Source organism: Diadema antillarum, unplaced genomic scaffold (assembly GCF_040938485.1).
Source record: "Diadema antillarum isolate AM-2024a unplaced genomic scaffold, OU_Dant_1.0 seq00000356_RagTag, whole genome shotgun sequence".
Taxonomy (NCBI): domain Eukaryota; kingdom Metazoa; phylum Echinodermata; class Echinoidea; order Diadematoida; family Diadematidae; genus Diadema; species Diadema antillarum.
The window spans coordinates 865,650-987,545 of NW_027271362.1; the positions used below are offsets into that span (position 1 = coordinate 865,650).

Here is a 121,896-nt window from a genome sequence, read left to right on the forward strand (position 1 = left end):
ATATGAATTCATATAAGAAATATGAAATATCGTGCCTCACTTTGTGTCACCCTCCTTGGAATATAAAAATGACCAATCGAAAGTGATTTTCTGCATCATAATGATAACATTTTATGTATTTCTTTGCTACAGATGAGAGAAAATCTGGAGGGTTTGCATTGCACTGATTTCATTTTGGGATTATGTGTCGTGATTTTGTTTTGTCAAACCGTGAGAAATGGCAAAACAGCTGAAAGTAAATTGAAAATCCTGTACTTATTCAAACAAGCATATAGACTGATATATCATATACTTTGAATTACACCCGCTTCTATGTGCTCTTCAACCCTTTTTGTACTTGGCGCTGAAAACCCCTTAGGCTTGTACTCATTGTCCAGTGTCACTGGCACTGTGAGGATTAAGAAGTGCTGGGAAATCAATAGGCGTTGAAACGTAGATAAAGGGGAGGGGGTATTTGCTGGGGAATTGGATCCATTGTGCAAGAAAGTCATTGAATTCAATCTCGACGGACATATCGTTGATGGTTGTCATTTTGACGAAATCGAAGACGCTTTCTATAATGACGTCCATCGGCCCATCGCGGGCATGGTAGGGTTGGTGTGTAATGGGGAGCGGGGGGCTTAGGGGCAAGGATGAAGGCATAAACATGCAATGGCCAGCATTTCGTGTATATTCCGTAGGTACCTTATATGTAATAATCCACACGATGATGATGATGATAATGATAAAAATAATGATAATAATTATTATCATTATTATCATTATCATTACTATCATTATAATTATCATCATCATCGTCGTCATCATCATCATCGTAATGATAATAGAACTACACGACAGTAACGATTACTCGATTATAACGGTTACACAAGCAGCAGCGAGGAAAAACACCTTCAAGCCGTGCACCTGGACTTTGGAAAGGATAGCACCTTTGATCTATATAGCGGATATCAAAAAAACCCAGAAAAGAGCAGAAGCATCCGCAAAGTGGAGAGAAAAGCAGTTCTTCAGATAGACGGAGAACATCAGCAGTAATGACACATGGTTATGGCTGAAGAAAGGAGAACTGAAGAAGGAGACAGAAGGACTGATCATCGCTGCCCAAGAGCAAGCACTGACAATGAATGCTCTGAAAGCCAAACTACAGAAAAGAGATGTGGATGTCATGTGCAGGATATGCAGAGAAAGAGACAAAACAGTGCAACATATTATGTATGTTGATATGACAAACCGGCGCAAAAAGAGTACAAAGACGACGTGACAAACAGGCACAATACGTTCACTTGGAGCTTTGAAAAAAAAAAATGAAATACCACGTGAGAGCAAATGGTATGTGCACGAACCGCAGAAAATTTTCCGAAAAATGACCAAGTTACAATCCTGTGGGATTTCAGTGTCCAAACTGACAAAGTTATCCATCATAGATGCATGGATATCATCATCGTAGAAAAGATTCGGCAGATGTGCACGATCGTCGATGTCGCTGTACCAGCAGAGTAGCCGAGAAAGAGAAGGAAAAGATAGAAAACTATCAGGACCTGGCCAGAGGACTTCGCATCCTGTTTAACATATCAGTATGAAGGTATAGTCCCTATTACAGTCGGAGCACTTCATTGCACTTGGAACAACGCCAAAGCACCTACGACATTACTTGAACGATGTGAATATGTCCATGCGTGTACAGACTTTCCCAAAAGCAGCGTCACTCATGTCGGCACGGCCGCCGACGACGGCGGCGACGACGACGGCGACGACGACGGAAAATTGATGCCTATATCACTTATATCATCCATAAAATTGGATGCAATTATGATTCTTTGTTCCATTTCTTTTCAATAAGGTAGCTAAGAAGGTGCTATAAAGCCCTCAGACAATGTAGGGCCTACTCTTGTTACTTGAGAGACCTTAAGAAGGCATGAAAAATAATCATTATATTATGCACGGGTTTTTATAAAGTGGGGGGAGCGTAAGGAGGGCCCCGTTTTCGACATCCTCGCGAGCACTGAAGTCACCGACCTAATGTCCTATTTTGGCTAGCTATTTCAATTGCTCTTTCGCTGTCGATGAAGCGAGCTGAAACTTGGCGCTCGATTGATATTTACTTCAGCGAGAAGAACCTTCAGAGGGGTTTCAATTATTGAGGGATAATTTTCGGCCTTTTGTTGTTAAAAAATTGTGCCCAGTTTTGCCTTCTAAATAGATATGACAGTCAAGGAGACAGGAAGAAATGAAGACATGTTCAACTCAGAAAAAAATGGACACTTTTTTGTATGTTTGAAATGGTGCCGTGGCACTTGGTTTAGTTTGGTTTCGTTTGGTTTATTTCTGCATGTTCTTTCTCCAAATACGAAAACAAATGAAAACAAAGTGATACACGTCCGGGGGAGTATACAAAAAAAAAAGAGAGTATAACATACAAATCAATATAAGAAATGTCAATTTCATAACACCATCAGTCTGTAATAATAACATATGAATCAAAGCAGCATATTAAGGCATACTGAATTTATATGCGAACAAAGGAGAAATCAATACAGGGGACTGTCATCGTAAGCAGAGCTTGACGTGGATGAGGCCCGGCCTATCTATATATATACGAATATATTACAACACCATTAGATCTATAACACATAAAACTCCTTAATCGTAACGTTATATACCAGACATATTTTGTTAAAGAAAAACAACAACAAAGGAAAAGAAAAAATAGTGACCTGACGTTTTAATGAAAAACAAAAAAAAAAGTTCGACACTTGCCCCCTTCCCCTCCCCATCCTCTCAAATTTCAGATTCACGAAGATTTGGAATAACGAATATCACCTTGCCTTCGCAACGGGGTCATCCCACGAGAACGGCACCAACGAGTCACACAGCCCACGAGTTCGACTTTGAAAAAAAAGTCCATGAGTCATACAGCCCACGAGTCATGCAGCCTATGAGTTCTACACGAGACAAATGAGACATGAGTACTATTCGACACTTGGGTAAAAACAGCTCACGAGTCCGACATTACTACACTGGGCTTAATGTCACTTAATGTGTAGGTCTCGTGGGCCTTGTTTGCTTAACTACTGGGCTGCATGACTCGTGGGCTCTGTAACTCGTGGGCTGTAATTGATTCGTGGGTGTCGAACTCGTGACGTGCACCCTTTCCAACAGCGTGCCTAGATTAAAGCTACATGTATAACGTAAAGGGGGGGTGGGACGAGGGGAGCGGAAGATGGAAGGGGTTGGGGATCTCCTGTTCCCACTCCTCGTGACCCATAAAGTCCCAGAAACAAAGTTTCTGTGACTCTCTAAGTTGATGTCGGGTGCATTGAATTTGATTCGGTATTTCAGAAACCAGAATAAGCGTTCGCAAGGTGGAGTTAAATGTTCTCTCCTAAATAAATTCGATCCCAAAGAAGTTCATAATCATTATAAAGATTATGTGGATTAAAGACATTTCAAAATCCTCCTTGTCCCTTGATTTGTGACTGGTTCTTCATTGGCAACACATTTTAGATAAAGTTATTGTACTCTCTAAAATGACAAAATTTTGTAAATATCTTTCTGATTAGTTCAATTAGAATGTACTCGGTCAGTTTTATCTAATCTTTCTCCAACCAATATTTTGCTGCTTATTCTGCTCATTCGAAGAAGTCCCCATTTTCTAGAGTCACTGTACGTCCTTTTTTCGCCGTGTCCGAGGTTGAAAAACCGAAGAGATAGATTTATCTTGGAAGAGTAAAAGCGAAATCAACTCAAGCCAAAATTTTGTTCAGGAAACAACAAAGAGAGAGTGAGAGTAATAATCTGTTTACATACCACAAAATCTATGACATGCAAAAATCGATTGTGTTATAATGCCCTGCAGACATAATCATGGTGGAACATTCATGTTTTTTGTAACCTCCCAAAGGTATAGGCCTGTTTGAGATGTTGCTGATCTGGAAAACCGGTGGTGAATGTCAAGCATTGATCCCCGGGAAAGCCAACATTATTACAAGTCATGTGTAGCAGCGCAAGACACAATTGTTGTCATGCAAGCCTAACTTTTGAGAGGTTTCATTCAGTTTCTCGCCTAGAGCATGAAGAAATCGCATCCTAAAGCAAATTACAGCCGCGTCATGGTTAATTCCTGTAAGATGAGAACTCACAAATAGGATCGCGCAACGAGAATTAGAACATCCACGTGACTCTAAGGCAGAAATGGGGACATGGTTACAAACAATCGACAATAATTGAAGATTACTTGACGACACTTGCCCCAAACCTCAATTGATAATCACCCAACAGGTTGCAATAAGTCGAAATCACAGAGGCGAGAATCGCTTGCTTGGTTTTTTTTTTTTTTGGTTCTATTTTTTGCAATTCGGAAAACATGCGGGTCTATAGCTGACACCCGTATTTTCACATAAAAACAAACCCCCCAAACCCCACAAATCATATCCAAGACATAAAAGATTCCAAAGTTTTGTTTCAGCTTGTTCATGATTATTTTCGACATTGAAATTTTGTTCTCCGCTCGTAGCTCGGCATCCAAACAAAGCAACTCGTTACGGCTCCGTCTTGACATTTAAGTGAAATGGATTAAGTGCTAAAGCCTCGCCAAGACAGCCTTGGAGGAAGACTAAGGTTTCATTTGATTGGTGAATCCTTGCCGAAACGATGCTGAAAAAAAATAATATCAAGGGGAAAACATATCTAGACTATTAAATGATGACGTACATTTTTGCACAGCTGATAGATACTGGCATCTTCTTTAACTTCACCATCACCCAAGGACATAATCACACCTGGAATCCAATCTCTTTACATGAATGCTCTCGCACCACACCCCCCCCCCCCCACCTAGGCCCCCCCCCCCCCCCCACACTCCTGTGGATTCTTCCGGTCGTAGTATCTACTGTGATTGTGCATGAAACAGTCCTTTTCTCATTTACCTGAATGACGCCGGTTAAGTCAAACACTTGCAGAGTGCCATTCGACAGATCCAATCCTGAGCATGATAAGTTCAATGTGATGTATCCACGGGGTTATGAAATCTCGATTAAATTTGTTATGCTTCATGGTTTCCAGTGATCATTGAATTGAATTGAATTGAAGTGATCTATTTTGATAAAAACATGGGACAGCCTGGGGTAGTGTTGCTGCCCGGAAAGCACATAGATGACAGGTTCGAGTCCCACTGTTTCCTCTTTTTTTTCGACATGTTTGTTAATTTATAGATCAGCAGTTGCGATCTTAACAAATTTAATTTGTAGAGGGAGACAAAGTGAAGAAGCTCGCATCTTATAAACATAATTATATAGGCCCAACAGTAAAACATAGCCATCATACAGGCTGAATTGCTGTAAATACTTTCCAGAGATGAACAATTACACTGAATTACACACTGAAAATTCCTAGGATAGATATAAAACAATAAAGGTGAAATCAACCGTAATACAAACTACAATAATTATTTTACTTAACATTATCAACAATTAAGATATAGGAACATAAAAATGGAATATTAATCTGGTTTCTGACTTCCGTTTGATATTTTGAGCTTAGACTTGAAGGATACCTCAACAGCATCAGCGCAAAGACTTTTCCAGTAAGTTACTATTTTCTGGCTGAAAGAGTTTGACCTTGTATTGGCAGGTGCAACACCTTCCTTAATACAACTTAAGCTTATATACGACAGCGTGTAACTTGGTCATTGAAAACAAGGATAAAGGCTGAACAAGAATCTTTCATATCATGCAAAATCTTGAACACTTAATTTTCAGTACAGTTTCCGTAAGGTTTACACTTGAATCATAATTTTTGAATCACACTTGAATACTTGAATTATATCTGCACGTCCACGTCGATTCTCTAGGGATGGAATCCTCAAGAGTCTCTCAGAACATCATGCAGAACATAATAATGATTTAACTTAAGACACCAACTCTGTCCTCTGAACCGATGCATCACTCTTTGTAAGCTCATTCCATACACAAGAGCTGAGCGGTCTGATGACATAGAGTGTGGTAAAATTACAAAGCAGAATATCGATTGAAATGTCATGATACGCGGCAAAACAGCTGATTCATAATATTTGGATTACAATGACTACAGAGTGTGTTAAAATTACAAAGCAGAATATCGATTGAAATGTCATGATACGCGGAAAAACAGCTGATTCATAATATTTGGATTTCAATGACTATAGAGTGTGTTAAAATTATAAAGCAGAATATCGATTAAAATGTCATGATATCCCATATGCGGCAAAACAGCTGATTCATAATATTTGGATTTAAATGATTATAGAGTGAGTTAAAATTACAAAGCAGAATATCGATTGAAATGTCATGATACGCGGCAAAACAGCTGATTTATAACATTTGGATCTAAATGACTATAGAGTGTGGTAAAATTACAAAGCAGAATATCGGTTGAAATGTCATGATACGCGGTAAAAAGGCTGATTCATAGTTGGATTTCATCTATAGTGCAACCCCCTCTGAGAAAAATAGACCTACCAATCAAAACTGACAGCCAATGCTGCAGGCCTGCTTAATGTTTGTCATCACTGAATCTGTCATCTTCAGAATGTTCTTACACCAAAATACATGTCATTCTTTCTTCAGGAATACTTCGTTTTTGGATTTCATTTTGCGTTGAGTATAGTTTGTTTCAAGCTAAGCTGAGATTTTCCTATGAAAACTTAGCGATAGGTAAGATTACCGGGCTCCCATATACACGAAGGGTTATTCAAGAATTATTACACTGTTGCAGACACCGTTAAAGAACCGATACAGATCGCACTGATCTCTATAAAAATAATTATTTCCATACGTTCAGATCAGTGGCAGGACAGTACAATCCTGAAACTATCATGTGATACTGGAAGATGTTAGCAGAGCCTTCTATTAAGTACACATGTACTTAGAAGGCTCTGGATGTTAGGCAGTGCCGTATATACAGAGAGTCTGGCCAACTCGGTTTTCGGCTTATGAGCTTTGAAGCCTGTGATTGGTCAAAAGCTGGTCCCATGATCTACAGGCGCCATGTCGTTACCAAAGTCAATTACGCGGGCGCGAGCATAGCTCACACGCAGTGCCCATTGTTTATCAGGCGCAGCTACTCGCTAATATTGCTTGCCTTTGTTTATTGGTCTCTCTCTCTCCCTCTCTCTCTCTGCATGTACATGTATGTATGTCTATATATACAGGATAATTATATTCTCTGATTCATCTATCTGATCTACATAAACTCTGCTTTCTCTCTTTTCATCTGTATTCTTTACTTTCCTCCCCTTTACTACACCATCCTCCTCACAGTATTCAGGCACACACAGGTGGAACAAAATTAATAGAGGCATATGTTTATGCAGAGAATACATCCTTTACATGGCATTGGACTAAAATGTTCAACCCTGGGAGCAGTACCATAGGCAGGATGGAATGATGACGCATCTTGGTAACTCGTTTGTGTGGGAATACTCAAATCTGATTTTCAGCCAATACTCATGCTAAAAGGCAGGTTATAGCTCTGTGATAAAGAACTACAGTGGTAAATGTGCCTTATGAGGGCTAGAATTTAGAAAGACGTAAATCACTTTGCCAACATGGAACAACATTCTTCGTCCTTGGTTAGTTTTTGCTAACTTTTTTAGATATATGGCAGAGGGGGAAGACAAACAACTGAGTGTGAATAGTCCGATGATTGGCACAAAAAAGAGGAAAAAATAGAATTAAAAAAATATATATGAGAAAACTCCAGATAAGCACATATATTTCAAGCACACATAATCAAATGTTGCTAAGTCATCAGTCACTTATAGCTGGTCACGTCATTTCAGGGTTAATTAATCGCCTGAAAAGGTTACACACCTCATCACACAAGCACCCTTAATTGATAACTTTAACAGGTTCTTTCTATAATTCAGGAAACAGTAATCCAATAATGATAACTATTCGCGAGCATACTTCACACGCAGTGCCCATTGTTCATTACGGGCAGATACTCGCTAATATTGCTTGCCTTTGGGACGTCCCCAATATTGGCCACAGTCACAGTGTGGATAATAATTGTCATCGCTGTTGTCTACTTCATTGAAGTAGAAGGTATCCATAAACGAAAGAGATATTTTGATACCTTACCGCGATAAACTAAAATGCTTTCCTGCGCAGCATGGCGTTGCATTTAATGATCTGGCACAAGTGTAAAGACGCACCGCTTTCCGACAGATCTAAAAGGAAGGAGAAGTGGGAAATCGGAGTGCGACGAGAAAGCAGATCCAAAAGGAAGGAAAATGTGGGAAATTAGAGCATGACCAGAGAACTGGTCAGCGAGTATAGCAACTCGTTTCTGTGCCAGGTGAGATTCATATTATACAGGTCAAAGGATCAATGTCAGGTAAAATGTTGAAATTCCACTATTACTATCTATTGTTGAAATATTATTACATTACAGTTCCTTCATACCTTGGAGATTACGCAATGCACACAAAACAAACAAACACGGTAATTGCATGCTATCATTAGCCTACTCCACAATAACACGTATACGGAAAGATTTTGGCTATGATGGTCAATGGTCAAGTGAAATGCATGTACTTAAAATAATGATAGGATTTTCCCATATTTTTGAAGTGGTCGCTCAAAGTATTTTCATGAAAATTGATTGGTCAAAGTGAAATTGTTCAGTCTACGAGTCTTCAGCAATAAAAGTCCATCAATTCACACCTAGTTTAAGGAAAGTTAACACTCGACGCAATAATTTATTTTTGTGACAAAAATGCCATTTCTTTTTTTCTGCCAAGTACGTGAAACTGTCGTGTAACATTGTCAAGACGTTCTCCAGACCTGTTAAGAGAACAATGTAACATGGCGGAGGTATACCAGTCGCCATTCGGACATTTTCATTTGGTTTTTTTTTTTTTGTTGTAATTACTTACTTCATCTATCTATTCAATATCCTAATCATGGCCATATATAGTTCTAATTTGGTGCGGATGTCACCGAGGATATCCATCATAGTGTAATCTAGGTACTGTCCTGTGCTTTAGTTCAATTTCAGGTCTTTCTTTTTAGATATATTTTTAAACAATTTGAGGTTAACAACTTAATACGCACTTGCCGATGACATTGTCATGTTGTACATTGTACATAGGTGTATTCATTTTGAATTACTAGTAGGCCTTCATGTCAATTTTATGGGAGTAAATAGGATGGTAAATAGGATGTGGAATTCTGCTATCGTCTACAGGTGCGCAGCTAGAATTGTAAATTTATATATCAATTTGTTATGCAATAATCTTGTTACCTGGACAACTTGCTAAATACAGTATATAGCATACAGTCTGGTGGTAGTTAACGACACGGCTTACTGTAATTTTTCTATTTCACAGCAATTTATCATATATTCCTATAAAGGAATTATGTCCTTAGACAGCTTCCCTATTATTTATCATGTTTGGGCCGGATGCATAAACGCTAGCAATTGCTTGTGCTAGCCTTTTACTCGAATCCGTATGCATAAAAACAAGCAATTGCTTGTGAGCAGAAGCTTTTGCTAGCAAGCACAAGCAATTGCTTGCTGCCCGCAAGCAATTGCTTAGAGACCAATCATTTGCTTAAAAACGTATGCATAAAACATACCTTTTACTAGTTCTTGCTAGCAATTGCTTACGCTTTTCCAAGCTCTGTAAAATGAGCTTGAGCTTTTGCTTATCTGGAACGTTCCCTTTTAAGTATGATTTTCATATTCATGAAAGAAAGACCACACTTGTGAAGGAGTGGTATAAACCTACAAGAAATTACTCATAAGTAGAGTAAGAAATTTTTCATTTCAACAACGGGAATGTCCAGTGGTTAGCATGCAAAATGTGATAAAAGACATGTAGGATGTCTGACTTCGGTGGAGAGCAAGGAGACGTCTCTCCACGTGCGATCTGGCAGATCCGGGCAATTGCAAGCAGTGATGGGAATCAGCCAGTAATGCGTGTGTGTGTGTTGTTGTGTGTGCCACTGTGTGTGCATTTATGAGTGTCACTTCATAGCTCTTCTGCTATGTCAGGAAATGTTTCCGCACACACATGCCCTTTCAAATACCTGCTGCCACACTCGCCTTTGTTCTTGTGTTCGCACAGGCGTGACGTCCCTTTTGTTGAAAACGCAAGCAATTGCTTGTGCGGGACAAGCAAAAGGTATAAGCACCAGCAAAAAGGTTATGCATATGGATTTAAGCAATTGCTTGAGCTAGACCTTTTGCTAGACGAGCTTGTGCTTTTGCTTGAAGCAATTGCTTACAAGCAATTGCTTGTTAGCAAATTGCTTTTATGCATTCGGCCCTTTATGTACCTGTGTGTTTGTGTCTATTTGAATGTTCCCTATTTTGTCATGTTTATGTAGGCCTACCTGTGTGTTTGTGTCTATTTGAATGTTCAACATGGTTGGAATGAAAGAATGTCCTACCCCCCCCCCCCAAAAAAAAAAAGAAAAAGAAAAAGAAAAAGAAAACCTTCCCCCTTTCTCTCTCCCTCTCTAAGGAAAAAAATGTCAAGCAACGCAGACAGTACCTAGATGTGCCTTGCGCATTTGGGACGCCCGCGCATACTACAGTTATCGTACATGTTGTTATGCCACTAGTACATGCTAGCTCCCCCTCAAGCCACTCGCTGTAAACCATAAGCGCACTGTACACTGGGTAACGACATCGCGTCCAATCTATGAGTTGGCCAGACTCTCTTTATAGTGGAGGTCATATTTCTTATTTGACTTTTCAACATCATAAATGTGTTTTTGACGATATTTGCCCCTACATCATATGGAAAATTGCATATTCAAGGGTTATAAAGCTTCTCAAAGAGACACTTTTGAAAATGATGCAATTTGGAGGGTTTTTTTTAGAAATAAATCTTGCAGTTTTGATTAGTTTTTCATAAGATGAATACATAGATGCAGGTGGTTATCCTTGATTAAGGGGGTGTCATCATCACCTTATTGCCTACAAAGTACTTTAAACACTTTTATTTATCAAACAGATTAACTTGATGTACTTTGAGCTGTTTCAGTGGTAGCCCCCCCCCCCCAAAAAAAAAAAAAAACAAACAAACAAACAAACAAACATTAAAATGACACAATCATACAAAGTTGTATGATACTGATGACTAGTTTCTACCAAGATCTCGTGCCACAAGAACATGATAAGAAACCAAATTATAGTTAAGCAGAGTTGGGGGGGGGGGGGGTAGAGGGTGGAGGGGTAAAGGGAGAGGTATGGAAGGGGAGGGGAGGGAGGGATTTGACAGAATAGATCAACATAAACCAGCAGAGCTTGTAAATGGGATGAATACTTCCCATTGACTTGTGTGCATTGTGTGCATTCTCTATAGGGCTCACACGAGTAAATAATTCCCCATAGAGTAGTGTGTTAGAATTCAAATTTCAAAAAATTTTGTAGAATAGCTGGGAGAAATGAGGTGTTTCATCTTCACTAACCTGGATAAGTGATCTATATCCTGTCATCCATCAAATTTCCAAGGCAGGTTCTACTGCTCAAACTCTGTCCAAGGGTCCGCAAAGCCAGACTACGAGTTCTTGTCACTCAAAAAATCACCTATTTTCTGTACATGCACCTAATGAAATATAGTCCCTTCAAATTCCATGAGAAAAGCTTTCATCTTCAAACCAAAATACAGTTTATATAGAAGAATTCATACTCAGTATCTGCAGCTATTCAGTTTTATGCCAAACTGCATTAATGATTTTTAATTATTTTTTTCTTCATTTATTTTGGTATCTTTGGTACGAATTTGTGAAGGGGACTGGGACATTCCATTTTATTTACAGGTGTGAGCCCTATACTAGTATACGGCACTGGATGTTAAGTAGTGTCCCTGTATACAGGGACACTAGTGATGTTAGAGAGGCAGACCGCCCTCTGGTGGTTCCAGCAAGGGCAGTCAATCTTGAGGCGATTTCCGACCCGGTTTAAAAAGCTTCGTCAGTTTCCAAACTGCTGGAGGCCCCCGTTTGAATGGCCGATTAGCCTATCTTATCTCCCTTCATGATCGCAGCGCTATATCATAAGTAGATGATTATCATACATCCAGATGATCGTTATTCACATTCTAAGAAAGTGACAATTAAATATGTATTCAATGACACAATATTAGACCTACTTAGAAGAAGAAGAGGGAAATGGAGGGGGAGTGGGAGAGGTAGACATGGGATCGGGGAGGTACGGAGAGGCAAAGGAACGAAGAGTGAGTGGTGGAGGGGGAGGGGGCTGATGGAGAGTGATGAGGAGGGAGAGATTATGTTGAGAAGGAAACTTATCATGATTTTGTTGACCACACTGCAGTCTCATGCAGTTCCTGCTGGAAAGAACACAGTGTCCCACAGTGTGTTCATAATGTGTTCACATAGTCCACTAAGTGAATTTAACAGTGTGACGATGATGTCACACTGTGGTGTGGGTTTTTTTCACAGAAATTTCAAAAAGCAATGTTCTTTTTCAAGTTGTGAATCGATGATTCAAGATGTGTTCACAACTTTAAAACACTACAATTAAACCGATGGAGTGGGGAGACATCACACTGTGTTGACTATTGTGGTCACACTGTGTTTCACATTGTGGCTTACAATGTGGTACACTATGTTCTTTCCGGCTGGCCATTTCATTTATACACACTGTAATGTAATATTCCTCACATTTGATAATAACTGAATAACTGTGTTCTTTTGCATATTATGAACAGACACCTCCCGTTTCAGAAATGAGAGGAATGCTATGAAGAAAGAGTAATTAATTTTTTTAGCGCACTGTAAGAAAATGCATATCTACACTTGTATACTTTGACATTTCTCTTGGCACACAATTATTACAATGATTACAATGACGACGATGGTGACGACAGTATGTACATGTATATCATATAGCGTCATTTGTTTGTAAAAACATGCAAAGACTCCCGACTCCCACAATAATTCTACTTATGTCACATAGTAGTAGCTGATTCTTTATATAGGTTTTATGTGTATATTTTTTACTTGGTCATGTTCAGGATATTACATGTATAACGATAGTACTTTGTGGTTTGATTGAATGTCTACTTTTTGAAACAGTTCGAGTATCCATTCCATGTTATAGATTATGTAATGAATAATAAAAAAACCACTTGCGCATGTTGTCTAAATGTTTCCAGAGTGAACTTGTGACAAAGCTAAGTTTCCATACCCATGTTTAATACATAACTTGGACAAAATAAAATGGAGAAATGAAATGAAATGAAACACTATTCACAAAGTTACTGTAAGAAAAGTTACGTCTTTAACTCAGATTTGAAGGTACTAAGGACATTAGTTACACAGTTGTACTAGTGCATTGCATCTTTGTGTAATTTGCCTACATTCTATAGATCGTAGCAATGAGATACAATATAAATGTATTAATCGTATAATTTGTTTTTTTTTAATTGTATAAATTAAATGTTTCCAGGTTAGCATGCCTGTACAGTGACCGGGAAATCGTTAACATTAAACTGCACATTACTTGAATATGAGACCATTCTGAAGCAAATAATTTTCACACAACAATAGATTAATGTACTCTTAAATGAATCCCACAAGGATTGGAACAATCATCCCCCAGCATTCCCACTGATTCCCACTGATCAGTTACTAACCATCTCCTTTAACCACTGGACCATTACTTGACCAACTGAAAAAAGGTTTCCCGGTGCCCTCTTTGTTGAATTGTGACGTAATGCCGATCTCCGGGAATCACCGACCAACGGGATAATCTGTGTTAATCTGTGAAAATAAAAATCTACGTAGGCCTACATGGATCCGAGTCTCCTGCGAAAAATCGACGACGTGGGAAACTTCCATTAATGAAAAAAAAAACTGCAAATTTATATAAGATTTATTTCAGGTCGAGGAGGTCGATGCGGATTAGGCATAGGGCCCACTGTAAAGGTGGTCGTTTTTCGACAAGAAAGTTGTAGGCCTACTTTCAAAACTGAAAACGGCATCCCCACATAAATATCTAGTTCAAGTTATTAATTTCATCTCAAACAATATGTAGATGCAATGAAACGTTTGAATACACACGATGACAATAAATTAGTACAATAATGTAATAAAAAACACAAAAAAGTGTAAACTGAAGTACAATAATGTCTTACATTTTATGACGAATTCCGAAACAAAGTTGTTGGTTTTGTTCTACCCCAGTTATACGCCTACCACAAGGTTTCTTATCAATGATAAAATGATTACAATAAAAGGAAAACACAAGGACACAGAAACACATATGAGGTGAATTATATTTTGGTCCCCTACTTATGATTCACACACGTTTAATCGACCCCTCGGGAAGGAAGAGATGTACACCAGAGCTGTCGCCTACGTTTTAAGCGGAAAAAACATACCGCTGGAGGCGGGTTTCACACCAAACCATTCGAACGTGGCGTACGTGCACAATATACGCATGGCTGACACGGTTCGCTTGGCGCCAAACATCCTGTGTATCAATTAATGTGTTGAACGTCACCGCTGTTGCGATATGTGTCTTTAAATATAGTGTGTGACTTCAGGAATTACTTATTGAGTTCCAGATAAACACTGATGACCTAACTGCGTAATGTTGAATTCCTCTAAAGATTCGCATTGACGTATAGAAGAAGCTGCTCCCGTTACATCTAGAGACGAATATTTGATTCAGTACAACAGAGAATATCTTGTGGATCTGTTTATACTTACTTTTCAATATTTCAACTTTTAATATAATCGTATACTTGTATAGGGTTGTGTTAGATCTGTAATAATGTGAACACAAATGCACTCATCATTCATTCATTCATTCATTCATTCATTCATTCATTCATTCATTCATTCATTTCATTTCATTTCCACACGGTCACTCGCTTCAGCCACAGGTTATTCTTCCACAAGTTTACAAGCATATAGTGTTTTGAGTGGGTACCTCCACATTTTTTTTTTTCGCAGAGTGTATAAATACGATTGTACGTCTCTTTTTTGTACTGATCATGTAGACATGAACATGTTGTTATCCTTGGCTGGCTATGTGTATTCTCAACGACACGTATGTCATATTGTTCAGTATTATTTCTTTGTACATTCTGTTTAAAAAAAGTGAAAAGTTTGAATTTGAATTTGAAGTCCGTGCATCTTAAATACAAAACAAAACAAAAAAAAACTTAAATGACATGATAGAAAGGAACATACAGGAACATGTACTCAGATCATACCCCCTCCCCCCCCCCCCCCAAAAAAAAAAAAACACTGCACAAAGCAACACTAGGACAACATCAACATTTGATTTAACAGGCTACAAAGAACAATCTCTACCCCCCCCCCCTCCCACACACACACACACACAATGCACACATCACGAATTTAGTAGCTAATCTATTCTAGAACATATCTAGCCTTGGTTTTGAACCCGCTCCGAGCCCAAGTCAGCTGATCATGAAAGTCACACGAAGATTGATGAAATACCCAATCCATCCAATCGTCTTCCACTCTCTCTTATTTATAATCCATTAGCGTCTAACGACTAATGAATAAATCATTAGCTAACGCACGTTGTACGAACCCCATACACCATTCTTTATAGCTTCATCTATAGCCTTCATGACTGCCAACATCGATATAATTATGATACACTGCAGTAGCCCATATCGATTAGCCCCATTACAAAGAGTGTTTTTTTTTTCATCCCCATTATCAATTATAACCTATTTGCTCCAAAAGATTGATAACATCCTGTACAAGAAGCACAGGATGTGGGCATGTGTTCTTCGTGCGTGTGTATGTTGACATGTTCTTGTACACGTGCTTCTTTTCGTTTGTTTGTTTCTATTTTGTAAACATTATTCCATGCAAATACGATTTCTTTCAGTAATACACGTGTACTACTGAAAACATCCAATTTTACAATATATGGTTCAAAGAAAGAAAACAAATCTCTACATTAATTCGGTTACCGGTAATAAAATTAATTCTAAATTGTATTCCCAAATTTGCAAATATTCAACTAAAACTTTATGCAGAAGGACTGTTACTATTGAGCACGTGACAGCCAAGAAAACCTGCCGTTTTGTTTTGTTTTGTTTGTTTGTTTGTTTGTTATTTTTGTTGGTTTTTTTTGGCGGGGGGGGGGTAAAAACGGACTACTTGTAGGAGCATTATAAGCAGATGGGGAAGGAGACCATATATATATCAAATGCATTGAGGTTCTATTATTCTAGTGCAAGAATATACTAATAAAGATTATGGTAAAGTAATGCTGATCGGCAGGCCAGATGATAAGAAAAAATTATGATAATGAAATATTAGCAGAGACTCCAACTCTCCCGTTTTCGACGGGAGATCTCCCGCCGAAAGCCCATTTTTGCAAAATCTCCCGTTCTCCCGTTCTCTCGTTCATAATTCATTCATTCATTCATTCATTCATTCATTCATTCATTCATTCATTCATTCATTCATTCATTCATTCATTCATTCATTCATTCATTCATTCATTCATTCATTCATTCATTCATTCATTCATTCATTCATTCATTCATTCATTCATTCATTCATTCATTCATTCATTCATTCATTCATTCATTCATTCATTCATTCATTCATTCATTCATTCATTCATTCATTCATTGAGTGCTGCTGCAGCTGCTGCGCTTTACCGACACGGCAGACCTGGGACGGGGGCGCAGCGGTGTGACATGCATACATATCCCGCTGATTGAAGTTGTGTGCACGGCAAGATGGCAGGGCCTCTGAAACTACCTCAGAAGAAATATTACAGACAGAGAGCTCATTCGAATCCTATGTCGGATCACACTTTTGAGTAGTAAGATATTTTTTCGAAATAAGCTGTTTTTGGAACCGTTATATTCAAGAAGTATTACTATTAGAGGATGATAGTTACACCGTGAGAATCTTATGCTCCGCATTGTTTGTACCTCAGTCCCACACCTTTAAGATTGTGTAATGTGCATGTGTACGAGTAGCGTTGACTTCAAGAAAGTTTGATCATCTGGATCTGGATCTGGATGAATTCGCTGAAAAACTCTGGATAGAGTATCACTCAGCACTGTCGTGTGATGTGCAGCTAATCACAACGGAGGTGACGCTGGAGCGCTTCTTTGAATGTGTCAAATTTATGAATCTGCTTTATGTTACTCGGCAGATTATTCCGAGTAAAGATATTCCAATCCTCCGCTGTTCTGTGAGTATGGAAGAAGGAGTTGGCGGGAGCAGTTGAAGAACCGTATAAAGTAGAATAGTTATCAGGATGATATACTTCGGGTTGTCATACCTCTCGGTGCTTGAGCGGGGCTGATATAATCCTCGAGCTTTAAATCAATGTTACCGTACTTTATTTTATGAAATGTTGATAGCCTTAAAAGATTGCGTCGTTCTGGGAGTGGATGAAATTTGACATCCTTTATCATTCCGGAGACAGAAGATTGCCGTCTATTGAGTGTTGTGTTAGACCTGAATGTGACTATTCAAAAAGACTAAGTGGAATAAACCACTAGTTGGATATTCAGCATATTCATTAAACGAATTTGGAACACATCTGGCAGATAATGTCCTCATCATGGCCCGGGCAACTCGCCAAAACACTTGTAAATTTACATTGTGGAGCGCAGACCTGACCGCCAAGCAATAACGTAAAGCAGCTCATTTCCACCCACGATGGGTCTACATGCATACTGAAAATTGCCCAATTTCCTGATATAAAAGCCTTTTATTTACATCATCAGCTTCCAGCTACGTGGCGTGGTGCCTCGCCCGAGTAGAGCAGGCTTTTTAGGGCGCGTGTGTACAAACCTGCTCAATACTGCAGCTTGATTCCCAATACCCAAGTTCATTATTGACCCTATCTGCAAAGAGATGAAAAAAATCTTGAAAAATCTATGAAAATTCCTGGATCACTACCAAAATCAAATTCTCTCTTCTTTGTGTCATTATCAACTCTTCCTGCAAGTTTCGTTCAAATCCATTCCCCACTTTTTGAGTTATTTTGCAAACAGACAAACCAGGTGGAGGAGGAAGGGAAGAAGAAGAAGAACAACAACAAAATGTTGAAAATGTTTATCTGAAGAAGAATTAATCCATGATCTAGTTAGAAAAGAGTGATATTTTGTTACTTGTTTCGGAGTTTGACAAAAACTAATGAAACAAACGCAAACAGAAAAACTGACCAGAAATGAATATTATTCATTAGTGGAAAAAATGAGCAAAGTAAATGGGATTACATCGGGATGGAATCCCATTTTCTTTGCTCAACTTTCCACTAATAAACTAATAAAAACTAATGAATGTACATTTAGTAGATCTCTAGGAGTCCCCTGTTGTCCGTTGGGCCCTGCATAGTTTAACGTTAGGGGTGTTGATGTTGGACAGCAACCCTGAAGAAGAAGAAGAAGAAGAGTCTGGGACTGATTGGGCTTTGACCTATACTAGACTAGATATGTGAAATTGATATTTTCCTGTAATTTGCAACATGCCTCAGTGCAATTAAAAAAAAAATGACTGTTGCTTACAACTGCTAATTGCTGGAGCTTTATTCAATATTTAGTTAAGATTTTTTTTTTCTTCTTCTTCTTCTTCAAAAGTTTCGGGCTTGGTAAACCTGGTGTAGGCCCTAGTTAGGTTTGATTTGAAAAAAAAAAAAATTAATTTCATTTTCTTTTCTTTTTTTACAGACTTTGACTGATTGTAAATGACACATATTAAGTCACTGATTGTATATCCTGCACCTCAAAACAAACAAAAAGTCGCCAGACATGAATTTTTAGTGAAGACCATATTCTGAAAGAGCAGATTTTAAGCTTTAAGATGATATATAACTCAAATCAAATGGGCTCTTCTAACCTATCTAAATATTGGAAAGAAAGCACAAACTCAGGAAAAGTGTGAACTGAGAAAAGAGGCTCTGAAGTGCAGTGTCTATTCAAGCGCTTAATCTTTACCAAACCGTGCTTGCTGTGCCAGGAATGGGACAAAAAACAGGAAGTAAACCACCAGAGTAACAACAACGATTGGATTATCAGATTAAACTGAAATTAAGCATGCCTCATTAACACATTTTGTCCATAATTAATGCCAACTTTCAAAGCAGTAGCACTATCTTTTCAAAAGTTATTAGAGTTGAAAGTGAAGAGTGTGGACAAGGTTTTTCAGAAATGAAAAAGGGATTCTAAAGACACACCTAATCACACTATTCTACCAAATATGTTCGAGATAAACTGCTAAAAAAACACACTTTTCCTGCCCGTTTTATGATACCAAATTTTAGCATAATGTAAAAGAAGACCCGCTCTTTCAGAAAATATGAAAAAGTCAAGATTGGCTAGGTTGACCCATTTCACTTATTTTCAGTCCTCGCGCAAAATCAGTGTGTGCGACTTTATGTTCGTTTTGAGGTGCACGGTCACATATATGACATATGTCATGTGACATTCTGCCACTAGCATATTATTCAGGATTTCAAGAAAACTCACATTGCCTATTTTCACAACCATTAGACAAAACATGCTCATCTAAATAGGTCCATAAAATATGCAATTTATGTTATTTGTATTAATTCCACAATGCAGATGTATTTGGAAAGACTTCCTTTAGCCCCTGCCCCCTTTACATTTCACTGTACCACTCTACAATACCCAGCCTTTGTTGGCCTCCGCATGTGTGCATGATGCACTCACAAAGTGGTGCTGGTGGGATAGTGGGGGAGGGGGACATAAGGAAGTCTTGCCCAATGTCCTTTCATAGCTATACTGAACACATTGGCCCGAATTCACGAAAGTGGTAGAAATGAAACCATGGTTTAAACCATGGACAAAAACCAAGGAGCGCCAAGTGTCGCATGGAATATTTCGTTCCGAATTCAGTCATTTCATCGATGAAATAATTATTTTGTAATGAAATGACAACATTTTGTAACTAAGTGAACATTTCGTCCATGAAATAATAATTTCGTTTACGAAATGGTCAGTTTGTTGACGAAATGACCAATTTTGTAACGAAATATTTCGTGCAACACTTGGCACTCCATGGTTTTGTCCTTGGCTTAAACCATGTTTTCATTTGTACCACCTTCATAAATTCGGCCCATATCGCACGACACCTAAGAATTAAATATCAAATTGTGATTGGCCAGGAACATGTCACATGACATTTGATAGAAAATACCTATCAAACTCCTTGACAGAGACAGGTGAATTATGCCCCTGGCATGGGTATAGGTTGCGCGCCTTGTTAACTAGATCAGTGGCTTAAATTTTTCCCACCTCGTGCAATATTCATGCCCAATGTATTCACAACTTATGAATTATTTGTTTAATAATTAATGGTCATAATAATGCTGGTGCTGCAAACAGAGCTAGTCACATTGTTTTATCGAAGGGGATATATTCTTCATATTCCTGATATGATTATGTTTTTCCTCATGGTAGCCCTGTCAAGCCATCAGAAATGGACTGGACGCAGTATTATCCCACTGAGCAAACGAGACTGAACCAGAGGGTAGAGCTTCTGGATGTTGGCTGTGGATACGGTGGACTTTTAGGTGAATATCTGTTGCTTTTTTGTTTGAAACTTGTGTAATAAAAAATGTGTGTAATGGTAACATACAGCCCATAATGTACCCTTTCTTTCCCTAAACTTATATTTAGTGCAGACAGCCAGCCAAAATTATTGCTGGTTGATATTTGTGCTGCTTGAATAAACAAAAAACCCAAAAAACCTTGAGCAATTCAATGTTTCATGTTGCTCATCAGCAAGTAAAGTGAAATTTGTGAGGTTTTAAAGCTATTGAGAATCAGTAGTCTGGCATCTAGGGGCTTCATGACGCACAGCAAGTTGTTGAGACAAGGCAATGAGAATTATGAAAATACAAATGTAATGTATTTCCCAGAAAATGCAAGATGTCTTGGGACCCAATTACACGATGAGGCTTCCCAAGGGTTTTGATGTCTCTTCATGTGGCTTCATAGTCATTATAAATGTGAGCGATGACGCTTGCAGACGAATGATTTAAATTGGCTACACTTGTGGGCTTTATTTTTCCTTTTGTTCTGATTCGTCCTGTTATCAATTTTTTTTTTCTGTGACATCCAAGGACATTGGTGCTTTGTGCTCACGTACACTGATTTTTTTTTGTATTTTATGTTAAATTTGCACAAACTACGGTAAAAAAAGGTAATTCTTTTTCTAACTAGTTTGCAAGGACTGCCTCGTATCCAGACATGTACAGCTTCACTCTGTCTGTTCTCCCTGGTTTCCCCGTTTCCAGTTTCGCTCTCCCCCATGTTCAAGGACACCCTCATTCTGGGCATGGAGATTCGCATCAAGGTGGCCGACTACGTGCAGCAGCGAATAGAGGCCCTCAGACAGAATCATCAGGACTCATACAACAACATCGCATGCATCCGCTGCAATGCCATGAAACACCTGCCAAACTTCTTTGAGAAAGGGCAGGTGGGTTTCTTTACCCCTTCCCCTACCAGCTGTACAAATTATTGTTGCATTTGTATGGGAACTGCCAAGTTCCAGTTATCAATAAGTTAAATGATGTTCACATTAAGGGCAGAGGGACAAGAGTGTGTGTTTTAGTTTATGTACATTGTGCAACATATTTCTGTAATTCTTTTTCATTTTAATTCATTTCATTATGTGTATCCTAAATCTTACATGTTTGGTCAGAGGACCAGTGGAATGTAGTGTTCCAAGGCCCCGTTTCATAAAACTTATATATCAAGCATAAGTTAAGAAAATGAAAAATAATTCTATAAATTCTTAATTCTAATTTGCTGATTTATGCCATTTACAAATACATGTATGATTCTTGAGTATAATTTTTTACTAATTGGGACTTTTTAATGACAATTTTACTTGTAATTGAACCTGTGATCAAGAACCACAGTGATAAAATGAAAAATGAATTATAGTTTCTTTTCTTTGGAGAGAACTTTGGATTTCTCACTTAAGATTATGAAGGGTAGTGCATTCTTGTTACAGAAGGCAATGTAATCAAGTTGCGATTTTGTGAATGTTTTTTGACAAGCAAAATTCACAGAAATTTATGTTTCACCAATAGTATTTATACCTATGTAGGTTGATGCATCAGTGCGATGGTCTGTTGTGAGGTAAAAGTAGATGAACTCAGTGTGATACTCAGCAAATGATGTTATCTCCAATCTGTTTACATCATTCTAAGGTGTCTGAATTGTTCTTTGCACGTTCCTCTTTTATTTGCAGCTGAAGAAGATGTTCTTCCTCTTTCCAGACCCCCACTTCAAGAAGACCAAGCACAAGTGGAGGATAGTTAGTCCAACCCTGATAGCTGAGTATGCCTACGTTCTCTCTGAAGGGGTAAGAGACATCAGGCGACTCCCATTGTGATGAATTCCTCGCGACCTGCAGATTTCTTTTGGTATACTGTAAAAGTGAATATGTTCACGCGACTAATTTTTCGCGCTTGGCCGAGTAATGAGAGTTTCGCATGTTTTTAATTCCACGGAATCAAGACATAAGCTAATGGAACACAGGGCAAGCAAAAATATTTGTGTGCTATTATTTTCGTGCTAGTTTCTGGTTGCGCGAAATGCGTGACAATTTCATCACTACAGAAATTTCCACTTTTACAGTATCAAAATTTTCTTATAGGCAAACAATAACTTATACAGAACCTGTCCTTTTTTTTTCCTTTTTTTTGGATGGGCAAAAAGAATCTGGTTTGGGGGTGTTGAAGGCTATAGGAGAATTGCAGAAAGAATAGGTTATCGTAATTTTTAGACCTGAATTTTTACTTTGTTGTAAAGAAATTTCCGTTTTAATGGTGCAGGTGCTTGGGTTGAGAATGAACAACAATTTTGAATACAGGAATGCCTTTTCAATCTGTGCAGCACCAAAAATGGATTTGTGCTATCTGATTGGTCAACTGTCAACTTAGCAATAAAAACAAACAAACAAATAAACAGAGTGGATTATGTTGCAGACTTAATTTTTACTTTGTTGTAACTGGAATTTTGTTGTAAACATGTTTGTTACAATGGGACTGCGCTGTATATGATAGATTTAAGTACAACACATACATACAATGTACATACATCATACTTATTTTTCATCTCTTCTGAAGGGGCTTGTTTACACAATAACTGATGTTCAGGAGATGCATGAATGGATGGCAAAGCACTTTGAAGAACACCCACTGTTTGAACGACTCTCGGAGAAAGAAATGGTAAGTCTCCATGTAATCGATTGGTAGGTATCCTACAGAATTACACATTCTGAGATGTAAGGTACTGTATGAGCTGAAATTTTCTCGGTGGTTTTATATTTGCAAATTTTGCGAATCGCCTTTGAACCGCGAAAATAACAACGCGCAAATAACTAATTCAGTTAGACCCTCGCTGAATCAACAACACACGAAAATGTCCTCCAAGTAGCAATTCGCAAAAATATCTGTACGCGAAAATTTCAGCTCGTACAGTATAACAACAACTCTAGCAATGTTTATGGGACTTACACCATGTACCCCCCCCCCCCCCCCCCCAAAAAAAAAAAAAAAGAGAGAACTATGCAAATGTCTTCAATGACAAAACCAAACCACAAAGAACTGAAGTTGATCTTTAAGTCTAAGATCAACATAAAATTATGGCAGGCTGTGTGTGACTTCAATGATATTCAAACTTTCATATAAGAATGTAAAATTTTTCAGACTTTTTCGTACAGGCATTGATTAACAAAATAAAATAAGGAGTAAAGATATTTTTTGTTTAAATTTTTTATACCAATTTGAAGTAGATTTTGGAAACATTAGATAAAACCGAAAAGAGGAACAATGGCATACCGTAATTTAGAGTAGATCATAACTTAAGTTCGACTTAATTTTTTTGTGAAACATCACCCAGGGTTTGAAGGATAGTGATGCATACTTCAGACAAAATGCAGTACCCTTCATAATACAGTGTAAACCCAACATTCCAGTTTGTATACGAGTGAGGATATTTTTGGACAATGTAGGTCTTTCTGTCTGTCTGAATGAACTGGGATGACCCAGAGACTAGAAATGTGTGTTTGTTTTTGTTGTTGTTGTTGTTCTTGCAAAGTATATACGTATTATAAGTCTTTATTAATCTATTGAATAAACAAATGGAACTATGACAAAGACAGGAGTGATAAGCAAACTTATTTTAGTTTAGTTTATTTTCATAGTACTTAGTAATATCTAAGAACATTTTATTATTTTGATGTAAAGTGATTATGCATTGATGTAGAATGCTAAATTTACCTTCTATGCTGAAATCTTCACATGTGCGCATTTTTCTGTATCATTTCCAGTGTTGGGTATTCTTATCGATGGTATGTATTCCACACATGAAGAATTCACTTTAGCTACATTTTGTCGTGAAGAGGTTCTACGCGCTCTGTATAGTTGTTCCGGATATTCCTTCATGTTGCTGTTATCAGTTTTACTCCTTTTTTCTACAGAATGAGGATCCTGTGGTGAAGAAGCTCTACGAGAGTACCGAGGAAGGTCAAAAGGTCACACGTAATCATGGAGATAAGTTTCCAGCCGTCTTTCGTCGAATTTCAGACCCGTACATCACATCAAACAGTAATTCATAGCAGCTCATCATTATGTTTTATCTGTATTTATGTGACATTCCTGCCTCCTGTGGGCAGTTAGAATAAAAGAGAGGAAATAAAAGGTTACTATTTTTTGTATGAACCCCTCAAAATAAGTTCTGCAATTAAAGTTTGATATATCATATTTCTCTTATCCCGGCATCATCTTCAATATCATAAGAGAGCCTGATTAATTACATTGTATCTTCAAAATGACACCTCACTTGCCGTGATTGGGTGTTTTTAGAATGTGCAAAACAGCCGAGTATGCGGACAGATCAAAAGTTAGAAGTCACAACAATTCTGATATTGATAATGTACAGTTTTGATGAAAAAAAGCTATTGGAATAAGCAATGCTGCAATGAGAACATTTTAATTTCCTAAACAATAGATAACTGTTTGGTCAACCTTTATGTTTAATTTTAATCTGCAGATACTACTGCAGTCTTTAATTCATGGATGAAGCCTGGAATCTGACGATATTCTCACAATGTATTCTTTTCAAGCACATTCCTTCCCTGGAACAACAAAGCAAATGGGAATTATACTGTTTGACATAACACGTTTGCTCTATTTTGCAACATGTCACATTTGACCTTTCCTCATACTCAGTCGTACTGTGCATTCTAGGAATGCATAAATGTAAACAACATGAGTTGCCGTTCAGAAAATTAATCAGACTTTCTTATGACATCACATTTGAATGAAATGATGTAGTTTCAAGAGAAATATGATGTACATCAAATTGGAATTGCAGGACTTTTGTTGAGGGGTTTATTATCATGTTCATATGTTTGATCTGATAACATTCTTATCCTGACACTTAAAGTGAAGGATCACCCAGTATGTATTATTTTGCAATTTGTAAATGTTAAGAGAATGACAGGTATCATGAAGTTGAAACAGGGTTATTCTTTTCTAGTCAAATCTCATTAATTGACAAAGCATTTATCATGAATGTCAAAATGTTTGATTTGTTCCAAACATCAGTGGTAGTATTTGAGTGATAATTTGGATGTGGAAGAGTAAAAATATAAATAAAAAATAACGAACAGCAAAGCATTCACTTTTTCCTCCCAAACCACAGATTTCACATTCTCACTGCTTGCAAGATTCAAATACAAATTTTCGATCAAATACCCAATCTTTTGATATTTAAGAATTTGTTGTCATTACTTTTTCAAAACAGGATTTTCGTTGTTTTCGCATTAAGGGCATTTCCATCTTAGGTGTCATACAATGTTATGGTATATTGACTCATATTTGTTTCACCTGATCTGGACTGTAATATTCCAATTCTATTTGGACATATAGCAGCAGAAATTGTAATGAGTACAATGATACACAAATGAGTACGACCTAACCTACATGCAGAGACTCCAACTCTCCCGTTTTCGACGGGAGATCTCCCGCCGAAAACCCATTTTTGCAAAATCTCCCGTTCTCCCGTTTGAGATTTAATTTCTCCCGCCCTGGCTCTGTGTCTCCCGTTCGAAAGGATTTCTTACTTATTGCTATTGTGTGTTGCCAAAAATAAGCCTTATATAGCACCAGAGAGCATCTAGAACCTTGGAAACTTCGCGCTTCGCACACATCAACTTGGAGTCTCCCGTTTGCTAGGGGTTTCAGACGGGAGAATCTCCAGATCAGAAGGTGCTTTGGGTTGGAGTCTCTGTACATGTATTCCTTTATATGGGAACCTGGTATACCAGGTTCCTACAATATTGATAAGCATGGCAGCATTTGTGGCCTGAATAAATTCATGTTTATTTGTGCTATCCTAACCACATACACTAATCTTGTAAATGACTTTGTTCGAAAGATTAGAGTTTCGTTTATTAATATGATCTGTTCTTTTTCCAAAAAAAAAAGAAAGAAAAAAAAACCTGCTTGAATTTTTTGTCCTCATGAAATGCGGTGGGACATTGACCAAGTTGACATGAATATACACCACATTGGTCCACAACCTAAAAGGAGGGCAATCCTAAGTGCAGATGCCAAAGTGTGAGCACCCAATTTGTTTACAATGAAACATTTGTGCAAAGTGTTCCATTGGAACACCTGTGTGAGCAAAATTCAGGTTTTGCTTTGTTCAATCCCAATGCACTTTTTTTCTTTGCATTTTGGTTTCTACAATGGTAAAGTGTTTGCAGTAAGACTAAAAATTTGCTGTCCCACAGGCTCCACAGTACCAGGTATTTCCACAGATGTTTTGCAATTTACTTTTATAGGGATGGACTAATGTCATTCCTGTGATCAGGCAGTCATTTCTTGCTACTGTGCAGTTTCACCAAAAAATTAAGTACAGTCTGTACTGAGATTTACGAGCAGAAATCAGTCAGTGTGTTTGCACCTTTTTTTTTTTTTTTTTTGTCAACATGAAAACGTTTATTGCATCAAGGCAGATACAGTGCACTTCCTTTATAATGAATATGGTTAAAACAGAATTCCAGTTAAAACAAAGCAAAAATTCAGGCCACAACATAATCCGCTCTATGTGTTTTTATTGTTTATCTGCTTGGTCGTAACAAAATTTTGATAGAAAGAAAGAAAATTGCTGGTCACGAGGACTTCGTTATAACAGGAGTCCACTGTATGTCACAGTGGGTATGTGGTGCCTTTAGTTTATCCCTGTGTTCATGTGCAAACGTCAGACTCATAATATTAATCCATGTACAGTTGTGCAGTGGGGAAATATATGATATTTCCTTTTAATCTCATCTGTACCCCGTCATTTGGATTACAGTGTATACGTGTGTATGTTGGTGTAGAACAGGGGCCCGTTGCATGAAACTTACCGTTGAATTTCGATGGTAACTACCGTCAAAATTAGGCGTCACAGCCAATCAGCATCAAGGATTATAAAATTTACCGCTAATTTCAAGACTTACCGCTAGAAAGGAACGGTAAGTCCAGCGATAAGGGTTTTATGCAACAGGGCGCTGATCTTAAAAGTGTCAAACTGAACATGTGTGTATGTAGATGTTATGTGTACTTGTACAACGTTGTACATGTGTATGTGCATGCTTGTGTGTCCGTTCATGCGAGGCGTGCGTGACTGTATACATGTGCACACATGCCTGTTGTCTGCTGTGGTCTTTCAATGATGCAGGGACGAGAAGTCTCCCCAACTTTGTAGGATAGAAAACCTCCGATATTGAGCAGTATTGAACCAGTTTCACTCTTTCTGTGCCGGGGGCTTTGGAAAATTTGTACTATGTTATGGGGTTTGTATGTCAGTAACAAGTCCAGGGAATGTGTATTTTTCTAACCAAATATTTTTGGGAATTTTCTTAATATTTTCTTTTATATGATAGTGCCTAAAACATTGTGATCTGTAGAAGTCTCCTGATCCAGCTGTCTCATCACCAAAATTTCAAAAATTCATAACTTTTGAACACTCAGATTGTCCAGTTTTCCTCAAACCTTCGCTGATGTGTTTTACTAATATTGCTGCATTCTATCAATCCACATGGATAGTGTTCATGTATGTCTGGGTTTCATTCCCCTTCAAAGGGGTATTCCAGATGATTTTCATGATTTCATCATGTACACCTAGTACATAAATTGACAGCTCCATGTGTGGTTTTGTGGAATTTGTGAAACCAATACATCAAAAATCTTTAACAAATTACTTGTACACTAAACAATGTTGATGACATTGGAGGCTCACATAAATCAGAAATGTAGCTGTGTAATTTCATTACAATACGGCTTGCTTAACAAGTTCACCTGTGTAGAATATATGCTTGCTCCCTTCTTGTGTCCTGCTTCCTTGATCCCCAACTAGTGCATTCTTATGGTGAGGCTGCAATGTCATCATCCTTGTTCACTGCAATTTATTATACATTTTGAAAACATTCTCATTCCTCATCCCAATCACTATAAATTCTTGACACTCTGTACTCAGTATAACTAATTTATCATAAATTCAAATGTAAAAGTCTGAAAATCATCCTGAGGTCTCCTTTAAAGGGGATGGCTAGTAACCGATCAGTGGGAATCAGTGGGAATGCTGAGGGATGATTGTTCCAATCCTTGTGGGATTCATTTAAGAGTACATTATATATCTACTGTTGTGTGAAAATTATTTGCTTCAGAACGGTCTCATATTCAAGTAATGTGCAGCTTAATGCCCCGTCACTGACCAGGGACGCTAACCTGGAAACATTAAACTGCACATTACTTGAATATGAGACCATTCTGAAGCAAATAATTTTCACTCGACAATAGATATATAATGTACTCTTAAATGAATCCCAAAAGGATTGCAACAATCATCCTCCAGCATTCCCACTGATTCCCACTGATCAGTTAGGAGCCATCCCCTTTAATGTTACCCTTACTACTATTGTACAATTGATACAAGGTACCCAATTACTGTGTATAACAAACAAGGTTGCTGCAACTGCTGATTTTACATGTACTGGTACCTCAATATAACCAGTACTCCATTATAAAAATACCCAGTAGAAAACAGCCAAATACCGTTATACAATGGACTCATGTTACAACAAAGTCCTTGGGACCATCATTTTCTTTTGTTATGCATGTATCAAAATTTCGTTATAACAAATGAACAATAAAAATACATAGAGTTGATAATGCTGAGGCCATAAATTTTACTTTGTTGTAACCGGAATTTTGTTATAACCTCGTCTGTTATAACGGGAGTGCACTGTATAACCTCCAGGAGAAGACAGTGATAATAACACACTCATCATTTCTGTGACACTGAACAATAATTGGAGCTAGGTCACCATCAAATGTTTGAAGGAATTAATACTTAAAGAATTGACTTTATTACTCAAGTGCCATGTGTACAATCTCCTTCTCCAGACACTTTGCAATCTGCATGAATTATACAAATTTGCATAATATGCATATTCATACATGTACAAATGCATTGGGAAACTATGGAAATTTAGACAATCATTTTCAACTTTTTTCGAGCTAAATGCACATCCAGTGTTGTAAGCAAGCTCATTTTAATAGAACTTCACTGTAATGTTTATAAATCTATTCATTTTGAATGAATATCAAAAAGCCTCATGCATGCTTAATTCATAACTGCTTCTACAATTAACAACTTATTCAAGAGGATATGTGTTCATGTATTTACATCGTAAGATTTATAGCACATTCAAAAAGAAAAATCTAGATTTTTGGCAGATTCAATAAAATACTAACTACAGGCAACCTTGCTTAAGTTGACCTCGTCTATAAAAAATCAAAGGTCTTTTTAAATCCTTTTATCTTCATATTCTATTGACTTTACAAATGTTCTCTTAGTCGAAGCTTTGTCTTCAGTTCAAATAGATTCGACTTATGCAAGGTTGACTGGAGGTCCATCTAACATTTCTCCAATATAGGATGTGCAGTAAAATCAGAGTTGTGAATTCAGTGACTAGAATATTATAGATTTTTGCTGTAAATTTCCCCAGGAGCTGTTGGGGTAATGAACACTACAGCAGAGCCTTCTTTTACAGAGTTTGGCCAACTTAAACACAGGCGCCATTTTGTGCCCACCAAAGAGGTTCTATATGTACCGGTAATAGAGTGCGCGCTCGCATATAGAAGCGGGGCCAGTTGAACGACCCGCCACCATTAGCAAAGAGGTCAAGAAGTCGAGCATTCGCGAAGGTACCGTACCACACATAATACCTACTTGCGTGCCACTGTTCAGTTGGCCCCGTTTTCATTTGTACGCACTGAATGGTGAGCGCTTACTCTATTACATAATATTATAGAACCTCTTTGGTGGGCACATAATGGCGTCCGAAGATCGAAAAACTCATAACAGGGTTGGCCAAACTCTGTAATATAAGGCTCTGCACTACAGGAAATGAGATCTTTGGGGAATGAGATCACAACAAGAAATGAAATTGCAGTATATCTGCTTCCTTGAGGATTTGGATAAACTGCAATTTTTCTAAATTACAAGTGAAAGATGTCATCAAATAATGCAATACAGGAAGATGAGGTCTGAGATCTTAAAAAGGAATCAAAACAGAGCTGCAAGCTGTCAATATGAAAGCTGAGATTTAAACGTATATATATAGCAAGGTTTATACACTGTACTGGGTAGATATGTCACACACCAAAACATGATGGCTTAAGTTTTCTTTTTCTTGTACTGAATAAATAAACCGTTGATGAACTACTTTTTTTTTCTCTCTCTGTACTTCAAATTCACAAGTTACAGTGTACTAATAAACAATGTATCTGAACTTATCTGAACTACATTGCAAAGTAACAAAGATCTTGGATAACACCACATGTGCTACAATGGCTTGGAATGAAAAACTTGTACAATGTCAATAAAATCTTAATACAGTATGAACATGTTGAGGAAGTTATAGCATGGTTTATATCAAGATCATGTATATTCACTGTTACATGTACTAGTATATGCTACAAATCTCAGAAGAAATTGAAAACACACCCTTTGACAAAATTTCCAATTGTTATACTTCGAATTATTTGAGCTCTCTAACAGTAGGACTGTATATGCTACAGCTGATAGTACTACTTTACTATTAAAACTACTGTACTATAAAGTGTACTACGAAGGACAGTTTACTACTAACTACTATTACATGTGTATGTATATGTACTATTGTACTACTACTACTACTATGTATTATTATTTACAAGCACTGCTACGATAAGACCAATTCTCACTGGATGCACAGGTATTATATAAATTATTTCATGAGCACTGGCGTATATAATTTCATTGTATGGACACATTATTTCAGTAAATCACCAAACTAATGCCAAAATTTATCGCCCACAATTTGCATTATCCCTGTGTGTAGATTACACAGTATTGACCCGTCTTGCCCAAAATACAAGCAGAATTATTACTGTTTTATTAGTAATGAATAGACAGGGAATTATGCAATAACTTATGATGACTAATAATGATAACGATAACAATGATACTTTCAGGTCTTAAATATGCATAATACCCAAAGAATGTCTGTGTACGATTATGATACATGAAAACAAAAATATGAAAATTTCAATGTTCATATATCACTAATAAAATCAACAAACCCCAAGAAGGTGATTCAGAGATTTTAACACAGATTTGTCAATTCATTTTATCAAAATCTGTAATAGGTGATCAACAAGTTACAAAGAAACAAATGCTTATTCCTTGAGTACCTGAGCAAATATACTACAACTACCTAAAATGTAAGGTGAGGCGACTGTATAATGTATGTGTCCGATAACCATCACGAAACCAACCAATAATGTACATACCATATCTACGTATGTACGTATGATGGAAAATTCAAAAAGATGAACAAATAATGGACCATCAGCTCACAAAATGCTATGGGAATGATGGTTATGTGAAAATCACAAATTCATGTCATGAGGTACTACGAGATTAAAACCCATGATGCTACAACATCATCCATTATATTAAGTGAAATATCTGTGAAAAAATGTACAGGTGCTATCCATACTTGAAAGCTTGGAAGTGAAACATAATTATGTGCTCAACAAATACAAATTTGAGACAAGACATAACATTGCTACTTACTGGCAATCTTGCAGAAAATCTAGAAATTGCAGTAGTAATCCTAAAACTGTTTGAATGTGGTCCATCCCCAAGAACACAAAAATGCAAGCTGATGGCACTGCCAAGGCACCATTTGGTATGACAGATTTTAAAATCCAGTGTAATGATAAATTTGCTGAAGAGAAACTAACAATCCTCGTCACATTCCTTTATCTTAAATACATATTAAACAGTATGGGCCTTCTCGATTTTCTCCATTTCTTTAACTCAATCTGCCAGTGTTAGCATAGATTGAATGCGACAGGCTTGCCTAACAAACCATCGTTTGTATGCACAACCCACATTGTTCCTGAAGAGAAGCAATTTCTATTTTGACATCTTTTGTTTTTTCATCTTGTTTCATATGGGTAAAAATGAGAGTCTGTGAAATGGATTAGAAATGAAGTTAACAATACTGCACATACAATTTTGTTTCCTAAAGTTTGAAGGCTGCAAGAGATATGTGAGTATACCTAAAGCTTGAAAGCATGCTAAAATTCATCTTCCATCTCCAGAGTACGATTATCAAATTGGTAGTCATTCCAGGCTGTGCGAGACTCTGGTCGGTCGGGGTCGGGTGTTGGTCCACAGATTTTGGTCACCTGACTCAGTCCAGGAGTAAATCTTCCACTTTCTTGACTATGATCCACAGCGCCAAGCTGTAAATCATCATTCTCATCTGCTGCGACCCTCGTCCCCTTCAACTTTCCTTCACGCCAGACCCTATACCTCCATATGCACACCATAATGATGATGACAACCAAGACTGCAACAAGAATGTAATACCAAGGAAAGACTATTTTTGAAGCGTAACGACAGAAGGTGTAGAATCCACACAGTTCTCTGTCGTCGATGGTCAGGGTTTCCTTGCACAGAACAGCAAACATATCAGCAGATGCATTTCCAGCATCACGGCGACTGGTTGCAGCAATATCATTAAGGCAGGCTTCGTAGTAGAAAAGGTGAGTACTCTCTAGGGAACGGCAGTTGTTATACAGAGGACTATCGAAAAACAGCAGCTGACAAAGTCTTAGTGCCTCTACTTGAAGGTCAGATGATGCAAATGAAGGCCTGTGGTCTGGTTCTGTGGAGATTGGAGCAGAAGATGGCATCCACTCTGGCAGGGTATCTCCCGAAAGATACCCCAGAATCTTTCTTGTGCTGGATCCATTTTTCCACACAGACATGGTCTCATTACCCCATCCTTCTTCCATTGGTATGGAAAGGATAATATCACTTTGGAGATTCTCAGTGTACTTCATACTCGCTCTTCTAATGTCCTCTTGACTTCGGTACTGATTCCTCATCACAATATGATCAATGTCTCCACTGAACACTTGGGGTGTTCCCATTTGATCATCAGGACTCCGTCCAATCCACAAGTTATCGGAAAGCCTTAGTCTTCCTGCAACTAGTAGATTGAAAACTGTGTATGTTCTTGTCATGTCGAGCTCTGACTCGTACAGGTAGACAGCCAGCCTGCCATCATAATTTCTCCAGGTCACTGCAACATGGTACCAGACACCCGTTTGAACAGTCAATGACGTATCAATGGTAAGTCCACCTATGATTAATCTCAAGTTACTCTCCATCAGGCTAATGGCAAGAGATTTCCCAGTCCATGATATGAATGTCTGCTGCAGTGCAATCTTGTCAAGAATCCTCATCCACATTTCAAGACTGAATTGGTCCAGGCTGATTGAAGGACAGTTGCTGAATGTGATTGCACCTGCCACAAAATGCAACATGTAGCCACCACTAGCAAAGGGTGAGACCATTGGGTGCTGGAAATCGATCTCAGTTGAGGATAGTTGGAAGCGCGAGGCAAAGTGGGTGTCTATGTATGCTTGGTTCAGCACAACATCCCTGAAGTATGTCTGGTTTACAGGGATCCAGTGTCCCTCACTATGTTGAGAAGGCAATCCAATGTTGACATCATTCATCCAGTCATTGTCCCAGGACCCAAGCATTGACTTTGACCCCAGTGTCACGCCACTCCCGAGGTAAACCACAGCAGAAATGAAATGTGAACTTGCTGATAGCTCTATCTCAATATCATCCAGTAATGTGATGGAGATGAAGGTCTCTTCTCTGAAAAAGAACCCAATGCCATTTTTACTTGATTGTCTCAGTCCAACGTCAATTCCTCTCCACGTTCCTTGATCATGAAGCATCACCTTCAGTTTACCGTTGGTCTCCTGGATAGACATCTCCTGTGTGCCACTGGAGATGTGAACTTCTGTTAACGCTCTGCAGGAAATCCGTGCATTGCATGGTTTCACAAATGCGCTAATGCGAGTACGTTCTGTGACCAACAGGCTATAGAGTCCAGGAATGTCAACAACGACACTGATTCCATCAAAAGACGTAAAGTGGGCATTGCCGGATAATATTGCCACAGCTTTTTTTCGCGTGTCAGTGTGGTTATGAAACAGTGATGATCCTGAGCAGTCGGTACCAATCCACCCTTTAGAACATTCATCGCAGGCATACTGGTCTTGTTTGTCGACCCCTGACCCCAACCAGTGACTGTGGCATCGGCATTCCCCTGTGTCCAAAAGACATTCTCCATGATTTGAACAAGGTGAGAGTATGCCAGATGGACAAACTGCATCACACGCATCACCCCAGTATCCTTCATTACAGATGCAGATTGTGCTGTTTTCGCTGCTCCTTTTACCAAAGATGCATGGGATGTCACACTGCGGTCCTATCCAATATGGAAACTCACGACTGGGGAAGGCATTGCACAGGTACTGCGCTGGCCAGGTATAAAGAGACAATTCTGTCAGGCAGATGTCCCCAAATGCGACAGTTGATTGAATAGCAGCATCCAAGTCCGAGTGGAAAGCAATGTCATATAAGCACTGAGTGTAGTACAACTGGAGCAGTGCTGATCCAAGGGTTTTGCACCGTGAATGCAGTAGTCCCCGCAGGAAGATGTTGTGGCAGACGTGCTCTGCTTGTTCCTGCAGATGTTCATCCGAGAATGTAGGGAAGAAGAATGGTGGAATGTTTTTGTCACTGTATGGATCATCCGCAAGGTGCCACACTGGATTATGGTCATCGACTGGGTTCAGATGGTCACCATTTGTGGTGTCATAAACAGTCGAACCATGGCCTGCATTCATTTTCCAGAGATTTACCAAGCCTTGGGTGTCTGATGGTCCATTAAATTTCCAGCTTGCAATTACAACTGATGGATTGGAATGCCTCTTCCAGAGTCGGACTTCATCGATACCGCCTACAAAAGCACCTCCAGGTAGGTTTGGGGCCACAAGTGGTATCACAGTGTACCACTGTCCAATCACCAGGTGACCTCCTGGGTGGAAGGTTGATGGATCCAACCTAACAGCATTGGCAATTGCCACGCCATATTGGTCAAAAAGGTATACCTCCACCGTTCTCGTGCTCTGTTGCCACACCACGGTTATTTGCTGCCAGATGTTCAGTTTGACATGGAGATCCAATTCATAGAATGTTACACCGGTGCTTATCTGGAGGCTTGAATTAGACAGCAGTAAAGCGAACACATTTCCTTCGGATCCATACGATAGAATAACTCCCTCAGTGCTGAGAGGTTGCACATACACTTCCAATGTGAATAGTTGCGTGGGGAAATGCCAAAGGTGTGTTGATACAATGACACTGTCTTCAAAATACAAGTAATATCCGCCCCCTCTGACCGGCAGTAACAGATCTGATGCTTCATATTCACTGTTGAAGAGATCTTGAGCAATGAACCTTGATGTGTAATCATCAACATCGCTCTGTGTGCCATTAAACACGCATGATGTAGTTGTGTTGCCGATGGGCTGACTGCTGTTATAATAGGTTTCTGTAGTAATAGAAGAAGGCACATTCGAACACTCGGAGGTAGGGAGTTCTTCCGCAGTATCACACGCTGCAAGCAAACCAGATAGGGATGAGTCATCACACAAATTCGTATCTGCAATGATCTGTATACCCATCTCTGATTGGTGGACGGTCAAAATGACTGTCACTCTTGGGGATAGGTGTATGTGGTACTGCAAAAGATTCAGTCTGGTGATGACCAAAGTGCTAGAAATTCTTGTGACATGGTCGAGATAAATTCGCTCATAATTTCGCCAGGTAATCAGTCCAAATAGGCTATGCTCGTCTGCACGAATGGTAACCCTGTCTTCTCCTGATTGGAATACGACAGCATCGTAGCACAGATCAAAACTATGAACACTGACGCAGTGTGAAGGTCTCAGTAAAATTCTCCAGTGCAGGGTTGTGTGAGTAAGGATGTTGTAGGTGAAGCCACGGCGCAGAAAGATGGATGCACCATCGAAAGTTGTGACCCTTCCCAGAATGGTGAAGTATGCACTCACACTTGCACTGTTCCTCCAATCCAAAAGCTTGACAAATCCAAGAGCACAATCATGTCCATACCAGCCTTCTCTACACAGGTTGCAAGCTGCACCAGCCCAGTTTGGCAGACACTCACACATTCCATTTTCCAGACACTTTCCATTGTTCATGCATGGACTTGCATATCCACCTGGACATTCATACGTACAAGTTCTTCCCCAGAATCCATCCTGACAGATGCAGTTTCCAGTGTCGTCATTGCTCCCAAATACACACGACGGCGTGCAATCCTCTGACAGCCACTTTGGTAATGGCACATTGGGTAGTAGTTCACATATTTGACTGATTTCAAAGGGTTCTCCAGCTAGTGTTAGGCAGTGCTCTAAAGAGGCTACTATCAAAGCAAAACCAGCATCTGTGTTCCCAGATGCGGCAATTGCCTGAATACATGACAAATAGAAGAAGTCTGTGTATGCAGATGTTGTGTTTGGACAGAGCGTCTGTATAGTGTTATTCATACTGTCATCAAAATAACTACAAATAACCATAGCCAAAGATTCAAGGCTCTGGTTGGTAAAGGCTGACATGAAAGGATCTGGCACTGTAAAGGCAATAGGTGCGTCTGATGGAACCATCTCGGGATGTGGCCACGGATAGCTGGGTGAGAAAATATTGTGATCGTGAATAGAGTCCCTGAAGCCTGTGCCGTGATTGTCATTAAATTTATACAGCCCTACCAGTGATCCACCATCATAGTTTGCAATCATGTTTAATGTTTTTCCCGAATCAAGGAGAGCTGGATGAATTGCAGAAGACCACAAACGGAGCTCATCTATCTCACCAGTGAATGAGGATACAACAAGGATGTTGTCTTGTGCAGGCTGGATGATGTGCTGACCGAGTGAGAGTATGTATGTGCCCATAGTATCTGAAAATGGATGAATTGACACTCTGTAGGCACTGGTAGTTCCGTTGTCAAAGTAGCAGTAAAGCTGAAGCAACCCGCTGGCTCTCACGACAAGGTATATATGGGACCATGAGCTCAAAGGAAAGAATATGTCTGTATCAAAGGTCTGGTCCCCAAATGATAGCTTCAATGTTCCATCCAGAAGAAGAGTGAGTGTTTTGTCCAGGTAAAATGACAGGATGACTCCTTTGTGCTCCTGAACCTTAACCATGAATTCCAGAGTAAATGCTGACTGTGCCGTCACGTTGCCAAACGTGCCATTTACTGGATCAGTGAGAGCACCTGAATTTGCAATTCTCAAACTGTAGCCCGCTCCAGTTGGCACTGACACTTCTGCATAGACACCATAGGTAAGGATGAAGTGACTCTCCTCAGCTGGTACAAGCCAGTGCTTGGCCAGGACATCGTTGATAGCTTCTTGAGATGTATTGGTTGGTAGTTCGAGGAGATCATCGTCAGTTACGCCATTACAATTTCCAAGCAAACCCTCAGACATTTGACAGATCTCATCGGGAAGGTCAATCCTGAGCTGCATAAAAAGTCCAATGATCTGAACATCGATGACCACATTCTCATCTAGGGAAGATTGAAATCTGTATCTTCCTGGTGATAGCTGACGCATGCTCCAAATATGACTAATTTCAACTGATATGCTGTAGATGTCAACATGTTTCCCATTTAGCCACAAGACAGGCATCTGACCGGTACTGTAAGGAGCACGGAAAATGATCAGGTCATTGTGAAAATTCATCGCAACTGCATTGATACATGTTCCTTGCGAAAAGCAGGGGACATGGCGTATCTGCAGGGTGAAAGTAGATGTTCTGACCAGGTAGAATTCCCCAACAGATCCAAAGTAGAATAGAAGTCCATCAAACACAATGTATTGGGCATGAACTGTAACTGTTGCAGTGAAGTAGACCCTGTGGAGAATTGTTACAGATCTAAAGGATTGCTCCACAACTGTGCAGTCTTCTCCTACCCAGTCTTCTGCACATGTACCACAGTCTGCTCTTCCTTTCCAGTTTAGCTCACATTGGCAGTGTCCAGAGGATCTGCACACCCCATGATCACTGCATACAGCCGCCAGCCCCCCTGGGCAAACATACTGACAGGCGCTGCCATAGAAACCCTTGACGCAGTCACAGGTTCCAGAGCTTTTGATGCCATTCACACAGTTGTCCTCGCATTGACGCCCAGACCTGAGGGAGGGCACTTCCAAGCAAAGTGGCTGGGCAGGCCATGTTGTAAGATTCAAGGCCACCTGGCAAATATCAGCATAGGCGAAGGCCACACTGTATGCCTCGTGATCGCCAGCACCATCAGCAACATCTAAACACAATTCAAGGTACATCTGTGTGGTGGACACCATCAGCTGGTCACACGCACCTGCCAAGGGATCTGACCAGAACAGTCTCTGACACAGTTGAAGACTTTCATTGAGATGCCCGTTCTGCCCTCCAGACAAATCGACTCCGCCATATGCTGGGGGCACATCTGATGCCACCCACTCTGGCTGGGGCCAGGGCCCTGAAGCCATGGTCAGCTCTAAGCCTGCAAGGGCATCAACAGCAGTATTTCCCTCTCCTTCATTCAATGGCCAGTAATGTGTAAGGTAGTCTTCATCATCACGAAGTGATGCTTGCCAAAGGGTTCCTATCTCTCCAGGAGTAAATGCCCTGCAGCGAAGAAGAAAGAAAGTAAAAGATTCCAAATTAGTCTTTTCTTCATCTTCCTGCAGGGTTATTTCTCGGGTTTCTATATGAAATAATTTTACAACAGAATGACTATAAAATGCTTAAGACAGCCTTACAAATATAATGTTTTATTCTTTAGTCGCAATGCATATCATCCGCACTGACATGACATGAAAGGACAATTTCATGTCTAATTTGCTGACTACCAGTAAACATGAAGAAATAAAAATGAAATTCTCACCTATTCCATGTACTGAGATCACCAAAGAACCCAGAGAAGCCTTCCAAAGCTGTCACCTCCCCATCACTCCATCCTGGCAGCCATGAGCCCAGGGCAAGGTATCCAGCTTGCTCGAAGAAAGCAAAATGACTTCGCAGTTTCACTGTTCCCCGGGCAGTTTCTTGATGAGTGGACGTGAGGTATATGTCAATATGGTTATTATACGAGGTGTACACGATTGCGATGTGACTCCATACCTCTAGCTGTGGCCTGAGTGTTGTTGAGTACACTTCTCCCCCAATGCAGAGCTGGAGGACATGGTGGACGTACAGTGAGAATGTAGTTGAGTGAGAAAGCGACAAGATCACCCCTGTGGCCCTCTGGATCTTCACGGTGAGGGAAAATGTCAAATCATTTCCCACTGGAGTGAGGAGGACAAGGTCATGTGTGAACATAACTGATGCAGAGAAGTGGAGACTGAATTCCAAGCGTAATTTGGATCTTTCCAGTTCATTTAGATAATCTATGACTGACTCGCAGTCATTAATGGTCCATGCTTGTGTTAGCTCCGAAAGACTGTCAGACGTCATTGGTGTGGAGGAGTCCTCTCTGCAAGTTTGACTGGTCGCAGGATCACCAGAAGAAAATCGTTGGTTGCCTGGATCGCCAGAAGATGGCTCTAGCTGTGATGTGCTGTTGTCTCTGAAACAAACATGTGGCAGGATCGGAATGGTAATAGATTGTGAGGTGCAGCATCCACCCACAAGGAGTCCTTCTGAGAGTGGGCAAAGTTCACTGGGAAACTCGGTCTGCAGTGTGAGATGATGCTGGGATGACGTCACAACGAATGATAAGCCACTGGGTCCATCGCACCGGATCTCTGTAAGGGACAATCTTGTGAAGGTGTAGCCAACATTAGCAAATGTTGCACTGGTGTCGATGTAGAACTGCCTGTTATTTAGTCTGAAGGTCATCCCACCTCCACTGTAGCCAGTAGCACTTATTGTAAGCCTTGCAAAGCCGTGGGTATTATCCCCAAATACCAGTCCAACTTGCCGCATGCAGGAAAGACCAGAAAAACAGAGAACAAATTTGGCTTGCAGAATAAATCTGTTCTGAGCAATAGACAGGAGGTGGTACTCTCCCACGCCATTGAAGCGGAATGTAACACCAGTGAAGGTCGAGATGTAGGACAACCCTACCACAGATATCCTGATCCTAACGTTGACTCTGATGTTAACCAGAGCAAAGGAACAGCTTGGTCCAGTCCAACCAGCAGAACAGGACGAACAGTCCGGTGCACCTTGCCAATTCACAGGACAATGGCACGCCCCTGTCGAGATGTCACATTCTCCCACTCCATTGCAGGGGTTATCAGAGCCACCAGGACACACAACATCGCAAGATCTATTCCAGTAGCCCCTGTCACAGACACAGATGTTACGGTTATGCGGTGCCTTCTTGCCATAGATGCACTTGATGTCACAATTGTCACCGATCCAGAGTGGGAAAGGGGCTTCCCCAAACTTGTTGCAGAGTGTTCTTGCAGGCCAGTGAGTAAGGGAGAGGGAGCTCTGACAGAAGTCTGCGTGCTGGACAACCACAGAAAGAGCAGCATCCGTGCTGTTTGCTTCCACAGAGACTGAGACACAATCACTGTAAACCTCCCTAGAAACTCCTTGTCCTAGGTGGCAAACCCTGCATGGAACAACAACAAAAGAATAAGAAATCACACTCCTCTAAAACTCTCAAACTCTATTATGCTTCAAAATCTCAGCTGTTTACTGTTTCCCTTTGGACATTCAAACACTCCACTTTATTAATCTACGTATACAAACAAAACTACCTTGGCAATTTCAGTCTACATTTGCTTTTAAATCTATAATTTCCAGCAAATCATAACATTTACATTGAACTGATATAAAACCCACATCCGAATGAATGGACCCGAAATGATCTTTCTATCTACGCCGTTGTGCGAATTCATGGACTATTCATGTTTCTTTTAATATAATTATGATACCATTATGTACACAACACATCAAACATATGTTAATGTTTCCCCTTGTTCATAATTTGTAATTTGTTTTCCCCATGGAGAAGTACAATGCATAATACTCACTCTGCTATTGGACCAGAAAGAATGACATCTGTGCAGAAAGTCACAATCCATGATGGCACTTCACTCTCTTCTCCACAAGCATCTACAAATGCCATTCCATCATCATCATCACCCACCACAGCTTGCTGGAAATCAAGAGTAGGAGTGTCGGAGGGTAGAATACCGGAACCAGGAGGGCCCAAATCCAGTGTAGAGGGTTGCAGGGTGGCTGGAGAGAATCCAGGAGAATCCAGGTGCAGGGCCAAACCAGATACCAGGTCGGTGACGACTCCATCTGTCGGCACAGAGAATACATTAAGCATTTACTGAAAAATACAGTCTGCTTCAAAACGGTCATTATGGAGAGCCAATTATAGGCATTCCATAATATCCAAATACTTTTCTATCATAGGGACACCAATGGCTTATAACTGTCATGTAAGCTACTACATGTATGACAGTGTATAAATCTGCAATACAGATAGTTACATTAGAAAAAAGTGTGTGATTTTGTAGCTTTGCATAACTGAGACACTATGATTGCTTACAACTGTATGTATACCCTTTCCTGTTAAAAAAGAAAAAGAGAAGAAGATTTGCGATCTGCCAGGTATTAGAAGGGAATATTGGAAAATGATGTAATGTAGTGTGCACAATTATATCAATCATGTGCCACTTTTCTACATTAACAGTTAATAGATCATTAGAGTTTACTAGCAGAAGAGAAAGTCTCATAAATGGTGATGCAAGAAGCAAGATGAGCCACTAAGTTTAGCTAGAGACTGGTGAAAAATGATAGAAAGAAGCATTCTCTAGGATTACATTTTTCAAGGTCATTGAAGCAAAACACAACAAAATGTGAATACTTCACAACATAGATTATCAATTAGTCAATCAATCTTTCATTGTTTCTCATCTATTAAATTTTTAATCAATAAATGCAGTTTGCATTAGAATGACATGGTATCTTAGGTAAAATCAAACTCCTTTACAATCATCAGGAAAGCCAGAGAAATAAGATGGGGGGGGGGGGGGGATGGGTGGATGTGTGGTCACAACATGGAGTTCTCTAACTCTTCACAGCAATAGCCATATTGTTATCTCTAGACACATTTCTAGAGTTCCAAAGTGAGAAGATATAGATTTTCATTGCACCGAACATCATTTACATGTAATTTATACATTCCATAGAACAAAGAAAAGATTTTAAAAAATTAGGATACATTTATACAGTAATACCTTGTACATTATCAAAGCGCCATTGAGCTTCAAGATTGGGAGTGCAGGAATATGGACTGGCTCTCTGAAGATCCTGCAGTTCTGTGTCATCCAGCAGTCTAAATGAAATTAAGATATTCACCCTTGATCATCTTGTACATGTACAAAATTGTATATGCCATAGAAAGAATACAAGTTGCTACATTAAGACAGTTTACTCATTAGCCTCTATTTCATGCACCCATCACACAAAATTACATATCTTCCTGCCACTTATTCGACAAAGAGTTTGCTAGTCTCAAGACAATTTAACAAAATGGGTTTGCACAATCCTGCCACATCACAACTAGTAGGTACAACTGTAGACCAGCTAAAACCCCCTGACGCATTGATAGCCAAGCAATATATGGCGAGGGCAAAGGTAAATGAAAAAGGGCTGGGCATGGTGGCTTGAAGCTGGATGTACTGCAAGATGTCTTTCAAAATCCAAGGACTGAGATTTTAACAAATGATGGCAGGAAATTTGGCAAGGCTATTGTCATGATACTTTCTTCAAGAGATTTGTCAGAGGAACTGGCGCAATAATGGAAGTGCTACTGTTTAAAACTTCATCATAGAGACTGGACATATGTGTAGCACAGGGCTTTCATTGGGAAAAATGGTCTTCTTTTTGATTATCATATAATCATATCTGACTAGGTGGTCACAGCAACAACTGGACAAGTAATCATAAAGGGTATCCCTTGTTCTCGTCACCGAAGTACAATTTATGATTGGCCATTTTACAGGCGACATACATATGATTATTGAAAATAAGCAAAAACAGTGACAACAAACATTTTTTTCTAGCTTATAAATGATATCAGAATCACAATGAAAGGAGCTGTTGCTACTCTATGTGACAATTTACTGGAAAGAGCCCTCACCTGCTCCACAAGGTGAGCTCATCAACCTCTCCAACAAAGTGTCCAAGCGTGCTGTAGGGCGCTCCATTGCCTCCTGGCAGCCAGTGGCCAATAGCCAAAGTCCCATGCGATTCCATGATGTCACTGTCTACTAGTTCTAATCTCCTCCTAGCAGCATGACCACTGCTGTCGTGCAAAAACACCTGCAGGATGCCTGCAGCCCGATCATACACCAGACTGAGCTGGGTCCAGGTTGCGGCGGCAATCACCAGATCTGTTGGATAGGCTAGATCATTGACGTAGACGGTAATACTGTTCCTTACTGACAGGACCAGTGTAGAGGTGCTGGCATAGGACAGTATCACACCACCACAGCTAAGTCCGCAAAACCTCACCTGCAGCGATATGGTGATCTTGGCATTTACAAATACTACCTGGTTAGAGTAAGCCAAGGAGTTGTTCAGTAGGATGGAAAAGCCTGCATACCCTCCAGGTACAACATACTCTACCGAGTCATTATTGGTGATGAAGGCCTCTGGAAGGGTGACAGTGAAATTCTTAATCTTCTCTGCAATATCTGCATCAGAATCAGATGGTGTGATTTCGTAGGTGGAGTTCAGAACTGCACCCTGGCATGTGCAGGGTCCTGCCAATCCAGTCCAGGTTCCGCCAAGGCAACATGCCTCTTCGGCCACCGTCAGTGTTGTCCCAAGAGAGCCCTCGCTTAACTCTGTCGTCAACCCGAGGCCACTTGAACTCGCAACAACATAGTGGCCCGGACTTTCTTGTGTAATGTCAAGGGTATATCCGAAGTCATCTACCTCTTGTAGGGTTTCATCAAAATGGACTTCATGGCCATCCAAGACTACCTTTACTTCCTGCGTTCGCATGTCATGGTAGAAGGTGACCTCTTTCTCATTTTGTTGAAATGAGACAGTGCTGATTGCTGGGGATTGACCCAAATATACCTGTCGCACCTTGGAGAAAGAGGATGAAAATTCATGTCAGTTTCATTTCAGTTACATTTCCTGGTTTATCAATGCAAATCTCTGAAAAAGAAAGAAATTTAATTATTCAGGTATAAACAGATAAAAACAGCAAAACTCTTACTCTTACTTTTTACAATGCTCTTGTTTGCACTCAACTAAGGTAATTAGTGGAGGACGTACAGATATACATCGTCTATGTTGATCAATGCTTTTATTTTAAAGATACTTCTGAAGCATTCTAAACAGGAGCTCAGGATTTGAAAGACTTAATAATCTAAAGTAAAAAAAAAAACTAGTTGAGTATATTTGTGATTATCCTCATGGAATTTAAGTTGAAGCCAATGATACAAAAACTTTGAACCCAATACAATCAATATGTGCAGAAATGACAAATCATCGCTGAATAAATGTCAGACTCCTCAAGAATGCATGTTTTACAACCTTTTCCTCTACCTTATTACATTAGCCTCATTAGTTATCACTCAAAGAAAACCAGAAAATCATGAAATTTCAACTTACTTGGTAAGATACGGCTAAGTGAGAGCCAGTAGTTTGTTCGTTTGTGTGTGTAGTTTGTGCAATTTGGTATGTTCCAGACTGGTTAAAGGGGAACATGAGCCCTCTGTGGCTTGTCACAGTTCCAGGCATGATGGTCACGGTGTCCATGGTGCCATTTGGAGCACCGACATCGACAATGGAGCAGTCCCTCCCTGTCACACCATCAGCACAGGTAGAACAGTTAGTCTCGCTCTTCCAACCCCATTCACATAGACATTTTCCAGTCTCTGTATGGCAAAGACCATGCCCATAGCAAGGATTGTTTGGTCCACCTGGACAAGTTTGGCTGCAATGGCTTCCATAGTAGCCGGAGAGACAATGACATTGGTCTGTGTAGGAGCCGTAGATACAAGGTACGTCGCACTGGTCTCCAGCGAAGGGCCAAGCAAGTTCTTCTGTGAACTCCTTGCAAAGAAATTGAGCTGGGGATGATAATAGATCTAGATCTTCCTGACACTGACCTGAGAAATCCAGGACACTGTCCACTGAGAGGTGAAGCATTTCAGACGAAGCACAGATTTGAAGACAAGACTGGTAGTGGAAGCGAGCTGATTGAGTCAGGCTGCCGCATTGGTCATTGACCGGACCCGAGTACAGAAGACGTGTGCAGGTGGCCACTGTGTCACTTTCAAACTCTCCACTAGGAAACTTTACAATGAGGGAAAAACTGGTTGGAAGTTGATTCCCCGTTATGGCAAGAGTTGATGCCGTCCAGTACGGACTGTTTGGTGAAGTGTGAGGAAGATGCCAGGCAATTCCCAATGTGCCACCCCCAACGACCCCTCCTTTTCCACTGTTGAAGGTCAACAAACATGACACAGATACATCTGTATGAAATCCTGAATTCATCCAGGAAAGTAGCACTTCATTATAGGTCATAGTAAGACCTACAAGCATGCTGAAACTGTCCACCTCGCCATTGAATGATCCCACTTGTAAGGGGACAATCCCAGATGTTGGCAACACCCATGACCCAATACTTATTGATGCTCCAGGAACAAAGTGCGATTCACTGAAAGTGACATAAAATGATGCTTGTGCAACAATCCCTAAGGAATCAATGCAATAGAAAAGAAGTCTACCTGCTAGGTTTGGTACAGAAAGAGTAATGAACAGCCAGTCACCAACTGGTACAGGAATGGTTGTTGTTAGAAACGTGGTTCCCTCAAATATCATAAATGTGCCATCATCTCCAATAACCAATGCCAGGGTCGTTCTGCCAGACACAGAGAAAAGAGTTCCACCTGGTGTGTCTGTTATTCGGGTGTAAAATTGAATTGTAACAGCAGTATTTATTGGGAAAGTGTCTGGTAATGGATCGCTAAAGATACCTGTCCCCCGAAAGCGTAGGCTGTAACCAGAAGATGAGGGGAAGAGTGGGAGAACAGGGTGAGCCCTGAGCATTCTCTGAATGACACTATGTGAGTGTTGCAAATGGTAACTGGCAAAGTACTGCAGTGACAGTTCATGGCTCAGTGGATACAAGGATGCATAATTCTTTAGTCCCATGGCATTGATGGCGCATATTGGTGATGAATCGTTACAGGAAGTCTGGTGTGTTTTACACGGCCCGCACAGGCCCGCAGAATATGTGCATCCAGTTTGGACTAGCTCAATGTTGAAATATGCTCCAGGACTGAAGATGTTGAGCAAGAAGTCCTGGGGACCATGTAGTTTGTATTCCCCTATGGCCACTCTCACCAGAGAGTAGTCTGTAGACCCTACATGTAGCTGTGCTTCAAGGGAGAGAGTGCTGTTATCAACAAGAATGACTGGATCTGACTCTTGGGATGTTGATGCACCAATCAGCATTTGTGTTGAACCGAAGTCAAAGCCAATGGCTGTCACACAAGAAGACAATCCACTGCAAGGAATCTGTCTGATATGAATTGCCAGCTCTGTCGTTGTGTAAAAATTGAAGTCATCAGTTACTGGCAATTGGAGAGAAGAGCTATCAAAGGTTGTGATATATCCATTGACAAAGAAGGAACATCGAGATGTGTCAACACCAGGAGTGGAAGTTGAGGATATGGAACAATCAGTTCCAAACCATCCTGGTGCACACTGGCTACAGTCTTTACCAATCCAGTTTGGCTCACATTGACACAATCCTGTGCTTACAGAGCAGACTCCATGGTTATTACAAGCAGTTGATATGCCTCCGTCACACTCCTTAGAGCAATCATCACCCCAAGTACCAGGTAAGCATGTGCACACTGATACATCGTTAGATGCTGCTTTGGAAAAGTAGCACATCACATTGCAAGTTGGTCCATGCCACAGTGGAAAGTTGATATCTGCGAAAGAATTACACAGACTCTGGGCTGGCCAGGCTTTCTGAGTTGTGTGCAGAAGATACAAATCTGAGAACCCTAGTATCACTGCAAGTTGCGAGAAGTTAGAGATTGACATCGCATAATCTCTTGCACATGCAACCAAGAACACATCAACACGCAGATATAGAGATTGGTAGGACATTTTGTTGAACAAATGCACACAAGATTCTGACCACAAGGCAGGGTTTGCCAGTGTGTACACAGGAGGATGTAAAATGATTGGAGCAGATGAGAATTGCCACTGGGAATGTGTCCTCATCCATGTGTGAAAGCTCATATCAAGTATTCGATGATGAATCAAGTCCACGGCCTCGGAACCTTGACCTTCGTCAAATTTCCACAAAGCAAGCAGATGACTGCGACCAGGTTCAATGCCAGCACTGATACGTGTCAGTACTTCATGGAGAGACAGGGCTTTGTCCCAGATGCAGAGTTCATCGATGACACCAACAAAAGGGAGGGACACTGGAGATGGAAGAAATGTGTCCTCACCGGGCAGCCAACGGCCAAGCACCAAGTACATGTCTGAAGTGAAAGGATTGCCAAAAACACTTCCTTCCCACGTATGGTATAAACCATTTGCATCAAAGAGGTATACATTGATGACGAAAGCATTGACTCTCCGTAGGAGAGAAGGCTGCAGCACAAAAACCAAACGATTCCACCCTGCATATGGGACGAGTCCTGTGTCGATCAGTTCTAGACCTACGGCTACTCGAAGAGTGCCATTAAGGAATAAAGAGAAAGTTATCTGCGAACCACATGAGAGGAGAACACCATTATTATCAATACTTGTAAAGAAGAACTCTAGGGTGATTTCCGCGCTAAGCTCTAGATTCAATCTTTGTGACTGCAGGAATGAATCGTTAAATAAAATGCCATATCCTGCTCCTGTCAAGTCACGTCTCTCATTGTAAACTGTGGACTCATAGATTGGGTTGAACAGCGAATTGTCAGATATCCACCACCTCCTTCTACTGTCTTCAACAGAGTAGAAGTCATTCATGTCAGCATTGTCGCATGACCCACACAAGCCTGTTGACGTGGCGCACTCATCAGCAACTACTAGGGAAAAGATTGCATTGAGATAGCGATCAATTGTGCGCACATGGATATCCCAGCTCTCATCAAGGGCTTTGATGTGGTATTCCCCAGAAGCTGGCTGTTGTACAATAATGTTGCCAAATGTTTGCTGCAGATGAGTCAACTGTGTCTCTTTGGCATTGAACCAGAAGATGGCATTACTTTCCGATGTGTAGCCAGCGCGAATGATGAGTGCATCGCCCTGATATGACACAGCCACACCCACTACACATGACGTTTGTTGATAGCAGGGGATGATCCTCAATTGCACCTCCAGATTAACGTTCAGATATTGGTAGAACAGATATTCTCCATACTCCTTGAAGTCATACTGAGCACCGTCAAACGTGACAAAGTGACCTTGGCCAAAGACGGAACATGTTTTGTTTGCGATTGTTTCACTTGGATCCGGGAGGGCAATGGAGCAATTGTCTCCAGTCCACGACCCAGCGCATTCCGTGCAGTTACTTGTCTGTGACCAGGTCAGGAGACATTGGCATTCGCCGGTGTCTCTGTCACAGAAACCTTGCCTGTTACACGGGTTCTCATGTCCACCGGGACAGACACCATCACATTCCGTGCCCCAGTAACCCTCTAGGCAATCGCATTGACCGCTTACCAAGTTACGAGTTCCAAAGTTGCATGATCCAACTGTACAGCCAAGAGCAAAGAAGGCTTCGGGGTTTGTACTAACGTTTTTGCAGAGTGCTGCGCTCGGTAACATGGGAAGTGCAAGAGTCGCCATACAGTATGAAGAGTACATCCTTGCAGTAATGTAGGCTGTAATATCACTGCCCTGAACTGATGAGTTGTAAACACAGTTCTGTAGGAAGAACTGCCCAATGGATGGACCTAAAGAGCTACAAGCTTCAATAATACCTTCATAGAAGACAATCCTCTTACAGTGGCCATATGCTTCCTCATAAGAGTCTGCACTTGAAAACTTGTGGTAAATCTGTGATGGAAAGTCAAAATATGTGTCTAGCTTTTCAACAGGAGCCCCGCATATTGCATACATGGGGGCAGCAGTACTTGAAAATACCAGCTGGGATCCATGGATAGAATCAGTTGCAGCAGTCAACCCAGCACCTTCTGAGAACTTCCACAAGGCAACAATATCTTCGTTACTCCCCTGGAGGTTCAGATCGATGTTATACCAGACAGTGTTCAGATCGAATGCTTTCCTCCATATTCTGACTTCATCAATGTATCCTTCAAATCTAGAATCAAAAGGAACTGCAAAGATTGGAGTGGTGGGCCAGGTACCAAATAGAACGGTTCCTCCGGGCATAAAGAATCCAGTTCCAATGTTGATGGACACCCCAGTTATGTTCTTTTCACTGCTCACATATGCCAAAGTGCAGCCTCCAAGATCTCTGTGGTAGATCAGTGATATAAAGCCCCAGTTATCTGCCTCAGGTGAGATCTCTGTGTCAAACTCAACACCAGGAGAAAAGTGGAGGAGTAGAGTTTGACTCACTGAGACAGTGAGGTATGTTTCTCCATCAGCATAAGCGAAGATACACCCGGGCTCACTGTTGAGGGTCAAAACCAGGAATTCAATGGTCAAATCTGTGTTTGGGTCAAATGTAGAATTTGAGATTGGTTCACTGATGCAGCTAGAGCTGTTAAAGTACAGACCATATCCAGCAGGGGTAATTTCTTTAGCATCAATATGGTTGGTCAGTCTGTAAACAAACTGTGTCTGCATTGTTCTTGGCAGTGCCATATACTCTGCCCAGGGACCATTGATTAAGTCATATGTAACATTGCTAGCATGGACCTTGTTTGAGCTGTTGGTTGCTATGTCATTTGATGGATCTCTGTCACAATTGCCACTGATGATACGTCCCGTCAAATTTTGGCACAATTTTTCACCAGTTGTCACTTGGATGTCAAAATACTTTAGGTGATATGTGATGAGGATGGTAGAGATGTTATTGTAGATTGTAAAGCTGTCAAATGATACACTGACATTGTGTCGCGATGGCAAAACTATGTCTGTCGGATAAATCCTCTCTCCATTTAGAATGACCATCAGTTCTTCCTTCTCAGATGTTGGTATCTGTATGGTCAGATTGGCATCCTCTAGCATAAGCCACACAGATGTCAGGCAGGTTGGATGTCCTGGACATGGAGTTAGCCGAATGAATACATCAATGTCCTCTACTTTGGTGAAGTGGTATTCTCCTGCAATGTTGAGGGTGAAGGCTAGCCCATCATATGTGACGATGTGTCCATAGCCATACAGGGAACAGACAGGACATGTAATGTTCACAGTCTCAACAATGGCTAGAGAACAGTCTTGCCCATAAAAGCCAACGCCGCATGACGAACAGTTCAGGTGTGAGTCGTGTGACACAGGACAGGAACAGTCTCCTGTGTCTTTGTTGCAAACGCCGACACCACCGCAGGCAAATGATCCACCGCCACCGTCGCAGAAGTTCTCACATGCTGAACCCCAGTATCCTGCATAGCACACACATGAACTAGCTCCTTCTCCAGAGTGGCATGGGACATTGCATTGTGGGCCAGTCCAGCCTTGGAAGCGTCTGCCCGGGAAGTCATTACAGTGTGACTGGGCTGGTGATGCAGTTACTCTGTTAATGTTCTCACACTGAGCTGCATACACCAATGCCACTTCCATTGTAAATGCAATTGTATCGTAAAGTGCAGCATCCGCTATGCACTGCGAGAGGTAATAGCTGGATGTCTCCATATTGTTGCAGACGTCATATGATGATGAAGTAATAAGGTTGTGGCAAAAGTCTCTTGCCTCTGGCTGTGACAGAGAGCCTGACCAGAAAGTACCATACACAGCATTGACAGTGAGAACTTCAAATCGTTCAATGTGGGCAGATGAAAACTTCCATATTGGAGGATTCCATGCATCGGGCAACATCTGCATGGAAATGGCAGACTTGATATCATAGATGACAGATCCCTGCCCTTCATTAAATGTCCAGTAATTACAAAGTGCGTGATCGGGCACATCCGCTGCAACATTGACACGTGCAAGCAAATCCTCAGAAAAGTAAAAGGTATTCCAAATCCTGACTTCGTCAAGCCATCCATGGAAACCTTGGTAGAGGTACGGTCCATTGTAATTTGGAGGCAGATGCCACTGGCCTAAGACTAAGGTTCCACCAGGATCAAAGAATTCAGAGTCGGCATCACTGAAGACAAATATCTCTGTTGACCACAATGTAGTAGACTGGAAGGCATACATACGAAGCGTGGTTATGGACTTCTGCCAGACAAGAGCAACACGATACCAAGTGTCAACCAGAAGCTCGATTTGAGATGTCCATATCAAGTCAGAGCCGATGGATACAGCGAGATAGTTGTTGCAGAGAAGCAGTGTTGAGGTGTCCTGCAGTACATAGGAAAGGACTGCCACGCATTCAGAGGATGCCCTTGCTGGCTTCAGATCTAACTCCAGAGTGACATCCGGGCCTGTGAAAGTAAGTACCTGGGTAGTTGTTTTGATGGCCGAGTCTTGAAAATACAAAGCATAGCCAGAATCAGAATTGCCCGACAGCTTAACCTCGTTGTAATCTCCAGCACCGTAGATGGGCTCCAGCAAAGATGTTCCTGTTTCTTTCCAAGAGGGTCCAAATATTGTGTGAATGTTGCTCTGATCCAAAGATAAAATATTGTTCCTGTCCTGAACCAGTGTTTCTCCACTTGAAAGGCTGAAGTCATTGAATGGATCTCCATCACAACTGCTCAGCAGTCCCTCGGTTGCACTGCAAACCAAGCTGACAACCCTTACATACACATCCAGGCTTCTGCCCCTTAGATGAATATCAATGTGCACATGATCAGTTTTGAATATCGAGAAGTGGTTGTAAGATTCTTGTTCAATGAAGAAACTGCCACCAAGATGAGGGGAGTTATTGATGTTGGCGACTACTCCATCGAGCCACATTGGGAATTCAACTTCATCATCTGTGTAGCCAGCGTGGATGACAACAGATCGTCCTCCCTGGGGAGCAAATGCCACTGCATTGATGCATGTTGCATACATCCTGGCCTGGCAGGTCACCAGCTGCACCTGCAGGCTAACAGACCCTCTGATCAAGGTGTGTATCCCTTCTCCTCGATAGGTGTAAAGTGCTCCATCAAAAGTAGTAAAGTGTCCAGGCCCGTACGCTGCTGCAAAGTGCAGGAGAAGATCTGCAGGTCCCACAGAGTAGCCAATGGAGCAGTCCACACCAAACATACCTGCGGCACAGGTGGTGCAGTTGGCCGAGTCTGGACTCACTGCGCTGCTACAATCACACGCTCCTGTTGAAGAATTGCATGCGCCGTTGCCATAGCAAGGGTTGCTCGCTCCGCCGATGCACTCAAACTCGCAGGCTGGACCCCAGTAACCCTGTTTGCAGAGGCACTGGTTGTCGCTGGCTGCTTGTTGCTTCTCTTCCTGCAAGATTGACAGATATTTCATATTGTAATGAAACACAGCCAATTTGGTAGTGTGATGTGCAAGACAGGGGATATATCGTGGCCACGTAAAGGAATTGACCTATGACAGTACATTTTTTATTCTCATGTTATCACTTGCCCACAATACATTGTAAGTTTGTAATCCAATGAGTGTGTTATAACTTTATAGTATGTATACAGAAATGTGGCTAGTGAGGTTGATATTCCATCATCATTAAAAATAACCTTTTCAGCTTTACATTTTTTCTACATGATTAGGTACATGTATTGTAGCGTATCCTCACTTTGCTTGTTTATACTTCTTTCTTTGTATATTAAGAAGGGTTGTAAGAGAAAAAGATGTGCCCAAGCTTATTAAACAATTGATTTTCCCTCTAATACAAACAATTTAGCTCTTTGACGAAAACATGATGCGATGCAGGCACAAGCCAATACGAAGGCACAACAAACCCAATAAGAAAATCTGTTTTATATGCAATTCTAAGATATGGTTGCACTCACTTCTGCCATCTGCTCATCCACTGCTGAGCAATGCCTTACTGGGCCCAATGATGTGGTGATGCTGAATTGTGTGTTGGAAGGACTGTAAGTCAAAAACCATGCTGCTTCTTCATTCTCGTTTAATCTGAAATTAAGGAAAGTTGGAGGAAATTAGGGCTGCATTTTTCCCACAACACATTTTTTTTTTCCATTTACTGGTGCTCACTGAACTTTACAACACATCATTTTACAATGAACTGGAAACTAAAATACTCACTCAACTTCCTGTAGAAAATTCCATTCTGGCTGACATTTTTTAACACACACAGTCTCAATTAAAAAGACCTTTGGCTTAGCAGCGGTTCTCCTGCTTTTGACAGGATTAAATAAAAAGCAATGGATGAAGTGTCTCAATGCAAATTAAGAATTCTCACTTCGACTCTTTATTGCACCTGATTGGCAAATTACCTTACAGCAACATATGTAAGCACTGATTGTGTTTTTAGGAGTAGCCATGATAATCAGAAGATTGTTGGTTTGAGTCCACCTGAGTATGTACAATGTATGCTCTTGATTTTTTTACTATGGCTACTAGTACTTCTAAAACACTGAATCATTGGTGCTTATTTGTGTTGATGTAGCGCAATTAGTGAATAATTTGCAACAGAAGTGTCTCTAATTTAGGACTGAAGGCCCTGATACTGATAAAGCCAAGGACTCTGCTTTAAAAAAAAAATGTATTACTCCTCCCCTATCCGAGATAAAAATACCCTCATGTGGCTAGCTTTCAAAAAACGCCAATGCAAAGGTGCTTGATAATTTCCCCTTTTCAAAGTTTGCTCACAGCAAATATTCAAGTTCAGATCTCATCAGTGAAATCATTGCCATGATAAAAACACACAGCATGATTCATGATTTTCAGATATACTTCTAACAGCTACAAGAGCACTACATTTCAGATACCATGATGAAGTACATGTAAAACAAACTGTTACTGGTTATTTCGCTCTTACTTAGACTGTGGTTTCCACCATCTACCTTTGCATTACACATTCCCAACACTTTGGATGAATTAGAAACATAAAGATGGACGTCACACATGGAGATGAATTCTCATGATGTTGTGGCATAACTCTCAGAAATAGAATGTAAAACTTTCATAGCTCCCCCTCAATTATGGTGTACTCACAAGATTCTTAGCAAACTAATAAGCAAACTTGATAGGATGAGACAATAGAGAATAGTGACAGGTCCACCTACTTGACTCTCACTGCGCTGTAATGCAGACCAGGTTTGAACTTAGTTGGTTGACCTTCAAAATCCTCCTGATTGAAATGGTTCGCCGGGCCGATGGGTATGTAGATGTTATGCCAGTTATCATTTTCATAGCCAAACCAGGCCTCTCCTTCATCGGTTTCATTCCCAGGGGTCACACACTGCAAGAAAGGTCGCAAGACCCCACGACCTCCCGACCCATCGTTGGGGTCACTGTAAGTACCTTGACCTTCAATGCATCTGATGGTGCAGTCTCCTACATAGTCTGGGAACATACAACAGAGGGGGGAGACTAAATTTTATTCAATATTCTTGGCAGCATGCACTGAATCTTGCTATGTATTACAGATCTGTACTTTGAAACTAAATAGAATAAGTTTATTAAAAAAAAAAATTGCATTTATCATTCCATAAAAATACTACTACACTAGACATAGAATGAAATTGGAGGATGATGAAAGCAAACTAGGTTTTGGATTCATTTAACTTGTTGAAGAGTCCCGAGTATACTCGGGCAAGTGTTTATGGGAAAGGTGTGTTGTACCAAAGACAGCCCATCTTCAGTGGGTTAATACTTCTTACTCTGACTAGGCTTTATAGCACACACACAAACAAGAACACACATTAACTGAGAGCTGTGTCCATTCATTGTGGTCCTTACTGCTCTTTACTAATTTGACGAATGAAAGTGTTTCTACCTAACATTTAAACTCCCACTTGATAAGGATCAGCCTAGGAAGGTAAACTTTTAAGTACATCCCTATACTCACTGACTGTATAATTTCAGAATGTGAGTAAACAGACAGAGCGTGCATCAGCAGATACACTCTACATGTATGTCGACTATTTAAAAGAGCTCACATAGAGGTGCTTTATTACCTGTCTGACATGCTCTGCAGTACGGCAGAGCGTATCCATCCTGGCACCGCTCACAGCTGACGCCTGCCCAGTACCCCAGCTCATTGTTGCTATGGCAGCGGCACTCATCACCGCCAACCTCCGAGGCAACCCCCTTGAGGCAGTAGATGCTGCAGCTTGCGTTCCATCCGATGTAGTTCTCGACGCAACGTTCACAGCTGTCGCCGGTGAATCTCTCGCGGCACGTGTCGCATGAGTCGCCATCAAATCCGTGGTCACAGATGCAGACAGGCTTGTCTCCAACCAATGTACATGTTCCTAATTAGTGATGAAAGTATTTCAAGAAAGTTTTTATCGGAGGTGCCCTTGCATATTTAATTTGATTGATCATGAATAAAATCTTTGAGAGATGAAATTTAATAGAATTTCACGTATCTGAACATTCTTAGAGTAATCTTTTTAAGAGTGAATCTTCATCTACTCTTTGAATATCCACAAGAGAACGTGCAGCTTCTATGGAGTGATGAATGATGAGATAAAACATATCATCCTGCTTTGTGTTGTTGAAATGAGCAAGTTGAAAAATAAATTAAGACTAGCAGGGCATGGGTTCAATGACCTGTAGGGCCTACCTTGTCCTATAAATTGCTTGATAAAAGAAAGAAGCAATGTATACATTTCCACTGACATGTTATTTCTCACATTTTACCTATAACTATTACTTCTATGGAAGCTGGTCACCAGTTTAACACAGTTTTCAGGAAAAAAAGCAGTTTTGAGATCATGTTAAATGCAGTCAAGTGTTGACTGACTGAGACATATATACATAATTATGTTAGCTCAAGAAACCATAGAAAAAAATCATTTATAAACACTGAAATAGTTCAATTTCAAGACATCTACTGACTTTTCAAGTGGGGCAGGATTCTAATTAGGTTTGTGGTGGTGATAAATTGTATATACATGACATACACGTACATAATACATAAGAAAAAAGATCTTTTCGTACCATGGCCAGAACATTGAGGCTCTCCAGGACAGATGATTTCACTACAGTTCTCAGAGGTGAATCCCGGGTCACACAGACAGATAGCCGTCTCGTCTCGCAAAACACACGACCCTCGACTCGAGCAGTCCGGTTCGCCGGGGCAGTCGTATTCCTGGCACAGCTCTCCCTTGAAGAATTCCGAGCATGTGCAAACACCGTTCTCTAGACAGCTCCCTCTGCCTGAGCACTCTACATTGCAGCTAAGCCCAGAGAAACACCCATGGCACTGGCACATTCCAGATCTTGGTGGCGATTCCGTTCCGTTGACGCAAGGCGTGTCACAGTTCTCTCCCATCCATCCGGAGTAACACACGCACTGGGGTGGGACGAATTTCTCCCCGTCACAATATCCTTCATCGAAAACAAGAACTATGATGATAACGCCATCTATCATAACATTTCATCTGGGTCATAACTACAGCATTTAATTACAGCATTCGAGTTTGCACAGAACACTGCCGTACGTTTGATTGCCTGTGTCTTTTTGCATTCGTGTTCAGTAGAGTTCAGTAATGTGATACTGTACTCGGATGTAAAGAACAATTATTCCCCCCCCCCCATTTAATATTGGCAATTTACAATGTACTATCAACAAATGTACATCTAGATATCCACTTCCCTTCCCCCTCCAATACATGAAAAATAGGAGATGCTTCCTCTTCACATAATGTACACATATGCCTATGAAATGCATTTATCCCATAAATCTTAGGGTCATTTTTCTAAATGCATTTTTTCTAAATGTAAGATTCTTCAAAATGATCATAGTTGAGAAAGAACTTGTGCCTTCCTCACCATTTTGTATAAGAGGCAAAGAAAGATTGTGACTAATTTAAGAGTCAGCAGCCCTTACCGTTTCCTCCACAGTCGGGTTCACCATAGCAGTCTGGAATCTCACAGCCGACTCCCTTCCAGCCCTGCTCACAGGAGCACTGTTGTTGTAGAACATTGCAGTACCCATGGCCAGTGCAGTTTGTCCCCTCCCCGGGGCAGCCCCTGTAGCTGCACACTGGACCTAAGATTACAAGTTCAAAGTTCATGAACTCTTGTATGATTTGATTAATGTCTATTTAATACTGATTCTCATTAGTCACTGACTTGCACTATCACATTATGCACACACGCACAGCACACACAAACTACAACAGATGGCACTTATGCACATAATCTGCAATCATTCTCATACAATAATGCTTCACAAAAAAAATAAATGCAAGCACTCCTTCACAAAAGACCAGAAGTTAGATCAAATAATGATATTATTCCAATCCTTTGGTCTAATAATCCCTGCCAGTCAGCTAGCAAACAAGGCAAAATCAATGAGACTTTAATTCTTCGCAATAGTTGAGTAGATTCTAGGCTTATCATCTCTCAAAAAGACACTCAATCATTTTTGCGACATTCGTTTTTATATTCCAAGAATGATAAATCCACCTGAGAAGTTCTCTGAGAAAACAAAATCCTAGAGCATGACACTGTGTTTCAATGTTTATGCTCTTTCATTCTGAATTCATGTGCTTTTTTGGGGGAACATTTTAATATATTCTTCAATGTCAAAGCAATGTCAAAGCACTTCTGCATGGTATCAAGTAAAGAAAATGCATGAACACTTTGACCATGGGAAGAAGTGATGAAACTCTCCCCAAATAATAAAGTTCACATAATTTGACCATTGTTCTACAAGCTGAAAACAAAGACAAGTAATCTCACCCCACCATGAAGCCTCACACAGGCATGTGTCATTTTCACATTGACCATGCGCTGCACATTCCTGATCGCAGGCCGGTCCTGCGTAGCACGGGTCGCACTGACAAGTGCTGTTCACTACACTCCCGTTCTGACACAAGTAGCCGCAGTCGGTGCCGAAGTGGTGGGCGTCGCACTCACAGGTTGGCACATCGGAAGCACCGCTGCAGACACCGTAACCACTGCACTCCTCCGGGCACACAGGAATCTGGCAACCATCCCCCATCCAGCCCTCATCACAGAGACACGCTCTGTCGGACTGGCACACCCCATGGCCGGAGCAGGGCATCCCGTCACCACGGCAACTGAGGATCTCGCAGAAATCTCCCCAGGCTCCGTCCAGGCAGTCACAGGTTGCGGTGGCGTTGTTGCAGGAGCCACGTCCACTGCAGAGGTCCAAGCAGCTGAGACCATGCCAACAGGGGTCAGTGCACTCACAGATGCCACTGTCCATTGGCCTCTGGATACCATGTTCTTGGATGAGGAATTTGGAATAAACATTAATCAGTTTAGTAATGGTAAAAATCAAAATGGAAGTAATTTGACCCAAAAAATTCTTCCTATCTTATGTAATTTTGGATTTTGAAGACCTCACAGAGCCAACATTACAGAGGACAATATATTGTATTTCTGCTAATCACTATCACTGGCAGCATATAATGTGTGTGACTTTTGATATTTGCACAAATCCACAATTCATACCATACAGAAAGTGTATCATTTTTATACTTGCATAAATGCTTTTTGGCAAAGGCAGTATTACAAAATGCATGAATTTCACGTTGATGTATTAACCATCATGAATAATCTAACGTTATGTATAATTGTAATAATAACAAACCTTCAAACAACACACAATTATTGTAGCCCGATACTCCATGCCAAAATCAGTAATCAGATTCTAGACTGAATCTGAATACAAGTAATCACCAAATCATATTTGGGGGGAGGGGATACCACCCTGAATGTCTTACCTGGACCACATGGAATCTCACATGCTTCTCCCATCCATCCAACCATGCAGTTCCTGCATTCAGGAACCAACACCTCGGCAAAGCAGTCGCCCCGCCCATTACAGTCTGGATCCCCGGGGCAGTCCGCCTGATCACAGCAATCACCTGCCCAGCCTTGATTGCACAGGCATTCACCTATAAAGGAAGAGGCGCACAAGAGGGTTTCCCAATGCCATTTTAAAAGAATACATCCTTGAGACTTGTCAGCGATTAATACAGGCACATATAATACAGTGTATACTTCTATCTTTTGTATTGCGTTACTATTACAACATTGTATGCACAAAATGATAGGGTAAGAAGAAATGAATACTGCTCGATATCCTAGCTACCCTGGAGAAAAATTAATTCTGATATTTCAAAAAATAACTGCCATACATGGAGCAAATTTTATCAAATGATAGCAAATGCTACATTGATATACATGATGTACAAACCATAGTTTATACTGCAAAAGGTTATGTGTTGCCTTGTGTAGGTTTGTGAAGGAGGACAAACATTTTCTATGGTACCACAGATGTACCTTTATGAGGGGCATGAACAGAAGTCTGTATTTATCAAGTAATCTAACGTCTTGAAAGCACATCATGGTGAAGGCATACAGTGTACCTCCAGCTACATGTAAACACTTGCAAGTAAGTTTACAGATTTTTACATCGACCTGTACGTGATCATACAGTGTAACTTGGTAATAGATGAGAAGGCTGTCACCAAATTAATGCAAGAAAATAATTGAAAAAAAAATGTTAACAATCTTTGACAGTGCTTATGTAGCACATAACACAGAGTCATAATGTCCCAATGAGCTGAAAATTAACAAATGACTACTTTGTTCATACACTGTGTATTTCAAAGTTTACTCCACTACTGTTTGAAAAAAAAGAGAAATGTAGAACAGTCGGAAAACCAATATACAGTTAAGCTGAGAAAAGAGAGAATGCATTAGTCAAAGCAAGTTACTTTTTTCTACTTACCACTTATTAGAGAACCTCTTCCCATACATGGCAATCCAGTTGGACTTTGGCAATAGTGCCCACAGTACGAGCCTTTTCCAGTGGTATTCGAGCAGTCACACGTGCCATTGTCAAAGCATCTGCCAACACCAGAACACAGTTCATCACAACTCACGCCATGGAAGCACGGTTCGCAGACACATACACCAGAGTTTGGTGGATCTTGGGCCCCGTTGACACACGGAATCTCACAGGCAGGTCCCATCCAGCCATCACTGCAGTTGACGCAGCGTGGGGAAGGGTAATCCTCCAGGCAGATCCCCCTACCATTGCAGTCGTCCGGCTCCCCTGGACAATCCGGGAGGTGGCAACCTGCTCCCGTCCAGCCCGCGTCACACAGGCAGGTGCGATCGGCAAGGTTGCACTGTCCACGGTTGCTGCAGTCGGCACCGATTCCCGGACAACCGAGAACATCACAGCGCTCACCCCGCCACCCTCCGAACCCGCAGTCGCACACGCCATCAACACACTCCTCGCTTTGGTTGTTGCAAAAGGACCCACAGTCGAGTCCAGCGTAGCAGTCATCACAAGCGCACACCCACGTGGAGTTGATCAGGGTAGGCACTCCGTGGAAACATCGGAGCTCGCAGGCGTGGCCCATGTAAGTGTCGTGACAGTGACAAACAGGGTTTTCTCCTACAGGCGGTAGAGGGCAGTCCCCATTTCCGGAGCAATCTGGAGTTCCTGGACAGTCCGGTAGCTGGCATCCCACTCCCTTCCACCCAGGATCACAGAGACACTCCCAGCTGCCTGTGTTACAGCTGCCATGGCCGCTACAGTCTGTCATGTTACCAGGACATCCTGGAATTTGACATCTATCGCCACGGAAACCTGTTTCAAAGTGGCAGGCGCACCTCCTGTCATGGAAGGATGTAGCATATTGCTAATTTTGAATACTTGTGCGAAAATCTCTTTACTGAAAGTTTGGATTAACTCTATTTATTTCATCAAATTGCAAAAGATATATTTACACTGTATGTACATGAATTTATAGTGAAAACCATATAAACATGACACCAATAGACATTGGTGTAAATTCACTTGTACTGTCTATTTGGTTGTCACTATGTGTATATATGTGACCCTGCACCTCAAAACAAACAAAAAGTCGCCAGACATGAATTTTTAGTTAAGACCATATTCTGAAAGAGCAGACTTTAAGCTTTAAAATGATGTATAACTCAAATCAAATGGACTCTCCTAACCTATCTAAATATTGGAAAGAAAGCACAAACTCAGGAAAAGTGTGAACTGAGAAAAGAGGCTCTGAAGTACAGTGTCTATTCAAGCGCTTAATCTTTACCAAACCGTGCTGGCTGTGCGATGAATGGGACAAAAAACAGGAAGTAAACTACCAGAGCAACAACAATGAAGGGATTATCAGATTAAACTGAAATTAAGCATGCCTCATTAACACATTCTCTCCATAATCAATGCCAACGTCCAAAGCAGTAGCACTATCCTTTCAAAAGTTATTAGAGTTGAAAGTGAAGAGTGTGGACAAGGTTTTTCAGAAATGAAAAAGGGATTCTAAGACACACCTAATTACACTATTCTACCAAAAATGTTCGAGATAAACTGCTAAAAAAACACACTTACCTGCCCATTTTATGATACCAAATTTTAGCACAATGTAAAAGAAGATCCCCTCTTTCAGAAAATATCAAATATGAAAAAGTCAAGTTCGGCTAGGTTGACCCATTTCACTTATTTTCAGTCCTCACGCAAAATCAGTGTGTGCGACTTTATGTTCGTTTTGAGGTGCACGGTCACATATAAAGTTAAGACACCATGCCAGCAAGGGTCATGACTTTAGGCTATCTGCTGCTACTATCATATCCATCTATCTTAATATCTATCGAAGTATCTTATCTATCCATCTATATGACTGGAAAGTGTATGTCATTAAACATGAAAGGATTGAGGATCATCTGGTAGAAATTAAATTATTCAACTGAGATGGACAATAACATATCTTTGACACCGATTAATCCTTACATAAACTGTAAGTTCTAAAGGCTATAAAAGTTGTTTATGAATGGAATTATATGAAATGAAAGTGGGACGAATCACCCACCCATCCTTGCATAGTCCATTCCCACTGCAGATCTCTGTGCAGCCCAGACCAGTGAAGCAGGGATTGCACACACATCCCGTCCCATACGTGTTGTTTCCGTTGGAGCAAGGAACGTCACAGGCAGTGCCTGTCCACCTTGGATGACATTTGCATTTTCTTGGTATTGTGTCTCTGCAGACACCATTACCTGTGACATGACACACAAAGTCAAATTATCAGTTATAATTATACTAGCTTCCAACATGGTGCATTCCATGAGTTACATTCTTTTATAGTTATTTTATGGTTTAGTAATGAATGAGTCAAAATGTGCTGAATTCTGAAACTTCTCCTCATTTCACTACTTAGATTGTACTTTGCATCATTAGCTAAGGAATAAACCAAATTACATGGATTGACATCGAATAGAAGCTGTCATTGATGCTACACACACACACAAAAAGTGAACATTCATTACTCTAATCAAAGAAAGAAAATTGGCTGTTACACATTCACTCCTTTGGTCATAAAATATATCATAAATCACAGTGCTGTCTTTCAATTCATACTAAAATATATATGAGATACATGATCAAAGTCTCAATGAAAGACGAAGAACACCTGAAAAATTCCTCATTTACAGTTTGATGACGTAATGATTTCCAACACCTGACAATGCTATCATTAACCCTATTTTAACTGGGCTATTTGAGACTAAGTTTTTACTGGGGGGGGGGTCAATATGACCCTCCTTCAGATCTCGTCCGCCGATCACGCGATTGCCGCAAAATTTTGACTAAAGCTAGAGCTGGATGTCAACTACAAGATTACATGGTCATACAATAGAAAAATATTGGCTTTCTGTTTTTAATAAATGAATTATGCAAATTTATGCATGAAATCATTTTTTCACCTATAACTCCGTTAGAAAGACTGAAGGATGGCTAAATTTTTGTGTCAGAGTTCCTAAAGACACATCAAACAATTTTCTTGTAAAAAAATGGCACAATCTAAATAAATTTCTTTTGTCTTTTATTGTTTTGTTAATTTCTTATGTATTTTATTGTTTTTTCGACCTTTCATTTTCTCTTGTTTTTTGCCAAAATTTGTTGCAGGCACTTTTTCAAGCCTATCTACACTAGAATTGATTAATTTCAATGGTTAAAAGTTGAAATAATCTAATCTATATCAATTTAACCAAAAAACACAATTTGCATCGGATTTGCACACGATATCATGAATTTGAGCTGTTTTCGGGTTGACATGCATATGCAAAACATTACGTAACTTCAGAACGGTGTACCCGGACATCGCAAATTTGGTCTCAAAATATGCTAGAGACTTCCATGAAAAAAGTCATGAAACAACGCGGCACAATCTTTGCCCGTTGCGGAATCGTGGCGCGAAATGTTGAGGGGGGTGTCAATTTGATCCCCCCCCCCCCCCCAGTTAAAATAGGGTTAAATCTGGCAAAATATCTTGTTAAGATCTAAAAAAAAAATAGAAGAGAAAATTACATCACACATCTAAACTTGACAATTTATGTTGCTGGTGGCAAGGTACTTTTAAGCTCTGTAAAAGAATGTAGTTATCAAGGGTATTACACTCCACTTACCTGAGCAACTGGGTGTTCCGGGACAATCTGGAGTACTGCAGTCCTTTCCTGACCATCCAGGGTAGCAGGTACACTCATGTGTTCCAGAGTTGCAGGAACCATGCCCACTGCAGGAGCTGGGACACCCCAGGAACTCGCAGTGTGGTCCCACGAAGGCCTGTTCGGCAAGGTTGGTGCACTGACACTGACCACTCTCGCACTGCCCATTACCAGAACACTCGACGTTGCACTCGTAGCCAGTGTAGCACTCATTGCAGGTGCACACCGAGTCCTCCACACTACCATGTGCACAGTGGAATTCACATTCACTCCCAAAGTGGTTATCGGAGCAAGAACAGACCTGCGGATTGGTAAAATAGGTGCCTGTTCAGATCAAAAGAAGCACTGTTTTTGTTCTGACTGATTATAGGGGAAAGTGGCATATCAATATTGTTCTACCAGATAGGAATAAGTTGAAACCAAATCACATACATTACAATGGTCCTTAACAGGAAGTGATGATGGACTGTGACTGGGTAGTTACTTCACATTGAGAATAATCTTCTATGTTTCATCCAGAAGAAAAGGAATCTAACATTCAAACACGAACAGTGTAGTTCCCTTCGGCGAACAAACATTGCAGTACATGTACCTTTCACAAAATGTTCAGGACAATGTCTGATAACTCCATATTTTCTTAAGAGAAATACATGTTTGATATTTCACCTGCATTTCTTACAATTAAAACTTGAATGAAAAGCATAATTTTCGTCAGGTGCCAAATACGCTGTAGTAGCATTAACCTTTGCAGCAAGGCATACTTACAGCTTCCTGTTCCTCAGATACCAGACACTGGCCTTGTTCATTGCAGTCAGGCTCCCCCGGACAGTCAGGTATGTCACAGCCCTCTCCAGTCCAGCCAGGAAAGCAGAAGCAGATGCCCACTGCAGTATTGCAGTCGCCATTCCCGCTGCAGTCTTTCCCCTCACCAGGACAACCAGGGATGTTGCACAGTGGTCCTCTCCACCTTGAGTCACAGGAACACTCCCGCTCACTGGTATCAGGGTTGGTGTAACATTGGCCATTTCCTGAGCATTCCGAGTTGCAACCGCTGCCAGCGAAGCAGGGATCGCAGACGCAGTTGCCACTATCAGCAGGTTCCTCCCGGCCAAACTGGCACAAGCTGTTGCAGTCGTGGCCAATGTATGGCCAAGAACAGTTCATGCAGCGAGGACTTCCAGAGTCATCAGTGCATGTGCCACGATCAAAGCAATCTGGATCACCAGGACAGTCAAGGTGTTCACAGCCCTCTCCTTTGTACCCAATGTCACACTGGCATATGTGTGTGGCTGCATTGCACTCTCCTCTGTTGCTACATGGTGATCCAACACCAGGACATCCTGGATCACAGCACAGAGGACCCCACCACGAAGGGTCACACTGACACTCACCATTCACCACCGTCCCGTGAAGACAGCACTCAGCATCACAGCCAACACCTGTATATCCCTGACTACAGTTGCAGAAACCACTGTTGGGAGGGTCTTGTACACCATGAATGCAAGGATCTTCACATGCTGGTCCCATCACTCCAGGCTCACAATCTAAACATCTCGGAGGATCGAAGGCATCGTTGCAAGTGCCTTTGCCATTGCAGTCTGGTTCACCTGGACAGTCAGGTTCATGACAGCCAATGCCCCTCCAGCCAGGGTCGCAAGTACAAATATGAAGTGAACTGTCACAGCTTCCATGACCACTGCAATCCACATCAATGCCGGGGCAGCCTGGGTTGTCGCAGAACTCTCCTCGCCAACCCGAGTCAAAATCGCAGTGACAGACATCATTCACAACCTTTCCATGTCCCGAGCATTCAGAGTCGCAGCTTGTACCGACCCATCCAGGATCACACACACAAATCCCACTGTCCATAGGCTGCTGGATTCCCTTTACACATGGCTCGTTGCAATCAGAACCCATGTACCCGACAGAACAGTTCGTACAGGTTGGAGGGTCCCGGGTTGTGTTGCAGAAGCCTCTATCATAGCAGTCTGGTTCTCCAGGGCAGTCTGGCTCGTGACAAGCCACTCCGGACCAGCCAGGATAACAAGTACACTCGTGAATGGCACTGTTGCAATCACCATGCCCTGAGCAGTCTGTTCCAATTCCAGGACATCCCGGGATTTGACAGAAGTCTCCTCTCCAGCCGAGCATGGGGTCGCAGTCACACCTCTGTTTCTCACTATTGCAAGCACCATACCCTGAGCAGAGGACATTGCAGCCTTGACCAACCCAACAGGGCTCACATATACAGATGAATTTTCCATCTATCACTGTGGCATTACCATGCAGGCATTCTTCTTCGCAGGCCCGCCCCATCCACCCTGTAGAGCAGACGCACTCAGGAGGGTCACGGGCGGGCGAGCACTGTCCGTTTCCATTGCAGTCTGGATCTCCTGCACAGTCTGGGACAGAGCAATCTGCTCCTGCCCATCCGGGATTGCAGTAACACAGGTGGATTGCTGCATTGCAAACACCATTACCAGAGCAGTCAACGTCTTCTCCTGGACAGCCTGCAATTGAGCACAGCTCTCCTCTCCACCCTTCCTCACAAGAACAGAGACCGTCATTGCAATTCCCATGTCCTGAACACAAGGAGTCACAGAACTCTCCAGAGAAACAGCCGTTGCAATCACATCTTCCATAAGTGGAACAAACCCCAGCATCTCCACACATCACTGAACAGTTTTCTCCATGGTAACAAGGTTCACAGAGGCATTCCCCAAAGTCCGTACATTCCCCGTGCCCATTACATGTCTGGCTTTGACTGCACTCGTGCTCACATCGGAAGCCAACGTAGCCTGCATCACACTCACAGTCACCAGTGTCTGTGCACAAACCTCTACCATTACAAGTATCTAGAGCCGAGCAAGGAACTTGGCACCTGCTTCCAACGTATCCAACATCGCAAGTGCATTGTTGCCGAGTAACATTCCAAAAGCCATGGCTGCTGCATTGCAAAGAATTGGTGCAGAGCGTTCCGTCTTCACCGTCAAAGGCAGAAGTGTATGAGCTATGGCCTTTTTCCACTGTCCTCCTTCCAGAAATAATAAGATACTTATTTGGAGAGTAAGTTCTTATTCTTCCCCCTCCACCTCCACCACCAGTGTAGTACGCGTGGTAATAGCAGGTTCTCCTTGAAGAACCACCACCTGTGGCTGACAGAACTCCACGTCCTTCAAAATAAGTACTGTCTAACCAAATAGCGCCACCACTGCCACCTCCACCAGCATATCGTCCATTGCTCCCATCCATCATGACGTCCCCTTCATGTTGGGTGAGGTATGAAACAACAAACTTCACTGCTGATCCGCCTTTGCCACCGGTCGAAGAGCAAGGATGAGAAGCGCCTCCACTCCCGGCTTCAAGTGGGAGACATGCGGTGCCATAAACATCGCTTCCAGAACTACAGCTTATCCTCTTACCATGCCCTCCATAACCACCACCACTGCCCCTACAGCTGCCTCTTCCGGGACCTGCGGATATGCCATACCCTCTCGCGATTCCATCTACCAATGCTGCCATCTCTATCTTTATTCCTCTCGTGTACACTGCGAGACTGCGATCCGTTCTGATCACTCCACGGTACTCCACTTCCATGTCCCTTGACAGGTATAGACGCACTCCATCCTCGTGTCCAATGTAATAGCTCCGGCTTGAAGTGTGTAGGATGCCGGAAGTGCGCACTCTCAAACTTGCAAGACGGTACTGGCCAAGTTCAGTGGAATTGGTTGAGCAATTACTGCAGACTGTGAATCCTTGGTTTGCAAGATTCACAGTCCCACTCACAACAAGCTTCTCCATACCATGAATCCCTCCGTTTACACCGAGTGTGTCAATAATTTCGGTGTAGCGAGGAAGTACACAGATTCCCTCAAACTCAATTGAGATGCTCGATTGAGGTCGGGTTCGCCTGTCGCTGGAAGCAAGGTGCACCTGAGCATATCGGCCGACAATCATTACCCCAGTCCTGTCTCCATCAAGACTATGCACAGATGCATACTGTATTGAGTCTGCAGCTCCCTGCAACAAAGGGGGTACATAAAGGAGACTACCATTTGAGGAATGTATGTCAGCATAACCAATTGGTTTACAAATATTAGTTACGTTCAGAAGGTGATCCCTATCCTCAAGGATAGCTATCTTCGATGATAGGCTCTTAGTAAGGCGCGTGTAGACACACTCGTTGATAGCTATCTTGAAGATAGCTATCCACGAGATATCTCAGGGTTAGTGCTCTATCAATGAGCTGCAGGCGGTCCCCACTTGTAGTTAGGCATCATGTGGACAGAACTTGTTAACAGGGACTTGTAGATAAGCATAGTTATGGGGGCAGTAAGCCTATCCTTGAGGATAGGCTTTGTCATGTGAATGTGCATCATAGTTAAGGGGCCAGAGCCTATATCCTCAAGGATAGCTTTCCTTGAGGTTAGGGATCATTGTCTGAACACAACTATTGTCAGTGAATGTATGCATATTTTATTCTGTTTTGTTAGATTTAGATCCATGCTTCAAAATAGCTCTGTACTCCCCTCAGCTGTGGAACAATCTATCTGAATGTATAAGACAAACTGACTCAAAAGAAAAATTCAAATCTCTGTTAATAACCTATTTGTTAAATGAAAAGTCTCATGCATGAGAATGTGCAGCAGCTGGTAATTTTTGTTATATGTGTCTGAACATACTGAAACTGTACCTTCTTCTTTTCTTTTTCTGTATTTTCTCAGCGGTTTGAGGAAACCAGTATCCCTTACAGTCAAGCCCTCAGACTTCGCCGTATCTGCACTGAGGATTCTGAGTTTTCTTTCCATGCCAGGAACCTGAAGAGACATCTCGCAGCCAGGGGCTACGGTACCAGGAGAGTTCAACAAGCCATCAACAAAGTTCGTTCTCTCCCCAGATCTGAAGTTCTCAAACCGAAAACCAACAAGCAGGACACCACTGACAGAATACCCCTCGTGACCACTTTCCATCCCAATCTACCCTCTCTCCACAATATCCTCCGTGATAATCACCATATCCTTCACACCTCTGCTCGTCTCTTACAGGCCGTCCCAGATATTTTCATCCTGGCATACCGACGCCCCCGCAACCTCAAGGATCTCATCGTCCGTGCTGAAGTACCCTCCCTCACTGAAAATTCTTCTCCTTTACAGCATGGCACATTCTATTGTTCAGCATGTAGGTGCATCATTTGTAGCATACACATCCATGAGAAACATCACTTGTACTGCCACCAATGTCCTGTATCTCATCACTTGCAGAGTTTGTAGGATCCAGTATGTTGGGGAAACCAAGACAACACTCAAAAGACGCTTCTATGGACACAGATCTACTGTCAACACAGCCAAGCTCGACACTCCAGTGGGCCATCATTTCAATCTTCCCGATCATTCCATCACTGATATGACTCTACAGGGCATCAAATCTTTAGGCACTCGTCCAGAACCAGCAGAGAGAAGCTCTGGATGAGACGACTTCACATCATCCAACCCCATGGCCTCAACATCCAGGAGGGAAATGACTAACCACCTTTATTTTATCATTATTACCATTATTATTCTCTTTTCCATTCTAATTTCATTTTGTTCTTTCTTTGCACTTTTTCCAATTGCAGACCCTTTTATTCCCAATTGATTCCTTCCTCTAGTTTGAGTCTCTTTTATACAGCCTTTTTCCACCTACATATACACACACTTGGTTTTGTCTGCTTATACAATGGACATACTTGTGCTTATCATGCCTATGCCTGCTTATCAACAAACAATGTATACAATTTTCTCTCCTTCGGATGTTGCCCCCCCCCCCCCCCCCGTTTTTCATATGTGCTTTATTTTATCTTTTTTTTATCGATATCTTTTTCACTACTGTCATTTTAGTTGTCATTATTATCATTACTGTGTGTGTATGTATACTTTGATATGTTTGATTACCTTCATTTTGTTGCCTCCTCCTGGTACACCTTTCAGGGCTCACTGTTTGCTCAGCCCCCCCCCCCCCCCCCCTTCCCCTTGCTGTTGCTTTTTCACTCTTTCCCTTTCTTTATCCCTCTGGTGTTCCTTATCTTCTTTGATGTTGCCTCCCTATTCATCCTTTTCTGTCAATGGTTGCCCCCTTGATCTTCATGATCATTACTGACCCTCCTCTGCCTTTTGTCTGTCCGCCCTCCTCTGCCTTTTGTCTGTCCACCCTCCTGCTCTAATCCCCCTCCCTTTACCTGTTGGGTTCCTTGCCCATGACCTCCCACCCTCTCCTTTGTTTTCTTTGTTCTGTGTACCCAGTCTGTCCCTGACTGTTCTTGTTTTGTGAAGTCCTTATGTGTGATTGCTTTCCCTGCTTGTTTGTCATTTTGCCTCTGACGAAGATTCTGCGAGGATCGAAAGCTCAGGACCCTTTTGACTCCTTTTTACTCCATTGGCTCGCCTTTATTGGATAAGCAGTTTTCAGCAGCTTTTTTTTTTTTGCTACATTGAGAAATTTCAATGAGATAGGCACTTGATAGGTACTGCGAATTAGTTATTATTATTGCTGAACCCAGGGCAATTCAATGTCTGTTATTAAAACCAATTAACATCCAAATACACATCCACACATTTTACATTCAATACACACATCTATATTACAAAAATCATAAATAGACACACTGCATATGTACATGTGCGATACAAGAACACAAAAATTTGAATGTACGAACAAACAAACAAACAAACAAACAAAAACACAGAAAAGCGCAACATATCTATTGCACGACTGATAAATCTTGTGAGTATGGAATACAATGAAACCAAAATCAAACAAACCTGAATATTAAGTCGTCCTCCTCGAAGAAGTCTAACCACATAGAAGTTGTGTTGTATTCCATCCATCAGAGTCACAGTGCTGGGATTGCTGCTGTAACCATTGTTGTCTACCTCCAGCTCATCCCTGATGAAATCTGCAGTTGTGCTGTGCTTGTACACAGTACCTGGCCCACCAGCACTGCCACTGGAACCGCCCAGAGCTTTCACAGTTCCCCGGAACCTGTACAACTCATGTGTGTACACAGCAATACGTCCTCCGCTTCCTCCACCATAGTCAGGATTAACTGGTACAGAGAGTGCAAATGTATATATTGGTCATAATGAACAAGAGACATACAATGTATATGGCCTGACTTGCAGATAAAATCAGAAAGCAAATGCACAAAAAGAATACTTTTCTGAGCATCTATGCATTCCCTGTCAATTTGAATCTATATGTTCAAATAATCATTGTGTATATTCATTGGTAACAATCGATCCAGCACAAATGAGTGTGGGTGTGTGTGTGTGTGTGTGTTCTGTTTTATACAAATAAGATGAAGGAATACCAAGCTGCACTGATATCACATGAAGCTTGTTGAATGTCATGTACATTGTACATGTCAGAAATTTTGTTTTAAATTCATTCTTGCTGATTGCTGTTTGTAGAACAAACATCGAGTGCCTGTAGAAGCATATTAGTGTTGACAGATTAGTGTAAATCTGAGATACGTTACAAAGTGTGATGTCAACACCATGCTGTGCACTTAACATAATGTCCAAAGCTTTGGTGACTGCTTCCTATATCTTCGAGTTAAAGTCTGCTTGACAGTGAAAATGTTAACTAAAAGGTTTAGTCAAATAAAACTTGTGAACAAGTCTTAATACATGTACATGAAAAAAAAAACACCCAATGGAATATCTAAATCTGAAAGGATATCCAATTAAAAAGTAAAAAAATGTGAGTTTTAACCTGTTTCTACGCTTGCTCAGTGACCATTAAAACAGTTTAATCATCAAGTTGTAATACATACATGTGCTGTCTGTAAGAACATATTTTTCCACATTCAGAGAAAATTATGACCACTAAGCTTAAAGTATAAATCTTGTCAAGTACTGTTAGTTACATTAATGATGATATCGCAATCTATAGCATTGGTGGATTAGAGAGTGACTTAATACAGATCAGAAAATGACATACAGTGTACTTACGCTGAATGCAATGGGATATTCATGACTGCTCCCACTTAACTCGTTTAGGACGGCCTGATTTTGCTACAACACTCATTTCCCTTAGACACTTGCCCAAGTATACTCGGGACTCATCCTCAACGGTTAAAAAATGCCTGTTGAAAATGACATCAATCACACATACCTCCCCTTCCTGATCCACCATTGGCTGTCACCTGCCCACGACCTCTGAACTTGCTGGTCTGTATGAGCAGGCTGCCCCCACTTCCTCCTGAACCTAAGTGGTTACTGATTGGTCCAAGTCCGTTGACAGATACAGACCCATCGCATGTCAGCTCCTTGATTATAGCAAATAATATGAACAATTTTGAATCCCATTATTAAATGCTAACTTAATCTGCCTTGGTATTTTGTAAAGTAGTTTGTAGAACACCTACTGAAAATTATGGGTTGAACAGTTTCCTTCATCTTACTTTTATATGACTAAAAATGATATCATTTTACAATGAATAAATTTTCATATGCATTCCCACTAGAATCAAAGATGAAAAGCATATTCTTTATTATAAATTTCCTGCACTGTATTAACACATAGCACAGCTGTCTTCTATGCAGCTCTTATATGTAAGTTTTATGAATTTGGTACAAAATGTACTTCCAAAATGAGGTGACATTCAATTCTCCATACTCAGCCCTCCAGCAATTGACAAGTGACAATGGTAACAAAGACACATCATGGATACACATCACAGAGGTGTTCATCCTCAATGGTTTTCTGTCAATTTGCACAGACTTACCCCGCCCACTTCTATATGAATGACTCCGCCCCCTGCACAGTCATCATAAGATGAAACCCCTCCACTCCCTCCTGTGATTGGCCGATAGAGATCACCATATGCAGATCCTCCATTGTTGCCTCCTGTTAACATTTAAATGACAATAGCACCTGACACTCAGAATGTTTCATTTTAACCTTTATCCTTAAAATTCATGAAGTCAGAGCAACCTTTGGCGATGACACACCATACTCCTGTTGATGTGGAGATTATGTTGACTACATCCACCCAAGATAGACCTATACTACAATTGTAATGGCACATAGGGGCAATGAAACAACTCAATTTTAAAAACAAAACTGGCTCAGGGGATGTGCATCTCCAATAATAGTATGATAATACTAGACATTTATAAATCCCTTTTCCACTGGATACAAAGCACTATAATTAACTATTTAACCATGAGAACTACATGATCGAGGCATATTGAGATTACGGCAAAATTAAACTCAAAAGTATGTCGATCTGGCACTAAAAACAACAGCCAGGCATCACTGAAAGTATCTCATGCTTTATCGCAGGTTGCCCATACATTATACATGAAAATAATGTACTTTACACTCTCTAAACTATATTACAGATAATTTTTGTAAAGTCAAATGAACTAAACACCATAGCTTGAACACATGCATACTAATTAGATACACTGCACACACACAGGCACGACATAAAGAAAAAAGAATAAGGGACAGAAGAAGAACGTGTCTACATAGCCATTGCTAACTTTTTAAGAACAACAAAGAGGATTAAACAACAACAAAAAAAACAACAACAAAATGAGAAATTAAATCTTGGGGAACACAGGTAAATATGGGGATTTTTGCAGCTACATTGAAATATTTAGAAGGAAATGTTTTTTTAAGTTAGGGTACAACCATATGTGTAGGAGATAAGAGAATGTGTTCAATTTGAAGATCATGACACAATGTTTCAGGAAAACAGTACTGAGATGTTTTGCAATTCAAAAACGTTTGAAGACTTTTAAGACTTTAAAATTCACACAGGAGACACAAGTTGCAACTTTTCAATTAAATCAAAGCTCAGATCATGATTTGTCCAGGGATAAGACATTTGACCTACAATTTTTGTACATTGTATTTCTCAGTGGAGGGATTTCAAGTTTATGAGGGTACCAAGGCAATATGTCCCAAACGAGATAGTGAGGGAAGGACATTATAAGGCTTGAATTTGTTTTTACCTTGAGAAGCATGGCTTGCACCCTTTCGCCCTGTTCCAGCTCCAGGTCCTGTCCCAGTTGAATAGCCAGACCCATCTGCTGATAGAAGCCCACCACTCTCCAATGAAATGGTGCCTGAACTCACTACAACCTTCTGACACATTGCAATCATGGATCCACCTTTCCTTATGGTAAGGCTACTCACGTCAACCACTGACTCAGCGACAGAAGTTGTCAATCGTAGCACAGCTTCATTATTGACCTCTATGGACCCGACATTGATGATGCCTTCATCCCAGGTGTCATATGGTTGATCGATGTACCATTCTGAGCTTGGTGGTAGGATTGATGTGAAAGCACGTCCTCGGAACTCAATCTCTCCAGTTCTTTCGATGATGAGTTCCTCTACACCTGCGAGTTGCCCTTCTATGATGATTCTTTCGGTCAATACAATCAAGGTAGTAGGCAACACCAAATCACCACCCCAATCAACATGGAAGCCACAAGGGGAATCGAGGTAGGTGTGAGTGGCCTCCACGATGTTGACATACAGACGCTGTCTGCTCTGAACTCGAATGAGTCCACGCTTGTTGCCAGTCAGCTCGTGTATGACTACAGTGACATTGTGAGCAGTCCCGGGATGGTAAAAATGTACGTACGAATGCCCCTCAACCTGCACCTCGTCAAACTCATAAAACCAGGTTTCTTCTTCCATGACTACTGCAGGATGGTCAACTTCAATGATGCCATTGTGTACCAAGAGCTTGCTGTGTTCGGGTTTGATGAAAGTGATGTTTTGCACCGGGTCATGGTACTTCAGGTCTCTGTACTGCGGCCCTCTCCTAGACTCGTACTTGTAGACGGTCCCAGCTGCTCCATGGCCAACGTGGTTTGGAGATTGGTCAGTTCCATGGTGGCCTCCCACTGCATTGTATTCTCCACCAAAGTTGTTCTGGTGATCAATGTGGATGGCAATCCTTCCTCCTGCGCCAGCGGCACCATTCCTATTTCCCTCACCACCATTAGCCCTGACCTCTCCATGACCAGTGGTGTTCATAGCTTCAATCAAGATGCTCCCACCACTACCCCCTCCTGCATCAAGTCCACCGGAAACACCACTAGCCGTAATAAGGCCATTGATGTGAATTAGCTTACCCACTTTCCAATGTAGTACGCCCCCTCCAGCTCCACCAGATCCATAGTAGCTATTTCCCCCGCCACTTCCCTTATGGTGAGGTTGAAAAACAGACCCGTAGGATGGAGCTACATTCACAGATGAAATTCCACCACCAATGCCACCATAGCTTCCTCCAGTGCCAAGCCCGGAAACCTTCCTTCCACTTCCAGTACCGTTCGCACTATCATGTCCTCGGCCATCTAGACTAAGAACACCTTCACTTTCAAGGTCAGCCGTATCAGACTCAATGAGCCCATGGTTCATCTCCAGGAGACCATTATATTTGATTTCAAGGAAGGATGCATCGATCATGATGTCTTGGGAGACTCGTCTGAAATCAATGCTACCACCTTGCTTGATATAGATCCTTGGCACAGAGAAGTTGCCTTCAGATGAGATGTGTATGTACTCCTGTCTTTCAATTAGTGCAGTTTGTGCTGTGGAAGATACGGTAACGGAGGCGTCCTCTTCAATGTACAAATCGTGAATTCCCGTTACCAAACCATGAAGAAAAGTGCGCGTTCCATGTAAATGGACTTCAGACGGGAGAATGATTTCAGCTCCATAATCAATCAAAAAACTACATGGAGCTTCGGTGTGGTTTGTCTCAGACTCCACTACCTCGGCAAGCACAGTTTGGTTCCTTTTAAGGTGAAGCTGTCCAGTTCTGTCTCCAATGAAGCGATGAGCAGTCACGGTCACATGGGTTGCATTGGACGGGTGGTAAACAATTAAACGTGCATGTCCAGAGAGCTCTAGTTCATCCAATTCATATGAAGTTGTGTCCTCTTCGAGGACCATCGTTGCCACGGGAACAATCTTGTCGGCATTGTCCACGTGTAAGTATGTATGATCGGCAACGAGCAAGGTGGTGTTCAGAACTTTAATGTATTTGCTCTTTCGGTACTCCAGTGGACGCATGTTTTCCTCCTTGTATATAGTTCCGGCAGCAGCGCCTCGGTCATGTTCATAGTTAGTCCCGCCACTGCCTCCAAAGTCTGTGAACGTTCCTCCAAAAGTGTACCTCCATCGACAGAGTATGGCAACACGACCACCTGCTCCACCACCACCCAGACCAGTTCCATTTCCTCCTTGGACGTTGATCTCGCCATGACCTGTCATGTTGGTCGTCTCGATGATTGCGCTGCCACCGCTTCCACCTCCCGCATCGTCCCCACCTCCATCCAGGCCCTTCAGCGAAAATAGGCCATTCAGCTCGAGGTATTGACCAACATGCCACTCAAGCAGGCCCCCGCCTCTGCCGCCCTGGCCACGCCCATTCCCACCTCCACTTCCTGGAATGACTGGCGTGAACATAGAACCATAAGGTTGAGCCACTGCATGGATGTCTGCGCCTCCTCCCTCGCCGCCATGTGCAGCACCATAGCCAATACCAGACCTTGTAAATCCTCTCCCGGGACCAGACTCAGCCTCATAGCCCCTTCCGTCCAAGTGGAAAACTCCTTGGCTCTCAATCCAAGCATACGATGAAAACAGCTCTGCATCATTCATGAAAAGCTGGCCCCCATATTTGACTCTTACTTCACTTGACATTAAAGTGACAGTGAGCATGATTTTCTGGAAGCCAGCAAGTCCACCTTCCTTTACAGTTAAAGTTGCAAATGAAAAGTTGCCAGGTGACGTAACATCTGTAAACTGTCGTTGTGTCCATAAGGCCGTATTTGCTGTGGATTCAAAGATTATCATGGCTTTATCTTCAATGTACAGGTGGTGGACCCCAGCAATCAGACCTTTGATCGTACTGTTTGTTCCATGGACATGGAATTCTGTTGGCAGAATAAGAGTTGCTCCTGGGTCGATAATGTAGCTACATGGTGCATCTGTCTTATTTGTCTCTGTTTCTGTAACCTCAACAAAGGCTGTTTGATTGTAGCGGAGATGGAGCTGTCCTGTGCGGTCCCCTATAAAGCGATGAACAGTGATATTGACTTCTGTTTCGTTATCTGGGTGATAGATCAGAAGTCGTGACGCACCAGTGAGTTCCATTTCATCAAAGACATAGTTCACATTCCCCTCCTCACGAATCAAAGCCGCAGGGGGAACAAGAAATCCATCATTATCACTGTGAACATATGTGTGATCTACAGCAAAGAAAGTGTGGTTGTGCACCTTGTCCCTCTTGAGAATGCGATATTCCAGCGGTCGCATATTTTCTTCTTTGTAGATTGTTCCACCAGCTCCGCCATGGGAGAGTATAGTTCCATCGTTGCCGAGACCGCCATGGTCAATAAACTTGCCTCCAAACTGATAGCGCCACCTGCAATGGATTGCTGCTCTTCCTCCAGCGCCTCCTCCACCTCGCCCAGTGCCATGACCTCCGCTGACATCTATGATCCCGTGACCCGTCATGTTTGTGACCTCAATCAGAAGTCCTCCACCACTTCCGCCGCCAGAATCAATGCCGCTGCCATTACTACCACGTAAAGCTAGTTCACCATTGAGTGACAGCACTTCGGCTACTTTCCACCACAAAAATCCTCCTCCATGACCACCTATGGAACCTTCATCTGCGCCGTTGCCACCACCAGAACCGGTACCTTGTGGTTTATAAACAGAGTCATAAGATGCACCCCCAAGTTGTGGGTGGGGTCCACCTCCTTGACCACCATGTCCTCCTCCGGTGCCGACACCATCAAGAGTGGTGTTTCCAGCCCCACTTCCTGTTCCCGCGGCATGGCCCCGCCCATCCATGTGAAAGCATCCCTGACTCTCGATCCAAGCCTCCGAAGATTCAATCTCTGCGGTGTTCATGTACAGCTGCCCCTCGTACTTCACCCGGAACTTGCTCACAAACAGTCCCAGGGGATGTGCGATTTCCAAAAAGTTCCCTTCGGAATTCCGTTCTACAGTAAAGGAGGCAAAGCTGAAGTTTCCTTTGGGAGTGACATCAACATATTGAAGGTTCTCTAAAAGAGCTGTCTGCGCAGTTGACATAAAAATAGCTGTTCCACCCTCTGCGATGCTGAGATGGTGAATCCCAGTTATCAGGCCACCAAACCATGACCGCGTTCCCAACATGCTGAGTGTTGTGGGGAAAATGATTTCACCGCCTTCATCAATCCTGAAACTGCAGGGTGCAATTGTCACGTTGTTCTCTGTCTCCACGAACTCTACGTATATTTTCTGATCGATGCGGATGTGCGCAAGTCCAGTCTGATCACCAAGGAATTTGTGAATGATGACGACAACACTATCTGCATTTTCTGGGTGGTCAAATCGAACATTGGCGTGTCTTGTGACATGTGCTTCGTCCAGTTCCCATTCAGCCAGGTCTCCCTCAGAAAGCATGGTAAAGGTCCAGGGCGACACTTGGTCTCTATTATCAACCTCCAAGTAACGATGGTCAGCCACTGAATATGTTGTGTTTGTGTCCTTATCATATTTGATGTCTGCATACTGAGGTCCCCGGTCTGTCTCCTCAACATAGGTTGTTCCTGCGGCTCCAAAATTTGTACCGTTGTTGTTGCCACCTGCATTTTGGAAGTTCCCAGGGAATAGGAATGATTGCCTGGCGTGAATGGCAATGCGTCCTCCGGATCCACCAAAGCCATCACCACCAGCTGCAGCATTGCCCCCTTGAGTGTTGATCTCACCATGACCGGCAAAGTCTGTGACTTCTATCAGGATTCCACCTCCGCTACCTCCCCCAGCACTGCCACCTTCACCATCTGATCCTGCAAGATAGATAAAGCCATCGATCACCATCGTCTTGCCATTTTTCCAGTGTAGCTTCCCACCACCAGATCCTCCGACTCCCGTACCATTTCCTCCACCGCTTCCCAGATGCAGTGGTTGGTACAGAGAGCCATAGAAGCTACCGCCTTCATCTGGCTCAGGTGCTCCACCGGCTCCACCGTGGCCTGCCCCAAGACCAACAAACTGTCCGTTGGTCCAGCCTCGACCAGGACCGAGTTCCGGGCCAAATCCGGTTCCATTCAGGTTCAAGTTACCATCACTTTCAATTACTGCATCTCCTGTGTGGATATTTCCCCTGTTCATGTCTACCTGGCCGTGGTACTTGATCACAAACTTGCCAGCTGTCAAAGTAAAGCTATCTTCCGTTTCCAGGAAATCTACACTGGAATCCTTCTGCACTGTAACTTGACTGATTGAGATATTTCCTGCAAGCAAGGCAGTTGTGGCTGTTGACGTAAACGTCACATCTGCCCCTGCTGCAACAAACAAGTTCAGTATTCCAGTTAAGCGACCCAGTACCGTAGTTCTCGTACCCAGCATTATGAAGGTGGAGGGACAAATTACCTCAGCTCCGTCATCTATGAGGAAACTGACAGGAGCAACGGAAATGCCACTCTCTGACTCGACAAACTCGTTGTACATTGTTTGTCCAGGCCTGAGATGGAGAAGGCCTGTGCGATCACCGACAAAGCTATGGACCACAAGGATCGCATCTGTCTCAGATAGCCACAGAGTGACATGATTCACAGTCTCTACCTCATCAAACTCGTAGAAGTGAGTGCCATTGTCATTTTCGATGACAGTTGGCAAGAGACGGTTGCGATTCTGGTTGTCAAGAAACAGCTTGGTAAAGCCATCCTCCCAGAGAGTGTTGTTGTTTGCATCTACGAATGCTTGCCGATGGGTCAGTCCCTGGTTGGTGTCCGTGTAATAGACGGTTCCACAAGCAGCATTCTCTTCGCTGTCTGTTCCGCTTCCTGCTCTTCCAAGCCCACCAAGGGCGGTATAGGCACCAGAGAATTCTCTAAGCCATGATACGTGCACCGCTATACGACCGCCCGCACCACCAAAGCCGCGTCCGCTGCCGTGCCCTCCATTCGCAGAAAGTGTGCCGTGGCCAGAGAACCGCAGTGTCGATACCCAGACGCTTCCGCCACTCCCACCACCGCCGTCGGAGCCGCCTGCGTCTGCACCATCTGCTAGCAGGGATCCGTCGACGTGCAGCTCATTGCCTACTTCAAGTCTGATGGTGCTTCCCCCACTGCCGCCTTCGCTGCCTCCCCCGCCACTTCCACGATGCGAAGGAGATATATATGAGCCGTACGGCAATCCTGAATGCACAGGGAGAAATCAGTAGAACATCCAATACAGTCTCTTCAAACTTTGTAGATGTTTCAATAATCCATTCTTCACTAGTGAAGCAATATCTTTATTGCATTGCTTTGGAAATTGTGGTTTTAAGACAGTTTGGATAGAGAGAGTTCAATATTAGAGTTCATTCAGGATGGTGAATTGGATGTCACTCATATAACTGAAGAAACCACAGAAAAAGAAATCTTTTTTTCTCATGCATTTAACAAACTGAACAGACTAAGACAGTAATCATGAAACAAAAAATGATGATGATTTGCATAATATATCACATGCTCATTCTATTAACGAAAGTTAAAAAGTACTGGCATTTAGTAGGAACAAAAAGGTGGAAAGTCAATCACTTAAAATGTTAAATCAATGAGAGCACAATGGTAAACTTTATGCCATTTCATATCTTCGGAATGAGAGTATTACCCCGGCTGAAAGTGATAAAGGAACTCGCCTAATTGCCAAACTTCTTACCAGTTGTATAGTTCTGCAAATTGGCTCCACCCCATAACCACCGTGGCCGGCTCCATAGAAGTGACCTCCATCGCCGGTGCCCGCTCCGGGGCCTTGGCCCGCAGTGGGGCCCCGCCCTGATACTTCCAAACGGGCATCTCCTTCAACTGACAGGTCATTGACCCTCAAGTGCAGGGCTTCAGCCGTGATGTAGGATTGGTAGTGCATGATGATGTTAGCTGCGTCCATGCTCAGTTCGGCTGGATACGTCAGTCGCGCGCTGGACTCCAACTCGAGATGACCCATTCGAATCTGACCTGCAAAATTCAGAACAGAAATAAACATATTTCAAAGGCTTAGAATGAGCAAAATCGAAATGAAACATATTTTACATTGTACAATATACTCTCTTATTGCTATAGCCATATGGGTGCCCACGGACATCATCTGGAAATGTTATATATCTAAGTCAGCTCATAAAGAGAGGAAAAAGGTTATCATATACATGTATGCCACATACACTCGCTTAAAACACTGCCACTGTCCAAACAAAGGTATCTGTAAAACTTCTTAGGCTTATTCTTAAAAAATATATTATTAACACAGAATGTTTAAAACACACTGTCACATTTCTTCACGTCGGCAAACACAATTAGAACTCGAGTATGCAGACGTAGTTGCACCAGTCAACTCCTCTGCAATATGTGAATGATGTAATTTAGTAGACAAATATGATAGAGAAAAAAAAAGTGTTTTCTTGAGAAATATGAAGAGGCACAGTGTACTTTAGCTTTCATTCTTGTATCTTGTGTATATATGTTTATCCCAAGAACCACATTACCTTCAGATGGCTGAGACACAAAGGAGCCATTGTTGATTTGAGCATTGCTGGCGTGACGTCCAAGTGCAAACTCCCTATCTTCACCCACCGTCAGGTTGTACACTCCTATCATCTGGCCATCCAGGAAAAAGGGAGGGCTCCGGTCCCCGATGATGCGAAAGTCAGCAGGGAGGAAGACCCGGCCACCATGGCTCACGCGAAAGTTAATAGGTGGGACCGAGCGTCTTTCTACGGCTGCAGTGTACTCCACATAGAATGTCTGATTGGACAGGACGTCAAGGAGGCCAGTGGAATCACCAAGTACTGTCAGGATGGCCAAAGAAGGATCTTCATGACCAGATGGAGCAAGTTGGAACACCGCCTGAAGAGAGGATACATTTGGAATTCAGTTACATTTGAAATCAGATTCAATTCAGATTGAATTTGGTATGCACATTCAGATTTATGTCAATTTGAATGAATACATAAAAGTAATACATATTATGTTCTGTAAGAAGTGACATTATTCTTTGTTATAATCATTGACTAGGACAGAAGTTGTAAAACCCTTGTACATTGTATATAACCATGAAATATTTCAATAGAAATCCAGAAAATGAAGAAACCTTGTATCAATCATCAATGAGTACATATTCCATTTAATGAGTGAAGAAAACATGAATATATTGTTACTCAAATAGACACAATGTACCATTGACACAAATACTGATAATACTGACCCCGCCTTGTATGGTGACTTCATCGAAAGCAAACGGTGCATTGCTGTGCATGACGCTATCTTCATAGAGGATCCGAGGATTGCTTTCGGTCAAGACAAATTCTTTAGCCGGCACCACATTCTGGTTGTCCAGGTACAATCGTGTGTACACCGTGCCATTCTTGTACTCCTCCACATAGACGGTGCCTGTACCGCCAACGTCACCACTACCATCGGTGCCACCTGCACCAAGAGCTACCAGGGCACCACGGTATTCATCTTTCTGTGATATGTGCACTGCGATGCGACCACCCGCGCCACCCCCAGACGATCCGTCACCTTGTCCACCTGACACAGTGGCCCAACCATGGCCTCTGAAGTTACCTTAATTGGACATAATTATAATGTTTAAGAAAGCCATCAAATTCATGTGTAGGAATTGCTTTATACATCAAGCAAGTAGACTTTATACAACTAGAGCACAGTCTTGGTAGAGGTGTACAAATACTGCAGCCTGAATGAGATGTATAACTGTGGAAAAATGCCTTCACTGCCTCAATCTATTTTTTGAGAAATCAAAAGAGCCGATAGCCAGAACTGTCATCTCATTATCGAACACTGCAACATGCTCTGTTTGAGTTGTAATTGTCCATTTATGAGAATACATTGCACTTTTTCTCAAACCATGATATCAAGTATGCTCCACAATGATTACAGTACATACATAATCATACACACAAACAAATTTGGATACATGATATAAAGGCAAACATAATCAATATCTGAAGACTTATGAAACATGAAAACAAATGAACACAAGGAAAAAAACAGACTGTCACGTAATTACCAGTTGACACCCATATCGAACCACCACTTCCGCCTCCTGCACGACTTCCTGAGTCACCATCAAGACCATCTGCATTCAGAATGCCATCAAGATGGAGGATGGAACCCACACGAAGACGTATGTGTCCTCCTCCTCGCGGTCCTGGGTTGCCATGGCGATTCATCCCACCCTGACTTCCCGTGTCGGTCGGTTCATACAGCGAGCCGTACACACTGCCACCTCTGCTTCCATCTGAAGCTACATGTGAGTGAATTAAATGTACCCACATTTTATTACTGCCACTACAGATTGATAGGTCATTCTAATAAAAGTAGAAGGTAAATATAAGGAAGTTGGGATAAAAAAATTACAACCTACATTTATTTTATTAGGAAATAATGAAACCATACTTGACTAAAATTTGTCTTGAATGTTTATTTCTCCTTTCCATTTGTAGGTAATTTCAATCAATTTGTCTGGAGAGTTACAGTGAGTTTAGTCAGTACAGTGATTAGTTTTTCCTGCCAATACGGATCAAGACATACAACGTAGCCAAAGCAACCTACCAGAGCCACCTGTTGTTGAATGCCCCGCCCCAGCTCCAAGGTAGTGCCCCATGCCAGGGCTGTCATCCTCGAGGCCACGCCCTTGGCAATCGAGGGTGGCAGCCGTCTCAAGGTTGAAGTCTGACGAGGTGATGTTGAAATATTCTGCGCTGAAGATGGATGCCCACTTGATGTCCTGTTTTTGGAAGCACATGTTCATCAAGTGAATAAAATACACTGAATGTCAAATTTCATTGACAACCCAATCAAATTCCATTTTGGGGGTGCAATAGTTCTTACTTCACATCGACTGTTTACCTCCAATTTTTACATTTACAAGGCCATCATTGACATTCCAGTTAAGGAACAAAGGGCATAAATTATTCTAGACTTCTCATAGATTTCTACGTCTATAGGTACTCCAGCAATTTTTTTTTTTCTCACCTCCGGGGGCGCAAACTTTTACCCATCCCGCGGAAATCGCTGCACCATTAATTATTGGGAAACACTGTGTGTGTCTAACACTTTTCCTAGGTTGATATCCTGATTGGGCAATAACATAAGACTATAACCCATTCTTTCATTTCTAAGCTGAAGTGGTTTCTGTTATAAGCAAAATTAATGTTGACTATTGTGAGTTTGAAATATGTAATCATTGAAAACAGTTATTGTGCATTATCTCAGTTGCATGTAAGTGTACGTACCAAAAAACCGACTGTGAATGTGACCCCCAAAGGTCGAGGAAAGGTGATGGTAGTCTCGGACCCAAACTCAAGACTTGAGAAGCGGAAGGTACCTGGAGCATCAAGGAACACATACTCATTGTCAACCATGAGGGCGGTATGAGCGTGAGCTCCTATGGTCACTGCCCTTCCGGCTGATATCCGCAGGTTCCTAACACCGAGCAGCTGGCCATTCCAGTTGAAAGCAGGATCTCCGAGGCCAACCACGTCAGCAGTGGTTGCCATTTCAGCCACTCCCTCGGGGTCGATCTGAAGATTGACCGGCAGCTTCATGGTCGTCACTTCACCCTCTATGACATCATAGGAATGCTTTTGACGGTTCTGGATGTGGAGGAGCCCTGTCAGGTCTCCCATGATATGGTGTATAACAAGCTCTTGTTCACTGTCATTGTCCAGCAGTTGCAAGGAAGCCCTGTTGGTGAGGTGCACTTCATCAAAGTAATACCGGGAGACATTGGTTTCTCTCAGGATAAAGTAGTGGACCCAAGATCGATCTAGGTTATTGACATAAAGTTTTGTGTATGGATAGCCATTCGGACTGTCGTGGAGATATACAGATCCTGGGCTGCCGTGAAATTGCTGGCTAGCTGTAACTGTTCCTGAGTACCCTTCTCCACCATGGGCATCCAGTGATCCTTGGAAATTGTTGACACTAGTGGTGTAAACCGATATTCTGCCTCCTGAGCCCCCTCCGGATGATATGCCATCCCCACTGCCACCATGGGCGGTGATAGATCCTAACCCATCTAGATGACTCACCAGAAGGTGCACGGACCCTCCACTGCCACCGCCTGCTCCGGTGCCCTGTTCCGCATCGGATCCATCCAGTCGAAGTTCTCCATCAAGCCTCAACTCAGCACCAACAGTGATCTTCATGAACCCGCCACCTTTTCCACCTTCCTGACCACTACTACCCGCACCACCATCACTTCCCCGCTCTTGTGCTTCATAGATGCTCCCATAAGGATGGCCACCTTGCGCACCCACGGTGGTTGCATCAACATAGCTGTTGCCACCAGCATTTGCATGCCCCGCCCCACCAGCAGCATATGCGGAAGTCGCTGCCCCACCTTGACCTTTGATGGAAGAAACAGTATCCTCTGGCCTATCTGCAGCAGAGCAAGTCAAAAGAGCGCCATCCTCAATGTAAAGAAAGGATGTTTCAAGTTCAATGTGCTCAGCGGATATCACTGAATCGTAGCGTGCATGAAGCTCTGCTACTTGGAAGCGCATACCAAGATCTGCAGCAAAGTACATTGTGGACTCTGTGAGAAGCTGAATCGTTCCAAATGTAAAGTTGCCCGGAGCATTGACTTCAACGTATTCTCCATTCTCCCGTTTTGCGGTGTGGGCATTTGCTCGGAACAGCACTGTCGCATGCTGGGTTACAACGATGTCAACAACGTCAGTCAATCTTCCGTCGACATTCAGGGAAGCTTCTCTGCCATCGGAGTTGGGCACACCAAGACCGAGGACGTGCAAGGTAGGCGCAAACACCATCTCTGCCTGGTCATCAATGACAAAGTTGCAAGGAATTTTGCTGACCGTTGGGATCGACTCAACAACCTCGAGGAGGAATCTCTGGCCATGGTGAGACTGGATCAGGCCCGTGCGATCACCGACCACTCTGTGAATCACGATATTGGCCCACACAGATTCATTGACATCTAGCGACGAGTGACGCGGCAGGTGAACTTCATCAAATTCGTAAACTTCCCGTTGCTCGTCGAGAGTCACAAACTGAGAATGAAGGCGATTCTGGTTATCAATTTGGAGGATCTGGTATGGAAAGCTGTTCCTTGGTTGCCATAGATACACAGTCCCACTGCCTCCTCCTCTGGGAACCATTGTCTCATCCTTGGCTGATCCACCACCAGCATTATATGAGCCATAGAACTCATTGGTCAGGTTGGTATATATAGCTATTCTTCCACCAGCACCACCCCCACCACTGCCAAGCCCAGCACCTCCAGTGACTGCAATTTCACCACTCCCTGAAGAGAAATGTGATGAACATTATTCAAAAAAGATACTCAAATGAATTGACTAACTATAAAGCCTTACACATTGAAATATAAGAGAAAACATTTTTATATCAGAGTACCTAGTATGTATTTCACAATAAAGCTGAATAATCCCAGCTTCAAATATCAATGGAGTAAAAAACAAGGCAAGGACAAAATAGAATGGAAAATTTTAGGAGAAAAAGTCAATCTTTTTTTGAAAATGAAATATTTCTAATTGAGTAATGATGAATACTGTATGTACGATGTACAAACAAAGTAAAAGCCATATCAGATATTGTGCACATACATATAACAATGTAGTAAAAATAACACAGAAATAACATCAATTACAGGAAAGAAAACTTATCAAATACACACCTTTTAATAACATTTTACAAGTACTGTACAGACCCATTCTGGTATCAAACCACAGTGACTGCTTTCTACTCTGACACTGAATTTCAGCATTGCCATATTGCATTACCTATCAAGGAGACAGCCTGCACAATGATGCTTCCTCCACTAGCACCGCCACCATTGTTTGCTACGGCTGGACCCCCGCTGGCAGAGAGGGCGCCATCAATGATGGCTTCATCAGATAGCAGATGCACGATTCCTGGGAAAAGATTTGTTGTCACATGTATATAGACACACTTTAGTTATTTAAGTGAATACAAATCACACGAAAGCATACACACGCACCACAAGTAATACCATATAAACAACTATGATGTGATGAATACACACATTATGTGGCATTGAATTGAGGACCTGAATATAAGAACGACCCAAGTCCAATTTTTGGCCAAATTCAATTTGACATGGGAAATTGTAGCTTATACATGTACATGGACTCATCTTGTGTATAAATGATAAATCCCAATTACCCCCGGAAGTGCCTGAAATGAATGAATTAAATCTTATATGAATGTAAAAATGAAGGACTTGGGTCATTCTTACATTCATATTATAGCGCCCTCTCTCATCCTTCTCTCATCTCTATAGCAGAATATCATGTTTATGATTCAAAGAATGACCCAAGTCCATATGATTCAAAGAACAACCCAAATCCATCACACAAAATGGCCTCTCCACAATTAATGTAGATGCTAACTGTCATTATAATACAATGTATATCTTCTAATTTGTATATACAACGTTGCCTTCCCATCACAATTGAATAGAATATTATTGGACAAATAAAAAAGATATGAAGTTTATTTTAAGTTTACTCGAAATGGTCTTACATGGACTTAGGTCGTTCTTATATTCAGATACTCTATTAAAATCTTGTTTAATTTTGAATGCTTGTCATAATATCAGTGCCCTTCGTGGTATCAGCCTTTTGGAATTTTGACATGAAACTTTTGAGACATAGAACTCAATCAGCTGACCTTACACTATCTTGTATTTCATAAGATATGACACTGAACACTAATTTCAAAGCCCACTAGCTTTGTCATAATGTATTGTGTATGACTTGGTGGAAGGCCTACGTATATACTGGTAGCTGCTGTGCAAAGTTCCTATAGTACTCTTATACAAACCTGTACCAGTGACCTCGTAATGATCAGACATTTACACGAGTGTTAGTATAAGTCTTAGACACATCAATGGTTTTGAACTATTCAAAGTAAATGTGATATCTATGCATTAATTCTATTGTGTTGAATGGATGCCTGCTTTTTATCACTTCTCAATTGAAATCAGTACAAACCACTCCATATAGTGCTCAGTTTGAAAACGACTCTCTCAAAACGTTACATTTCCATCGCATTTGACAGTGTTGCTTGCAACATTGTGGCTTAAAAGAAGCATGCACTCTCACCTCCTCCTTTGCCTCCTCTGTCATTGCCTCCACCGGCGATACTATCGCTACCTCTTCTGGTTGGCCAGTAGAGGGAGCCATAAGCATGTCCTCCAAGAACGTCATCGTTGAGCCCAATCCCGCCGAAGGATCCATGTCCCGCACCGGAGTCGCCACTGGCTGAGGTTTGCCCACTCCCAGCAGTCTCAGACAGCGCGGAGTCTGGCCGATCTTCTCCAGAACACGTCATCTTCGACCCAATTTCCATGTCCAGAAATGATACCTCAGCATCAATGAAATCTGCGGACAGGGTTGCTCCAAATTTCACATCCAGGGAACCAACGGTAAGAACGGCCCCCATGTCAGTCTCAAAGTACCATTGACTTCCTGCATACAGCACGACACTTCCGAATGTGAATTCACCTGATACACCAGCCGTCACGTTGTAGTCTACTTCTGACTTCGACATGGCCGATGGAGAAACCTTCAGAGTGCGACCCTCCGTCAGCACAAGGTCATGCACTCCCAGCATGCTGCCCTTTAGATCTAAAGCAGTGTGAACTGACCCTTGACCTGCAATGAAGGTCAGGGGTGAGAAAGTGATGACCCCGCCCTGGTCAATCTCCAGGTTTACGTTGGTTGTGACGTGTGTTTGATTTTCTCCAAGAGTCTGCTCGTAGAGAACAATGTGGTTAGAGTGAACGTGCAGGAGACCGGTGCCATCTCCGACGACCCTCCTGAGATCAAGGGATCTTGAGAGGTTATCATCAAGCATCTGAAACAGCACGTTGTCATTCAACTCTAGGGTATCAAGAGAGCCTGCAGTCCAGGTCTCATTCAGAGTGAAGTACAGATGAGTCTGGAGGTTACTGTTGTCAACTATGAGTTTCTCCAGGTAACCAGAGCCTTCACCGCCATACCAATTAAGGTATATGGATCCTGGACCCCCTTTGCTACCTGCACCGGAACCACCTGCAGCACTGTAGGTTCCCGAGTATTCAAAGGAAGACAAGGCGTAGATTCCAATGCGTCCACCACCACCACTCCCACAAAGTGATGAGCTGGTAGGGCCCCCCTCTGCAGAGATGTGGCCTGTTCCAGTGAGTAACCGTCCAGCAGTGAGCCATATGGATCCACCACTTCCCCCACCCTCATCCGAGGCTGCCCCATTGGCAACCAGTGCGCCATCCACTCTGATGTTGTCACTCGCTACCAGGATTGTAGCTCCCCCAGAGCCTCCGGAACCAGCGCCTCCTCGCACTCCGTGCAGGGTAGGTTTGTAGATGGTCCCAAATGATGGAGAGGCACGAGAAGAATCTACACCATCTGCCAGTCCTCCTGGACCGCCGTAGCCACCGCCACTGCATCCTTCAGCCAGCGATTCCTCTTGACTCCGACCTGTGACGCTGATCTGTGCTCCATCCTCTACATGAAGCTCACTGGTCTGAATGTGGTAGAAGTCTGACTCAATCTCTGCCCCTCTCTTGAGATGCAAGAGTCCTCCCCTCAATACAAGGCCCCCTTCGGTGCTGAATACGGCATCTCGCTTCAGAGTCAGGGATGTAAAAAAGTACTCGCCGGGATCGGAGACAGGCACAAAGCCGGTTCCATTGCGTCGAACGACATAACTAGAGTTTGTAAACTGCAGCACACCGTCGCTTTCCACTGCAATATTTTCCACGGCCAATCTTCCAGCAGCTTTCAGTGAAGTTTGATCGATTGAGAGGTTGGCAGGGAAGGTGAGTGTTCCCATTTGCTCGACCTCAAAGTTCCACTGAGTCACCGAATGCTCATCACTCTGGAATGATGTGTCGACCTGCACAACTTGTCCATCCTTAACCAAGACTGTGGCAGACTTGTCCCCAAGGTGGGAGCCAACAGCCATTGCTGATGAGGACTCAAGTTCAAGGATGGCATACCCTATTCAACAAATGAATAGAAACGCCTTACTTTCAATCAATTCGCTTCTTTACTCAAAGCATTTCACAACATAATCAGGCTGGATGCAAAGTTATCCATTTTGTATACAAGAGAAAATTTCCCAGGTACACACAATGGTCATCGGAGTTTTCTCCTGTGAGATGTTTCAATTTGTATTCCGTTTTTGATCATCAAAAAATCAGCGCCATGAGCACTGAAAAGTTGACCTGTGTGCTACACTAGTAGCCACTACATATCATTATTATCCTGAAAAGCTTAAGCTTCTTTGGCTTTTAACACCATAACCTTACAGCCCACACAAACCACATCTCAAATGCAGCCAAACTAGGCAATGTTCTCATCATTTCTACTTACATTTCACCTAAAAAACCACTGCGGTATACGAGCTGAATTTTGCAAAATGGTTCCTATGTTGCTGCAATACATCAGCCAAGTTAATATTACGGCATATGAATGATTACCAGTTACACGATAGTGCAGAATAAGTTTAGAATAATAGGGGGCCTACCTCTTATATCTGCTTCATCAAATTCAAAGTCTCCAGAATCAGATACGAGTATGGTAGAAGCTTGCTTTGGGGTGCTGCTCGTCCGTCGGCCATCAACCACAAGTCTTTGCCTTGGGATCCCAACCAGATTGTCGGTGACATAGAGAGTTCCAGTTGCTCCACTGTAAGTCTGTGGCTCATTGACTTCACTGTTGCCTCCAGCTAGGTCAATGTCACCAGCAAAACTGAACCTGGTGAATTATACAAAGAGAATTTCAAGTAGGATATAACATTGAAATGGGAAAGATGTACACTGTACCATGTTGGATATTGGATCCAAGAGCAGAGAGTCAAACAATATGAAACAAAACAGACTTAAGCAATCTGAGGGAAGATTCTCCTACAGTCAGCACACAGCTACACTGTTGTACTAATGGTTTCAAAAATATACTTCCTAACGAAGCTCACCATTCCAATAACTCTTCCTTTTTCTTTTTCGCTTTCTTTGAGGGGGTAAGGAATTTGAATTTGAAACATCAGTACCTCTTCATAAAATACATCATTTACATTCTTTATTTGGAGCATTTTTTACTTTCAAACACACTGGGACCAGTCAGTTGCAACCTTCTAAACTATGCCTTCCCTCTATAAAGATTATAATCATGGTGACTGACAAACTCTCTAGTCCAATTGAAACTCAGAGCTTTTACATCAGTCAACCAATGACACACACATACACACACACACACACACACACAAATAAATAAAACAAAACAAAACAAAAATGAACCTATTCTGCATGTAGAGTGCTACTCTTCCCCCTGATCCTCCACCACCGACGCCTGCTCCAGCCCCTCCTCTGGCACGTATCGTACCAACACCAATCACGTCCTGGGCCTGGATGTACATCCCTCCACCGCTACCTCCTCCGCTGTCTCCAGTACCTGATCCCCCATTCACTGATATCAAACCTGACAAAGTGGACAGACAGAGTACACTTAAAGAGTTTGATTGCAAAAACGAGTTAACTCCGTATTTGCTAATTTGAGATATTTCGGATTGAACTGCTAAAAACAAACAAACAAAGAAAATAATAAGATAACATGAGATAGTTTTGATCATAACTTCAAGAATATTCCTTGTAATGTATGATGACTAGTGAGGTATCATTGGAAAGGCTTTATTTTGCTCTATATGACATGATGAACTTGAAAAAGTTGTAAAAAATTTTGCTTACCCTGCTGTGCAAACAAAATTTACATTTGTTCTTTTGCTTTAAGGTGGTAACAGAATATTGCTATGAATATCTATTGCATCATACCTATCAGAACTAATTTGGCACTATCAACTTAATTAGAATGTGACACCACTATATGATCATTTATATCAAATTAATGTTTTACATTTGATTAGAAAAGAAAAAAGACTTAGATGCTACATACAACAATTAACCAATGAATATACTAATAGTGTGTATAGATATTGTACTGTACATATCCTAGACCTAAGGAGTCTGCAAAGTAGACACGTAATACCATAGACTCTTTACCATTTGTGTGTGGCACGTACAGTTTAAGATTCTTGTCTTCATCATAAACATTTGAAATAAAAAACACGAAGATGAAAGTCAGTTTGACCTCACACAATAAACATTGTGTAGAACTAAGCTTTTGAATAAACTATGAACTTGTATAACAGATTACAGCTTTAGAGTTTAATAATTGTATATACAGATGAAATCTTACGAGGAATGAAATTTTATTTTAAAAAAATGGCAAATTGTATGTTTGGTTGTATGTTTGTTTAGTGTGCAGATATTTCGTGGGAGCAATTGTCCCAGGAGCAAATGTCATGGAAAAGAATGGACAGTAAGTAAGATGTTGGACAATGATAACACCAGCAAACCCTGTACTGAACACATTTTAACCATTACCATCAATTGATGCCGATCCGCTCAGAGTGACTGATAGAAATCCTCCACCGTCTCCTCCATGTCCTACAGTCCCATCACCTCCCCTGCTGCCCCCAACGTCGGGTCTGAGGACGTCCCCGTACCCCGGACCACCAGGAAGCGTTTCACCCATTCGTGACCCTCCGCGGCCGCCATGTCCTCCACCAGTCCCGTTCTAGCAAAGAGCAATATCAACAACAGAAAAGTCATTTAGGCATGTTACAGATATCTAATCATTAAAGCTGTTAAACTGTTCAAACTGATCGGAGGCTGTCTGGGATATTAACTTAAATGGTGATCTTTGCATGGGAATAAGGTCTGTTAATTTGTTAAGAGTATCACTAATAAATAGTACAGTTTTGTTATTTAGTGGAAGGCAAACAACAGAAAAGCACACAACAGTGATTCAAACTTTGGAAACAGCACTATTTTAGCTTATGGCGGCAAAAAAGTGAGCACATTGGGAAATTAAATGGATCGAATCCACGTCTTCTGCCTTCACCAACTACAACTGTAACTACAGTACCTATCAACAACATGAACTAGGTACGATGAAAATGTGCTTTGCAAGGGAAGTTTTGATGGACATACCGCCCCAGCACCTGGTCCCTCCATAGAGAAGCTGCCACTTCCCCCTGTCAGATCAATGGAACCTCCTGGATGCAGAGCAATCTCGTTGCCCTCCAAAATTAAGGAGGGAACCCGGAGGACGCCCCCATAGTCCACTTGCAGCTGTCCCACAGACAGCCTGGCTGGTCGATCTGCCGCCACAGAGGTGTCAAAGGAAAGAACTGCGTGCTCCTGGATGACAAGAGATGCCAGGTTGTAGACTCCACGCTCCGAGATGAATGTGTATTCGCCCCCGACATTCACCGCTGTGCGAGCAAGGGGTGAGAGGGAAAGCGTCTGGCTGGGACCGACGATGAGCTCAAACATGTTTGTCAAGGTTCCTGCAGGTTAGGGAGTTCACACAAACAATGCATTGACTATCTCATGAGGTGCAAAGGACATACAGACGTTACATTGTTGTGTTGTGCAGGATGGACAAGAAAGTATTACTACTACTTATTTTGTTGTATTGATCAGAAGGTGTGAATACACAATGAGAATTGACATATTTCGAGAACTAGAATCATTTGTTTGAAAAAAAAACACACTTTAAATATGCATTTTTTTTCCATGTCTGACTTGTCATACATTGCTACTTGTATGAGTGCAGAACTGACCAATATATATTGAAATTTGGAAGGTGCCCTTGTAGAAGCCTGATATTTCTTTATTAGTACACTAAGATTTTTATTCAAGCCGTTGGGAAATATGAAATCCTAAAGTTTTCTATAATATGTTCTTCCATGTTTCCTGAGTCGGATCACAGGAGGATAGATTGCTTTTGAAAAGTTTACATATTAGGAGTTTCCGTGAGAATTTTATAAATTACATAAATGAATACCAGTAGCATACATAACTTATGCAGAATTTACCTGAAAATTGATTGCTAGGCCCCATGAACATGACACTGTATGGAAGTCTCAGCTCTCCGTCCGACTCAACGTCAAAGCTGCAGTGAAAGATTGAGCTGTGTTGCTGTGCCTCGATGCTCAGGATCATGCCATCGTGGACGTCAATGGTACATGATGAATCACTATCCAGGATGTCTACAACCATGGCAACATCCTCTCCTACTGCTTGCAAGATAACACCATTGCGTACGCTGAGTTTCGAGAAAACGTGGGGTTCTTCTAGCGTCTCATTGAGTACGGTCAGAAGTGGCGAGGATGAAAGAGCACCATCATTGTCAATGTAAAGCTCTCTCCTGGTAGTGATTCCCAACGATGTCCAAACGAATGCAGTGCCTGAAGCTCCGGCTTGGTTGTTCACTGCAGCGCTGCCACCATGAACAATAAAGCTGCCAGTAAATTGACTCTCTGAAGTTAGGAAGAGAGCAACCCGGCCCCCTCCTCCACCTCCGCCACCAACATCTCCCCCACTCCCACCTGCAGCCCTCACTGATCCTGACCCAGACATTGACTGTGTAGATATGTGAAGCGCTCCTGCACTGCCACCACCACTCGTACCATTTGCAGAAAGGCCATCGACACTGATGGTACCATCTAGTCTTAAATGTTCTGATTCTATGGACACCAGGCCTCCACCTATTCCTCCGGTCCCACTACTTCCATCACCTCCGCCACTTCCAAACTCTTTTGTGCCGTACAGACTCCCTATGACCAGAGGGGATGTGCTTGCACCGCTGGAGGAGGTACCCCCAGCACCACCATGACAAGCACCTGAGCCACTGCCTGGGTCAGACACACCTGGACAAAGACCCTGTCCAGACTCGTAGCCACCTCCGTCACCTGAGATTTGCCCGCCATATTCCACGTCTAGGATCGGTGTTGTGATCTGAAGCCACCCGCCCCTTATCGAAGCCCCATACCTGACATGAAGCTCTGACACGAGAATGAGACGAACAGCTGTGCTGGTTGAGAGTGCACATTCAAGCTCTGAATGACCATGCAACTGAATTGTACTAACTGATAGTGTTCCCTGCGGATCTACAAAGAGGTATTCGCCTCCACTACCGTAGGCAGCGGTGTGGGCTGTGTGATCTATCAACACGCTGGCACCTGCACCAATGGTGAGAGAACTCACGTCAGTCAAGCGGCCGGAGAGTCTTAACGAAGTGTCTGTGGCATGTGACGATCTAATGTAGACTACAGGTGGCAGCGCTAGTTCTGCATGCTCTTCAATGGTAACTGCACAGGAGAGATAGTAGGTTGTGGCTGTGGCTTGAGTCTTTGCCAGAAATAGTTTCTGATCATCAACGATGTGGATGGCGCAGGTCCTGTCCCCGTCCAGTTCTCGAACTGTGATCCTTGCACTGGGAGGGGTCTCCAGCTGGAGCTGAGCATTTCCTTTCATCACAAGCATGTCTAAGGAAGTGTGATCTTCTGAGGAATCAAAAACAGTCACGCTGCTTGTTGCCGCTCCACCATTGTCCACAGTCAAAGATGCTGTATCTGCTAATGAGTTAGTGATGTAGATTGTTCCTGCAGCACCATTGCTTTTACCCACCCCACCAAATGCTGTTAGAACTCCATAAAATCCTGCACTCTGGGAAGAAGAGATCGCAATTCGCCCTCCTCCAGCTCCTGATGAAGAACTGCCACTCCCTGCTCCTCCATTAGCGCTAACACTTCCATGACCACTGAAGTCTCCTCCGACCATCAGTGAGATACTTCCTCCAGATCCTCCTCCAACATCAGGAAAACCATCCTGACCATTGGCAGATATCCTACCATCAAGCACCAAATACCCCTCGACCTGCAACATGACAGCACCTCCTCCTCGTGTAGATATGCCATTGTCAGCTCGGACACCACTTCCAGGCTCTCGGGGTAATTGACCGGCCCCATATGTGTTGCCTACTGAACCACTGAATGCACCCCCTTGGCCACCGTGACTAGCTCCTGATCTTGAGTCTGGAGGACTTCCAATGCCATCCTCGTAGCCCTGAGAGTCGACAGAAACAACGGCACCTCTAGAGATGAAGGCCGCCTTGCAATAGATAGAGAATGATGCAGAATCTGCAGCGGGAGGAAGATCGGAAGTCAGCATCGAGTCTTCTCGTATTTGCAACTCCTGAGTGTAGACGGTAAGAGTTCCTCCCACACTGAGGTGTGCCTGTACTCCAATTTGAACGCTGCTCACATTAAGTGCTTGGGTCTCACTCATGTGACCTACAATTGCTCCATCAAGAACGTGAAGAGATGCTGCTCGTCTGAGGTCAATTGAGGTCACTTGGAGATCACCAGATATTAGAGCACTTCCACCATTAGCAAGGACAAGCTGATTTGCTAACAGAGTTCCTCTCAGATTCAAACACAGTTGAACAGAACACGAAATTGCAGTATTGTTTGGAAGAAGCAGAGTGCTGTTTTCACTAACATCAAAGGAGCATTGGGTACCAAGGTGTTGATCATGTGCACGCTCGACTTCAAGGAGTGCATTGCTGGTGACAAATACTTGTCCAGTTGAATCTCCATGTAGTGTTGAAATAGATAGTTTTGAACTTACTTCTAGCTGGTATCCAGAGGTAATGTGAAGATTGTTGATTCTTCGAAGGTTTCCTAATGCAGCCCGTTCTAGCTTTGTTGCTCTTGGTGTGTGCCCAGAGAGGATCAGCTCAGTTTGTTCACGTGAATCTTGTATGAAGACGGTCCCAGTAGAGCCATCCTCAGAGCCATTCCCACCATCAACAACAATGGAACCAGCAAAGTCATACTTGTCTTCACTGAGATGAATAGCAATACAGCCTCCACTTCCACCACCACCAGAACCAGACAAAACATCCCCTCCTTGACTAGACAGCACTCCAAAGCCTCGCAAACACGGTGTTTCGATGAGGATGCTACCACCGCTTCCCCCTCCGTGTCCAAGAGAAGTTGCTTTAGCACCATCCACCGAAATTATGCCATCAACCACCATGCAGTCAAGAATTTGTATCATAATTTGGCCTCCCCCTGGCGATCCATATCCTGGTGCTCCATAAGCCCTTGGACTGATGATGCTTCCAAAGGGAGGTTCAGTAGCCAGTCCACCATACCCACCATGGCTGCCCCCAGAGTTCACAGCAGTGGAGGGAGAGTGTGCTAACCCAGCACCATTGCCATCTATTCTTCCTCCGGGATAAACATACAGGCTTGTAGCTGTGATCTCAGTCAGCATTGTTCCATTGACATCTCCTTGTAACGAGATGAAAGCACCTCCATGGACGGTGACAGACTCAAAGGTAAAGGATCCCGTTGGCAAAGAGCAGTTCTGACCTGACAGAAGTGTTAAATGTCCACTTGTTGGACATTCTATATTCTCTAGCAAGTTTCCAGAGGGCTCCAGTGTAGGATGTGCCATTGTGAGGTTAAAAGTTGAGGGGTCAAACTGGGCTCCAAACAGTGTTTCAAATACTGCAAAATCAAGGTGAAGTTCCTCGTTGGTTGGGTCACACCTTGAGGATGCCCGAAAGACACCATTTTGGTATACGTGAAACTCATTGATCCGCAGGGTTCCAATCTCCGTCGTAAGCAACCCTGTCTCGGCTGGGTAGCTTGCCAAGAAGGAACCTCCATTCCGGACATCAACACGTCCATCCTGGATGCCATCAATGGCTCCACAGAGATCCAGGGTAATGCCACCTCTCAGAGTTAAGTGAGAGGGTACTCGCATCACACTCCCAGGGTCAATCACCACGCTGGCTGCTAGATCGACTTCTGTCTGCATCCCAAAGACACAGGGGGGAGAACTGCAAGTGCCGATGTTTAATATGACACCATCAAAAGTGTGTACAGAGCCAGATCGATCTCCTATCATGGTGCCTGTGTCGATGTCAGATGGACCTGTGTACGGACTCCTATGAATATTCATGTTACCTCCTTCTCTGATGATCAAGGTCTCAAGACTGAACGAGGGGTTCTCCAGGAATAGTTGGGCAGATCGTTCTGTTTGTTTATTGCAATTTTCGACGACAATCTGCAATTAAAAAAAATAAAACATAAATGTGCATTAATCACACATCTACACGTCCCAAGAAGTAAATTCATTGAGTTGTCAATGGTAGTTTTAGGCATGTTTTTTTTTCCAGTTGACAGCGGTATCATTTGCATGGCAGTTGTCTTATGCATAAAATGTCATGCCAGTTTCATGAAAAACTTTACTTACACACATGTAAGACCTCAAGATTGTTAAAGCATTCACGTCCCCTAAATGAACTTTAATACTTTCGACATTTTTAGGCATGATGACAATGGATCTTTTACGGTCCCAACAGGATAACATTATCATTGAGAGGCTGATTTTCAATCTTATCTAATTTCACAATATTGTTGTTCTCCTGTTGTTTCTACATGAATACTTTAATTCATCACATATGCACTTCTCTGAGTAAAATTCCTTTTTATTCTAATCTAGTCACCCCCAAAGTTTTATTATCTAATGCTAGGGTTACAATGCCACCACAAGCACTGAAATGCTATGATAGCAGTCGAGGTAGTCTATATGTAGGTGCATACAAATATGCAGTGCGTGCTGCAACGATTATGATAAGTGACCTGCCACGTCAAAAGGATCCAAAGGTTGCTGACATCTGACTTGAGAAAAGCAAGTTTAAAGTGAGATCATCCAAATCGGTTAAAACCATCGACTTTCTGTTTTTGATGTAATTTTATAGTCTAATGTTTCATCTATCATCTGCCAAAAGTTAGACGGTAAATGATCAAAGGTAAGGGAAGGAATAAGTGTTTCTCTAGGCCATGATTTTTCAAGACTCATCCTCAACAGTTAAAATAAAACCTGTTCAATTCAATCCAATCTAATCCAATCCAATCCAATTCAATTCAATTTATTTCAATTCAGTTCAATTCAATTTATTTCAATTCAGTTCAATTCAATTCAATTCAATTCAATTCAATTCAATTCAATTCAATTCAATTCAATTCAATTCAATTCAATTCAATGCACTGCAATGCAATGAAATTCAAGACCTACATTATAGACCAGACTTCCCATCTCCTCCCTCCTCAGCAGTGTAATACCAGCTCCGCCAGACTGGTGTCCGAACCCTCCACACGACACCGGGGTGTTCTCCACAGCACCGTCTGCATAGAAAACAGTGATTATGCCACCACTCCCTCCACCACCGGTGTACGTGGAGCCATCCTGGTAACCGTCTCCTCCGCTAGCATCGATGACACCTTGAGACACAGTGAATGGTCGAGAATATCATGTGACTAATCAACACCAAAGTCTGATACAGCTCCCAAACCTAGTCTAATTGTGGTACGGCTAAATTTGTCATAATCTTTTCTTCGAAATGAACATTACATGTCTTTTTTCTCAACATTCTTTCAGAAGACTTTCACTCGACAGCTAAAGTGACCGCAAGACAATTACGGTGTTGAATAAATCAGCTCTGAAGTTTAAATGCAACCAAGCATGTGGGACATACAGCAATAAAGGATTTCAACTTGATTTGTAAGTTCAAATCATATTGCTACGGTATGTCTCAAATTGCCAAAAAGTTTTGAAATGAGGAAGTATTCTAAGACGTTAAAATTTACAGAGGATAAGATTTACAACTTTGAGTTTTTGAATGATGTCATATTTTCTTCTTTTTCTTTTTGCTAATTATCCTTGTTTTGTATTTGACACATTTCATGTCCATTTACAGTCAATATACAGAGTACGTCATTCATATGGACATGCTGATACAATAAACTGAGGTTGCATGCCGTCAAACCCCCGTTTTAGGCGAGACCCCATCACCAAACAAAGCTGATGGGGTGCTATATCCCCCTAACGATTCCTCGTTTGAGAAGTGGGAGTAGATGTATTTGCCCACTGCAAAATAACTTTCTACTCAGGCGTGGCAAACCTGGAGGCCAAGCCAGGGTTTAATGACTGCAACAGCTGTCTTATTATGTAAGAGCATGATAAGGATATCTGCCTGTGGCAGACCATTCAAGGTGCACTCAATTTTCTCTATTCTTTCTAAAGTTTTAGATTTTATATTCTATTGAGAAATTCGAACTTTGAATTTCGAACGAAAAAATTTGACCCATAAATAACGAAAATACAGGAATAAGAAGGAGAGCATTGTAGAAGTTTGTCGACACACACACGCACCATGGAGCTACATAGCCCATGCCAAACCCCCCCCCCCCCCCCCCCCCCCCCCCCCCCCCCCCCCCCCCGTGGCGGTCACTGATGCTTAGATTAGGCCAGGGTCAAGAAACAGGTGTTTTATATCTTTGGTTTTTAAGTCCTTGATTGCCAAGATATACACTGGCATTGTCTACAGGGGTGTAGCTTCTTCAAACGAGAGATTTGCCTCATGAATGGAAGTTTGTTAATAAGAAGGCAGCAGGGTTGTTCAAAAATTGTGTGAAAGAACATCCGTCACGAAATCAGATGGCAACAGTCCATCAGGTTCTTTTGGTGCGTAGATCGAGATACAACTGACATGGTACATTTTTTCCTCACAGAATGCTGTGCCTTACCTGTGGAATACATGTAAGAAGTGGCAACAAGAAAGATACTACCCCCAGATCCTCCACCCGAATGTAAGTGGATATATGGCATAGTGGCGCTTGCTCCTCTGTGAAACAAATAAAATATGGAAATAATTAAGCACTCTGTGTTACTACAATGTAAGTTTCCTACTGCAAAACATTCCAACAACAAATCACAACATCACTTTGGTTGGGGATTGAGTAAACAAGCAAAATGGGAAAGATAAAGGCACTTGGCATTACTAAGTTTCTTACTCCAAGCATATCAGCAAGAAATCAGAACTTTACTTTGATTATAGGGATTGAGTTTTCAGACTGGACCCTAAATCTTATTCATATTTATATCTGTAGACAACTTTCCGGTTGACACAGAAACTTGTATCCTTTTCAGCTATTAAAAGTTCTGATTTCCCACTCAAGTTGTTTCTCATAGGTGCTGACAAAAGATTTGATTAACTCCCATTGTAGGCAGGGTTTAATTAAGGATCATCTGCATTGCTTTCCACATCTTTCTTCATTACAATTCCATAACATTAACCTATAATGTGGATGCAATCGCAAATCATTTCTCATCACATCAACTTTAATACCATAAGAGCAATTACCCTGTAAATTAGCAATTAATATCTCATCAATTTCAGGGATTTTCATTGCAACTAGATTAAATTGATAATACTAACTTTACAGACAATGAAACAATCCAAAAAGAATATTTCAAGTGTTCAAATAAGGATGTAGAGTACGGTGTACGATATACATTTTCATATTTGCAAATGATCTGTGTCTGTCACCATTCAACTGGCGACAGATGTGCAAACAATGATTAATTGACATTCTGACTGTTTTTCAGTATGGGTATGGACTTGTTTGCTGTGAGTGTATTACAAAACAGTATACTGATATCATAGATCAGTATATTGCTAGATATATTTCTGATATTTCTTATATTCATATTTGCTACATATATGTACTGATGGTTCAGTACAATACTGGCATACTAACTTCGCACTTATTGTTCCATGGTTGATGATGTCGGATGCCCTAATTTGCAGTGTTCCACCACCAGAGGGCGCTAGTCCAGTAATGCAGGAATCTTGGTTGTTTATAGTGGCTCTGCAGTGGCCTGCTTCACCGGGCAGTGTAGGTGAGGAGAAGCTTGTCCTTCTGTAGTCCAACAAACTCAATTCCATGTTAGTTTCAACGCCATATCCTCCTTCTCCTCCGAGGCTTCCTCCAACACCAGGAATAAAATCTAACCAAGGCAGGAGAGCAAACAGACAACCATTCATGCAAGTGATTATGATGATGCTTATTCTTGTCTGCACTTGTATGTGCTTTAATACAGACAATTTTTTTTTCTTTTCTTTATTGATGTTAAGTTATAGTCACACAACTGGTTCCACCCCTCGACAATGGTCCTTCTCAAATCCTTTCCAACATGATTAACAATTACGGGAGTTGGTTAAAGGGTGTGTACAGTTCTGGTCGAGGTGAAGATTTAGCTTTTAACATTTTGCGAGATATTCAGAAACCACTCTATGAGATGTCAAAGAGCATGTGGTTCTAAGGGGTATCAAAAGTTTATTTGATGAAAATCGGTTTTGAAATTGCTGAGATATCCAAAAAATAAGGTGGAACAAAGAGACCCTAATAAAGTTGTGGCATGTCGCCTTTTATTATTAGCACTTTTTTGGATATCTCAGCCATTTGAAAACCAATTTTCATCAAATAAACGTTGAATTCTTCTTAGAATTACATGCTCTTTCATATTTCATAAGAGGCTTTTCATTATCTCACTTAGGAATGTTCAAACATGAATCCCTACCTCGACCAGTACTGTACAGTCCCTTTAACATCAACCTTTCCTTTTTTTAGAAGAAAATGATTGTGTTTTAATGTGCAAACACTGAATGCGATACATCAAAACAAATGCACACTAAACTGGGAACAGTCATACACATCAAACTCTTTGAGGCTTTGGATAAGGTACACTAAAAGAATAAGACAATTGTGACCTGCAACATCAAAAGGATCCAAAAGTCGCTGACAGCTGAGCCGAGAAAATCAAGTTTGAAGTCAGATCATCAGAATCTGTCAAAACCATTGATTCTCTGTTTTTGACATAATTTTGTAGTCGAATGTTTTTCCTATCATCTACTGAAATTCAGAAGGTAGATGATCAAAGGACAGGGAAGAAATTAGCATTTTTCTTGGCCATGATTTTCTGCATTTAAACAGAGCAGAAACGTGTCCGAAGATTTGGATTTAGTGCAGCACATAGACTCTGCTCCTAGCAACAAGGGAGTGATCTTAATGGTGAATGCATGGCATCCCAGTTACTGACTGGTCATGCGTAGACCACTGGTGCTAAGCTTGAATGCACATCGCAGAGGTTGCTAGGGGCATACCTTCTCTTGTAAACAGGTGGAAACTATCTTACTTCCCTTGATCATGATTGTGTCGAAAGGAAAACTTTGAGGGCAGTTTTCTCGAAATGCCGATTTCCTAGACTACTTGACATGCTGTTTTAAAATCATTGATATCTCTGCAACTGAGTACTTTAATGAATCGTGTTATATATATATGCAATTAAAGCGGAAGAGTAAGGGAATAATATCATGTCATTTTCAGAAAGTCAACCTCTTGCGACTTTGGATCCTTTTGTTGTAAGGGTCACAACTTATTGTTAAAATGTCTTGTATATCCAAAGTTTCTAATAAATGTAGTAAGGTTTGATTTGATGATACCTGAAAGACTGGAAACAGAATGAGGGCCCCCGTAGTCTACTGACAAAATGCCAGTATCTTCGACCACGATGCTATCCGCCACAATAGACAGGGAGCGTCCAACCAGCTGGCCTCCAGGAGATATGTTGATCTCTTTTGCTTCGAGAAAGAAAAGATCATCATCGTCGGAAACTGACACGATGCTACCGTGCTTGACGTTCAACACCTCAAAATTAACCGTGTTGGGCGTGACATCGGGCAGCGACGTTGCGCCTCGTCCCAATGAGAGCTGGGTATCGATGACTGTGGCAGTCGAGGCGCCCCCTAGAGCCCCATCGAGTGTGCTGCGACTGGATTGGAAGGTGACGACATCTGGGAGTACGAGGGTCCCTCCGTCGTACAGCCGTAGATTCAGGGGCAGGTACGTCGGTGTCTGGAACAGGCGCACAAACTGATTTGGCCCAATGTGGAGGGTTCCAAATGTGTCAGACTTGTGAACGTCAGGTCCGACAAGGTTCCGAACCTCCAATGTCAATCCTTGGCTGTCGGTTATCTCAAAGGCAAGATGGGCAGATCCACAGAGAGTCACTTCTTCCAGAGAGAAGTCCAGGGCATTTGGTACCACGGGTACCCAGGTCTTTGCACCCAATCTCTCTTCGTTTGTGTAGTCTTCTACCTCAGTCTGTTTGATAAAATAAAGGAACATGTTATCTGCAAAAGGACGGAGTAAGTTTGACGATACCTGCAACTTTATATCATTCAAGCTATTCAACTGAATCTCCACAATTTGTACATAATCATAACTGGACATAGTATGTCATTTGATGGCTACTTATACACATATGGACAATGGATCATGTCAGGACATAGCATGAGTGTAGAAATCTAAGTGAAAAAACCTTATCAATAGTGCCTAATTCATTGGAAATATCTGACTGTCAAATGCTTGCACAGACACGAATGCAACGCATAAGTCTGCAGCAATGCTTCAAACTAAGGAACAATAGTCGTACATGCTCAAAGATCATTTTTTACAGGACAAAACACAATGTTAAAATGACACCACACTATTCTTTCAGCTTTCACAACAAAGAATTAATTAATTGGCAGGTAAAAGACTGAAGATGAAAACAACCAGTCTTACGTCTCGGACATTCTGTCCATTGTTGTCGACACGAAGACTGCCAATTCTCTGGGACACCTCCGAGGACTCGCGAAACGTGTAAACGGTGCCTGCGGCCCCGGGCTCCTGAGAACTTGAGGGCCCCCCGTAGGTGGCCATCTGTCCAATGAAGAAATTTTCCCAGTAGTAGACCGCAATACGTCCTCCCCCTCCTCCACTTCCCTCTGTGCCATAGCCTGAATAAAGAAAATTTGAAATTTGGTAGGTGAATAGATTATCCTTCATCCTGTGGTTAACCACTGAAATAAAATGCCACCTACATGCTCTATGATAAAAGCTGGTCTGCCTGTTGAAAATGAGTATTATCACTGTTGCACTCAGGAATAACATTGGTAGATATCATTCATCTCAACTAAAATAGAAAGTCTCAATAGAGTTAAGCCTACAATTGTAAATTCACAAAATGGGGTGATAAAGCAACCAGAAACACTTTGGAAGTAAATTGCAGTCATGAACCATAAGTCCAATGGTAATGATGTCTGCAACGTTTATCTATAATCTTAACCCATCTCTTCTAAAACCGTGCGTGTGTATACTGTATTATATAAGGAACAAACATGTATCAGAGGTATCAGGTTAGGATCCTTTACACTGTGGCTTTCATATACTAGTAGGCCGACAGGTCTATGAAATAGAAAATAGTCAGCTCACATGAATTCAATACATTGTATAAGCTGCAGACTTTGTCTCACATCTTTTACCTTCTTTTCCATGACCTGTTTTTGTTCGTTTTTTTTTTAATCAGGTAAATTTAAATGATCCCTCAAATCTCTTAACCATTTCCAATGTACTTGTCCAAATATCTATGTCTGTCTCTCTGTACTTCTGCCTGTCTGTCTTTATGTGTAGTATGAGGTCAATCCATCTGTAGGAATATATCCAAAATTCATTTCTTTCTGGTTCTCTTAACAACAGGACTCTGCTACATCTCAATCTCCACCGCATCTGTCCCAAAGTACCTCTTCCTCCGTTGGCATGGATACTACCAGAGCCTGCAAGCACCATTGTCTCTAGGAGGATGCTCCCTCCGCTTGCTCCCCCAGCACGGCTGGGCCATGTTGGGTGCCCGGTATGATGCAGACCTGGGGCGCCATCACACTCAATGGATCCTACACAAGTCAATGCAACATCAAGTAAGAGATATTCATTTGAAAATCAAAGCATCCTATGATACAACACAAAACACCCTAAATTGTGTAAAAAGTAGAAGTTTACAGCCAATAACAGAACATTGAATAAGTAAACACAACATGTGTGTGTGTGTGCACTTGCTTCAAGAATTGTTGACAAAATAGGTGTTGTCCTACTCCATGTTCTATTCAGAATGTTTGATGCATGCACACACACTCTTTACACGATGGCTCTCTGTGACGTAAAACTACTCTAAGATAGCTCAGGAAGTCATAGATCATAAATATCCACTTCATCCGGTTAATATAACGAAAAACCACAGACGTAGCGTATACTGTAAAACATGATATATTCGCAGCATGAAAATTTCGCGAATTGGAGCCGACGGCCTTTCTCACAGCATCAAATTTTTCGCGAATTGCCACTGGCATCAAATGCATATTGTGTAGGACAGAACTTTCGAACGCATTTAAATTTCTCGAATGTTGGCGCTCGCGAAATTCGCAAAATCAAAATGCACGCAAACATTCCTTGTTTTACAGTAGTCCTTTCAGATCCAGCAAAGATTGTGCACTTTATGTTAAGACAAGATTGTTAATGACCACAACGTGAGCAAACTACAGAAAACGAATCAGTCTTGGACAGTGTGCCTGAAGTGACCACACCCACCATCAATTGTGATTCTGTTTGAGGCCACGACGTGCAGAATACCCCCTCCTCTTACATCCTCGCTGCCACCAATGCTGCCGAAGTGAGATGGGCGGAGCATATCACCATAGGCTGCGCCCCCTAGATCGTCATCGGTGCTTCCGCCGGAACCACCGTGGCCTGCGCCAGAACTTCTGATGCCATGCCCACTACCTGCAATCACTGACTGAAAATGGGAAAAACATGGAAAAAAAAATGTCTATGTAATTGCCATTAAATTGTTGCTGGTGTTCCCATTTATGTTTGGGAAGTTTATATGCCTGTGACTAGTGTCCATTTATTTATTTTTCTATTCACTTTCCTATGTATATTGAATCACAAACAATGAGAATTTTATTTGATTACTCTGAATAAATCATGATTGTTCTATCATTTTTCGCACATATACATACACACACATCCACATGCATGCGCACACATACAGTACACACAAGTACTCCTCAAAAGGAAGACATACTAAAATTTTATGCCTGTGAATGTTCTCAGTCATCCATATGTCAGACTAGATTTACTGATATACTTCATGATATTAAAATGTTCCACTAACGGAGAAGAGTACAAATAAATGTGAATCATGTGAGAATTGAATTCACAGGCCTACACTGTACTTTATCCTCACGAATCTGCAATGTGATGAAAATAGAGAGATGTTAGGATCATATCAAACACTTTTGTAAGGTTCTCAGTTGAGAAGGAGGTTGCTTTTCATAGAGATAGGCATGAGGAGCTGATAGATTTAGCAATGGAAGATGAATGTAAAAGGATAGCCAAGAAATAGAAATGGAAACAACTGACAATGACATTTTAAGAATATGAGTATCATCAATACTAGATGCCAACTATGTTTGTTACCGTGACATCCAGTATAAATGTAACTATCCTTAGAGTGCACTTCACCCACCATGTGATTCAGATCGACCACACCCAATTCTTCCACAGTGACTTCAGCTGCAGTGATGGTCAGATGGTCTGCTTGCAAGATGCCACCACTTTGGACGATGAAACGATTACCGTCGAGAGAAATGCCTTCCAGTCCGCCCTCCACCACCATCATGCCTCCGCCACGAATGATGATGGTGTCAAAAGCTAGCGTACGAACAACGTCTGTTGAGCCATTGGTGTAAGGCCTTCAACGAATCAAGGAAACATGCAGAAAAAAAAAACATGTCAAAATCACTTGTGGTACAAAACCTCGACTAACAATGAATAAGTTCCTTTAAATGGATGCCTCGTTTAAGGCATGCAAAAGAATACTGTGGTCACCTAGAACACTCTTAACCATTGTATCAAGGACACACCAATTTGATTACTGCCTGGTAGATATCTTAGACAGCACTTTTCATCTACAACAAAAGATTGTTACATGTAGTTGTTGACAGATCTGATTCAGTGGCAAGCTGAACCAGACATGAACTACAGTGTGAATGCAATGACTACCTTTGGTATTGTTCTCCCAGCCAAAAGAGGAATCTGTTGATCATGGTTTCAGCATGCCAGCGAAACTATATAGATTCTTGCAGGATTTAAGGTACGTACTCGGGGAGAAATACTATCAACACAATGGGTGGCAGTGTTATTAATGAGGAAGTGTTGTGGATAGACAATAGACTATCAACCATAAGGTTCCTGATTCCAATCCATTCCCCATTTATACCCCTATGAAAAACACTTTTTTTTCTACTTTCCTGGTCCTCCCGAGGAGACATCTAGCCATTGGTTCTGTGCTGTTGTTGTGTTTTTTTTTTTGCATCTGAACATTCAATGCTCTCTTAGGGGTAACAAATTGAAAAAGAAATCAATTCATATAGAAAAAATACAAAATTGTACATCAAATCAAATCCTTCTTAGCTTTCCAAGTCAACCACAAATTCTTGCAGCTAAAGCCTCTGCCTAACAACAGCCGATGGAGCTTTTGCTTTGACGATGTAATACACATAGAAACTACGAATGAAATGGCAAGATGACCCACCGGATGTTGACCACACCCCCTTGACCCACAGTGATATTCCTCACTCCATGCAGCTGACCATCCAGTTCAAAGGTCACATCGTGTATCTCGATGTCGGCAGGCAGGTGGAGGTCGCCATGGCGGTAGACGACGACATCCCAAGACGCGCGGGGATGAGAAGGTGGTAGATCGATGTGAAGATCCTGGAGAAAAGAGATTAAACTTATTTTTAGTAAATGTCCCACCACTCTCTCATATTCAAGCAATATATGTTAGCTATTCATCAAAGTGATGTAGCACAAGTAACATATCCTATTCACTGATTCCCTCCAACAGGTTGTGAGATCATGAAGACTGAATATAGAGTGCCATACATAGTCTATAACAAATGGATTTAAAATCTAGTTATGGCTGTGGTCATATAAATCAGAGCAAAGCACTATAAAACAGATTTAAACAAAAAATAGAAATCAGAAACAACTTGTATGTTGACCTATCTCCCTCTCTCTCTATCTGCCCACTTGCTCTGTCTGTCTGACTGTCTGTTTGTCTTTATTCCCAGACATTCTCTCTCTCACACACAAACATCTTTGCCTGAAAAAAATGACAACCACCCTTCTTCTCTTCCTCCTTTTCAAGCAAGAACTTGAACATAGAATTACAAGACTAGTGTGCATCACAATGGTACAAAAGACTGCATGTGCACTCAGTGTCAGGCATTATAAAATGTGTCCCCCATTTAACCTGTTGAGGGCGGACTGAGTTTGCTACAACACGCATTTCCCATAGACACCTGCCCGAGTATACCCGGGACTCATCCTCAACGGGTTAAGGTTATCTGATACATGCAGTACAAATAGTGGCCTAACTTCTGAATGCTGTACACACCTGATGTGGGCCGACGTGAAACACTCCGCTGTAGTCTCCAGAGCTCCTGCCTACAGAGAAACTCGTATTCTGGTCCGGGGAGTCCCCTCCAGCTATGGCTAAGTGGGCACCACCTTGGAGATTGAGCTCGTCGAAGACAAACGGCTGCTCGTCGTAGGACGGCAGGAGCCACGTCCTGCAGCTCTCCTCGCTCGTTGTGATGTCGTAATCAGTGGTTTCCCGGAGTGGGCCCGGAGAGGCGTGCCCATTGTCCACCGTCAGGGACCACCAGTCGCCGGTTTTGTCGTGGTGCATGACGGTGCCAGCACCTCCAGTCTCGTACCCACTGGCACCACCTGTGGCAAGTTTGGTGCCGTGGAAGGTGCTGTTGCCGACGTGGAAGGCAATGCGACCACCACCTCCTCCTCCACCATGGGTTCCTCCACTACCACCACTGGCTGACACCGAGCCCTGTCCGCTGAATACCCCAGCTGTTGAAAAATCGAATCAAATTTCAGTGCTAATATTTGAGAGAGGTTTTTCAGTGGATAAGGCTTTTGTTCTGTCAGGAAAAAGAGAGAGTGTGAGAGAATCTTATTTCTTGGCAATACAATCATCGTAAGGAGAAGATAGGAGACAGGCAGACAGTATTCTCCTTAACTCAGTTATACAAATAAATGTTTGTCAATCCAAAGACACCTGCCCATGAAGTACATTGAAAGACTGATGTACAAGTATTGGGGTGGCCCTCTGGCTTCAGAACCACGCTTCTCAGCCTTTTTCCCCCAGACCCACTTTGGATTCTGCTATTTTTTTTTAGGCCCAATTAGATCAAATAGATCAAATAGATATTTTCATTTATATATTTTACGAATCATTTTTATTTCATTTTTGGCTGACATCACAGCCCACTTGAGAGATCTTCATGGCGCACTAGCTGAGCACTGGCTTTAGAAGAATAGCAATATATCGGATGCCTCATAAATTAAGAAGCACACACTTTTTTTCATAAATGTTACCGACAATAACTCTACAGTGCTAAGTTTCTGGTAAGTCAGATATTTTGGTCAGAAGCACCATTTGCTTTAAGAGATGTAAAACTCTTTCAGCAGTATAAGATCTGCATTGTACATGTGCCATTTACCTGCCCAACATTTGATCAACTCCAAATCTGGTTTTATCGAAAGGGAAACCATTCATTTCATTTCCATCAATCTTCAAGGTGGCAATCAGTGTCCATTCATAACTTTTTGTTACTGCAAAATAAAAATGTTTTCAGAAATGTTTGCTGATACCGTCAACAAGAACGGAGCCTCCGCTTCCTCCACCATTTCGGCCACCGGTAGACGATGCACCATCTGCTAGAAGTTTGCCACTGAGGTCAATCTTCCTTGCACTCAAGGAGATGACACCCCCTCCATAGCCAATTGCTCCCTCATCGGTCTGCCCTCCACAGCTACCAAAGTCCCGGGGGTAAAACACAGACCCCCTGGGAGGAGCCGGAATGGACTGGTCATAGCTACGACCTCCAGTCCCACCAAGACTGCCACCGGATGATCCTGGAAGCAAAGAAAAACAAGGAAAAGTAGAAATTACGCGGTGCGTAATATATGTCCCCGCCGGAAGTAGCATTTAGTAGCAAAATGTACAATATAGGTAAAAAGATGAAGGTCAAAGGTCAAAGAAGTCAAAGGTCAAAATTCTATGTAGAAGTTTTGAAGCCCTCACCTAGTGCCATCACACAAAGCAAACGGAATCGAAATCGGGTTAGAAATGGCGAAGGAGTAGCATTTTGTAGCCAATGTACAATATAGGTAAAAAAATCAAGGTCAAAGGTCAAAGAAGTCAAAGGTCAAAATTCTGTGTAGAAGTTTTGAAGCCCTCACCTAGTGCCATCACTTAAAGCAAATGGAATTGAAATCGGGTTACAAATGGCAAAGGAGTAGCATTTTGTAGCAAAATGTACAATATAGGTCAAAAATCAAGGTCAAAGGTCAAAGAAGTCAAAGGTCAAAATTCTGTGTAGAAGTTTTGAAGCCCTCACCTAGTGCCATCACATAAAGCAAACGGAATCAAAATCGGGTTAGAAATGGCGAAGGAGTAGCATTTTGTAGGCAATGTACAATATAGGTCAGAAATCAAGGTCAAAGGTCAAAGAAGTCAAAGGTCAAAATTCTGTGTAGAAGTTTTGAAGCCCTCACCTAGTGCCATCACTTAAAGCAAACGGAATTGAAATCGGGTTACAAATAGCGAAGGAGTAGCATTTTGTAGCAAAATGTACAATATAGGTCACAAATCAAGGTCAAAGGTCAAAGAAGTCAAAGGTCAAAATTCTGTGTAGAAATTTTGAAGCCCTCACCTAGTGCTATCATATAAAGCAAACGGAATCGAAATCGGGTTAGAAATGGCGAAGGAGTAGCATTTTGAAGCAAAATGTACAATATAGGTCAAAGGTCAAGGTCAAAGGTCACAATTGAAATTCTGTATAGAAGTTTCAAAGCTCCCATGTAGTGCTATCATATAAAGCAAACAGAATCAAAATCGGGTTAGAAATGGCGAAGGAGTAGCATTTTGAACATTTTGATCACACACGGACGCACACACGGACGGACACACGGACGGACACATGGACGCACGGACGGACACACGGACGCACGGACGGACACACACACGTACGGAGCCCGTTTCATAGTCCCCTGCTCGAACTCGTTCGGCGGGGACAATTATACATTCTTTTAATTTAACAAGTACATGACCTAGTTAATCTCCAACTGCTAACAGGCAAAGTCATGAATTATGATCAGGGAGGTGTTTTTTTCCATGATATGTCAGCTGGATCATATCATCAAAGTGTGATGTTGCAAGTTTGAATAACACAAACTCGGGTCACTCATGTCTGTTGTATATTTCTAAATCTTTTCCTGCTTTCTGGAAAATTGTGCGACATTCAGTGAACATAATTTTCTGTTTATTCAGTGTCAGGTGAATGATGGGAGATTTGGTGCTTTTGGAAGATACATGTATATGCAATTCATTTTCTTTTCAAGAGAATTTACTTTCATTTCTCATCAAAGTTTTCTGTCCAAGCCAGTAGCTGTCTTGTACAATACTATCTTAATATGAGTCACTGAAGTAACTGAAAAAGAAATATGTATGGACAGCAAAGAGGCATGACAGAATACCTGTGTTTCCGTGGTAACCGCTTTCAAAGTCTGTGGGCCTGACAGGACTCTGACCACTCACGTCGATGACCCCAGCGGAATCGACCTCCACAATTCGGCCTGCTGTCACGTCAATCCAATTTCCCTGCCAGAAAGAGGAAAAACTGAAGTTCCTACTCCAAATCTTCGAACAATTGTTCTTTGTGTTTAATACAAAGCTATCATAATAGTTACAGAATTGCTACAGAATCGCTAAACCACAAATCTTTGGTATCTAGGGAAATCTCCACCAGAAAAAAAAAAAACAAAAAAAAACATGTCTTACATACTGTTACATAACACCAGCAGCCCAATAGTCCCGAGTGGGAATATTTTATCATGTATAGCAGCCACAGAAGTAGAACGTTTATTTGTCGGCACATCACACGAATATATATATTTCTTCCTCGCATTGTAGATGACTGGTAGATTGAAGTGGCTGCATTCACCTGCAAAGATGTTTGTACTATCAAATCAATGGAGAGTTCAGACACAATGAACCATGCATAGCCAAGTACTTGAACTGCTAATGCTGTTTGTAGTGTAGCACTTTGTTTTGCTTCTGAATAACTTCAACATTCATATTTTGCTACTGTTGAAAATAAGCACCAAGGTGAAGACTAGTCTCCCATCCCACAACCAATCGGCATGTCTCACCTTAAGTTGTCCACCTGGTAGAAGATGGAGAGCATTAGTGAGCTCCAGCGTCAAGGAAGGACGGTCGACATCGTCGAACTCGAGAGAAGGGTTGTAATGAGAACTGAGTAGTCCGTCAGCAAGGATCCGTAGTGAGTTCATGCCTAGACTCTGGGCTGGCAGTCCTGCTGTCCTTCCCTGGCAGATCGAGACACAACATAAAGGATTTGGTTATCAGTAAGGGAAGGTATAAAAGAGTGCACTGGAATTAGACTTGTTTGCAGTCTTACATTATCTCTCTTATCACTCCAGTCACTAGGTGTCTGAAGCGATACTACTGATCTAACACTTACACTGTTTAATGGTTTGTTGTTTCTTTGTTTATTCACCGTAAAATCACAAATAATAACAAATACCATCTATTGGAATAGAAAACTGAAGATAAACGGATGAATTGTCCTGCTCAGTTCAGCCTTTATGGTTGTGCTGGTCTTCCGAAGGGTCCAAGGGGCAATGGTCTTGATTCACAAAAGAGACATGTTACTCCACTTTCTTTTGGCTTCTTGTTTTTCACTTATATCTTATTGCAGAGTCCTCATATATGGGAAGCGTTTCATCATAGAATGGTCTGAGCGTCATTTAAATCATCTTACAGCATGTCTATCATCAGATGGAGCAAAACAAAACCTTTCCAGTAATACCTCACTTGTAACATAACATGGAATATTCTTGAAGTTAAGATTAAAAATATCCTGTAGTATAGTCTTATGATTTCTTTGTTATTTAGCATTTTTAAGTGTAAATATATAAATGTAACAAGAATGAAGTTAGCTCACTTTACAATAAAACTCTCCAAATGCAAAAATTACCCTCAGATAGAAATCATGTCAAATTGACATTCAAACTACTTATGATTGAATTGTTTGTCTTTCAACAAAATGTCTTTCGAGTGTACAATTCAAATAAAAAATATAATAAATCAACATCTCATATAACATATATGCCAAAGATACATGCAAGTATGACACACACAAAAAAAAAAAACCAAACAAAATGCAGATCATACTCATGATGACTGTGGACAATGGGCTTTTACCTGATCTTGGATAAGGACTTGGATTCCAGATCCAATGGTCAAATCCTGTATGTCATCAAGAGTTCCCTCCACATAGATCTTATTATGGACCAGGTCACTCAGATATGTTACTGAAAATACAGATGCCAAAGCCACATTTGTGAACATAAAATGGAACTCAGCTCACATATCATAGTAAATAATTCTTCAAAACCAACCTGCAAACAACAACAACATATCACAACCTCTCCTTTGAGCTTTTTCCAAATTTTTGGATGGCTGAACAGATAATGTTATATAGCCCTAATGTCTGCTTGCAGTTGAAGATAAACTTAATCTACACATTTTCAGAGTTATGCTCAGATAATATACCACCAAACTAAGCAACACGCTGAATATATTTCAATCTTAGGATATTTCATGCGTCTGAACTCTAATGTTTCTTGTTTTATATGAAGGCATTATTTAATATTCTAAAACTCTCAGATTGCATTTGATTGTTATGCTTGATGAAAATTTGAATTAAAATGAAACACCCTTGAAAATATTATAGCATACAGTTTGCAGAAGTGGAAAAACTACTGAACGAATCATGATAAGGCACCTGCAGGATCACAACAATAGCACCATACGCACCATTTGGGAGGCCCAGGAATGAGTTTTTGTAGCTCCTGAACGACACAGGAAACACAGAAGTTGAGCCAGAGATGTGCAGAGAAGCATCTGGAGTGATGTGCAAGAGACCAGAACCGTCCCCGACAACTTCACTGCACCGGATCTCCCCTGCCTCATCGGAGGTACTCCCGAAGACCACGTGCGCACGACCTCTGACATCTAGACGCTCCAAACGCAAGGGTGGGTCGTCGGGATTGGCAAAGACGTACGTGCGACTGCTGTCCAGATCTCGATCGGCCGGCAGAAACTCCTGGATTGGCTGGAAATCTTTGTTGTCGACAAGGAGGGTTCCCTGGGTGACATTTGAGACGACCGTGTTGGTGTAAATGGTGCCCGCTGCACCCTGCTCCTGCTGGCTCTGGCCACCGTAGGCTTGCAGGACGCCGCGGAAGGTGTTTCTGACGGTTGCGTGCACCGCGATGCGTCCACCCGATCCACCACCTCCGATTTCCTACAAAAGTGTGTGCATGCAAGCCAGGCAAAGGTGTTTCAAATCTAGTGGAGTTCAGTTCATTATAAACCTCCTTACCAAAAACTTCTGTACAATGGAATATCCCATCCTCTTCAATGGCTTCACAATTTCATTGACTGTCACTAAATTTGCACAAATTACAAATTGATTAACAATGACCCCCCAGATGATTCAATATATCTATATCTACTCTTACTCATCCAGAACCCAAGAATACATTTTCCAGGGGTTATGTAAGACAAATATATTGGAAGAACATACTCACATATGTATATACAGTGTACATTGTATAGACACTATTTGCCTCACAAACAGGTCAAGAATGTAAGCAGACATGTAAGTTGAGGCAAAAACCTCATAAAGGAACATGTTGCCTAATATGTAGATTATATATAATTACACCTCAAAGGACTTCAATTTTGTTCAGTTTTATTTCAATCTTCTACTGAATCAAACCCAATATTGATTTTGAATAGGATCCTGGTGTAACAGATGTTTAAAGTGATCCTACATATTTCTCTATGCAGTGTTGACATCAAAGAGCTTATAATTATGAAGGGCTCTATTTAGGAGAAGCTAACTGTACACATATCTGCAATGTACCTTCATATCTAACACTTTCTCAACACCCTTGGATGAAATAAGGAAATATAAAGCCTTGGCAGTTCTGCATGGTAATGTTACATGGTCATTTCATCAAACATATTGTAAGGTAGTTTTATGTATGGTTGATAGGTTATAACACCAGTAAGGGGTTTGTATGTAAGTTTGATAAATGTTGTAACACTGTATGTATAAACAGTTGCCCAGCAGTAAGAAACTGTGTGTCACAACGGAATGAATAGAACCCAACTGAATAGGCTTTGGATTAACAATATAGCACTAGGATTAAGAATATAATACAGGGCACGGCATGTATAGCCCTATCTCTACTCCTCAAGTGAGTCACTCTTTTATATTAAAGCAGTATATTGTTCACATGTCACATATACTGGTACAGCTATTAATTAACATGTCTGTAGTTATAGTAACCAGACTAATAAGCATAAACATAGATACAGTGTATTATACAGTGTGACCAAGAGAAGAGGGGCAGTCTTGATTCCCACCTTCTTCAGGTGAGGACCTCAGATAAGCTAAAACCCTAGCCACCCCCTCCGTTGGGTTACGGCTTTATATTATATATGGGTTATATTGCACTTATACTTGACTGGATATTGTGAACTTGTTTCCATGTTCGAAGCATCTTGTGTTCAATAAACCTGCTGGTGGACTTCAACCAAATGTGTTACGCTTCATCATTGAACTGCTGTTGTTAACACTCTACCACGCTACCTCTAAACTATTGAGTGTTACATTGGTGGCAGCGGTTAAATTTGGAGCCATCTTACTGCTCGGGACTTTGCCATCGATTCTGATTTGCGCTCACTTTCGGATGCTTGACATCTACAGCTGAACTTTGCTACTTTAATTGGCATAACTGCTGCAGGATTGTGTTCTGAATTTTTTGTGGTACTGCCATCATCTTTCCCATAGGCTCCTGCTCCTGTGACGGAACACTTCACTTTTGAGACTGCCTCCAGTTTGTATTTGCTGAGATTGAAGAGATTCTCTTCTCCACGATTTACAGGACACCGTGCAGTCACATTGTGAAAACTCCCAATAATGTGTCAATGATATTGGGCTGTGGACATTGGAGCTTTCATCGTGTCGTCAGTGCGCGCTCTACAATTAAATTGCTTCAATTTTATTGCCAGAATTCGCTGATGTGTGATTCGCAAGTTGTTTCTGCTGATGTGCTCCTGGTTATGTGACCTGGACCGACGCCGTGAACTTGCCTCGCGTAGTATTGGGTTCCGGATGTGACTTCTCAACTTCGTCCAGTGACTGACTGCTTCTAGCTGATCTACGTCCGAAATTCCTGTGTGACACTGAGGACGACAGAGGAGACCTCAAGCTGCGCCGCACATCGCCAACGTACGGGAGTCAGTGAATATTGGTGTGTTGGGGACAAGTCCTCAGGGGCGATACTCCCTGGCCATACCCATGACCATTGTCATGGGTAGCTATATGGCAACCAAGCAAAATAAGGGAGTCTGTGTGCATATACATTTGTTGTTACTCTACGCTGGCCATCGCTTCCCGCTTGGAGATTCAAATTTGAGAGCTCACCTATTCGCATTTGGATATTAGCAGCTGTCCTGATTTCTATAAGGGACCGTGCTTTCACCTTTTTACCTTTTTACCTCGCAATTTGCTGTTAAGGATGACCAATGCTTCAACGGCTCTTTGCCAGACGCTTTGCCGTTTTGGAACTTCGAAATATATTATTTTATGTCCTGTAGATCGCACTATACATGGACATAAAGAGTCTTCGTCGTATATGCCTTTGATTAATATCGTGTTACGTGATTGAATGCTGCTGTCACCGATCTTCCCAGCTCTGGATCGATCTGGATCTGCATCTCCATTTTTCTGCATCCGAGTCTTCTTCGCGGCTGATGAGGGGATCGCTACATGTCACCATCACCCGTGCCATGGGTCTTTTTGCTTCTTCTTCTTGTTGGTGTCACCACATCGATGACCAGGACTGAATTGCTAGATTGATCCTCTTTAGTTAATTTTTTACTGTGTGATAACTCGAAATTGTCGCGACACGAAATTTTTGTGAATTGGAACCGATGGCCTGTTTTTCGTGGCATGAAGTTTTCGCGATTTGCCTTTGATATTCGGTGCACGTGGTGTGGACAGGAACTTTCATGTGTATTTCAATTTCATACACATTCCTCGTTTTACAGTATTATAATTACTGTTTGAGGTATATGTATAGTCAATTTGACAGGCATATTTCATGTTTTATTTCTCCCACCTTGAGTTCTACTGTATAGTAATTTGATTTTGGGGCTTGTATATTAACATTAGACTTGAGGTTTGAATATTCATGTATTGGAGTCGCCGTATTGAGTGTGTTGTAATTGTTAAGGTCAATTCTCTGTCCATTTTTCTTCTAGCTCTGGTTTCTGCAAACTTTCCTCTTTCTCACCATCGAAAATGTCATACATGTATTCATTTTTCTGAATGATTTAGCCTGCGTTATATTTGAACGCTCAGTTAGCGCAGTTTCTGTGCACTGCACTAGATAGGGCTTATATATTTTGGGTTCTGTGGCTCTTCAATTTTGCATTCAGCGTGATTTGTGTTTTGGTTTATATTTTATAACTGTTCATTTCGTTGTGGTATTGGATGCTTGCACTTTAATTTTGCTTTGTCATTTTTTTTTTTTGCCTATCATTTTCATATTGACATCTTGCTTGTGCCACATCACCACTTCTTTTTTTTTTTTCTTATTGCTTCCCCCCCCCCTTTATTTCTTCCTCCACTCCCCCTTTTATTTCTTCCTCCACTGATTTCACTTTATGATACTGATGTCGACTCCTCTTCTTCTCCCACCGCGGGGAATCTTTTATCCCAATATGATTCCAACCTATGTTTCAGGTGATGTCACGTTTGCCTTGATGCAGTGGTGTCGTCAGTACCTATGAGACCCTTTGCGGGACTCGGGTTGTGTAGGGTTCCATTCTCAACCACGCATTTGTTCCGATTCTCTGCATACTCTGTCTCTCTCATGTGGTCGATACAAGCTACACCTCTTTTAAAAACGTGTCACCACTTTAAGTCTCTTCTTCTACCCTGTTTTTGTTATCATTGCATTAATGCCTCTCATCATATCCTATCATTATCATTTATCATTGTTTCATGCTTGAGAATCTCTCAGTTATTATTTTGTAAACATCTTTGTTTGCAGTGTTTGCACCTCTTTTGAGTAATATATTGATCTGATGTTTTGATCATAGGATTCTTCATTGGCCATGTGCATATAAATGCTTTTTCACTTCAAATACTCATATTTCTTTTTAAATTATCAAATGCGACTATAGTACTTCCGATTAATTAAAATAGCTGTGTGCATGCTCTGTCTTCGTTTTTTTTTCTGATTGTTGTATTGTAGTATTTTTTGTATTGGTTTATAGTGTTATGCATTTCATTATCCTGGTAAGAATATTTTTTTATTTTATTTTTGTTCATCGTTGAATTCCACAATAATTAAGTCCTTTTGGAGATTATTTCAAGTACACTTTCCTTTATTGGAGTTACATGTGCTTTTAATCTGGTATCATGCACGGACAGCTTGGTATGAAAGTTTACTGTACCTCTATATACTGAACATGTGAAATTGACATAATTTAGGTTTGAATGTGATGTATCTCTCATCAAACTTAATGTCTTATTATTTGCCATCACACAACTTGATAATACAGTACAACATGTATCTACTTTTGACTTTATACAGCAACTGTATTTCATAATCACATATTTGAGCCTACTCACCATTTGTCTCATCTTCCACATAACTTTGTTAACTTGCAAATATGATTTGCCTCTCATGGCTGCCTCCTTGATTTCACCTTTGCCAATTGATCACAACATACAATAGTCTGTTAGTGTACAGTTCGTACACTTATCTTTTATGAGTTTTAAGGCAAGGGCGATATTTTTTTTTCATTTCTTTTCGATAGCAAAGCTCCATATTTTACATGTATATCATGTAGTGAACACACACCCCTCCATGATTGTTGATTAAGTTTTTGTTATTGATTTTTTTTAATGAGTTGAATGTTTGAGTATGTTTCCTATAAAGTTAATTTGTTTTATTAGTTTTATATTTTCAGTTGTTTCATTTATATGTTATTTTAGCAAACTCCATCGGTTTTATACTTGATTAACAATTTAGAAACGAGGACGTTTCTTTTGGGAAGGCCATACTAATGTAAGGTAGTTTTATGTATGGTTGATAGGTTATAACACCAGTAAGGGGTTTGTATGTAAGTTTGATAAATGTTGTAACACTGTATGTATAAACAGTGTGCCCAGCAGTAAGAAACTGTGTGTCACAACGGAATGAATAGAACCCAACTGAATAGGCTTTGGATTAACAATATAGCACTAGGATTAAGAATATAATACAGGGCACGGCATGTATAGCCCTATCTCTACTCCTCAAGTGAGTCACTCTTTTATATTAAAGCAGTATATTGTTCACATGTAACATATACTGGTACAGCTATTAATTAACATGTCTGTAGTTATAGTAACCAGACTAATAAGCATAAACATAGATACAGTGTATTATACAGTGTGACCAAGAGAAGAGGGGCAGTCTTGATTCCCACCTTCTTCAGGTGAGGACCTCAGACAAGCTAAAACCCTAGCCACCCCCTCCGTTGGGTTACGGCTTTATATTATATATGGGTTATATTGCACTTATACTTGACTGGATATTGTGAACTTGTTTCCATGTTCGAAGCATCTTGTGTTCAATAAACCTGCTGGTGGACTTCAACCAAATGTGTTACGCTTCATCATTGAACTGCTGTTGTTAACACTCTACCACGCTACCTCTAAACTATTGAGTGTTACAATATCTAAAATGCAAATATATAACTGCAGTGTTGTAGCAGCTGCATTTCTGGCTTCGTGATTATAGTACACATTTTGTATGTGCTGCTGTAATCACATTTCAAATAGTTGGTTAACTCTTCACACACCAGTGTAACCCCCCTGTGTGCCACATTATTCTGAGACTGCAACAAAGGTATGCTTCACGAAAACATTCTGTTTTTCCAGTCTATGTAACTTTTAATTAATTTTTGCTATGCCTGACATGTAACATAAAAAGTTATAGGGAAATTGCCAAGCTTTGATTTGATGTGAATTTTTTGGCAAAGATATGATTTTTTTTTTCAAATGACCAGTAGCTACACTGTACATTATTTTCTTGGCATGACTTTTGTACTCAAGACAGTGACAAAAACTTAGAATTTATTCGCAAATCCAATAGGTAGCACCGCTTGATATTTAATCACCACATAATGTAAGCTAGTACACACCTGTACATCAACAGGAATGAAGCTGTGAGTGGTGCTTTCATTGCATTGTGGCATTTGGTGATTTATTGATCGGTTTAAGTGGGTTTTTTCGCATGATTGAACAAAATATGCAAACTTGGCACGCTGTCGTCTGAGTCGGTCAGGCGAATGTGGAACATGGAGTGTTAATCTGTCAAAACAACAGCTTTCATGTCGACGTACCTTTATGCCACCATCAGTTTCTCCTCTGCAGTACCTTCCGTCCTCACATCCATCCAAATAAGAATGCCTGTAACAGTACCACCGACTAGAAATGTACCTCTTGTTGTCTGGGTCGGAGCAGGAGTCGACACAGTTGTAGTCTATCCAGAACTTGAAGTTGGTGCACTCGAGGCAGCGGAGCTCGGCGTCGCACTTGTTGCAGTTTGGAACGCAGGTGGCGTCCCCGCCGTCTGACACAATGAGTCCCCGACCTACACGAAGTGATGATAAGACATGAAAATGACATGGCTCAAATTCACAGCAAAAATAGCACAAGA

At 41.7% G+C, this 121,896-nt stretch overlaps 4 protein-coding genes across 4 annotated transcripts; 1 reads left to right on the top strand and 3 right to left on the bottom strand.

Moving 5' to 3' along the window:
• Window positions 1-16,753: 16,753 nt before the first annotated feature.
• Window positions 16,754-24,896, top strand: LOC139731082 (tRNA (guanine-N(7)-)-methyltransferase-like). The gene is made up of 6 exons (XM_071641962.1): window positions 16,754-16,839; window positions 20,456-20,568; window positions 21,295-21,479; window positions 22,260-22,373; window positions 23,140-23,241; window positions 24,495-24,896. Exons 1-6 carry the CDS (start codon window positions 16,754-16,756, stop codon window positions 24,630-24,632), a joined length of 738 nt encoding a protein of 245 aa, XP_071498063.1. The 3' UTR covers window positions 24,633-24,896.
• Window positions 24,897-29,916: 5,020 nt separating this feature from the next.
• LOC139731072 (uncharacterized) lies at window positions 29,917-91,704 on the bottom strand. The gene is made up of 31 exons (XM_071641952.1): window positions 91,586-91,704; window positions 90,817-91,046; window positions 88,389-90,287; window positions 87,045-87,176; window positions 84,516-86,548; window positions 83,833-84,007; window positions 83,288-83,524; window positions 82,463-82,824; window positions 81,744-82,104; window positions 80,917-81,219; window positions 74,215-80,418; window positions 72,978-73,099; window positions 72,365-72,518; window positions 71,011-71,294; window positions 64,979-68,233; window positions 64,175-64,514; window positions 62,581-62,767; window positions 60,465-61,360; window positions 59,452-59,625; window positions 58,442-58,951; window positions 57,585-57,746; window positions 56,693-57,082; window positions 55,705-56,001; window positions 54,811-55,090; window positions 53,572-53,695; window positions 45,164-53,047; window positions 43,677-44,632; window positions 42,772-42,869; window positions 41,554-41,827; window positions 39,453-41,129; window positions 29,917-39,193 (listed from the first exon to the last, which is right to left on the bottom strand). The coding sequence occupies exons 1-31, from the start codon at window positions 91,702-91,704 to the stop codon at window positions 32,701-32,703; spliced, it is 36,612 nt and encodes a 12,203-aa protein (XP_071498053.1). The 3' UTR covers window positions 29,917-32,700.
• A 1,013-nt stretch (window positions 91,705-92,717) lies between these two features.
• LOC139731073 (uncharacterized) lies at window positions 92,718-104,469 on the bottom strand. The gene is made up of 7 exons (XM_071641953.1): window positions 103,557-104,469; window positions 101,812-102,061; window positions 100,798-100,895; window positions 99,287-99,492; window positions 94,228-98,272; window positions 93,338-93,696; window positions 92,718-92,921 (listed from the first exon to the last, which is right to left on the bottom strand). The coding sequence occupies exons 1-7, from the start codon at window positions 104,344-104,346 to the stop codon at window positions 92,718-92,720; spliced, it is 5,952 nt and encodes a 1,983-aa protein (XP_071498054.1). The 5' UTR covers window positions 104,347-104,469.
• A 150-nt stretch (window positions 104,470-104,619) lies between these two features.
• LOC139731092 (uncharacterized) lies at window positions 104,620-113,312 on the bottom strand. The gene is made up of 9 exons (XM_071641972.1): window positions 113,230-113,312; window positions 112,555-112,678; window positions 110,668-110,931; window positions 109,394-109,863; window positions 108,527-108,708; window positions 107,459-107,684; window positions 106,519-106,723; window positions 105,678-105,827; window positions 104,620-104,894 (listed from the first exon to the last, which is right to left on the bottom strand). Exons 4-9 carry the CDS (start codon window positions 109,685-109,687, stop codon window positions 104,635-104,637), a joined length of 1,317 nt encoding a protein of 438 aa, XP_071498073.1. The 5' UTR covers window positions 109,688-109,863; window positions 110,668-110,931; window positions 112,555-112,678; window positions 113,230-113,312; the 3' UTR covers window positions 104,620-104,634.
• Window positions 113,313-121,896: the final 8,584 nt, after the last annotated feature.

What these genes read in the sequence shown, in the direction of transcription:
- LOC139731073 (XM_071641953.1), bottom strand. Translation starts at nt 104,346, where the DNA reads ATGTCCAGTTATGATTATGTACAAATTGTGGAGATTCAGTTGAATAGC. An exon ending in TGGGAAGTCTGGTCTATAAT is followed by an intron (nt 98,273 to 99,286) that starts GTAGGTCTTGAA and finishes TTTTAATTGCAG; the next exon opens with ATTGTCGTCGAAAATTGCAA. An exon ending in AGGGACCAGGTGCTGGGGCG is followed by an intron (nt 92,922 to 93,337) that starts GTATGTCCATCA and finishes GCTCTTTGCTAG; the next exon opens with AACGGGACTGGTGGAGGACA.
- LOC139731082 (XM_071641962.1), top strand. Translation starts at nt 16,754, where the DNA reads ATGGCAGGGCCTCTGAAACTACCTCAGAAGAAATATTACAGACAGAGA. An exon ending in TCGGATCACACTTTTGAGTA is followed by an intron (nt 16,840 to 20,455) that starts GTAAGATATTTT and finishes TCCTCATGGTAG; the next exon opens with CCCTGTCAAGCCATCAGAAA. An exon ending in CCTACGTTCTCTCTGAAGGG is followed by an intron (nt 22,374 to 23,139) that starts GTAAGAGACATC and finishes TCTCTTCTGAAG; the next exon opens with GGGCTTGTTTACACAATAAC.
- LOC139731092 (XM_071641972.1), bottom strand. Translation starts at nt 109,687, where the DNA reads ATGCACCACGACAAAACCGGCGACTGGTGGTCCCTGACGGTGGACAAT. An exon ending in AAACAGAATCACAATTGATG is followed by an intron (nt 105,828 to 106,518) that starts GTGGGTGTGGTC and finishes TGACTTGTGTAG; the next exon opens with GATCCATTGAGTGTGATGGC. An exon ending in CCATGCCAACGGAGGAAGAG is followed by an intron (nt 104,895 to 105,677) that starts GTACTTTGGGAC and finishes TTCTTTATTCAG; the next exon opens with GCTATGGCACAGAGGGAAGT.
- LOC139731072 (XM_071641952.1), bottom strand. Translation starts at nt 91,704, where the DNA reads ATGTACATCCAGGCCCAGGACGTGATTGGTGTTGGTACGATACGTGCC. An exon ending in ACCCGACTGTGGAGGAAACG is followed by an intron (nt 57,083 to 57,584) that starts GTAAGGGCTGCT and finishes TTTTCGATGAAG; the next exon opens with GATATTGTGACGGGGAGAAA. An exon ending in GATCTCAGTACATGGAATAG is followed by an intron (nt 39,194 to 39,452) that starts GTGAGAATTTCA and finishes TCTTCGCTGCAG; the next exon opens with GGCATTTACTCCTGGAGAGA.